Source organism: Haliotis rubra, unplaced genomic scaffold (assembly GCF_003918875.1).
Source record: "Haliotis rubra isolate DU_JTF1 unplaced genomic scaffold, ASM391887v1 Scf336, whole genome shotgun sequence".
In the NCBI taxonomy this organism is placed as follows: Eukaryota; Metazoa; Mollusca; class Gastropoda; order Lepetellida; family Haliotidae; genus Haliotis; species Haliotis rubra.
In genome coordinates this window covers 145002-252026 of record NW_025767009.1, presented here as the reverse complement: position 1 = coordinate 252026, position 107025 = coordinate 145002, and the positions used below count along the sequence as shown (strand labels likewise).

Below are 107025 nucleotides of genomic sequence, written 5' to 3'. Positions count from 1 at the left end.
AACAAATGTTACCTGACAAAACCAAAGAAATTACAGTGTATTTTACAAAAATCACTTCAAGCTTAAAAGGTCAGATTAGAATTGATTTTCCATATGATTCAATAGCTGTCTTGCTAGAACTGAATACAAGTCCCTGTACACGGTATGATAATATGTTAACCATATTGTACAATACACAGTGAAGATTCTATAATACAGAAGCACCGCTATCAGTGTGTTAGGTCCAGACACCATCAGTAAATAACACCTTAACTACCTCATATCACCAAACTTGTCACACATGTCCAATATAGACAGGACTATCCAGGTGAAGCTGTGGTATTGTAGCAATGTGCTGACCTTACTTTTAAACATTGTAGAAGTTCTGCTTATACTATCCAGCAATATCAGTCACATAATGCTCTGATTTTACAATTTTCATTTTCATTTGTCATTTTCAATTGTACTTTGCAAAAATATTCTGGATCTGCAGGGATGAGAATTTTCTGCGGATTTCCGTAGATTTGATCGTGCTGGGGTCATTCCTGTGAATCGTCTAAATCCGAGGAGAAAGATCCCAGGCTCATTTTCCTCTTTTTCACTCATACCCATTCTCTCTTGATCTGTAAAACTCACTATCTGACATTGCTGGATAGTAAAAGCCGTACAGAGCTACAATTTCACAGCTAAACGATGGATGTATTTGCACAGCAAAGATGGTATAGTAACAAGACTAACAACAAAATAACCTTCAACAGATTGCGAGTGATTTTTAAATAGACAACATTTCTTACATGTGTATAACTACAAGAACAAGCAAATAAGAACTATTCAAAAGTGAATGACAAGTTGCAAATTGGTAAAATTTGATTTACACTGCACAATGTAACAAGAGTACATTGCACTTATTTTGTTCTAGTATTTTCATAAAATCAACAACATCAGAAAATATGTTTTCAAAATAGATTCCCCTTCATAAAAGATCAACAGAAATTCAGAATGGACAGATCAACCCTCAGACTCGTTTCGTCATAAACGCAATAAATTCCATGAAATTATGTGCAGAGAAACGCTATCAGGATCCACAATCAAATTGTTAATATGAAGTAAATTTTGCAGTCGTTATCATAAATTAACATCCATCCATTGAGCCCTATTACACAGATCCTACCAAGCAGAAAGGTCTAACTACAAGGCTTACTGAAGCACATTCTGCCATTTATTTTTCCATGACTAGAAAAATATCCATTACTTTAAATATATTTCAGTTACACCATAGGCAAGACACCATAGTATTCTATATATGTAAATAAATATCAGGTCAAACACCACAAGCAGATCCTATAAAATATCAAGTCTGAACTGCTACACAAAACATGCTGTAGTTAAATAATATTGTCCCTGAACAATATTTGGTCAGCTAAATGATTTAACCATACTGAATGTAATTTGATTTCAAATACACATTGATTGATTAGCTGACTGCACTGTACACAATCACATTTAACATTTTGGTAATACATTTGTGAAGCTTTAACAAAGCATTGCAGACCAAGAATCCCCAAAATAGTGTGAAGAATAACATTTCATTGTTCATAAAAAACATTTTGATAAACATCAAAATATATTTAAATCCATACATTTAGAGACTAATATAAAGCAATACAGTTTACAATATTTTGCATTGATAATTGAATAAGAGATGAATTTTACATAATCTCATTGCACACTTATCCATTAAATTGCTATGGATGCAGAAGTTGACAGAAAGAACAACGTCCTGCGCTGTTTACATTTCCAATGGGGTTGAGCACTGACTTTGAAAGATCTCTTGAATGGGCTTGAGTTAAGGCACACTTTTCAGCACCACAGAATCAGGTCCTATGTAACAATGCAATCAACTCACGTTTCAATATTTGCGATATGTGTTTCTTTTGAATAGTCTCGCATGACAAATATATGGATCACCCTCTCATCACTAAATGCCAGGATCTCGCTCATCTTGAAGCTAGATCTTCATCACTAGATACAGAACACACCATTTTTTTCATGACAAACTGTTGAAACATTCGAAACATTTTGCATATCAACTGTCTTCTGAAAGTGAATGGGTATTTTTGTCAAAAATCACAAACATGCAAACTTCCACCCAACAGTCTCTGGTGTCTCAGTCAGATGAATCGTGTCAGACTTCTCCCTTTTCTCTAGGCTTTAGATGTCACAAACCTGGTTGTAACTTGTCTCCATCAACATCTCGATCAGGAAACAGTGAGAAATCACTCCATCCATGATGTTCACAATTACAGGATACAAGTTCTATCTCGTCTAACACAGCACTTTTGATGCTTATTTCACACAAGCTTGATTATCAGTCAAACATTTGCTCACAAATCAAATATGTCTTATTGTCACCAGTAATGAACCACAATGACTCAAAAAGGACTCCAAAGAAGCATTTCATATCACATTAATAACCCAGTGCAGTAAATCTGAGCAATCACTGCCATATAGGCTTTCTGAGGCATCTCTGATAGAAACAATGCTTACAGAATCCACACTGACAAAATCCTGAATCAAACAATAACTGTCAGAATCCTAGCTGGACTTATCCATCAGAAGCAGCATTGAGCTTGCCAGCCAATGGATGCAGCGAATAGAAGCAGTCACTCACAGATACCCAAGATGGAATCTTTCTTGATTCCTTACAGTGGACAAACTCATACTTGTCTACCATCAGGTCAGCAAGTCGTCTCTAGCAATCACATCTCCTTCCACAGACAGCACATAAAGAACACAGCTGGATTTCCCTGGTCTGATCCAGCTGAGACAGGTTCAGACTAGTCATACTTGCAAATGGGTCCCCAAACACTTGGGAGAATCTCTGTACTATACTAAACTGTAGAGAAATGTTCAGTGTTTTGACAATGAAGAGTGAAGTTAGTTTCATCTCAAAGACTTATCGAAGAGGTGAGGGACAGTCAGAGAGATGAATGGAATCATTGCAGATACAGATGGAAATGATGGTTATCAAACTCCTGAGACTTGGAAGATGACAATCACCAAAACATGATGGTTGTCATGGTAACATGCTGATTAGAGCCAGGTAGACAGCTGAGACTTGACCTTCTTCAAGTGTAGGAGTCCAGATGGCCACTTCTTGAGCAAGGCAAGCGACCGCTTTCTTGCTAGTCAGCTAGAAGGTACATGGACCACACACGCGCCAGCTCGACCCGTGCACAGTGACGCAACCTGAAACAACAAACATTCTTGACTACAAACAATATCCTTGAAACAGCTAAAACACTATCTTAGTCTCTGAATAAAATGTGTAAGATTTGTAAGCAAATGAACCAAGACACGTCATTAAACAAAACCGATCTTTGACTGAAATATTTGTTAATTATACCTATTCAACAGATTAAAATGAACTGTCGACTATATTTAAAACAAAAAACCCACACAAAAATCCACTGTTTGGTGAACAAAACTAACAGGCATGCACATCTCATACTGAAGCACCAGTAAAATCTTCACTTTAGCCCCAGGCTTACTGTAACACATACCTTGGTCCATTCATTGGTGATGGGATCATACGACTCCACATCATTGAGGTACTGCTGGCCGTCATAACCCCCCACAGCAAACAGCTTGTCTCCAAGTGGGCAGAGACCGACAGCATCTCGTGGGGAGCCCATTGGGGAAATCATGGTCCACTGGTCTGTCTTGGGGTCATATCTGGGGGAGATTCAGTATTGTTTCACCACTGATAAACAGGACTATAGTCACAAAAAGGATGTCATCAATGCAGTTAAAGATGAAAAGAATCTTGGATTTGATCTAGGAGTATGACAAAGGGACATAACTCTTCATCATTTCTTCATTAAAGAATATCTTACAATCAAATAAAAATACCATAGAAATCCACCCACAAACCACTTGCTTGACAAGGACATTAGAATCTATGTCGAAACACGTCTATATAGAATAAAGAAGTTGTATATCCATAAAAATAGTCCTCATTCTTCATCTACCTAACTTCTAGAATATCAATCAAAGAAGTCACCCTTTAGATTGTTTGCCTTACACAGTATGCCAGCTAAGCAACAGCAGTCTTGTAATGAGTAAATCTAGACCAGACAAACCAGTGATTGATATAATGACTAACAATGGTATGCTGTCACAGACCACCCTCTCTAATATGTAACCTTGTATGACAAGAATAGATAGCTGGGTATTTATTCAAACGTATCCCCATCAGGCCTTCTAAACATGTATCTCCTAATGATGAGTGGTCCCTTATTATCTGTGAATAAGAAGGTAGCCCTTCCACTCTTCAGTGGTGTTATGTCCTCACCTCTCTGCACACTCAAATCTGCTGCAAGTAGGGTTGGTAGCTGGAGCTTCATGCCCCCCGACAGCATACAGGAACCCGTTACACGTAGCCACGCCCACACCACCCCGCCGCCGCTTGGACATTGGGGTACAGTGTGTCCACTTGTTGGTGTGTGGGTCAAAACACTCCACAGACTTCAAACAGGAGCTTCCATCACGGCCACCCACAGCAAACAATCTGGCAGAAATAACAAATTATTTTACTCACAGCTACCCTAAAATGCTGTTTCTATGTTAATTGTGTAATATTACAGTGAATCCATACTTTAGCACAGCAACATACAATGTAGCCTCGTCATATATAGAAGAAAACACATTTTTTAGCATAAAAGAGGTTCATTTGAGACTTTATTGTGTTCAGCAAATCATCAATTTGCTTAATAACAGAGGGAACTGTATATCAAATAAACCATAACACACACTTCATTATCAAAATAGCATCTGGTTCACCAGTTTCATAATGACTTCAACACATGACAAGTGGCTTGTTAAATTTGTGATGCAATTTCAAACTGCTGCAGGTCGTGCATGACTGGCTTTTGACAAAGTAAGCAAATATAGGTCTATATGATTTTTAGCAATAGCACAGCAGGGGACACTAAGAAATGGACTACACACATTGAACCCATGTGGATAAGTGAACCTGGCTTTTGGATGTGACTAGTCATCCAATTACAACTCGACCATCCCACCCACTATGTCGTCAGGTAAACTGGTTTGGTTTGGCTAGTGTTTAATGCTGCACTCAACAATACTCCAGCTATATGATGGTGGTCCGTGAATAAACGATTCTGGACCAGACAATCCAGTGATTGACATCATGAACATCAATCTATGCAATTGGGATACGATGACACGTGTCAACCAAGTCAGCAAGCCTGACCATCCAATCCTGTTAGTCGCCTTTTACGACAAGCATGAGTTGCTGAAGAATAATTCTAACCCAGATCTTCACAGGTATTTTCAGGTAAAGGCTAATGCTGACAATACGCTAGCCCATCTGGTAGGTATAAAAGTGAAACTATTTTCTTTTTTTGAAGAAAGGGACATGACATGGCATCAGTCCACAATCTTTAACAGGATGAAGCATGATGTGTACATCTGCTTATTGTACTTACTTCCCAGTAAGGGAGGCGACACCGACGGTGCTGCGTGTGGTGGACATGGGGGCAACGTAGCTCCACTGTCGAGCCTGGGGGTCCCATCGCTCCACCGTGTTGAGGTACGACCAGCCATCATGTCCTCCCACTGCGTACATTGGTCCTTCCAGAACACCCACTCCTGCAGAACACAAGACATTAGTGACAATAAATGAAAAATATCACCGAAATCAAAACCAGCCATCATCACCTATGAGTGAGTAAATGAAATTAATGGAGGCTGAAGCTCCAAGAACTGTCAATAAGGATACTCTATTACTGGACTAGGCATGATCCTCAAAGCAAAACACTTTAACTATATCTGTCATCACTTGGTACTCTAACATTACAACCATTGTAATGCTAATGCGAAGTAAAGCTTTGTGGCCTGGCCTCTGAGGGTTCCTTCCTGATGTATCACCTCACAAGTAGTTGAAAGCAGTTTCAGATATGAGGACTATTAATGAGGACTATCATGTTAAGAAGCGATGTATTCAATGAAACCTTGCAAGTTATCAGTTCATCATCATCATCAGTTTAGTTAAGCTTTTTTAGCAATATTCCAAACATCACGTGATGTATTCAATGAAACCTTGGGGAAGTTATCAGTTCACACTGAACCTTAGTGACCAGGTTTAAAAACTACCCTTACCCCAGACCATGCCTGTGGGTTGACATTGGTGGCATTAGTGTCCAGGACTTCTTCTTGGGGTCGTAGCACTCCACTTGGGGTCGTAGCACTCCACAGTGTTCAGAGTCTTGAGCCCGTCTCGGCCCCCAACAACAAACAACTTGTCCTCCAAGACAGCAACACCAAACTGCAGCCGGCGACCATTCATGTTGGCTACCTGCGTCCATGTGTTGGTGCGGAGGTCATACTTCTCAATGCTTGTGGCCCCTGGAATAGTTAAACAATCTGTGAAGGCCCTCTCACTGTTGCCTTAGTTTGGGTCCAGAAACTAAGTGAGTGAGTGAGTTCAGTTTAAGCTGCTTTTAACAATATTCCAGCAATATCATCATCGTGGGGGACACCACAAATGGGCTTCACACATTGCACCCTTGTGGGGAATTGAATACGGGCGTACGGTGTGATGAGCCAACGCTTTAACCATGAGGCTACCGAACTGCCCCTCCACAAACTAAACTACAGCAGAGTAGATCAATTTTGTCCAAACCTTTAGTCAGGTTTATCATCGCTAATCATATTTGCACCTGATGATTATGAATGGAAGTGTTAGGATTATTAAAGAACTGTATCCCAGAAAGTTTTCATTGCATGTAAATACTTTTCTTTCTCAAACCCAAATCTGAAAACAAATTGCTCCTTGGCTTTACAAAATGAAATTACTACATCATAACAACTTCAAGTTTGTCCATAAATTTATTGTCAATTGTTACTGAATATTTAATGGACAGAAATTTTAACATTTGAATTCTGTAGGCTCCAAGTGAAAAAAAAAACACTTCTAATTCTTCAATGGTTATTTATTTTAATTGATAGATAATCAGTGCAGCCATTCTCTTGATTAATTTACTTCCATTTTAGTCTATAGCAATCTAGTCGACGTCTCCAGTCGAAGTAAATGTCACCACCAACAGATCAAGCTAAAAGTGCATTACACAAATAGAGACTATTATACCAGCATGAGCATCATGCAAACTTTGATACATGCATCAGGATTCTTGTATTTTATGAGCAAGAGCATGAATTCTTAAAAGAGGTTCATAAAATCATTAACACACATGTAAGTCTAAAAGTTTCACAATTGTTATAAGTTTCCCTTTAAGAAAAGTGTACATATCATGACCAGTTAATCAAAACAACACAATTGTTGAACGATGTCAACAGTCCCTAGTTGCAGCTTAAGTTATATTCTGTATTCTTCATATAAAACAATGTATTTCACATGTCAGCTGTCACATGTATGTGAGATAAATAATTCACATCTTCTATCATCTCCAGAGACAAATAGCATCTTATATATATGAGATTGACAGAAATGCTTTTACGAACCTACATCCGACAATGGAAATGTCCACCTCATTAGGAGGTTTTAATCAACATAATCCGACTTTGTAATGGATACTTTGATGACTTTGCCTTGTCATAAGCAGCACTGCAGACAATATGTGACCCTTACCATATTGTGTGTTGGTCTCTACCAGCCAAATAAACAATGATCAAAGCACCCCTAGTTCCCGAACTTGGAAATAATTTATCTTGAGGGTTTAGACTTGTCATCACTTCCAATCTATCACATCATTTGGATAAATATTAACATTCTGCAACCTTTTTCAGAGGCAGTTAATGCTCAGATGATAACTGATGATAAATATTTACTGTAAATGTCAAACTCTTTTCAAAGTATGTATATTTCTTTTTGCCTCCTCAAAAAAGACTAGAATCTTTGATTTTGTACATTCCATGACACCACCAGCATACTTGACCCCTACGGTGGACTTGCCAGGCCTACCTTTTGTACAGTCCATGCCACCAACAGCATACATGACCCCTACTGTGGACTTGCAAGCATACCTTTTGTACAGTCCATGCCACAGCGGCATACATGACCCCTACTGTGGACTTGCAAGGCTTACCTTTTGTACAGTCCATGCCACCGACGGCATACATGACCCCTACTGTGGACTTGCAAGCTTACCTTTTGTACAGTCCATGCCACCGACGGCATACATGACCCCTACTGTGGACTTGCAAGCTTACCTTTTGTACAGTCCATGCCACCGATGGCATACATGACCCCTACTGTGGACTTGCAAGGCTTACCTTTTGTACAGTCCATGCCACCGACGGCATACATGACCCCTACTGTGGACTTGCAAGCTTACCTTTTGTACAGTCCATGCCACAGCGCAATACATGACCCCTACTGTGGACTTGCGGGGCTTACCTTTTGTACAGTCCATGCCACCGACAGCATACATGACCCCTACTGTGGACTTGCAAGGCTTACCTTTTGTACAGTCCATGCCACCAACAGCATACCTGACCCCTACTGTGGACTTGCAAGGCTTACCTTTTGTACAGTCCATGCCACCGACGGCATACATGACCCCTACTGTGGACTTGGCAAGCTTACCTTTTGTACAGTCCATGCCACCGACGGCATACATGACCCCTACTGTGGACTTGCAAGGCTTACCTTTTGTACAGTCCATGCCACCGACGGCATACATGACCCCTACTGTGGACTTGCAAGCTTACCTTTTGTACAGTCCATGCCACAGCGCAATACATGACCCCTACTGTGGACTTGCGGGCTTACCTTTTGTACAGTCCATGCCGACAGCGCAATACATGACCCCTACTGTGGACTTGCAAGGCTTACCTTTTGTACAGTCCATGCCACCGACGGCATACATGACCCCTACTGTGGACTTGCGGGGCTTGGTGCGGGGGCTCTGGAAAGAGGACCTCCTCTCTGGGAGCAGATGATACTTGAGGGCCTCCATGATGAGTGTCTGGCATTCCTTGTCATCCCGGAACAGGGGATTCGTCTCCACACAGTCCGCAATAAACTAACAGAAAGAAAGCAATACATATTGTCAAGCTAAAACATCAACAGGAAGACTGAATGCCAGGATTAGCAAAATAGTATCTATGCAATGTCAAATGAGACCATGGTTGGGCTTCAGGCTTTGTAACCATTTAGAGAAGAGAATTTGGCTGTTCCATGAGAACACAACTTAACTTGGATATACATATGGCTTTAAAAGCACACGAATATACAAATTGATATATAAATACATACAGCCCTGAGCAAACACACTCAATACCCACAAAGAACTCCTTTGCAATAGTTTGCTGCTATGGACATTACATGTTCTGCGAAATGAATACCACAACCCCAGGCAATTATTCCTTTATATTGGAAATATCGGCATTTTCTTTAATACTGTGACAGTTATAAATTCCACTGGCAAAACTGGAGTCCTTCCCGGAGGCAGGTCTTTGTCAAATGTGATCAATAGTAATCATAACCATTTTTTCTCATAATACCGGCTCCACACTTTAATCTCTCATCTATCTGGCTTCTCTCAATCTACTGATCATCCCTACAGCTTCAGGAGCAAGTCCGCAGATCAATACTCCACCAACAGAAGCCAGACGCTCATGTTCTTCCATCACTTCTAACCAAAAGTTATTCTTCTCAGTTTACACTTTTCAATCATTACTGCCTTGTGTTTCGTTACCCTCCATACAAGAAACTGCTTCTCTGACAATACACGACATATCGGAGCACGGATTTCGGAACATAATCGTGTTTAATGTGGAACAAGGATGTAATATTATCACCAATTTACATCAACTGTGATCAAATATCCTCTCAAACACGCAAAACCAAATCATCCGTGTCATCTTTTATGATTGTTGGACAACCGAAGCCACAGTTTCACAACATTATTTCAGTCACATCGATGGAACTTCCATCTCTATAATGGCATGTATGGAAGTGAACATCCTCCCCAAACAAAGCAAATCCACACACAATCACATTAATCGGCGCCCTCCTCTGAGACTCACTGCTTGCTAATTCAGCAATGGCTGACCATCCCAAGATGCTGTTAGTTTCCGCTCAATCAACAACCTTCACAAGATTGAGACATTAAGTAAGTCTTGACCCTAACATTGCAGGGTCAGTGTCAAGGGAGATGCCTTGCCCAGAATGACCGGGTGACAAGCAGCTGTAACTGCTGTAGGATTGTAGTGGTCACTCTGGCAGACATCTATAACAGGGATGAGTGGAAAAGTGAAGGGGTGTTAAGCCAATTACCTGACTTAGGAAGGGTTCAAGCCACAGTATAAGCATGGCAGCTTCAGACCGAATGTGGGTTCTGAAAACGGTGTTGGTTATTGTTATTGAACCCTGATGTTTGGTATGAAGAGTGTGAGTGACCAGGGGTATATTCCACTTTATCAGTATTTCAGCCTCAGACATCTAGATCAGACTTAAAACACTGTTTCGGAATTTGGAACTGAGCACAGGTCTTTGGCATAATGGAAGAAGCCTTACTCTGTGAGTGAGTAGAGTTTTAAACTCTCATCACTCTGAACCTTAAGATTTAGTTGCACAAACTGTATAACTGTTTTAACTGAAAACAGGTCATTGGTATAGGCACGCATTAACCATTTGTCTACCTATTGTATAACCATCTGGTTAAAAGGAAATGCTATGTCAGTCATTCAGTGTTGTCAAGGGTAATGAAGACACTTCAGAGCACTAAGTACTGCGAGAAAATACTCCATATATCAAGGCTTGATGTCAAGTGGCTAATAAAAATTGTACACCATATACATAACAGAGCTCCAGATAAGATTTAGCTAATGTGGGTACTGTACCCACTGTATTTTTTTTTGGAGTGGGTATTATGAATGTTGAGTGAGTATTTCATTTTCCGTTACCCACTGCTTTCAAATATGTGCGTATTTCAGTCATTTTACACACCTAAGTATTGTGTCATTGAGTAAGTTTACTAAGCAGGTATGTTCTGCCTTATGTGATACCTACTCAAAACCAACTTAAATATAAGGGAAATGATTTCATAAAAAATCAGTCATCCTATACTGACAGTACAACACTTGTCCTATACTAACAGTACAAATTGATAGCAATCAATGTCTTTTTCATTACGCAAGCGATTTTTATAAGTATATTCCGTACGCATTTGTTTTAAACTCTTTGCGTATATAAGAGTTTAAATGCGTAATTGGTACGCAACAATTATTTTTCAATGTGTAATTGGAAATTTTCTATGCGTATTTTACCCGGATATGCAGCTTATCTGGGCCTCTGACATAAGAAGAAATAATAAAGCGAAATACAATGAGTAATAACTGCTGCTGCACATTTTGGATCTCATATTTATCTAAACACTAACACATAAATAATCTGAAGGTTCCGGACCTTGTAGCCTAGTGGTTAAAGTGTTCGCTTGTCACACAAAAGACATGGGTTCAATTACTCACATTGGTACATTGTGTGAAGCTCATTTCTGGTGTCTTTCTTTCCCCGATATTGCAGGAATATTCTAAAAGCGGGACTCACTCACTCACGCACTCACTCTAAATGATCACTGACAAAATGACATATGTATTTTAGAATTCAGTATCAACATATGAATTCAGGATGCAAGTCAAAATGTCTTCATGACTTTCATCTGAAAGCTCTAGGGAACCACAGACTTTGAAAAACATTTCATTCCTATCTTTTTAATGAAAATCTAACAACCACATTGCCACTTTCAAAATGCGCTAAATACACATCAAAGATCAGACTCAGGCTGCAGTTTTACTCATTTCCCATGATCTCATAAAAAAACTCTTCAACAGGCGAAACATCTCATATTCCTGCCGCTAGAATTCTAAAATAGCACTTTTTCTGTAGAAGCATTTAAAAGTAATGTTTCCAGGGCACTTTCATTACAGTATTAATCCAACACAACCTTTAAAGTGTAAAAACAACAGTTTTATGTTTGTTGACAATCCAGCCAACAAGATCTAAAAGTCTCCATAACATTGAGGGCTATTTCAGCCCAGGCTACACAACATAAAATAAAGGAAGCTTAGTGTCAAGGGAACAAAAACATATTGTTACCAGTAAAAAAAACCTAGAGAGATAAGAAATTTTCCCATACCCTTCCCTGGTAAAATAGTGTATGATAGGCCCAACTGTTCTTAGCATTCTTGCACAAAGCTGGGCATGATTCATCCATGCAGAGGAATGTCAGGAGGGGAGGGAGAAAGAGTCTGTCTCCTGATTCTGGGTGTCAGCTGTTTTCAATATCAGTACATCTGTCACACTGCCCTGTCAAGCATCCAGTTGTTACCCTGCCAGTCCGGTACAGCCAGATAAAAACTTATACCTATGTCTCTGGAAGTGATTTAACCTGACCTGTGTTAGAACCAGGAGCATACTGAATGTGAACTTTCTTAGCTGTAATATTATGTTGAATCTAAGTCCATGCTGTAGGGGGATAGAGTGTCTGTTCAGACAGCAAAAGGTTGGTGGTTCAATCTCCTGACTACATTGTGCAGGGTGACGTCAAAACTTGGTATATGTTGTTACCTTTCCCAGATCTTAAGTGAGTGAGTGTGGTTTTATGCCGGTTTCACCAATATCCCAGTAATATCATGGGACACCAGAAATATGCTTCACACATTGTACCCATGCAGGGAATCAAACCCAGATCTTTAACATGACAAGCGAACGCTTCAACCCCAAGGCTACTCCACCTGGATCGGGCAATAAGGAGATGAAACAAGGACTAATTAGTTCAGAGTCACCACTCTGTCTGATTTTGGTATTTTTGCCATCATTCATTCCAAATCTCATATTGTAAACTTTCAACCCTGATAACAGGCTTACTTCAAGAATAAGATAAATATCCAAAAACCTATGACCTTTTCTGCCATGTCGAAACATGCCCTGCTATATATGGAACTTGAAGCCATCAATAATTCACAAAGATCCAGTTCAATGACCATCAGCTGTTTACCAGCCAAGGTTACCAAACTGAATAACTCCCCTGTCGTCACTTAAAGGAACGAGCTCGATCCCTGTGGGGCTTAAGCTGTGGCGCTCAACTATTGTCAGAATAGAAATAATCATCATTAATTAATGCAGAGCACAGCATCGACAGGTCTGAACTTTTGATTAAATGCAGTGGATTGGAGGCAGTGGGAGATTATTGTGTCATGAGTGACAAAGAGGGAACAACATGGGATTTGTCATCAGCAGTCCTAGCAGTACACAGAGACACAAGATTGTTGCAAAACACTGGTCCAAGCTTGTCAACCATATTTATCAATTCTGTCAGATAATGCTATTTTTTTTCATGAAGGAACTTAGCTACAAAGTATTTCCTTGAGAGATTATGTAAGTTTATTAACTGGAAAACAGAAAAAAATGGTATTTTGACATTTCTTTCTTCTGGTCTCTTGGAGAGAAGGTATTTCGAGATGATAGCACATCACTTTAATAACTAAGAATGACAAAGACTCCTTGTATAATATGCATCTTGGTTTCAGTAACCCCAAGGTTAGATACAACATATTTCTGTTGAATGATTGTAGGAAGTTGATAACCTCAACAGACATACATTGATATGGACACTGTTATCTGTCATGGCCTACTGATAATGCTGCTACATAAGAACCATTAATAATCATAGGACAAAAATACAACCTTTGGTAAAATATGATTTACAGGTCTTAATCAATCAAGGTCATGTCTATGTGGTTGAATGAATAGTTCCTAATAAAACAAATAATTCAATAGACACAGGAACCTATATCACTGTGCCTTTACAAACCCAGTTTGTGGGACAATCTCTGCACAATATCCTCGCATAACCAACACATTAGTCAAGCGGAAATGACATGTTGGATATACAAGCCACGACACATGCTTGTCATACAGACAATAGAAGCATTCTTACACTCGTCCTGAATCAATAGAGATTTGGAAAAACCTTATCTCAATGCTAAAAAATACCAAGAAGACTAAGCCCAAATTGTTTCGTTTACATTGAACGGCCAACAAAAAAAGCATGTGTGAGACTATATATAGTCTAGGGTGTCATACCCTGACCACATGATTGTCTGTTAAAGCCGCTATGGGACTACCCGAGTCTTGGTTATCTAAGTTTACAATAACTCAGTACAAGGAATGAGCCTGAGTTCACATAAACAAGCAACAGGATTATCTGACGTCTTCACTGGGCTTTGGATGTGCCATAAATGGATTACTAAAAGTTGTTGAGGGTAAATGGAGTTTGAACCTATCAGTTATATACAGTGAAATCCTGTAAATCAGGATGGAACAGTTCAGAATAAAACTTCTCTTTTTCCTGATTAATGGGGTTCAATGCACTGACTACATATTGATGTTCCCAAAAGTAATCAACCAGAAGACAGGGTTTACAGATCAACAGTGTATGCATTAATGAGGTTATATGTATCAGATAGATACATACTCTGATCTACTGCAGACAGACCATCGATGAAACATGAAATATTTCCCATAAAGGTTAAAGGGCTAAGAGTAATAAACTTTTGATATTTGCACTAGTGTATTTTAGTTATTCTTAGAACTGAATATTGCATTCAAAGCTAAATGACATCATACTGTTGCAGTGTTAAAGATTCCTTACGCCATCATCTATTCTTCATGAGATCACAAATGGCTAATGTTCTCACATCAAAGATGGCTTATTGAAGAGATGACATTTCATAAATTTCTCTATTTTTTCTGAAATTTAAAATGTGTATAGGCTCAGAATATCCTGTAATCATTAAGGCAAGATAATCCTATACTCATACAATCATCAGAGCTTTCAAACGGTAACAGCCAGGTAAAAACTAGGTATCATTTCTGTGACTCCACTCCAAGTTCACAAAGCCAACTAAATGATGCTATGACTATCATAACTTGGTCATAGAACTAACGTTCAATCAATAACAGTCATTTGTGACACCTAATGCTCATCCAAGCAAAATCTGACAACAAGCATTGAGCTGATAACAGTCTAGATTTTACAGGAAGAGGATTGATTTCTGTGTCAAAAAGGTTCATCTGCTTTGCTAAAAGCTCACCTGTGGCGCCATCAGTGGAAGCTTGATGTGAGATAGAAGTTTGGGAAGACATTTTTTCCTGTTGTTCAGATCATGTTTGGACCACTTGACCAGAGCTTCGAAGATGGTTTCTTCATTAGGTACGTTGAGGTCATCGCTGGCAAGGAGGTGACAGACTTCCTCCGAGGGGAGGATGAGGAATTCCTGGTTATTCATCACCTCCACAAAGTTCTCCTACAACAACAGGGAGATGGCAATAGCAGTGTTGTTTAGTGACTACTCACACAACACTCACTGATGAACATTATGTATGGAATGTTCTATCTGGTAATTACACCATGTTGTTCATGATGAGAGAAAATAGGTGAGTGAGAGAGAGCTAGCAAGATCAAATTTAATGTCAAACAGGCAATATCTAAGTCGTTTTGTTTTGTTTATTTGTTGTTTTATTCTGGACTCAGTAATATTCCAGATCTATGGTGGTAGTCTGTAAATAATTGAGTCTGGACCAGACAATCCAGTGATCAACAGCATGAGCTTTGATCTACACAACTGGTATACAATGACATGTGTCAACCAAGTCAGCGAGCCTGACCACCCAATAAAGTTAGTCGCCTCTTACGACAAGCATGAGTTGCTGAAGACCATTCTAACCTGGATCTTCATGGGTATCTCTATGTCTCTTTAAGGAAGAAAGTGACTTTTGCTTCATTTTACTGTTTTCAGTATTATAGACACATCACAACATAATTAACTGAGACACACGGTCCTATCCATTGGTTGATGGTTTGGGCAATGATTACCCTACCTTGGCATCAAGTCACATGACCAGCTAAGTCACAGCTGGAATAGGTCACCCACTGTTTCTCAGCATAAGGTGGAAGATATTACCCATTTCTCGAAAACATCAACATATACCCTTGTAACTGTTGATTGTCTTTTTGTTATTGAAAACATCTACAGACATAAACCTTGCCACCATGAGTACACACCCTCCCATACAGAAGACTGGTAAATGCTCTCTGAAGACACCCTGAGTACTCACCATCACGTAGTTGTTGGCCACTTTGTAGAGGTTGGTGCATCCCTGAGCATCAGCAAACTGGCGGATGCCGATACAGTTTGAGGGGTGGAGCTGCTTCATGAGGAAGCTGCAGCATGCCTCCACCACCTCCGACAGCTGCAGCAGACACGCCGTGGACAGCAAGCTCTCCACAGTCTCCTCCTTCAGCTCGATCTTACCTGTAAAATACAGGTCTTGGTCAACAGGGGTCTCAAGGTTATGACTTTATACATATGTGGACACAACAAACAAAATTATCATAACTTTGATTCAATTGAAATATCTATTTTGCTTTTGTACTTTAACATTAGAATGCCTTGCTATTATGGCACATAGCTTTTACAACTCACCAATCAGGTTTGGGTTGTTGTTCCTAATATAGGACAGTAACAGTAACTTTTAAACAGTTAAGTCCTGACCAGACAATCAAGTCACTGTAATTGTGATATGATAACATGCACAAAACCAGTCCTGAACACCCCATCCCATTAGTGCCCCTCACATCAAGCATAGGTTGCTGAAGATGACCTATAGCCCTGAATCTTTTTGGAAGAAGTGGAATCAGATCCTATGGCATGTAATGATAAACTTCAAACGACCCAACATGCAGTTTTCATTTGTTTGTTGTTGAACACCACAGTCAGCAAACTTTCCCCATATCACTGTCTGGGTCAGACAAACCTCTAAAGATTGAGCAATGTTCATTGCTACACTGAAAGTCTTCAAGCGTGTTTAATTGTAATGTTTGGTGTGTTTTTGTCATTGACAGCTCATTTTGATAATATACAAGTACCTGATGAAACTGATTTGTACAGACAGTAATTGGATATTCTGAAATTGGAATTGATGTCTGGGGGAATAGGCCAGTGGATAAATATATTGCAACACAAGTTCATTCATTAATTTGGCTACATGTTTCACTGTCTGCAAGAAGGAAAAGGGAGGGATCCAAATGCTTTTTTCACTAAACCATGAAGTGGGATCTGTATCCACTTACCATTATAACTAACTCCCACACTGTATAATAGACTTACAACATTTAAGTGAGTGAGTGAGTTGGGTTTTACGTCGCTTTTAGCAATATTCCAGCTATATCACGGTGGGGAACACAACAAATGGGCTTCACACATTGCACCCATGTGGGGAATTGAACCCCGGCGTGACGAGCTAACACTTTAGCCACTAGGCTACCCCACCACCCCTTAACCTATATATATACTCATAGTAGTAAGATCACTTTGTCCAAGTGGACCCAGTTACAACATGTTAGCAGTATTCCAGCAATATGAACATACGACACCAAAAATGGGCTACATACATTGTACCCATAAATGAATTCAAATCCATGTGTTTAGAGTGACAAGCCAGCACACTTACCATTAGGCTACCCCACCACCCCAATACCCACAGAGATAAGAATATAAGTCAGACCCCATACTATCGGTCATGTATACTACAGCATATGTCCACAGATATGGGGAGAATGTCACACTGTTGATATCAGTACACCAGGCTATGACAGCTGACACCAATACAACAGCATGTTGCTTAGGTTACAAGCTGAGTATTGACATGTGTTCCTGTTGTAACAGCAAGCCTGTACTGGAACACCATACCTCTGGGACCAAACACAAAACAACCTGCACATGGAGTTATGGGACAAAGGTCGAGGTGACCCTAGTGACCAGACCGAAGATGACAAAGATGAAGAAAATGACATGCAGCTTATCAATGATTAATATTCAGCCAGCTTCTCATCCACTGATTAAATTTCTGTCAACGACACAAGACTTGTGCTATCACCAAGAACAGATATGGTACAAATAATATTTTCCATACAAATGCAAGCTCAATTCTGTTTTACCAAATATTGCTCAGTTCAGAAGTGAGTTGAGATTGAGATATAGAATTGAACAATGTATTTTCTTTAACAAAAGCTGTAACGTCGAATTTTATTCTAAATGGCTCTTATATCATGGCTTATTCAAAGACGACTGAATTAATTATATTATTAATATGTCTGATAATTAAAAATAATCGTCTACTTTTGTGAATGGTGAGTGAATGGATTGTCTTGTTTTGTAAAAAATTTCCACCTGTATGCCATTAAATTACTGTATATCTTCAGACTGAGCTGTCCCCTGGCTGCTTAGTTTTGACTAACAGGGATTCAGAAATAAAATTTAAAAACAACAACAAAAACAAAAAACAGATATGGTTAAACTAAACAGGCATATTCTTTATGCACTTCAGGGAGTAGGAGACAAACAACTTAATTATTTCTTCATAAAACATTTATAAAAAGAAGCACAAAATGATACATGCATTTTGTTCACTTTAGGCACACATGAAAAGAATTATTCCAGCTGAAAAACGACATGCTCCCCCAAACCCTATCTCTGCCAAGAAGAAAAGATTTCGAACAATCCACCTGAATCACAACATGAAATTTTTGCAAATAAATGAGGATACCATTCTCCTGTAGTTTTGAAGGAGATGAAAAACAGTGAAACATAAAACCATTTTTTCCCCCACATAGACTAAGTCCGATAGCATCTGTTCCTTAGTTCTATACATGATCATATGGCAGAGTGTATTGAAAATACCACATGGACGATGACTGTGAGGAACCATTTGCTCCATGTTTTTTCTTCAACTAACCTAATGAGGGTAATTTGCCTCTGGCATGTTTCTTGTTGAATTTCTCAATAGTTCCCACAGCTCCACAAACAATAGAATTACTTCCCCTCAGGTGGAAAAAAGTGATGGAAAATGAAAGCGTCTGCTTATGTTTTTCCTTCTGAGAGCTGTGCAATACAAAACAAAGACTACAGCCAAAGTAAAACCATCCCCTCTTGCTCCACAACAGGCTACCACAGCAGTATAAGAAAATGATCTTTGACATCACTTCCCTCCGCCTGACATTCAGCTTGCTTTTAACCTTTCTTGTATTGAAATCACATGACAAAAGGTTAAACCTGTCAACAAAATCTTTAAGAAATCCTTATCTGAGTCCTAATATGTTTGAAATGTCTTCATCACAAGACCTTATTGCTTGGAGGCATTTGGATATAATTAAGCTAGGTATTTTTCGAAATTTGCGAATGTACTTGTCTATTTTCATTTGAATGAAATGAATATACTTCCTTAATGGCTATAAAATTACAGGCAATGACACATTTACTACAATAACATCCTTTATGGCACAGCCATCCTTCATTATAAATTTTATTACTGTTTTACACCATTGTTAGCAATAATACTGCTGTTGTATATTGCTGTCAATTGTGCCTGTTTTTAGTACCAAGAATGGGGTATCAAAGAGAGTTGCCCCATACTTGGGTAGAAGATCTAATATTATGTGCTGGAGTTACCCATGTCACAAAGTATTGAAGAATCAAAACAAGGACAAATATACTTTTCTCATTGAACGTGGGGTAGCCTAGTGGTTAAAGTGTGCGCTCATCATGACGAAGACCCGGGTTCGAGTCCCCAGATGGGTACAATGTGTGAAGACCATTTCTGGTGTCCCCCGCCATGAAATTGCTGGAATATTGCTAAAAGTGGTGTAAAACTAAACTCACTCACTCTCACTGAACGTCTTTGAACTCTCTATGCTGATTTCCTTCAAATCAGATTACAGTACTATTGGTGGGTATGTACATTAGCATTGAAGGTTTCTACAGGAAGGGTTGTATTATAGACAATGATATACTGTTATCCTAATAGCCCACATATAGTGAAGCCTGAGACAGGCAGGCCAATGGTTAACAGCTTGAGCAACCATCTAAGCTGTCTGAGCACTCAATCCCAATTTACTTGACTGTTATGTCAGGCTTGGGGCACTGTTGTCCTAAACTGGAATCCATGGGGGGAAAAAAGTAAGAAAATTGCTTGAAGAAAATATTCAATAAATCATATTGCAGAATACAAAACATAAATCAGTCATTTCCTACACAACTTCACAAACCCAGAGAGCTCACAAATGTCAATCAACCTGACCTCAGAGAAAGCTCTGAAACTTTTGGGCAAGTGGAATGTCATTTGCTGTCCTACAATGACATCAAATACATGAAACCTTCTGATGTGCTTATCTTGTTTAAACAAAGTGCTAACATGCTGCAGGTCACTGGAATATAACAGCTGCCACTCTTTTATCTTCACTGAATAAAGTTAGACCAAGTCTCACATCAAACCCTTCCTTCCAGTGCGCTAAAAGCTGAGAAAGGATTCCTGATGGAGCTAATGAAGCTCAAAATATGATTCTCCTCGTATCTAGAGCTGCACGTAAAATAAAATTACCCATCCATCTCTCTACAGAACTCCAAGCCCTATGTACATCCACTGGGTTTGTTTAACTCCCTAATACCATTCATTACCACAGTTTTATCTATCAAGCCTCATTAATTTGCAGCCATCATATAATTACTAGGTTTTTAAAAAGAAAATCCCAAGAACAATGAATAACTCTCGCAATGACTGACTGAACTGAATCATTAGGAGTGCCAAGCCTCCATTTGTTCATGACTGTCATGATCCAAGACAAAAAAACATCAATAATATTTGATTGTGGCAAGCTAATCAATGTTTACTGTCCCTTTCTGCTTGTCAATGATAGTATCGGATGCTCATCTCGTTAATAACATCAGCGTCTACTGTGCTGCCCATGTTGGTCATGTGTGTGTCAGTTCCATCATCACGCGACAAGGAGGTATAATGAAGTCAGCTTGACAGGCTGAATCACAGTGAAGGTCATCCCAGCTGGACACCCAGGGCTCCAGCACCTAATCTTAGTCATCTTAGTGTAAATTGTTGCGAACTCCATATCTTACACACACCTGTGTCATACCATGTTACTCATGTTAGTCTTGTCCGAATTTCTGTATGTAACAAAAACCATACACCATGTTACTCAAATTAGTGCTGTCTTAATTTATGGCTAGGGGGTGATGATGATTTTTATGGGAAGTAAGTACAATGTGAATGACCCCCCTAAAATTAATGTACAAAGTAAGTGAAACACCCCCCACCCCCAACATATAGGTGGGACACCCCTCCCCTTTAAATAATCATCACCCTCCATAGCCATAAATTATGTATGGACCCTAACTTCTATCTAACAAAGGCCCAAGACACACCCCATGCTATTCAACTTAATATTTCCTATGTATTGACTCAGGCTGGCACTTTATCACAAAGTCAACTTTACACTTTGACTGGAGTAACTTACACATCTTCACACAGTAATCTTCTCACAATGTAATCCTGGTGCTAAATATTGGCATCAGTCCCAAAACTTTTTCCATTTCACAAAACCTGACTGCCAAATCATGGACTTAGCCAATACCTATTAATATATTAAAAACTCTGATCAGAACTGGATTTATAATACACAAATGCACATATATAAGACACTGACTTCAGTTCTTCGTCTGTGGCATGTAATTTCCATCTAAAACAAATGGGTCACTGCTCATCATGAACTAAGATTCTCTCCTGGGATTTTAACTAATTTCCATGCAGATTTCTAATACCAGGGGCAATGATGGTCAGTGAATTGTGAAAACTAAGGAACAACGAAGTTAAGACAGGTCATTTGAGGTCATCCTTGAGACCCCAAAGAGATCATTGTTTCCCCATGGGACAAACACGTCCTGGAAGGCTCGTCCACATTATATTTAATCAATCTGTGACCTGATTTTCAAACCCCATCATTTGAAGCCTCAAGTGGGTCAGTGGCTAATAATACAAAATTGAGAGGCTCTTCAAATTGAAGGAATCTCAAATGACCGAATTCCAGTGTGATGTCACATAATGAGTTGGCCGAGTGTTGAACTTCATGATTGCATTCTGTGTTGATCTGAATAATTCTTGGAACAAAGGAATAGCACCAGCTTGTCAATGGCTCTTTGACAGTACATGATGCTTTTGTAAAGTGTTTTTAACTATTAACAAAGCATGATAAGCATTTTGTCCTGGACTGTGTCAACTGTGCTTTATATTCTAAAAAGGATTTTTTTTTAATATAAGCTTATATTACAAATAATTCTTATTTCATAACATCATCAACTGTGTTATGGAAAATTACTTTGAGAAAGATATAAATAAAATACAACTTTTAGATTACATTCTCAGTGAAATCACCAAGATTAACAAATTTCTTATTTAGCAAATGGTGTAATGTCTGTTTGTAGGTATACATACAAATATATGAGCCCTAAGGACCTTCTTCCCTCACAGGCAAATGTATATAAACTGTTATACCTTTACTTGTTTACATTTCAAAGAAAATATCCTGCATCAAAACAATGAGTGAGTGAGTTTAGTTTTACACCGCTTTTAGCAATATTCCAGCAATATCACAGCAGGGCACACCAGAAATGGGCTTCACACATTGTACCCATGTGGGGAATCGAATCCGGGTCTTCGTCGTGACGAGCAAACACTTTAACCACTAGGCTACCTCACTGCCCGCATCAAAACAGAGTTTTATACACTATATATAATTTTGGCGAAAATTTTCTTAGCATGTAGACAATTATCAGCTGAGTTTACTAGAGCCACATAGTTTGACAGAATCACAGAATCAGACTTCAGACTGATGGCCAAGACTACTACACACCCCAAACAAGACATCAATTCACAGAAACTTAACACTGCTTTGTCCTTAAACATCTCCTTTCCATAAATTGGTTATCCCGACCACAGCAACACCATGCTCCCTAAATCAGATGACTGGAGCGGTGATGGAAACAACCCCTGCAACAGCAGCCTCAGCAACCCTCCCTCCACCAATCACTGACACAAGTGACTCACATTGTGACACTGCGTCTGCCTCCTAACACGATCAGTGATGGGGAGTGGCAATAATAAAAAAATATAATTGGGGTTCCACATTGTCTGTGATTCTGTTTGAAGCTGAGGGGGGCCGAGATCAGACGTAGTTGTGGCTGTGTATCGCTGTTGCCGATACAGTGATACCCTGCTCCCTGCTGTCAGACAAAAGCAGTTTCACACAATCTAGGCCCTACTTTGCTTTCATTCTAAAAACTGCACAATTTGTTAGGAAAGCACAACAAGAAAAAACATTTGTGTTTTTCCATGTAAGAATCTGTTTCAAGTCTGGCAGGTCGTCTGGGAGTGAGGTAATTGTTGGCACCTTCGTCTCTCAGCACAAGGGAAACCTACACGATGTTATAACACCTGGGACAGGTGTGGGTGAACAGGAACAGAGCCGGGGCTCAAGTTTACAGTAGGTGTTGGCACCAATGTCTCCTTATGTTAACAGAGTCAGAGCCAAGCTTCCTCCAGAACTCAGATGGAACATCATCCTGGCGTGGAGTGTGATAGGGGTTTAGATAAGAGAGGTGGGATGGATTGGTTTCTGTATTTATGTACCATTCTGTTTTTTAAAAGAACTTTTGGCAGTTTGACTAGACTAAACTCACCTCGGTAAATACGCGTGAAATTCTCAAACATCTAAAGACTTGATAGGCATTAAATGATTTGTAAGGAACTGTATTTGGGATCTCATCATCACCATCATCATCATCATCATTCAGTAACTGACCAGAATTGGGAAATACATCAATGTCATTAATATTCCATCACTGTAATATCTGAGGACAGCAACAACAGGAATCACATATTGTACCCATGTACATTCAATTACATGGTTACAATATGGGAATTACATTCAATTCTTCAGCCTGACAGGTGAATTCTTCAACCACAATCCATCCACTGTCAATAGCATTCAGTTATTCATTGTACTATAACAAAAAAACACTAAACCCCAAAAAATTAACCATATCATAAACCTGTTTGACCCAAGACACTTCTAGAAACTGACATCAAACAACACTGGAAATGATAGTATCTTATTCCCTGTCCAAACATTGAAGTTTACAATTTAATGACCAGCCACAACTGATTTTTACTGGTTGGCCCCATCACAGCCATGAGAAAGGAACAAGGCCTTACAACAGGATACAAATGAGGAATGAGTGATGGTGCAAAGGGCAATGTTCGGCAACAGTTTCAAGACTAACAGGCAGTAGTGGGCACCTAGACAAACTACTTGTGCCAGTCCAGGCACTAATGTCTTCTGCTTGTTTTTACAAGGTCTGACAGCCTGTTACATGATCCAGTGTAGGTGATGAACCCAAACAGCCTGGGCCAGATAATATATTGTACCACACAGTAGTCACAAGGGAAAAGTGATATACACATTGAATCAGCCCATAAGTTTCCAGGGCCCTAAAGAATTAAATACAAAAGGAATCTATACTAAACTCCAGAAGATGGAAAGATTTTGCATTGTTCTTGGCTCCATTTCAGGTTATATTTTTCATTTTGCAGATACATACATTTAAATAAATATGTATTTCTTGGACCAAATGTTAGTCTACCGGGGTATGTATCAGCATACACACACAACCATATCAATCAATCAATCAAATATTTATTGTGCAAACGTTCCATACAGAAACATATCTATCAAACGTGTTGAAGTTGACCTGCCGCACTTTCTGGCACTATTGCAGTATATTTTACAGACTGTATTTTCAGTAGTTGATCTCACTTGACCATTATATCTTTTATTAGTCCATGAAGACTCATGTCCCAAAATGACAAGCCAAGGTTCAACTGCCTACAAAAATGTTCGATTGTCTACAAAAATTCCATTGGTAAAGTAGATATTTTTAGGATCACTTCTAATGCTTAATTGTTGGTATTCAATTTGTCAAGTGACTTTGTGCCATTTTGAGTTCATTTATTTGATACTTAACAAGATTCAAATAACATAAATTAAATCCTGTGAAGTATTTAACATTTTCTAACATGCAAAATTAAAACATTGTAAAATTTATGAATACTGAATTTGAAAAATATAATTCAACGCAATTTTCATTTAATTAAATTCAACACACATGTTTACCAATCACAAAAATAATAAAAAAGTCTACAAACCATTTACGAAAAAAACTGTTCTTCAATCTTCCCAAAAGCATTTAGACCTAAACAAATGTGCTGCTTTTTCTATTATTTTCAGTCTATTCATGTGAGGTAATCCCACTCTGAAAAACTGCGACAATGCCAAACTTTGTACTGACTGGAATGCATCAACATGACTTTGCCAGCAACACAAACACGCCTACTGATAACTTTCAACTTGTGATCAGTATAATGTTTTTGTTAGAGGGTCAGCATTACCAAACTGAACTACCCTGACCCTGACTCGACACATTAATGTTTATACACTGGTAACCATCTCCACATTGAATGTTTCACAAACAATAATGGTTAGAATTCTCTGCCAGCTTTAAAGTAACATCCCGGATGCTTTGGCAGGAGAAATGACAAAAAGAATGGGTATTTGGCATTTACCAGATCCGATCATCCTTCCATATAGCTACACTGTATCTGCTTTGGAACAGATCAGCCAGTCATGAAATACTCACACTGTCTTCCAGTACAATGGTGAGCGTACCATGTGGGAGTTAAGTAATATTTCAGTTGGAGCAAGTAAACCTGCCAAGCCTGATCTGGTAGGATTCTAGTAGAGATTAGGTTCCCACTGCCTTATGATTGTCATTGGTGACTTATGGTGGCTAGACTGTGTGGCTTGCCTGAATGTGTGTTATGTTTCCCTGACAATGTTTCAAGAGGTTCATTCTATCAACCACTGGTTTGCTAATTCATATTCAATAGCTAACAGGCCACAATGACATAAAACTGCAACAAATTGTACTCATAGTAAACATTTTTGTACAGTTCAAGTAACACTAGCAGAAAAAAAACACACCTTTCATGAGTCCTCAGAACTAGTCTTCAAAAAAAAGACAAAAAATCTATTTTCTACGGCTGTAAATACTGGTATAAAATTACAATGTGTATCATTGTGAATACACAAATGTATGGTACTGTAGGTACTGCAGCAGTACATAACTAACACAACTTGCTGAGATCATGTTCCTGCTCTTTCTGACCTGAGGAATGCTGGCACCAAACCTGTGTTGTGACATGCGCCCACAATCGGTTCCTAACATCTGCCAAAATACGGTTGTTATGGGTTATCCCATTTTTTATGCGGATTGTTTCAATATCCTCTTTCCGTCATTAGCTGAAGGTCATTAGTAGGACAAGACACAAATAGTGTTTGATTCAACTAAGACAAATATTTACCCACATGGAATTATAAAGAAAATACACAAAACTTTCTACATTTTTACAGGGAACATGCTTTTGTCAACACTATCTGACAAAAAAAGGTACAAACACTATGCAAAAACTTTGGAATCTTATGAACAATATTTTTTGGTGGCTAGTATTTCAAAATAACACATGTTTAGATCAGACAAGGGAAACATTAAGAAGGGTCATGTCTTGGATCAAAACTAAAGGAAATAAACATTCCCAGTCAAAATATGATTTGCATCAATAACCATTATGGGCCACATTAGATAATGATGCCAAACAATATGATTATAATGATATTTGGCTTCATACATGATTACAAGTTCCTCTGTTGCACCTCTGGCAAAGTATCCCCCCCTAAATGAGAGAAGACATGATGGAGTATGCAGCAGTCAGCAATGTATTTTAAAGAGCTCTGTTAAACTAATGGATACAGCAGCAATATCATGAGGTCTCCAAATATGGGTATTAAATGTCAACCACGTGTAGGGAATAAAAAACATCATATCAGGGGCAACATGCAAATGCCCTCACCACTATGCCACACAGCTACTCCATCTTTGTGTAAGCATCTTTTGAAGACTAACTGTGACACCATAAATTGTCAACTTACTAATAAATTAAGATTTCTCACATAAAATGAAAGTTCAGTAAGATTGGCTGTATTTTCAGATGGGATGACATGCATGTAATGTTGTATGAATCACCATCTTTTCTTATAAATACTTTTAAAAAGGCATCACCAAAGAAAGAAAGGCTGACAAATGATAAAACCTAAGCAAGGAACTGATTTTGATTCACCCATCTTACAGCTTACCTGGAAGAAAGCATGAAAAGCAGATCTTTTAATGTAAAAAGGAGGTTTCAATAAGACAAATGAATGCCGAAAATCTGGACTGTCTGCTGAAAATTACAAATATCTATTCTTAAACCAGAACACATTTGTCCAGGGACTGTAAACTGAAGCCCTTATTATCAACAAGTCCTGAAATTACACCATGATTCAGACCTATTTCCTCCTTCACCCGACACTGTCATGGATCTTGACCTTTAGCAATAGATCTATATCAATATTTAGCTTTCTTGGATAACTGGTGAGTCAATCTAGATGGATCCCACATCCTGCTTCCCACCTGTCTCCCTGTGTTTATTGATATGTCATCCAGATATCTCATCATCCTTGCAATGCTATTACAGGCAAAGAAATCCCAATCCCACCAACGTGGATAGGACTTCTTCTGAGATCATACACATCCTTGAAGCTTGTCCAGACAGTCCATGGAAGATCCTGGGTCATCAGATGTAATTCTGATTATTTTCCACCTTAATGCTTGCACTATTTAGAGAATCTAGGAGAAAGTAGGAGAATAAGTCTGGTTTATGCTATTGTCATAATGTTATCACAGCAGCTGGAATGTAAGCTTATCATCAGGAGTGAGTCAATGTTTTGTGCCACTGTCAGCAATATCATTGAAACCAAAAAGCCTGTGAGTAATCAGGTCTGGACAAAGAGCAACAGTTGATGGCATGAACATTACCCAAGGTGCCATGTATGATGGCACAAATGAGCACGTCCAATTTCAGTTGGCTCTTACAAATAGGCACTTGACACCTCATCTTCTCCAGAGTCAACATGGGTTTACCCATGAGAATAACTGATATATACCCTTGGGAAAACTGATATATACCCATGTGAATACCTGACATATACCTACAGGAATAACTGATATGTACCAATGGGAATAACTGATACAAACCCATTGGAATAACTGATATGTACCTATGGGAATAACTGATAAATCCTGGGGTGGAAGGAGTTAATTGCTCACTGTGCTAAGGTCCTGCACTAACAGCTGTGACGGGAATCACCTAACATTGGTTTGAATCCTTGATTGACTGACCCCTTTGCTAATCCGTGGTATGTCATCATCATACTTTCCACTATTCAAGTTGAATATGAAAGTAAATTATAGCAGAATACTAAGTACTGCTGCATGATACTTATGCTGCTGTACTGACTGACTGAGTTTGGTTTTACGCCGCTTTTTGCAATATTCCAGCAACATCACGGCGGGGAACACCAGAAATGGGCTTCACACATTGTACCCATGTGGGGATTCGAACCCGGGTCTTCGACGTGACGAGCCAACGCTTTAACCACTAGGCTACCCCGCCGCCCCTTATGCTGCTGTAATTAACAGCAGGCAACTTCTATTGTACCTCAAAGAATTTTGTTAAACATTAAAACATTAACTTTCTCAGTGTTCATCATATTAAGAAACACAAATCTGATTCCATGAAACAAATACCTCCTGAAGACTTAATTCTCTTACATTTCTGACAAGCAGATTGACCCAAATCTCATGTAGCTAATAAGCATAATGAAACATCCATCTGAACCCACCAATCCTGACGTTTTCAGATAGAGTCTTCCTGAGTTCCTGTCGTGGAAATTACTTTATTAAAGACTGATGAACAAATCTGTGAGATTCAATTGATGCTGATCAGCTGTTCAACAGCTGAAAAACCCTGTCAATTTGGATTTACAGGAGTGTGAGATGCATATTAAGCTCTTCCTCCATGAGAGCAGTCACAAGGGTAAGATGTGAGCAAGCCAGGGCTACCAGACTCAGACAGGAATTATGCACTCAGACGGCTGTCATGACTGGGATTCCTCACTAATCAATTAGTTACAAAACCATAAGCTCCATAAGCTTAATGATAATCATACCTGTGAATTCAGCATGATTTCACAATCGTTCCTTTATCACATTTGTGTGATGAAAATAATATAATATTTGGTACTCATACAGTATTAATTTCCAGGTAGTTTTCATCTTCTTTATGATCTTGGTCACAAAAACTTTGGAAAAAGGATTAAGTGAGTCTGGTTTGATTCCATTTTTGAATAGTATTTCAGTTGTACATGTAGGAGGAAGGCCAGAAGTGATTTCAGTCTTAGATGGTTACCATGGTAAAGCCCATAGTTTAGTGCTGACAAACAAGACAATCTGTGACTTGAAGCCATGGATAAAGGTTCTGGCTTGCAGAAGGGATGTAACTCTGTACTTCAAACTGCATGCCTTGGACAATAGGGCCACATGTAGAGGGGTTGAAGAAGTGAACAATTATGTCGTTGTCCATAAGACGACTCTGGCCTTCATAGACTTCAGTAATGTTCTTACAACTAACGACATCTGTCTGCTAATGAAGTTCCTGTGTCACTTCAACAATGATGTGTTGCATTTCTTCCTCAAGTCCACGTACAGAAGCAGTCAAGAAAATGTAACATTGTGTGCATGTTCAGTAATCATCTGTCCAACAGCTGTGCCATATTACACAAAAAATCAATTCAATTAAACTGTTGATGCTATCTAAGCCCCATCTAAATCTATTCCTACTCAATGAGACATCTCATCTTATGTCAATTAGTCTGTTACAGGTAAAGCAGTAGTCTAACACAGTCTTAATAGCAGTAATGAGAACCATCTTCCCTAGACCATCACTCTTCTGCACCATGATCACACAAAATAGCAACACTTTCAATCAAATATGTTTTTTCCCTCTCCGAACATGAGATATATTTTCACAACAGCAGAAGAAGGCAATATGTATTGCTTCCAGCTAAATTCTAGCTGCCAAGAGGACAGGGATAATGAGGAAAAGAAAAGTGCAACAGGTTCAAGTTTATTGATGAGAACAGACGATGGAGCAATAAGTTTTCAACTTGTCTTAAAGGGGCTGTGTGAGAAAGCATTGAGCTCTTTGCAGTAGTCAGCAATATTGCAGGGCACGTCTTTCACCGTACCACGTTTGATTGTTTCTAATACAAACCCATGCAGCGATATTCCAGATATATAGTGGCAGTTTGTAAATAATCAAGTCTGAGACCAGACAATCAGTTTACTGACATCATAAACATTGATCTACTCAACTGTAGGTCAGTTCTTTTCTGGACCTTCATGACCCTGACTGCACTTAAGGGTCAGGCAGGTCAGATGATTGGTCAATTTTATATGACCTATCCAAATGCATACAATGATGAAACTGTGAAAGCCAGGAAACTTGTGAGATAATATGTTTGTTATGCATGTGTCAACAGTGGTATATACAAGATATTACCAGCTGATTACCATTAACTGTGACATGACAAGCAAGTGATATCAGATCAAACATTATGATATCATATCTGGATTCTTTAACGAGGACTGATAACCAGGGTTACATTTGTCATAAGCATGTTGTACGGAATTTATAAATCATAACGCACAACCCAAAGATACAAGTAACAATTTTTTTGTATTTTTTTTAATACTAGTTCATTCGATCTAATGACATCCCATTGACACAAGAGTTTACGACAACAGTGAATGACATCACAATGTTAGTGACTGACTGACTGACTGAGTTTGGTTTTTACGCCGCTTTTAGCAATATTCCAGCAACATCACGGCGGGGGACTCCAGAAATGGGCTTCACACATTGTGCCCATGTGGGGATTCGAACCCGGTGTAGCAGCCCAGAATAACCCCCGACCAGATTATACCCCGGGGTATACTATAGGCTAGCCCAGTTTATACCCCCGGGGGTATATTCTGGACCAGGCCAAAGTATACCCCTCCAGCCCAGACTATACCCCTAAAACATTATGTTGACAATTCACTCAATATGAGTGTGTGACTCAGGGCAATGGTCTTGGTGTCATTTAAAGGAATTTGTAGGTGCATTTCATTTACATTACTGCATAATACAAAATTTATGAAGCATTTGTTTAGTGCCTCTCTGCGATGTGATATTTTCGACTTTGCGTAACCCAGCCATGCTGATATATCATCAAGGTTAGTAGTTAGTTATCTGCTTTATTTAGTGTCGCACGCACAACTAAGGTATTTCGGCGACGGGGTAGTACACTTATTAAGAAATGAGGTGAAAAAAATTGAAAATTTGAGAGAAAACTGATTTGAAAAGTTAAAAGAACATATATACATATTTATAACAATTTTTAAAATGGTAAAAAAGTGGAATTATTGTATTATTGTTTTGGGAGATTTGATGGTCTATGGAGATCATCAAGGTGTTTGTGGAACTATTTTATACCTACCTTCTTGTTGTGACACAAATTAGTTTGCTTGACTTTTAGAGAGAAAACATATAAGTTAAAACAATTAAACAAGACATTTTGACAAGTGTTAAACAGATCAAACGTGAAATGAGAAAGATTAAACCACATGCTACAAACACATTACATTGTAATAGAAACGCAACAACAACATGAACAGATTAACCATGTCATCTGTCGACAGTGATCAAGGACGTGAATTCGTTAACAAAGTGATTGACTGCATCAGTTACAGCCTGACAGGATCCGAAGACAGTCACAGCACTATCCGAGATCCAGTGGTTCAGCATATGAACAATGACATTAATGATGAACTAAAACATTTCCTGAACCAAAATGTCAATGAGTACATCACTAATTCGGGAATTTCACGAGATGGAGTGTGGGCAACAGATGCAGAAGTTATGTCAACAGCCAGTCTGGTAACATGGTTAAAATGTGACATTTATATTTACAGTGCAGTTGGTCAGTCAATGCAATGGCTGATGTACCCTGCCAGCTTCAGCTTGAAAACTCACACTGATTATGCTTTGTATCTGGAAAATGTATCGGACCATTTCAATGTTGTAACCAGTGTTTAATTGTGTGAGAAGTACAATAAAATTATAGTAGTATCCTTAATCACTTGTTTTCTGTAGGGGTTTAATCTGGGCTAGGGGGGTATACTATGGCCTAGTTCAGAATATACCCCGGGGTATAAACTAGGCTAGCCCAGATTATACCTGGGGTATAGTCTGGGCTAGCCCAGTTTAACACCGGGTATAGTCTGGGACAGGGGTATACTCTGGCCTGTTACACCGGGTCTTCGGCATGACGAGCCAACGCTTTAACCATTAGGCTACCCCACAGCCCCCACAATGTTAGTGAAAGCTTGCAGATATATATTTTGTTCACACGAAGAAAACTGACCAGTCCGGCAGCTGGGTTTCATCTAAAAGATCTCTATATACACAGTAACGCTGTCCCTGTTCCACAAAGAGTTCTTATCACCATAACTATCACAACTCCCATAAATACTTAAAATAGTCACAGCTAAGATCACTGACCCCACAGAACACTGGGTGAACAAAAAGAGGAATCAAATCTAGCTATCGTCACTAAAATATGTCATCTTAGATGACAGATAACGTTATCTCCCTCCTGCGCTAAAAGCTTGCTCATGAGAGAAAATATAACATGGTTTCAATTACAAGGGTAACGGAGTACACAATTATTACTTTTTGTACAAGATTTTTCATTAGTTGTGTGACGCCGAACTCAGCCATATTCAAGCTCTATGATGATGGTCTGTTGTTAACTAAATCTGAACAAGGCAATCCAGTGATTGACATCATGAACATCTGTCTACTCAATAATATCATGATGTAAAGCAATCATCCTTTACAGTGAGCCCAACTGCACCCCACCCCCTTCATCCACTTGCTGCCTACAATAGGCTAAGTCTAAATCAAACTTAAATACAGGATAAAAGCAAACATCAAATTGTATGTACTGAAAAATATTTTTGAGATCAGATGACATTAAGAACATGGTAACTAGATCATTTCTGGGATTTATCTAGGTCTGCTCATGGGATGATATTTGAATCCCAAATTGGCAGCAAATGTCATCACAAATTCCCATATCTGAATTTAAAATTATATAAACTTATTAGCTAAGTTTCAAGTTTTGTAGATGTAATACTTATTTAATTGATGACAGAAAGAGATTTTAATGCTTAGTATCCTATTTGTTCATTGAATGCAATTCACAATATATTGTAAAATACTTTTAATTTTAATAGATAAAGACTTAAAGACAATCCCATTTTTTAACAAAATAACTCAACAAAATCCCAATTTGCCTGCCAGGGTCACTTAGTGTAGAATCCAGGATAAACCCTACATTTGTACTGGTTGATCGCTGACACATTTATAACTCATTTTCCCCTCAATTCATTTTGTGTTGATTTTAAGTACTTTCATTTAAACAGACCTGAGAGATGAGCAGATTATGATGAAAGCACTTGCTAGCCCACTAGGAGGTCTTGGTCCACATGTACACACAGAGATAGGTCAAGAACCACAGTGGCCTATACACGACTACTTTCATATCAGGTTACCTAAAGTAATTGAAGTCCAGGAAACTGCCATCTTGACTGTAAACAGGTGATCTGCTTCAAAGCAGCAGAGATCCTGTTCATAAAAACTGCTCTATAGATTGAGGCATAAGTCATTTAATATGAAGGCAAGGCTTCCTCTGGATTAAGACAGCCTTTACAGTCTGCTGATATAGTTAATATGCTCCACCCAGTGCCCTATCACTCACCAGTCACATAATGGGGACGAAGGGTCTACCTCAAACAGCATATTGCACTTTACAACACAGCATACGATACTACAACAGTACTGAACCAGCTGATCATCAACCCAGATACACCAAGGAGCAGGTGAATCTATTCTGAAGAAACACAAGGGCCAATCTATCAGATGGCTGGTTGCCTACAGAGTAGACTAACTGCTTACTCCCTGAATACATATAATTTTGATAGAAACAAACAATTCCTTTTAAATTTAAAAGGAGCCCCAATGAGAAGGGAGATTCACGACTAGACTAACTGCTTAGTCTCTGAATATATGGCACTGATAAATCCAAGACTCAGGATCATCAGAAACCAATATTGCTGCACAGCAGACTGCAGCATCTTAGATGTGTGTTAAAGCACAATTTTTTCATCACATAGATCATCATGCGAGAAAAGGGAGACATGAAGTATAACATGAATGGCCTGTTTTAATTATGCCATCTTAGAACGAGGTAGATACAAGATCAGGTTTCAGCTGACAAACTTTGAGAATGGTTACAAGTGTAATAAATATGAAGAAAGGATACCGCCTTTGACAAAACTGACATTGAAGATAACACTGAAAAGCAGATCTCTAGATCCTGAATAATAAGGAAGGACATTTTTAAACAATAAAAGGAATTGGGGCAGATCATAAATGCCAGGAGAGAAGAAAATCAAAGAAGAAACCTTCAAGCAAGCGGAACATAACTTCCAAAGACTGGCAATTAGATCTGCTGGTGTACAGACTACTGTGTTTTAGACACGAACATTTAACCAGATATTTTCCCCTGATTTTTCACAAAAGACCTGATGTTCCCACTCTGTGTTGTCATTAAGGAGGAAGAACTACTACACTTTCCCTACCTCTAAGAACTGAGTCTCTCTAGTAGGATCCAAAAATAGGTTGAGCAAAATTTTTGTTTGTTTGCTGTGACAAGTCAGTTAAACAAGCACTGGACTGTGATCATTTGGAATGAAGAAATAGGATATTATGCTCCTTTTAGCAATATTCCAGCAATATCACATGGGGGAACACCAGAAATTTTCTTTACACATTGTACCCATGTGGGGAATCAAACCTGGATCTTTGAGGTGACAAGCAGACACTTTCATCATTTGACTACTATACCACACATGACCATTTGGAAATGGAAAAACACAAGAATGTGCATTGATCAACTAAATGTTTGTGTGGCTGTGCATCATGTAAAAACCAAAACAAAGTATTTCACCATGTCATTTTGCATTTTCTTGTGTGTAAAGGTCAGAGCTAATCAGTCAACCACCATGTATTATTCAATGCCCTCGTAAAGCATGTGGATTTTACAGGAAGAAAATAAACATACAACATTCAAGATTGTAAGTTCTGGGCAAGACATAATTGAATTGTAAAAGTCAAACAGAAAACTGCATCGATCTTAAAAAATAATGTCCTTTAGAATGTTTTGAAGTGAAAGTAACAACATTATAAAAGTTCAACATAACTCAATACTGATTCCACAGAGGGCATTGTCACAAACATGGCTCATTAGCCATATTGCTCACCTTTCAACTACCATTATGTGCAGACACCAGTAACAGTGCAACTAATATTGATTATGTAATGATCTGTGCAGTCTCCAGTAGAGATTTGAATTATTGAGAGAGGCTTTCTTCAGGTGAGGGTATGGAGAGGGATTAATCATCTCATCATGAAATATTTAAAGGTGTTGACAGGGAGAATTTCTTTGTTTAACATGTTACTATTTGACACAACCTGTGATGTCTCAACTGCACATGGAGGTGGTAACTTAGTACAGTAAACACTTACACAATGTCACTAAAGCTCCAAACATGCCTTGCATCAATATGTGCTTTAGTAACAGATCTTCATTTCAAACAAAATATTATCAATACCAGGAGATAGAGAACAGTCATGAGAGAATGTGACACATTCATAGACTTTTTCATTTTATTAACTGAAAGAGGAATGTATTGAAGCAAATATTAAGAAATGAATTCCAGGTGAGGTAGAAATATAATACTTCCTCATAGCCTTTGTCAGCTTCTAAGGTTAGAATTGGTCCCTAGCAAAACAATCATAAGGTGACTTGATTGAATGGGTGGCCAGGCTCTCTGTGTAACATTAGTGACATAAACATCTTCAGAGGAGAATATTATATTACAATATGGCAGCAAATGCTTATGTTACAACACTAAGTGACCAATGTGCACCGTGCTAGGGTTGTTCTTACTAAGGAGTCATTCATGATCCACAAAAACATTTCTTCAGAAACCTTAGAGATTAGAACTTCAAAACGCACAACATTCACCTTTAACATATTTAAATTAATATTTTTCTTTATAATTAGTTATGTGATTGTACATTTGTTATATACAATATCTTTTGTAGGATACATCTACACAGAAAGCAGAACATCCACCATCACCATTCTCCTCCATGAAATGCTGTGAAAGAACAATGGTACCTAACAGAAAAGGATTGCATTATATGAAGACAGAGAGAAAAATCAGCTGTCACATGACTTTACCGTTGTTGCATGTTCCTTTGAAAAATGTCAGTTGTGTGATTAAAACACACTACAGAACAATGTCTGAAGACATCAAAGCAGGCAGACTCTGCCATAGCTCAACACAGATCGACAGTCCTTGTTCCAGATTAAAAACTCTTCTCCTGAATTAGATAATCTGTGTCCATCAGATTCCCTAGGGCAGCTGTCATAGACGGCATATGCCAAGATCCACTGCAGGATTCCCCACAATTCCCACTGTCCCAATCAGTTTGACAGACAAATAGATGAGATTCTATTTGATTTTTTTTATCTCTCAACTAAACCCAGGATGAACATCATCTTTGAAATCTCTGAGCTCCACTTGCTTGAAGTCAAAAGGATCAAACGAAAATTTTGAAAAAAACCTTTTCCCTTGATAGAGGTATGTAATAGAAAAAGTATAACGCTGACATTTTGAGATAAATGTTAGATAACATGTAATTGCTTACCAGGATATTTTTTTTTACATTTTTTGTTATTTATATACGGGTTGTCTTTTACATCAGCATAAATCAATAAACTGAGGTATTAATAAAAATGAAATTCATACGTATCATATTTAACTGTTTTTAGCAGAAAGGAAACAAATATCAAAATAAATGTAGCTCCAAAGTTGATGCCATTTCTTCCTGATTTTCTTCAAATAGTTCCAGCTGTGTTGTGAACTGCACAGATGCAGGCTAACTACTACTGTTACGCAAAAACTCGCGATATTTGAAAGAAAGCTTCTATATTCATAGACTCTGTTAAGGATATTCATGCTTTACTGAATAAACATGCATAATTCATTACATCTACAACTGAGTTATTCTCCAGTTTCAACTCAAATACACCTGTAATCACCTGCCCTCTACCTCATTTTGATAAGGTTATGCTCACATGGGTTTCCACCAAAAATAATAGGTTTTCAAAGCTGGCATGTAAACACTTTTTCTAATGGACTGGGTATCAGGTTACACACTAGATAGGGCTCCTTTCATACATGACCATCACAAGATCTGTGATGAGGCACATAAAGGCACAAAAATAAATCATGTCACAAGAATGAAAACGCAAATTTGAGAAAAAATATATAAATTAAGTCAAACATGCAATTTGAAGTTACCTGTTGTGATAGTTGAAATGAGTTAGGTTCGTGAAGCACGCTAAATTGTCTCCAAGAACATAAATGAAAAAAATAAAAAAATTCTGAAAAACGTAATTAAAATGTTCAAAAGTTGAAGTGAGTCATGCTTCTAAAAAGTTTTGGGGTAGGAGATAGTTGGGAATGGGGTGAGTTGCATGCTGAGTAGCAAGGATAAAGAGTGGGGGAGTAAGTCTTTGTGAAGCATTAATAATACATAATTAAGGGTAATAGTGGGATACACACTCTCCTTTGCTGTCAGGGGCTCTTCAATATGAATAGGGACTTAGCTGCAATCAGTGTATCATCCTTCCATTCGTTATTGGGCCATCATAAATTTATTGATCCATAGCTGCCTCATCACATTGTCCCAACTTCAAAACTAACACAATTGCTGCCTTTCTTCTTTACTTCATTAAATACTCCATATATGCTGTCCCCAACTGAAGCTAATGTGCACAGTTGCCATGAATGGTTTAAAATGAAAAATAAGTATACACATACATGTATGATGGATTTGCCTTCCAGTTTTGTCAATGGACAGACTTAAATAGAACATCTTGTGTGTATTTTTTTTTCAATTAGGTTTGCACGGGTTTTTAGGGTTTATAATTGATTTTACAAGGGTTATTTTGTTTCTTAACATGAATTTTTATTGAGAGCCGCACAGTTCATTTATTATTACGGAAAGGACATGCTCATTAGAAGTGTTCCTCATTCTCAGCTCTAGTGATGATGACACTAGACTTGTCTGTGGAACAACTGGAACATTGCTCATCCAGACATCAGAGTTTACTAATCTCTGCAGTCTACTGGAAACTATCTGTAGTACGGAGATCCCACTACACATTGAATGAACTACATGCGAGAGGTCATAATGAGAGGTCAAAAAAGCTAAATCCAGTCTTATTACAGTAAATTATCTGTGAGTGGAGATCAATGATTAAATCATGCTTTCTGCTTAGCCTTTAATAGGTATTATCAGGATTGTGCCCTGCAAAAGCTATGGCTGCCATGCCACTTCCTTAATTTGATTTAAGTCAGTGTTTTTTTAACTGGTCTTCTCGGGGCGGAGTGTTTGTTAAAGGTCAGTGATATTTCAGCAGCCTGTAAATATTCAAGACTGGATCATGAAAACCAGTGATTGATATCACAAGCAACAGCTTACACTGTCAGGGTATGAGGACATGCAACCACCATGTCACTGAGCCTGCCAACTGCATCAGTACACTTGCCTATAATGCCATGTGAGTGAGTGAGTTTAATACAGCTTTTAGCAATATTCAGACAATACCATGGCTGAGGACGCCAAAAATGGGCTTCACACATTGTAGTGAGTGAGTGAGTTTAGATTTATGCCGCTTTTAGCAATATTCCGGCAATACCATGGCTGGGCACACCAGAAATGGGCTTCACACATTGTACCCATGCAGTGAATCGAAGCCCGGAGTCCGGCATGACAAGCAAACGCTTTAACCACTAGGCTACCCCACTGCCCTAATGCCAAGCATTCTTTCCTGAAGGACCTTTTCCTCCCAGGAATCCTCAAGTAAAAGGGTTGGGAGGGCGGCCTAATCATGAATTTTAAGACATTAGTTATTTTTACACTCATCTGACTTTCATAAACTAGCTAACACCTATTTGCAAATCTTCATGGGTTAGTAAACTTAACTACTTTCAGTAATTGACAAATGCCAGATTGGCAAGACACGCTGAAACCTTCTTAATCTGGAAAACATTTCTTCATCTTCATCATCTACACACACGAAATGACACTACTTAATAACCATGAATCATCGAAGAAAATTGTTGACCATGACAATTTCATAATGAACCATCTAGTCCAAAAATACCCAGGTTTCACTATATATCTCATCACACAATCAAGGAAGTCTTTTTCTCTTACTTCAAGAAAATCGGAATAAGCACCTTCAGATGAACACACAGATCCATCATTCTACATAGCCTATACTTTGGGTGGGTGACACTAGTAATCAGAGTCTCAGCCAAGTGAAGATGTTCAAGTGTTATTGATGAGACGAAGACAGATCTGGCCGCAAAACTACCTGACACGCTAATGACCTGACACTATCAACCTGCCCCATGTCACCCACATCCCCACAGTATGACCTTATGGAGCAAGGAATGACTGATCAGTTGCAGCCTCCTGTGCTGTGACACTACTGGGGACAAATAAGGCAAATCTACTGTGTTTCTTTACTGGTCAGGCTAGGCAAATCTACTGTGTTTCTTTACTGGTCTGGCTAGGCAAATCTACTGCGTCTCTTTACTGGTCAGGATAGGTAAATCTACTGCGTCTCTTTACTGGTCAGGCTAGGCAAATCTACTGCGTCTCTTTACTGGTCAGGCTAAGCAAATCTACTGCGTCTCTTTACTGGTCAGGCTAGGCAAATCTACTGCGTCTCTTTACTGGTCAGGCTAGGCAAATCTACTGGGTCTCTTTACTGGTCAGGCTAGGCAAATCTACTGCGTCTCTTTACTGGTCAGACAGGGCAAATCTACTGTGTCTCTTTACTGGTCAGGCTAGGCAAATCTACTGTGTTTCTTTACTGGTCAGGCTAGGCAAATCTACTGTGTTTCTTTACTGGTCAGGCTAGGCAAATCTACTGCGTCTCTTTACTGGTCAGACAGGGAAAATCTACTGTGTTTCTTTACTGGTCAGGCTAGGCAAATCTACTGTGTTTCTTTACTTGAAAGACAGGGCAAATCTACTGTGTTTCTTTACTGGTCAGGCTAGGCAAATCTACTGGGTCTCTTTACTGGTCAGGCTAGGCAAATCTACTGTGTTTCTTTACTGGTCAGGCTAGGCAAATCTACTGCGTCTCTTTACTGGTCAGGCTAGGCAAATCTACTGCGTCTCTTTACTGGTCAGACAGGGCAAATCTACTGTGTTTCTTTACTGGTCAGGCTAGGCAAATCTACTGTGTTTCTTTACTGGTCAGGCTAGGCAAATCTACTGTGTTTCTTTACTGGTCAGGCTAGGCAAATCTACTGCGTCTCTTTACTGGTCAGGCTAGGCAAATCTACTGTGTTTCTTTACTGGTCAGACAGGGCAAATCTACTGTGTTTCTTTACTGGTCAGGCTAGGCAAATCTACTGTGTTTCTTTACTGGTCAGGCTCGGCAAATCTACTGCGTTTCTTTACTGGTCAGACAGGGCAAATCTACTGCCTCTCTTTACTGGTCAGACAGGGCAAATCTACTGCGTCTCTTTACTGGTCAGACAGGGCAAATCTACTGCGTCTCTTTACTGGTCAGACCGGGCAAATCTACTGCGTCTCTTTACTGGTCAGACAGGGCAAATCTACTGCGTCTCTTTACTGGTCAGACAGGGCAAATCTACTGCGTCTCTTTACTGGTCAGACAGGGCAAATCTACTGCGACTCTTTACTGTTCAGGCTAGGCAAATCTACTGCGTTTCTTTACTGGTCAGGCTAGGCAAATCTACTGTGTTTCTTTACTGGTCAGGCTAGGCAAATCTACTGTGTTTCTTTACTGGTCAGGCTAGGCAAATCTACTGCGTCTCTTTACTGGTCAGGCTAGGCAAATCTACTGCGTCTCTTTTTACTGGTCAGGCTAGGCAAATCTACTGCGTCTCTTTACTGGTCAGGCTAAGGGCAAATCTACTGCGTCTCTTTACTGGTCAGGCTAGGCAAATCTACTGCGTCTCTTTACTGGTCAGGCTAGGCAAATCTACTGTGTCTCTTTACTGGTCAGGCTAGGCAAATCTACTGCGTTTCTTTACTGGTCAGGCTAGGCAAATCTACTGTGTTTCTTTACTGGTCACGCTAGGCAAATCTACTGTGTTTCTTTACTGGTCAGGCTAGGCAAATCTACTGGGTCTCTTTACTGGTCAGGCTAGGCAAATCTACTGCGTCTCTTTACTGGTCAGACAGGGCAAATCTACTGTGTCTCTTTACTGGTCAGGCTAGGCAAATCTACTGTGTTTCTTTACTGGTGAGGCTAGGCAAATCTACTGTGTTTCTTTACTGGTCAGGCTAGGCAAATCTACTGCGTCTCTTTACTGGTCAGACAGGGCAAATCTACTGTGTTTCTTTACTGGTCAGGCTAGGCAAATCTACTGTGTTTCTTTACTGGTCAGGCTAGGTAAATCTACTGTGTTTCTTTACTTGAAAGACAGGGCAAATCTACTGTGTTTCTTTACTGGTGAGGCTAGGCAAATCTACTGTGTTTCTTTACTGGTCAGGCTAGGCAAATCTACTGCATCTCTTTACTGGTCAGGCTAGGCAAATCTACTGCGTCTCTTTACTGGTCAGGCTAGGCAAATCTACTGTGTTTCTTTACTGGTCAGGCTAGGCAAATCTACTGTGTTTCTTTACTGGTCAGGCTAGGCAAATCTACTGTGTTTCTTTACTGGTCAGGCTAGGCAAATCTACTGTGTTTCTTTACTGGTCAGGCTAGGCAAATCTACTGGGTCTCTTTACTGGTCAGGCTAGGCAAATCTACTGTGTTTCTTTACTGGTCAGACAGGGCAAATCTACTGTGTTTCTTTACTGGTCAGGCTCGGCAAATCTACTGTGTTTCTTTACTGGTCAGGCTCGGCAAATCTACTGTGTTTCTTTACTGGTCAGACAGGGCAAACTGGTCAGGCTGGAGTAAATCTACTGCGCTTCTTTACTGGTCACACACTGGTCAGGGCAAATCTACTGCGTCTCTTTACTGGTCAGACAGGGCAAATCTACTGCGTCTCTTTACTGGTCAGACAGGGTAAATCTACTGCGTCTCTTTACTGGTCAGACAGGGCAAATCTACTGCGCGCCTCTTTACTGGTCAGACAGGGCAAATCTACTGCGCCTCTTTACTGGTCAGACAGGGCAAATCTACTGCCTCTCTTTACTGGTCAGACAGGGCAAATCTACTGCGTCTCTTTACTGGTCAGACAGGGCAAATCTACTGCGTCTCTTTACTGGTCAGACAGGGCAAATCTACTGCGTCTCTTTACTGGTCAGACAGGGCAAATCTACTGCGTCTCTTTACTGGTCAGACAGGGCAAATCTACTGGGCGCCTCTCTTTACTGGTCAGACAGGGCAAATCTACTGCGACTCTTTACTGTTCAGGCTAGGCAAATCTACTGCGTTTCTTTACTGGTCAGGCTAGGCAAATCTACTGTGTTTCTTTACTGGTCAGGCTAGGCAAATCTACTGTGTTTCTTTACTGGTCAGGCTAGGCAAATCTACTGCGTCTCTTTACTGGTCAGGCTAGGCAAATCTACTGTGTTTCTTTACTGGTCAGGCTAGGCAAATCTACTGCGTCTCTTTACTGGTCAGGCTAGGTAAATCTACTGCGTCTCTTTACTGGTCAGGCTAGGCAAATCCACTGTGTTTCTTTAGTGGTCAGGCTAGGCTAATCTACTGTGTTTCTTTACTGGTCAGGCTAGGCAAATCTACTGGGTCTCCTTACTTGACAGACAGGGCAAATCTACTGTGTTTCTGCTGTGGACAGATCAGGCAATTTCTATGAGGAAGATATTAAAACAATGCTAGGATTGGGGCACATATCTTGATGATTCATAATGTTGTTGACATGGGTGACACAACTATTTCCTTAAGATAGGACGTCAACATAATGAACTTGGTGCAAGTTGAATAAGCTGATGTTATTTATGCACCAGTCAGCAATTTCCCACCAATGCTGCAGCAGTTTTAAATATTCAAGTTTGGATCAGAAAACCAGTGGTTGACAGCATGGGAGCGAGTCAGTGAGTTTTATGCCACTTTTAGCAATATTCCAGCAATATCATGGCGGGGGTACACCACAAATGGGCTTCACACATTGTACCCATGTGGGGAATCAAACCCATGTCTTTGGTGTGACGAGCGAATGCTTTAACCAATAGGCTACCCCATTATCACAGCATGTACAGTGCCCTCAGGGCATGAGGACACACAATTAGGCATATCACCCAATGTATTTAACGATCCTCATTAGTCATCATGTACAATAAGCATGGGTCACTGTTGTCCAATCCAATGGTAAGAAACCATAATGTTAAGGTGAACTAGTCAGGATTCAAATCCGAAAAGAAGCTCTATGTCAAATAAATTTGAAGCAAACATCATAAAAAAAAGAAAAGAAAAGAAAGTATATGTACAGGAAGAAATTGGTCAAGAAATGGTTGTCATGATACCACACCTAATTCAAAACAAATATACCACAATAGTTTGTTCTCATATGACATGACCGACAAGTTATATGAAGTAATAGTGAGTGAGCAAGTTTAGTTTTATGCCGCTTTTAGTAATATTCCACCAATATCATGTTGGGGGGACACCAGGTATGGGCTTCACACATTGTACCCATGTGGGGAATCAAACCTGGGTCTTTGGCGAGAAGAGCGAACGTTTTAACCACTAGGCTGAGAGAGATAAACCTGTGTTTGCATTATACTAATTTATACAATCCATAACTGCAGTTCATTGATTATAGCAATTCCAGATAGTTTCCTCTCTTACTAAGACAGCATAGTTTAAAAAAGGCTACATTATTTTCCTCTCCTGTCATGGCATGTCTGCTTTAAATCTGCCAATAGGGACAAGTACGAGCACAAAATACTCTGCTATTGTTGTTTTATGGCACTTCACAATAAACAGACCACCATAAATACCATGAATATTGCAGTAGTGTTACACACCGACAGCCAAACTCACTTGTGTGGGGAAATAAAATCGAAATTCACATCCTGTAGTATTTTGCAATGGCTGACAATGGACACAAGTAATGGAGTGAATATTGCATAAAACTGAATCAGCAATTTTTCAGCTATTCTCATCTAATAAATGACATGGATGGGTTTTGCATCACTTATAGGAATCTGAGTTTATTAAAGCAAGTGCATGATGTAATCATGTCGGTCCAGGTAAATTTAAAATCAACAATGTGAGTGTCAATGGACAAAACAACGTGAAAGTCAGTTGTGAGATGGTTTTTTGATCAGAACTCATCTACTGCAATCCATATTCTGCAATGTGTGATAACCCACTACAGACCAATACTGTTACACAGTTCATGTGTGTGTCCAGACCTCTTCAGTTATCTACATGCCCCGGTGATATAGCTGTAATACTGTTGACTGAGATGTGACAACAACATTAACACTCCCACACAGTTCTGTACTACGTTTGTTTGTTGTTTCATACCACACTCAGCAATATCCAGCTATTTAATGGAGGTCTGAAAATCAAGGCTGGACAAGAGAATCCAGTGATTGGTATCATGAGCAATTAGGATATGATGACGTGTCAACCAACTCAGCGAGTCTGCCCACCCGTTAGTCACCTGTTACAAGAAACATGGGTTGCTGAAGATCGATTCTAACCCTGATTTTATTGGGTTTGATGTACTAAGGCTTGTCCTACCTGTATATGTGTAGTTTATGAGGGACACCATTGCATCTGGGTCCACATCTTTCATCTTGATCTCAGACATCGTAGCTTCTCGGACATCACTTGTGAACATTGCTGCAAAGTAGTCTGAGGCTGCGCTGAGGACGAGTCTGTGCGCTGGAATGCGCTTTGTTCCAGCGATAAGGGTAACATCACATAGAGTGTTTTTGTTCACATAAAGCTCCATTTTCTTCATCATCCTCTCAGAATGGTTGATGGAACGAAACTCGTCCCCAAACTCGTCCATTCTATTGCCCTGGAAGTTTGCATAGGTGTGGTGATGGTGAACCAGGTACCTGCAATAGGAAGACAACTGTCAGACTCACATCTTATGAACAAATACATTCACAATGAAGGAAGTATTAAATGTGGGCTCTTCCCTGTCAATAAGGCTGGGGATGCCAGTTTCACTTTGACAAGCTGCTGCTGTCTGCCAATTCTGTATGATCATCTGTTTGTTTCAACTTGGCAATAATGTGGTATAATAAAAGAGATAATTCAAACCATCGCACAAAATATTATTATTAGATAAAACTATTCTTCCTAAGAACACTTTTTAGACAGTTACTGCACTTTGCAGGGCAAATGGGGACTTGATCAAGTCTAAGAGAAAGACCAGATACATTCATCCCACTGAAGAGATCATCATAACACATAAAATGGTAGCTCTGTGATCCTCAGTGTCAACTTGACACCAACAATCTCTGACATTTAAAACATAATTTGATCAGAAAAATCACAAAATGAAGATATCAAGAATGAATTAACAGGCTTCACTTCAAATTCTAGCAAAGGGCTGGCCCAGGGGCTTAAGTGAAAATAACTCCCTTAAGAAAACTAGAACTCTGGAACAAAGGGAGATCATTCCCACCATGACATCACCATGTGGGCCAGGTAACAGTCATGGCTCATTTTGACTCATACTGAAACCTAGCCACACATCAAAACCAGGACATCATTTCACGCGAAATGTCACAATCTTGGTGAGGAAATATATGTCAATGGAGGTATCACACTGCACATGATGCGTACGTGATCTTGCTTTAAGTTTAAGAATACACATGCATTTATGCATTGCTTTTGTATGATGTATTCACGTCCTCTTCTTTGCCATATAATCCACACTACCAAATGACATAAATATTAATATGGTATCTAAATCCAGAAATAATGACATTTATAGACTTGCTCCAAATTACTGAGAATCTGATGTTTAAAATATTCACAAACCCAAACTTATCATACCCTCAACAAAATTTGAATGCAGGATACGCATGGACTTCCTGTCTTATACCACGGAATGAACAATGTTTATATGCTACACACGCTCTGCAATTACAAATCAGTCATCACAATGAGCCTTAGTCAGATATCATGGTTTAAAAAGAATATCACTTTTAAATTGAATGTTCTATATTTCACAGTACACCTCATTAATTTTGATAGATACAAATAGCATTAGGATAATTATGATAGTATCAATAAATTATTGAATATTCTTCAAATTCATTGCTTAAGTTGAAAAGGCTTTGGAACAGTCAAGTTGAACATAAGTGAAACTGCTGAATCAAACATGGAAATAACACAGGGCACACACAGCAACCTTTGAACCAAGCTCCAATCTTTTATGCAAAAGTATAACCAATGAACCATGTAAGTACTTCCTCAAAGAGAGTATAACATCCATGAACACGAATATCAAGTACTCATAAGCCAAGCATTAAATCATCCATTCTGAACACAGCCATCCAGCGCGCCATGACCAGAGGAGATTCCTGACAAGAGGACGTCCCTAGTACAGCTCTGTGATGATGCTTCAAAGGTCATGTGACATGTGGTAGGCCGTGATTAGAGACATCCTGCGAAGCCCTGTAGGAAGTGTCCTCCCTTGGAGCCGGAACCACGCTCGAATCATATCCCGTTTCCTTCTGACAAGGAATCCAGCTTTAAGATTTGATACAGGGTCCTAATCGTATATGGTAGCTTATATTTTCTCCATATTCTTGCACAGATAAAGGCTTTGATAAATAAATAAATCTGATCAATCATTCTTTGTAGTAATGACAGCCTCTATGAATAATGGAGGCAGTAAATATCACATCTGATTTGGTAACAAATCAGCAAGGCAATATTCAAAACACTACACAAACATCACTCAACAATACCACTTGCAAATATTGTTTACAGAGTGATAAAGAGAAATTATGAAAAAATATAAATATCAATTTTGAATTTATGAGGTATGTGAAGGAATGTCTACAAATCACAAAAGTTGATTCAGACACGCAAGTAAACCTTTATCATTACTGTCTTGCACAAAGTTGCCTGGCAGAATACCAGGAACCGAGAAGCATCAGACTAACACCTTGACAACCATTAGACAGTGTGACTGAGGGTGTGGGGTAATTATCAGACAGGGTGTAGGGTAGGGTTCCATGGATGTTGTGGACAAGGGTGTTGGTTTCTCACCTCTCAAAGTCCAAGTGGAGTATATGCCAGTTCTGCATCTCATACCTTGGGTACTAGCAGTCTGCATTGTCCAAATCTTGAGTCTCGACCTGGTTTCTTGGGTGGGTGAGGTTTTATTGAGAGATGGAGTGAAAGGGCAACTATGAGAGTGAGTGAGATGCGCGAGGAATCCCTGCATTGAACAAGCCCTGTCCACATCTGTGGAAAATCAGGTAGAAAGTACAACTCAGGTGTCACTGGCACACTTCAGACAAAACTCAGGCAGACCTATGTACTTGAGTGTATGTGAACAAAAGCATTTATTTATTACACACATGGCAGCTTTTAACTCTTAACTGCAAGTCTCATCCTGTGGGGGTGAAACACAGACTAGATACTTTTTTTGGCTCTATTAATCAATGAGAGTTTTGACATGCTATAAGTACATCGTGAATTGTGTTTAATGCCACAACATAATCACAGCTTTGGTATTACAGCCTGTGACCTATCAATCCTGGTCCAGACAACCAGTGACTAATAGTGGAAGCATCAATCCAAGCTACTAGGGTACATTGACACATTATCAGCATTTGAACCCATGTGGTCATCAACTCAGGAGGCATTGTGACCATATAATCCCAACTTTAACCAACTGTAAGGAAGTGTTTGGCTGTCAGCTGCCTAAAGATCCAAGCTCCAAGATCCTTACTACCTATATGACCAACAGCACGTGGCAGTTTATGTGGAGTGGATTTAGAGAGATTACAAGTTAACCAAAGTCACCATACAGAAAGTTGCATGAGAAAGTGACTGGCTTAAAGCAAAGTGGAAAGAAAGAGATGGTGATAAGATGTACTCTGCACTGCATATATCAATCCTCCAAAAGATTTAATCAGGTAATCACCAGTCCCTGATGCCGACAGTGATTAATTAATTATCCTAATAAATTCTTCAAAGTTTTCAACAAGTGGTTCCAATGATGAGGTCCCAGTTGCAACAGGTTTGCTCCCTGTGTTTGGAGGCTGCAATGTTTGCCAGTATGCTGTAGCTTGTCCCTGGATGAGCCTGACAGGGGGGTCAGCCAGTTATCACTTCAAGACAAGGAAGGGCTGCCAACTGGCACAAAGGGTCATGTAACCAACGCTGGGGAGATGTTGTTGCTCACTGCTGGCAATGCTTATCATTCCAACTCCAGGCAGATACATGGCCCTGACACAAGCCCAACTGATAATTATCAATTTCAATAAACACATAACTTCGGTGACGCTGGCCCAGCATACTGTGCAAATAATCTAAATCAACTCACTTTCACTCTGCAATAACACACTACTGTTAGTTTCTGGTTTCTGGTTCAGATCCTGACATCAATGTTTGTCCAGTTTGGATCTGTACGTGAGATATTACTGCCTCCTATGGGATCAATACGACACTGTGGCCAAGTATTTCAGGAAGCAAAACAGCCATCTAACATCAAAGTTAAGCAAAGAGGAACCAATCACAGATTGCGATAAAAAGCAGATTACCCCAATCCCTAAGCGAAAATATCCCTTAAAAACGCCCAATCTCTTCAGCTTTTTACATCAAACATACAGTCGGTAAAACCAAAAATTGAAATAACAAGATACAAGAGTATATTGTAAATAGGCCTAAAATAACCTTGTAATTGGTGACCTTGTGAACAGTTTGGTTCCACTCACTGCAACATGATGACCCTATTCACATTCTGCTCTATACACATGCAGCTACAAACAATAAAATTCAATAGTTACCACAATTTCTTCTAATTGGGAATAAATATCCAACTTAATCCCAGCCATAAAATTCTGACAATATACAACCAGCAACATCACAGGAGAAAAACCATGAAGAGGGGCATAAATTTGATAGGAAGGTGTAAGCTTACACCATGATACCGAACTAGTATATCACTCCAAGATAATGGGCTATATATACCTACCGTGAGCTTTGTTCTCCCTCTTGATACATAGGACACCCGTAGAGGCTAATTATACAAGCAATTATCACATGCCAAGGGAGATAATTCTCGACATTTTCCCATAGTGTTTATTACACGTGATGGCTCTCCCAGGCACGACCCTCCAGAAGCTAATCGTATCAGAAAACTGGTAACTGAGTCTCTCTGATGTTTTTGTATGTATAGGTGCCTTTACCTACAGTCTTGAGTGGAGTTTTTATACACTAATATGAAACTAATTGACTCAGGAGTATTGGGCACCTGTATTCTAAAGTAAACTTGAGAACAGAAACAGCCACATGCTGAATTGGGATTTATGAAGCCTCCCTTTGCTTCAGTGATGATAGATTTATGCTTTAGAATTGCTTCTTTCACAGACCCACAATTGCTTGTTTAACCTACATGGTTAGATTCTTTGTAGAGCCATGGTTACTTACAGTGTAAAGCCACTGAACTGATACAATGTTGAATTTGGAAAAGGCATTAATGATATAACTGAGTGTTTGAACTTGATTCAAAACCATAGAAATGATAATATTCTAGCCATAACAAGAAAATGTATCCAAAGAATAGGTGTGATACATTATACTCAGATGAGAAAATAATCCTGGGTGTAAGGCACAAGAAGCCAAAACACTGACTGGTACTGACTACCAACTTTACTTTCATCAACAAAATATTACTGATGACTGTAGCTGGTTAAATGTTGATATCTTATTTCTTATTTACACACTTAACACTCAACTCAACAACTCAACTTATTTCACACTTAACACTAGAGATAGGTACAATATTCAAAAGCTGGAAGTCACTAATCATCTATTAACCTCAAACCGACAATTCACCTCATTAATTCAAAATCATAAATATTCTTGTGTGGTATTTCTGTTTAAAAAAGAAACGCAATAGACAAAACATACAAACAGAGAAATAATCATCTACTTAACCTTGTCATTTCTACATTTCCATAATAATAATTATTTCCCTATTGAACGAGCCATGGATATTAAAACCACACAATAACATTACAACCAGATCCCCAACCTTACCTCCTTCATCTCTGAAAAGTAACCAGTTTCAATACACTGTAACAAGGAAGTTACAAGCTGTAACGATGTGTATCCCCTGTAACAATCACCGGGACAAGCAGCATTACACAATGCGGCTATCAGACTGACTGATCTGACAGGCCAACCCTGTCAACACAACAAGCCACTTGTACCTAGCACATACTCTGTGTGTAGCAGTTACAAAACTTCCTTTTAAATGTCACTGCTGAAGTGCCTTACAGCCTGATCTACAGAACAAACATTATGTCACTGGTGAAGGCAGGACCTCTCCAATAACCACAGCTCCCGTAAATGTCACTTGTGACATCTCCAGCATATCATTTCCGAAACTGAATACATATGTGCAAATCTGCCCTCTAACATTCACTCTAGTAGACACACAATGCATATGAATATCCATGACATCTTTCAAAGGGCAACTTAAACATTCAATCTTTATGCTGAGGAATATTATACAATATTATACAAATAGAAAACATTTCATATTATTTCATATCACTATAGTAATTCTGTCATGCTTTGACACAGCTATAATGATATGAAAGAACACACCACTATTTTGAAGGGCTGAAATAATTTTAATCTGGATCATACAAACTGTAGTTGACAATCACGGATTGTTTCAGGGAAAGTTTTAGAGATGCAACTCTGTAGACAAGGAATTGGGAAGTTCCCTGCTTCATTATTTTGGTGAAAGTTGACAAATTACAGAAGGAAATATGATGCAGCGATGATGATCAAATGGGTGTGGCTTTCCTATCTATCCATCATAAACATGACTTCCCTGTAAACTGAACTGGATGCTGATAAACTTCAGATTCACTAGCAATGGTATGACCATACAGTCTCATCTACAAAAGGTAGCAGTTTTGGTTATTTTTATGCTACAAATAGCAATGATTTTTTATCATAGTTATGCTACAGATGGTGAGTTTGATCATAGTTATGCTACAAATGGCAACAGTTTGGTCATAGGTATGCCGACAAATGGCAACAGTTAGATCATAGTTATACTGATAAATGGCAATAGTTTGGTCATTGTTAAGCTGGCAAATGGTAATCATTTTATCATAATTGTGCTGACAATGGCAAGTTTGATCATAGTTATACTGACAAATGGCAACAGCTTGTAGTTATACTGACAAATGGCAATGGTTTGATCATTGTAATACTGTTTCATTCCCTATCTATACACATTATCAACATGTTTATGTGGCTTAAAACTGATAAAAACAACTTCAGAATAAAATTTTCTTATCACGCCCTCAGGAACTTAATTCAACTCCATATTGACTAGAACACGGGTCCATACATGAACTAAATACACAAATAAGTATAGAATGTTTGTTATACAACCATCCCTTTCCATACAATAATAACAGTTGTAAAGAAAAGTGTACCACAATCAGTCTATGTGTAGGCAGCAACAATGCCTATATACTGTCTCTTAACACATGTTAACCAGGAAACTGCTTTTTACATTTAGCTATACAGGAAAATAGCTCAAGCGATTACTAGAATTGAGTCAACATTGGTTATATTTGCTATGTTCCTTTTGGGCTTAAAAGCTCATTACAATATGTAAACAGATACCTACAGTAATGGTTAATTCTAACTGTTACTTGAAAGAATGCTAGGGGTTTTATTTGGATCTACTTTAGAAAATAAAGTATCTTCTCAAAGCTATTTGTGATCTGGAAACCAATATATAGATGTTCAAAGCACTAACCTGTTTGAACACAACCCTATATCATGAGAAAAAGCAATTCACCTAATTTGTTTTGTGTACCTATATTCATTATCCAGTGGCCTGACAAAACTAATTAACTTACTTCTAGACATCAAACACAAACACCGCACCCATTAACCTTGTGCCTTGCAGTGAGGCATGCAGGCAGTACATTGTTGTACCTATGATCCCAACACCTTGACGGGCCAGTGCTGTAAGCTGACAGGGATAACTCAAGGTCAGTGTGATGGACCCTAAACATGGCCCAGTGACCCTCTGTAACATATCACGAAGTCAGTCAGTTGGGATTAACATGGCTTCAAACAGTATACTAGTTATATCATGGCACAAAGTTATGCAGATCCTAGATTTTTACCAGTTTTGTTATTAGTAGGGATGTCACAATACATAAGTTTCATGAATAGATATGTATCACGATACCCATGTCATGATTCGATACATATCACGATACCTATTTTCGTGGCATTATTGCGTAAATTTAGTTACATTTTGAACATTAATATTTCATATTTTATAATTGTCCATGAAAAGATCAACATTTTTTATTCTCAGAGAATAAAAAGTTCTAATTTCCCATCTTTGTGCATGAAGAATATTCATTTATAACTCTAATAACATAAAAAAAAACATGATACAATTGCAAAATGTAAACGATACATAAACATATTTAAACCGATACTTACAAAACTAAATATTGATACAGTTTTGAATGTATCAATAATTGTATTGTCTTAGAAAAAGTATTGATGCATCGATGCATCGTGGCATCCCTAGTTATTAAACTCTGGCTTCAGACCAGATTGACCTTTGAATCCATTCCTAAGTGCCTTGGACACAGATGGACCTGAGAATAAACATTATAAACTAATGTGGTGTGATGTCATCATGGGATGATGCTGCTGCCCTTCTTGTGATCTTGTGCTCCATTATTTGTTTCCATCTTCGACCTTACACTATTAACAAATGTGTTGGGGTTTAATGGTGCCTTTAATATAGAAAGAAAATCATTCATTATGCTTTTGGCCATGCCAGAGTAACTTCCAGTATCACCCAGATCAATTCCTACCATGAATCTGAGACTAAAATATAGATCACAATGTCATGTACCTTCTCATGCTTATTTTGGAACTGATATACACTTCCGGGTGATAACAACATATAAATGCCTAATAATAACTGGATACCACCATACAAGCGTAGACTTCCTTTAATATCAATGTCATACAATGCTGAAATGGTACACAATTCAGTTTCATTCGTACCACAATATATCTATGTATCAGTGTTGAAAATTACGAAGGAAAAATAGCATGTTTTTGTCATCACCCAAATGTTAAACATTTCAGATTTAGGGGCACCCTAGATTCAATATCATAGACGCAACCTTGACATAGAACCAATGGACACCTGCTAATTTGAAAGACAATATTGCCTGGAAATCAAAACAGAAATGACTGTCATTACCTGACATTACCCCTTCATCCAAATCAGCTGTAGCACCACAGGCCAGTGCACTCACCCAACATCATAATAAGTAGTCATAACACCAGTTATTTACCTACCTATATGCAGTGATAACGTCTCTCAGCAGAGAGTGACAAGTAGGCCACACAGCTGACAGGTATATGAATATAGGTACACAATATATAGATGTTACTATGCCAATGAGGTAATAGCCTAGAATACCATCCTGCTGTGAGGGACACAGCTGGGATGCTCAATACTACAGCATCAGCAGTCAACACCAGAACATGTCATTTCTACATACTCGGCAGAATGATATCAATGAACGGATTATTCTTGTGTACTAAGGACTTAAATCAAGGACCTTCTACTGATGCTGGAATGCCACATATTCATTCAATCAACTTCACTACCCTGCTCAAAGTTTCAGTCAAGTAACAATTTGTTAAGTATAGTTCACTCATCTAACAATAATCCATATATTCAGACTAAAATGTACTACCAAAAGACTATTTTGGTTGAGCAGACTATGTACCTTTTGGCACAGACTGCAAATGATTCTCCAATTAGCAGGATCTGCTACTGATGTAGATTAGAGTTTGGAAGCATCTTTCTTTCAGACCATTGTTATTTTAGATAATATACATTGTACATGTTTATATAGATCACATATAAGACTGTTGGATTGTGTAGTACTCTTAACTGCTTGATTCTGAAGGCTGAAGAAACATCTGGGTATAACTGAGACTAACAGCATCTTAGCGATCTCACATAGAAAAAAAAAAGACTAACAGCATCTTAGTGATCTGATGTCGACAAAATGAGACTAACAATATCTTAGAAAACTAGATGTATACAACATGGAACTAATACTATCTTTGAGATTAGATATAGACAAAAATGGGACTAACAGCATAATAGAGATCAGAGGTAAACAAGATAGGACTAACAGCTTTATATAGATAAGAGAAATGAAAAAAAAGCCCCAGGAAAATATAATAGCATGGAAGAGAATGAAAATGAAAATGACAAAATCCATTGTGATAAACAACCTGCATGAATGGCAGGAACTGCAGATGGCATGATGATGGAGGACAGTGTTCATACAAGCTTAATGTACCAGCATTCCTGCAGAAAATCCAAGCTTGGCATTTAAGTAAGAAGCACCTGTTGAAATACTAGAAAGATCAATACTACTCTACAGTAGCACAGATCACTCTTACAACAGGGAATGCACACATCATGTAGACATCTCCCTATCTCAAAGTGAATAGTAGCTTCACTGTTAACAATACTGGAGTTAGCTTCATATGATTCTCAGTGATTTCAAAGATTTAACTGTTCAAAATGTCTAGAACTGACATTATTAACTGAAAAACTAATGAACCTAAAGAAAAAGACCCAGAAATAATAAAAAGATTAACTGACCATTTGCACATTTCAGTTTTATGAACAAAAGGCTGAAAAGAAATGAAAAAGAAAGGTATTTGAGGAAGCCCATACCTGTACAGATCAGACAAGCGTGACACTTTGGTCATGGTTGACGGTAAACTTTGTGTAGATGTGACAGTGTTTCTGATGACACTGGCAAGATCATGCCAGGACCAGGATCGTCTACAGCAGTTCCCTCGGACAACACTCATCTAACACTGCTGCCGCCAAAGAGGAAGGAACACCAAACTCTTTAACCACCAGTCTAAGAAACTCCTCTTAATTCCTCAGCTACACAAGTGAGGTCACTTATTTAACTCTGTCTCTAAACTCTTTCAATATCACACAGTTTGCTGTGGAAGTGTGGCCAGCCTCTGTCAGATCACTCCTGATGATAGATACACCAATCCTGTTGTTTACAAACACAAACTGTCACAGTCTAACTTTGTTTCACGGAAACAGATAGGTCTGTATTGTTTCAGGTTCAGCACCACCTTATTGTCATCCAGTGACACAAAGCATCACAGAAGCATACAAACCTTGTCAGGAGGTTCATGTTCATCAGTAGCCGAAGGTTGTCACGTCTTATTATCTCATGAGTGATGTGACAAGTGGTGCTACAGAGCCAATGTGTAATCCGTCTGTCGACACCAGCATTCCCACAGCATGTCAAATCAGATGACACCCACCTTCTGTAGCTGGTTGAGGCTTATTAAGCATAAATACGCTGAGAGAATTGATCTCCGATTTGACCAGTGGGCCGAGCGAGTCATCTATATTGACAGGCCAGAGTCCAGTCATCCAAACACTTGACAATATCTTACTCACCCTGACCCACCTGGTGGTAGACAGAATTGCATTAAAACCTACCACTCAGGCTGATCGATTGCTAATGCAGCACTAGGCTACAACCAGACCTGATTGGCTGGTCTGAGCCAGGTAGTGTAATGCCTCCATACCTTCATGGAAGCACTGTGATAATGCCTAACTTTCAGTCCTATTAAATATGCATCTGATGTCGCCTTGTTCCTCATCTCGCAACCACAAAGGATGATAAACACCTAAGCATGAGATGGCGTCAAAGTGTTCTGCCTGAGTGAACAGAGAACTGACACTTATCATCAGAGGGCTGCATGACAATCTGTAATAATCCATCTACTTGACTCGTAACAATCTTGTGTCAGCCTGGATTTGATTTCAGGTCAATCATACCATGTCACAGGGCAGCTGTATGGTTCAGCACACAGTGCAGTCTATGGCAGCGGCTGATCAGTCTATTTTGGACACTGAGACTTTTAACTCTTGTTTGTAATGACAATAGTTTGTTTGCAGGCAATAATGGCTAGAGACCTCAGTCTGTACCACAACCGAGTCATAATGGCCTATTTGTTGACACAAGACACAATAACACAACCTGATCATCTCTTCTCAGATGTGACATTGCCACAGGTAGAGCTTTTAACCATGAGTGGTGAAAACACCCATTACTGACCACTTAAAAGCAGAAGACACAGTGATGTGAATACAGAAGAATGAATCAAAGGGATTGAATCTAGATGGAGGACATGTTTCACAGACAAAAACTGATTTCATAAAGCTTGAGTTTCTTGTCTTGTTAACTTTAGAGGTCATATTGTAGCTTATGTGAAATCCATACTGAATGCTGCGACAGCCTCCAAATGTGATGATTCACAATGCGCTGTGCTTCGACACCAATCAATACATGAAGAGGCTGTAAATGAGTTTCAGATGGTCCTGAACATGTGACAAGACAAGATGCTCCCTGCTGAATAGATCTCTAGTACTTGTTTTGTCAGAGAGGTTTCAAATGAGAATTGGATGGTTACAGTGTGTGATTGTGTTTCATCAATCTTCATGTGAAGAGCTACAGGTATTCTTGTTCCAGCTTTGAGCATTTACAGGTAGCTGTGACTTGCAATGGCAGCTTAACATAACACTAACTCCCTCCCTTATTGCTGAATAACCTGTCCACAATATAGAAGTCCTTGAATGCCAGACGTGTTAAGTATGTTCTCCTATATTGTCTGACTCACCTGACATCAATAAAACAGACACATCATACAAATATCATCATTTGACTTCAGATTACAGAGTCTTGGGGCTGAAGAAAACATCACAAGGCATCTATTTGAAAAACTAAATTCAAATGACAACTGTGTCGTCTGATCTGTACTACAGTCCACGTGAATAGCAACTTGTTGTTTAAGCGTTTGACAGAATGGAGTTACTGTAGGACACATCAGACATATCTGGAGCTAATGAGAGGACAGGGACACACCAAACAAGATTACCGGTACAATCCTTCCTGTCTGTGTATAGAAGCATGTAGGCGTGTTGTGACAAATGATACTCCTGTACAATAATATCTTAAAGAGAGATTGTATTGATTTTCTACCAACTTTGCATCATTAACAGAGGACTCGTGTCCTCTCAACATTATTGATACTGAGTATTATCTTATTTTAAATACTTTACAACATGGTATAATGTATATTCATTAAACCCTGAAACACAAACTAGCTTGAGAAATGAGCAATGGGAATATGTTTTCAAATCTGATACTTTAGGGGTTAGGGGAAAAATATATATATATAAAACATGTCAAGCAGTGAAAGTGTCAACACATTCCAACATTAATATCCAGATAGAAAATAAAATACATCTTGTGGCTCTGAAGAAACTGTAACAAATAACTTTCAGGCAATTACTTTTGAAGAAATGGTGTGGGAAAGTGCCATTTTCTTTAAGCACAACAAGTGTGGAGAATAAATGCCAGGGCTTTTCATCCCTATAAGCTTCCATGATTAAATTCTTCAAATTCTGCAAGACATATGCTTGTTTTACATATGAAATATAGACTCATATTTTTATAGCAAATAAACACGTGTTTCAATTTAAGCATACTAGGAACAAATTCAGAAAAGACTAGCCATTGGTAAAACGTTTGATAATTTCAAGCATGACTAATACTGGTTAATAGTGACAATTCTCACACTCAAATGTGTTAATAGATATGTTCGCATGTGTAATATATATAGCTTGACTGTTATTGATCACTAAAAATGCCTATTCTGCAATTGCTCTGCAAAATACATAAATGTGACGATGAGACGAAAAAATGAAATCACAGAATCACAGACTTCTCCTGGGACAGACATTTGTCATCCAGGAGTGTTTCTCACACATATGGTGCCATCATCAGTTGCCTGTCCTTCTAGCCTAGAGGTATTCGTGAACACAGACAAGCCCCACAAGTCATTTGAACAGCTACAACTAGAGGTGTTAAACATGAATCACAAGCCCATTACTCATAGCAAGTAGTCATAAGGATAATATAATTGTGCCATCAAGCACTGATGAAAGTGAGATTGGTACTACTCGGTGAAAGAGTTTATCAATACATCTCAAAGTTGTTGCATGTGTGTGTGATTGAATATCGATACAAGCATCATGAGTCAAGTGATAGATCGCAGATGCTTGACTCATTGATCACTCCTTCTCCCAGAGGCAGGCTGGAGCAGAAGGAGGATGACTCCCTTTGCAGATGATGTGACACCTTCAATGTCATTATGACAGTGGCGGTGATGATGATGATAATCAGCATCATCATCACCACCACCAGCATCATCACCACCACCACCACCAGTCCCTCTCTCTCAAATGGTTTTATCCTTCATATCACATTCTAATAATTGATTTTATTAGATATGTATAATTCTTTCCAGATCATAAATGCCTATTACTATATTTGTTAACATTATCAGCAGCACCAGCATTCAAATGACAATATTTAACGTCACCACTTTCACAATCTTCATGGATTCTAGCCAAGGCAGCTATAGACTAGAACCCCCATCAGCTTTCTTTGCTGACACAGTGTTTGATAAATCATGACAAATATCTGACAGAAATAGCACTACTCCATTTACTGAACACACAGATATTAATGATACTGTGAGTTATTGATTGTAAATATTCACATAAAAAGGAAATCTCCCCAAAGTTCAATACTTCTGCCCTGATATCCATTCCCCAAGGCACAGTAGGAAACAACAGACTCCATTTTTCCAATTTTTAGTAGCTTAGGTCAAAGAGTATTTTAACACACATAAAGTCGTCACAATGACTGATCGATAATCGGTGAAGTCAACCAACTGTGATGATAATGAGCTCTCCTGGCAAATATGACATTGGAATTATGGAACGATTTTTATAACCAACATAATACATTTTTAATAGTGACAGATCTCTCTTAACACCTCCCACCAATACACCTTTCATGACAACAATAACACTACCTTTAGACAGAGATTGGAAGTTTTCATTTCTTGTCTGTTGTTAAATGTCACACTCAGCAATATTCTGGCAGTGTGCATATAATCAATCCACTGATTGACATCATGAGCATTGATGTATGTAATTGGAATACAATGATATGAATCATGACAGCGATCCTGTTAGTTGAGTCCTACAAGAAGCATTGGTTGCTGAAAACCAACTCTAAAATGAACATACAGGCTTCAGATTGTGAGTGAGTGAGATATGCTGACACCTCGGATATGCTTGTACTTTGTGCTCGGTGGACTAAAAAAATGACTGCTATGAAGTTTGTTCCATTTTTCATCATCTTAGAGTTGGACAAATCTCCAGTGCAATATAAATAAATTTTACTTCAGAAATGAGCACAAAGAAGGAGCCTGCAACATCTGTCAGCAATCAGGAAATATTTGCCGCTATTGTCCTTGGGAATATTCTCATCAGCAGCCCATGCTTACACCTCTCAACCCCTGTAGTTACAGGTCCGTCTACAGGTGCTTGCTAGCCAGTGTTTATCTCCTTTCCACAGCACAGCTCCTCTGTGTAATCATCCTGCCTAGTTGTTATTGTATAGCTTTGGTCAGTATAAACACTGATCATCAGGTCAATACAACATTAACCTCCTAATGATCAGGAAATATAGCCAGGTTTCCCAAATCAAAAAGATGGTCCAATCTAATCACCTTCCACAACAAGCTGCTACTGCTGAGGTGCCACTTGTAAGTTCAGGTAATGATAAGTACTGTATATAACAAAACATTTCACAAAACATTTCGAAGGAGGAAGAAGGAGATCTGACAACTAGCCCTCTGGCTTTCTTATTTTGGGAAGTTTTGAATGTCTGACATACTCAGTTACAGAAAATAGGTAGACTTCAAATGTACATGTAAGACCGAGAAAGTGACCCAAGATAAGATTTTTTTGCCATACATTTGTGATATTTTCTGTACATCTACTATAAATGTCAGCTTGGGTCAAAGATTGGCTCATGTTCAAATATTTGGACAAAAGAGCACTTCATGAAAATAATAAAATCTGCCCTTTCAACACATTTGATCCATTCCCATGCATGTTTTATCAGTCTCAGTCTCACAATGGTGAAAATGAACAAACTTCAGTTCTCATTCATGGAACATCTCTGATAACTTTCATAACAATTTCCTAAAGAATTGTTCAACTCATTAATTATACAGATCATGGTTGCCATAAAGATTCCTGTCCTTTAGCGACTTCTCCTATTGCTGTGCATAATATAAATATCATGAATTCAGCTCAGGAAAATAGGATCAGTATATGTGTTTTTAAATTTGTACCAAAGACAGACTTTTACCAAAGAAACACACCAAGTGAAACCAATGAAGGGATGACATTCATACTGACCATTATGACACAGAATGACAGTGTAATGTAACAAGGACTTGGATATCAAGTACCGGTAATTGTTAATCTTTAACACAATTTCCTAGCAATCTGAGCTGAATTGGAGTGATGTCAGCTTCGATGTGATGGCCTTTTGCCATTTACTAAATCAGTTATAAGCACGGCTCATGAAATTAAATTGTAAGTTGTCTGAGAAGTAGATTATACTGAATGTAGCCTTCCAATGTAAGATTAATTTTGGCTGATTTGTGAAAAAGGTCAAAATATGCACACTGCTACGTAACCGAATAATAGGAATTACATGACAGTTATTAATGGCAGGCACAACTCAGAATATGTGAGTCTAAAACTGAATTGATTTAATCTTAAACTTTCGAGAAAAATCTCTTGACGATTTTTTCAATGACTTAGGGGGAATCTTTTTTAAAGAATATTTACAGAGAAAAAGTCTGTGAAGACATGGAATAACTCTTAAAGATCTATGATATAGAGAACGTTTTCCATACAACTGGTGTCAAAATACACAAACTATTTCCCCTAGAACTACTATCAAATAACAACTAGGCTTCCACAGTTTCAGGATGACTCATCCCGTCTCACTATCAACATGGATATTGAATATAGTGCTAGGAAACACTACACTGGGTAAATTAGACAATCAGATTGTCCCAACTGTTTATTTTGCCCCTTAAAGTCAGACAGAAAGATTGCAAGTAAACATGATGGAGGTATGGATTTCTCTGATTTGCAAATCTGTGGAGCTTGGAGTAGATAAAAGTGTCAAGAGCACAATAAAATATGAGCTGGCTATTGAAATACCACAAGTTCAGTCGTGAGAAAAAAAATATAGACACCTCTGGAAAAAACATATTCTGTTTAAATTGCCATTTTACTTATGTGACCAACACCTGAAATTATGATCAAGTTTCGATGAAATGTCAGCTATAATAAATTATTTTTTATTTTTCATGAAAGCTATCCCTCAATTTCCCCAGTAAGGTATGCGAACATATTGACTAGTTCCGTTGGCCCATCTGGATGTGTTTGTGGATGAAGTTGTATGTTCAGCTGACATGATGGGGAGAGTCAGCTCCCTTCCAAATCTGGCATTTTCAACGTCTCCATGGGGAAACGAAACCTTTAACTGCTGGGAGATTGAAAAATATCATGTGTTGATAAGAGCTGAAACTGGCACGAAGTTTGGTCCAAATGGTAATCTGAGCAAGTTAAAACCAAATTACTTCAAACCAGCTCACTAACAGGTTCCATATCAATTAGATGTTTAATAAGTAACATAGTTTCGTACTGGACATTTATTACAAGGACTACGTCTGAACAGAAAATAGGTATCAGTCCATGGAACATAGTCAACAGGCAGAAGAAAGGGTAAAAAACAGACAAACGTCTCTCAGTGAAGAAGTGTTGCCTCAAATGAGGTTAAAAAACATTGTATTTTGAAAGTTAAATTTAGAATATTCTATCAGGGAAGCCTTGATCATATGTATCGAATATTCAAGTCTCCTACTTTCATTAACGTTTTCCAAGAGATGACAAGGGGATGAGCATAGGTTGCTGGAGCTGAGAGAGGGATAGGAATGGAAGTACATATTAGTAAATATTAACATATTAAGTATTATAACTGTTTGACCTGGGGTCTGTAGAGAGAAATCTGTATGGAGAGTTTATACAGCTTCATATTCTGGACTTCTGTACCATAAATCCTGACAGACCATCTGACCCTGTCTTTGATACTACCCGAGAGTGGGGAGATACAGGTATAATGTTATGCTTAACGCTCTCTTTCAAATTCATGTTTATTCACTTCCATTGACTGTCATGTACACTAACATCAGGATCCTCAACCTATACTTTACTATGATTGCATGTTCCATAATTTCTAACCACATTCAAGAGCTTCCAAGCATGGACACCACTTCAAAGCTCCGTGAAGGAAAACACCTTTCTTAAATTGTGAAAAAAAATCTACACAATACAGGCAAGACTCTGCACATTATAGCAACAGCTACACAGGCATCGTCCAACATGCCAGTCTGTGCCCAAACAGTTTGAGTCTACTGGCACAAACTTGACAATCGACATCATTTCGTGTTTTAGTGTTAATTATACTGACTGGTAGTGTCTAAGCTTACCAGGTTTCAGATGAGTGGCTGAAGTTGCACGCTGCCATGCTGTTATATATATCCAGTTCCTAATTCAAGAAAACACTTAATAGAGTTGACTGACTCAAGCATGACAACAAAGTAAAACACCTAGACAGGTTTTGTAGGTGGTAAAAGCTGTGATTACAATCTAACAGCCTGTGGCTTCTGTGTATGAGGTCCCAGTATTTTGCTGCCACTAGTAATGACAGGTTCCCTACAATAACTGATAGCCTCTTGGATGACAGATTATTGCAACCTACCTCAGTACTAAGGAACATACCATTTAGTTTTAGGGGTGGGGGTCGGGAACCAATGTCTGTTGGAGAAATGCAATCTTTTATATTTTGAAACATTTTTATTTCATATGCTTGAATTTAAAAACAAAATTGTTTCATACATGGAAAAAAAAGTTTATTTTCTGTATTTTCTGGTATATTACAGCTGAATGTATCAAACTAGTGTTTGATGTCATGTGCAGAGTTCTATGGTGGATCCTGACACCCAAACAACCAGGTCACTGAGCCTAGCCAGCTGATCCATTAAGTGGCTTCCTCCAAAAAGTATAGGTTGGGGTAGATGTTACACTGACAGTTTGAGTTACATTCAACAACATGATGTGAGACAGCACTAGAAAAGTACCCAGTGTGAGAAAGTAAGAGCAGTTCTGCCTCTATGTTGTTTCATGTTAATGAACAGGATTTATATAACCATTAATTTTGAACTTTAAATGCCAAAGGCCTCTTCTCCTACACAATCACTGAATAGTGCACATGTTCAATTCTGAACCTTGGTCTTTTCTATATTCAGTTTACTCTAACAGTGAGGCTAAAACATACAATAAATCTTTACAAAATTTCCTGACTACTAATGGAAAACAATTAGTTGAAGAGAATAAGAAAAACAACATCATTTTTGGGTAAGTTGCATAAAATACAAACCTTTTTTCCAAAAAGATGGAACCATTGAATACAACAATCTGTCACCATAACAAAATAATTAAACAGATCAACAATGCAAAGTTACAATATCCCATTTTATCAGCAAACTACAACGCACAAAATCATTGCGTCACAATTTATCAGTGATCTCCCAGCCATGTGACTCCTTGTGCCCAAGTTACATCACACCTTGATGGTTCTCGGGTTACCTGGAAAGTTGGTCAAGTGGCAGCACTTTCTCCTTGACATGACTGCCAGGCTGAACAAGTTGGAAAAGAAGAAATCCCACAAGCTAGCACTTACTTCTGATGCTGTATTGCAGCCCTACAGACCTTGCATATTCCTCAATATCACAGCAACTAGTGCTTCAATATCACTAGTGCTTCAATAGATATTAGTTTTGTAAACTATACAATCTGGAAAAAAGGTCATAACATCTATACTTTGTCACCAAGGAGATATATTGTGACAAGCAAGGTTTGAATTACCTATGTTCGAGAGTAATATTAAGCAAGGGCTCCAAACATTTCCTTGGTGCAGTGGATGTATTGATCTTTGAGCTGGTTGATGACTTACAATATTCCCTCTGTATGGCAAAAGCATGTAAATGATAAGTCTCAGCCAGTGGTCAATAACAAGAGTAACACACCATGGTGTTGGGGCTCAATGCTATCTTTGCATGTTTGTTTGTTGACTAAATCAATACATAGCTATATTCCAACTGGATGATGCTGACCCCAAAATAATCCTGTCTGGACCAGACAAACCACTGATTTATACTGTGAGCACTGATCCTAGTCATCAGGGCAAGCTGACATGCCATCAAACAGGTCACCTAGCCTGATCACCAATCATTTAGTTGACTAACAGACTGCTATATCTCATGGTTACTAACTGATCTTTCTTTTAGTCATAATGTGTGACTGACTAACATTTCTTTCCTGAAACTAATATAGTTTATAGAAAACAAACTGTTCCTAAACTATTTTGATAAAATATAAAAGACAGAGCCAAAACATTTTCTTCATTTTCAGAAAGTGTGGGTAATCTAGACTTGCCACATATTCTAGACGTGATGTATTTGTTGTAGGGCCTATATGGCAGACTCTTGTATGAGCAGTGGGAGTTTTCCCTGGGGCTGGTCACTAACTCAATATAGCTCTCTATGCAGATAGAGGAGAGGGCAAAAGCCTCAATTAACAACAGTCTATGTAGTTGCATAACAAATTAACAAACATTTTTTTAACATCTCATTTACTATTAAACACTCAAAATTTCCTAAGCTGTAAGTGTGTATTGATATAGAAGTTTCCATATTTGGAATGACATGAAAATATTCATGGTGTATTTATTACACATCAGTAAACATTTCTACCTATACCTGCCACTAAAATGAGGTATGCACACAATTTAACATTATACAGTGAAAGTGCCTTGCTGCATGTACCTGTATTTACCTGTGTGTAGCAAGGCTCATCTCACCTGTATCCCCTATCACACTTGGGCACTACATGACAGTCCCTTCCACGAGTAGGTACAATGAAAGACCAGTCACACACAAAGTGTACTTTCCTTCTCAACCTAAATCCTTTAGGCTCACGTTCTTCCCAAACAGCAAAGTTCAGAAATAAGACTTTTTAAATATTTGAGATGTTTAACAGATTCAAAAGATTGCCTCTTAAGATTTAATCAAAATCAAACAACTATCAGGAGACTTAAATGTTTCACAATAACATTTAGTGGAAGAGATGTGAAAATGTGAGAATGAAATAAAGTATACCCTTTAAATGAATACCTATGCCCTTTTGTAGTCTGAAGAACAAGAAACCAAATCTCAGTCTTGTAAAGACCAAAAGCATGGACAACTGTGTGCTTAATCTGACACAATGACATTGTCTAGACATTCAACAGAGAGATACACCTTACACCTACTGTCAGTGGCTCAGTTAAAGGCTATCTAGACAACACAGCAAAGGCAAATAGATGCTGTCTGGTAAGGAACCCCTACCATACCCTTTGTTAGTTTGATACATATATTGATGGTAAGTACAGATAGACAACATAAATCAGCTAACCAACAGATCAACCAAGACTAGTGATGTGAATGTGTGTGAGTGTGTGAGAGTGTGTGTACGTGCGTGTGTGCGTGCGTGTGTGCGTGCGTGAGTGAGGATGGTTTTACCCCATTTTTAGCAAAATACCAACAATATCAAATCAGGCCACACAGGTCATGGGTTTCAAACACTGTGAGGAATCAAAGCTGGGTCTTCGGTATAATGTCAAACACTTTAACCACTAGGCTGCCCTACAACGCCAATAGAGACACAGTACCTTATGAGCAATGTAAATAGATTTTGATAGAAAACAGATAGTCCTTCCACATTTCCACTCTTGTCTCAAGATCTCAGAGAAGCTAACTCATGGTTGGTTGGTTAGTTGTTGTTTAATGCCACACTCAGCAATATCTCAGCTATATGGCAGCAGTCTGTAAATAATCGAGTCTGGATGGGACAATCCAGTGATCAATAGAATGAGCATCAAACTATGCAACTGGGATATGATTACATGAGTCAGCGAGCCTGACCACCCGATCCTGTTAGTCGCCTCTTACGACAAGCAGGGGTTAATGAAGACCATTCTAACCAAGATTTTCATGGGTGCTAACTAATGGTCATGCAGTGTCACAATACCAGAGTCCATATATGAAAACTTGACACTTGAAAGATACTTCCATCATCAAAGAGAATGAAACAGAACCCAAACATTTCTCATTTAGTACATCTGAGTTAATTGAACAGTGGTATGGATCACTTGTAAATACCATAAACCATTTTTTACACTTAAGTTTGATAAGATTTTACTTGTCACTAAAACATATACTTGTATGACTTAGTACCTACAGATGACCTCAATCATTCTGTGATACAGAGTATCATGATGCACTGAATGTTCCGTGAATCATTCCAACCCTTCCTGTGAATTATCTTCTTTTTCTTGCAGATATCGTCCTCAATTCAAACCTTAGAAATATGTGCATAAAAGATATACTGTGATATTAGCGGAACATCTGCTGGGTATTACATCTGGGATACTGTAAATCTCGGACAGTTTCATATCATTTCCACCATGCTGTTGCACCAAGGAAATCTAATAAAACTTCAATTAGGGACAGTTCATGTTACATGTTAATAACATGAAAGTATGCACTTAGAGGAAGATAAAGACATTCTTAAAACAATTTGTGCAAAATGTAGAAAAAAGCAGCACACACATATGCTTATCATCAGCACTCCGTGATGGAACAGAAATGGCATTAATTATTATTCCTTATATACAATATGAGTAGATATAGCATACATTAATATGATTTGCATCACAGCTGTGAATTCCTAAACAACATACTTGCTCCTGATTCAACAACGTGTATGGCAAGATGAACACTCAGTAGTAGGCATGCAATGATACATCAATGCATCGATACTTTTTCTAAGATGATACAATTATCGATACATTCAAAACTGTAATGATATTTAGTTTTGAAAGTATCAGTTTAAATATGTTTATGTATTGTTTACATTTTGCAATTGTATCATGTTGTTGACGTTATGAGAGGTATACATGATTAATTTTCATGCATAAAGATGGGAAATTAGAACTTTTTAATCTCTGAGAATAAAAAATGTAGATCTTTTCATGGACAATTATAAAATATGAAATATTAATGTTGAAAATGTAACTAAATTTACGCAATAATGCCGCGAAAATAGGTATCGTGATACGTATCGAATTGTGACATGGGTATTGTGATATGTATCGATTCATGAAACTTATGTATCGTGACATCCCTTCTCAGCAGTGCACATGCACTGTGACCAGAACCCCACAATCATGCCACAACAAAGACACATCTAAAGACTTCAACAGAGTCAAATATTTTTTTCCTACTTGGAATCATTGCCCCCCTTTAACACATTTTTAGGGTCGTATATGGTTCGTGAGTTTATAATTAGGAACAAATTTAGCTAAAAAATTACACCCCTTTTGAAAAAAAGTCCCCTTAAGAAATCAGCAAAAAGAATAAGCTTCCTAAATCATTAATGTCCAAAGACAGCATGGATAATGCTTTGTTAAGAAGTGAGGGTCAATAAATTAAAAATGAAATTATCATCCAAGAGAAGTTCTGACCTTCAGTTATTTTCTTTAGTGACAAATTTGTTGTCATTTTACAAATTCAGTAACTGCATAGGACAGACCAACACTGTTTCTGCATGCAATGGGTGACATTTCCTCCTCGTTAACCTGAGTTACCATGGCGCTGCATGTCCATCTCTCATTAATCTCTGCTAAAAGTATGTATCGCTTGCTTAGTCTCCTCAAAGCAAATCACTAGCTCAGTACTGATGTCATATTTCACTACAATGTCAGCGCATTGCACTTCTTGTGCCATAGAAGTGAGAGGTGATATTTTCTTATACAGTAATGCACAACAATTATAATAGAATCAATGTCCTTCAAACAAAGACTTACGATTTCCTTCAAAGCTAGACTTCAAACAAGGATTTGATGTCCTTCAAAGCTAGACTTCAAACAAAGATTTGATGTCCTTCAAAGCCAGATTTGATGTCCTTCAAAGCTAGAATTGATGTCCTTCAAAGCTAGACTTGATGTCCTTCAAAGCTAGAATTGATGTCCTTCAAAGCTAGACTTGATGTCTTTCAAAGCTAGAACTGATGTCATTTATGTCCTTCAAAGCTATAATGGATATCCTTTAAAGCTAGACCTGATGTCCTTTAAAGCTAGACCTGATGACCTTCAAAGCTAGACTTGATATCCTGCAAAGCTATACTCGATGATACAATGATAGACTTGATTCCCTCGAGGACCAAAAAGATTCTGTTTGTTAAACACTATGCAATAACTGCATATAACTACAATTCATTTTCAGCACCCAACCGTTGTGTCTGAACTTGATTTATAATGCGGATGCACATCTTCCAGGACCCCTAAATCTTTAACATGTACATTTGGCTAATGGTGGTTAAGAACCTCTTGACTTTCATGCTTGATTTCCAACAATGACTTGGGTATCCTACAACACATTTAGACAATACAGAGCATATCCATTAACTACTTGAAGGTAGTGTGGTATTTATCAGGGTATATTACCTGCATAACAAAATGAATTTCTGCTGAAGTAGAAGTACAGGATTGATTTCTCATAATGCTGTAATCTTTCCCCTTATTATGTTAAGACTTAATTGGGAAGATTTCAGAAATGGTATTTTTATCTACATTCAATTATACACAGCCTAGCAAAGCTAGTGTATTTAATAGCTACGACAAACTGCACCTGATACACTCATCCATCGCCCACACACCTGGGGAGATCACATGACAATAACAGACAGTCGTTTATCAGTCAGACACATCTGCACACCTGTAGCTGAAAATACATATAACAATTGTCCAAGCAGTGCAAAACCCATCCGTTCATGAATGAATTAATTGAGTTCACTGACCGTCACATGCTAATTGTGTCTGGAAAGGATAGGAAACATGTCATAAAGTGCACTGTCAGTTATACTCCCTGACCAGGATATACCAAACACATCACTCACCTGGTGTTTAATGAAGCATAGACCACAAACTCACAAGTTATTACAGCCTAAATAGTCTAATCTCCCAGGATAGAGGGTATTATCCACCAGATGATAGAGTAGAGCTTATAGCCATTACCTACTGGTGTACCTGAACTCTGTCAATATAAGACAACTGGGGGGATAGGTCGTAACAGCTCCTCCTCAACAGCGTTACAGCCTTACCTAGCACTTATCAATAGCTGACTCACATGTTCAGTCACACATGATTAACGAAAACCTTCTCACAGCGACCAACCACAGCCTCAGGGGCAACACCTACCACAATCTTTCCTCCTTGCTTCAATGGTTTAGTGGTAAACACTGGCATGGCTCTGTGTTATCTCAGTTTGGCTGGGTAGGGTTGTGGTTAGATAGAGGTTCAGGTCAGCCCAGTAGAAAACAACATAGGTGGCAGTAGTTCAACTGTATTTCACATGCCTGATGAAGTTAACACACAGAACTAAACCGTAGTCTCTGAGACTGAGTTTAGTGGTCTAATATTGGTTCCTGTTGGTCGACTGTGCAATAAATACTACACAGTTAGATAGCTGGTGTGTAATACTGATTATATGTCCCCAATATTCCATGCGTCAGATTGCCACTGGTTCGGGTCAGGACAAACACATAATACTACACTTCAGATCAATAGGCCTCATGTCTCTGTATGCCTTATGTCTGCCCCACCAAGGGCACAGTTATGGATCACCTAGCTTACAAGAAAATGAAAGAAAGAAAGAAAGAAAGAAAAGAAAAAGAAAGAAAGAAAGAAAGAAAGAAAGAAAGAAAGACAAGAAAGAAAGAAAGACTGACAGACTGACAGACTGACTGACTGACTGACTGAGTTTGGTTTTACGCCACTTTCAGCAATATTCCAGCAACATCACGGCGGGGGATACCAGAAATGGGCTTCACACATTGTACCCATGTGGGGATTCAACCCGGGTCTTCGGCGTGACGAGCCAACGCTTTAACCACTAGGCTACCCCATCGCCCGAAAAAAGAAAGAAAGAAAGAAAGAAATGAATGAATGAATGAATGAATGAATGAATGAAAGAAAGAAAGAACGAATGAATGAATGAACAGAAAATATAATCTTGGACAGGACCAGAGTCCTTGGATTTAAACTTCACTGAGAAAGTGAAATCCCAATACAACACATATTACATTTGACCACTTTCCAAAACGCACTGTTTATTCATAAAAATGCAATCATGACTACAGATCAAACGCAAAATTATATTTCTGATAGGTCTTCATTGAATACCATGGTCCTGTAATGAAGCAGGTAGCTTCCTTTGTTTAAGTTACAGCGTTCATGACTGGAGCAATGACAGGTGTTATTCAATCATGCCTACACAAATATTGCAGGATTACAAAAGACCAATCACTATGTCTCTACTGATCTGGTTGCCATTGACAACATCCTGACAGGTGTGAAATCCACCATTATTATTGTCACCGACTTATTTCAAGCCATTCATCAAGTCCAAGGTCAACTGCCATGTTTTGACTTTACACCTGATCATAAATTGTGATATTTTACATTTCATAATTTTACAGCTGACACCCGACTACAGCTACCTGCTGGTTTGAAATCCACATGCTAGCACAGATGTGAAGTCTGATTCTAAGATACCGTAGTAAATAAAAGTTTTATTACCATGATACCATCAATTATTCACAATATGCCCTGGGTTTGTTAGAAACAAATTAACATAGGTTGTCAATAGATCAGCTCAGGCTGCATAATCTGGGTAATTGCTTTTCCAGTGCAAAAACATCAAATATTTATTTTCATTGTTTGTTAGCATTAGGGGTAGACATTGAGGCAGGCAGTAAGTGTACCAATTGATTACCTATCCTGCTTTAATAGGCCTCCTCGCGATTCTGTCAACGCTGACAGCTGATGCCACCATCACCCAAAGAGGAATCTTAATTGCGGTGAAAAGCAGGCAAGATTACAGCGCACAAGACTTGCACAAACAAACAGATACATGTACAACATCTCTTTCTCATGATAAGTCCTTTACACTGGCATATTTTGTTCAAGCGCTATTTATTCTTTAGTGATAACTGACAAGCTGAGAGAGCAAGTACTTGCATAAGGACTCTCTTTCGCAAAAAGAGGTCTAACATTGAGATAACTTTCATTTGTTAAATGATAGAGTGCATTAGGGCATTTTAGCATACAAATAATAAATGCTTCAAAGATTACTTTTTTAAAAGGACTTGCTCATTTTTGTGGTCCATAGAGCTTGTCAAAGCAATTTTCCTTGCGTTCACAAAATGACGTGTGTCCAATATGTTCAATCAAGTTTTGACACAAAGAGGTAAAAAGATGGACCAAATCTCTTTGACATGAAGGATTAGAATAAGATGCATTCAAGGGAAAAGGTTATGAATAAGGTAGAATAAAGTAATTTCCATAAAGGAACTAGTGCGTATTAAGGCACTTCAAGTCTCATAATTTCCTAGAGCTGAGATGGAGAGGAGTGCAGGAAGCTAGAGCTAAGAAAGGGATAACTATAGGCTGCTAGAGCTGAGAAAGGGATGACTATATAGGCTGCCACAGCTAAAACAAGGATGAGCATAGGCTGCTAGAGCTGAGACAAGGATGACTATAGGCTGCCAGAGCTGAGCCGAGAGGGATGACTATAGACTGCTAGAGCTGAGAAAGGGATGAGTATAGGCTGCCAGAGCTGAGACAAGGATGAGCATAGGCTGCCAGAGCTGAGACAAGGATGAGCATAGGCTGCTAGAGCTGAGACAAGGATGAGCATAGGCTGCTAGAGCTGAGACAAGGATGAGCATAGGCTGCTAGAGCTGAGAAAGGGATGAGTATATGCTGCCAGAGCTGAGACAAGGATGATCATAGGCTGCCAGAGCTGAGACAAGGATGAGCATAGGCTGCTAGAGCTGAGACAAGGATGAGCATAGGCTGCTAGAGCTGAGACAAGGATGAGCATAGGCTGCCAGAGCTGAGACAAGGATGATCATAGGCTGCCAGAGCTGAGACAAGGATGAGCATAAGCAGCTAGAGCTGAGAAAGGGATGAGCATAGGCTACCAGAGCTGAGACAAGGATGACTAGCTGCCAGAGCTGAGACAAGGATGAACATAAGCAGCTAGAGCTGAGAAAGGGATGAGCATAGGCTACCAGAGCTGAGAAAGGGATGAGCATAAGAAGCAAGAGCTGAGAAAGGGATAAGCATAGACTGCCAGAGCTGAGACAAGGATGAGTATAGGCTGCTAGAGCTGAGAAAGGGATGAGCATAGGCTGCTAGAGCTGAGAAAGGTATGAGCATAAGAAGCAAGAGCTGAGAAAGGGATGAGCATAGACTGCCAGAGCTGAGACAAGGATGAGTATAAGCTACTAGAGCTGAGAAAGGGATGAGCATAGGCTGCAAGAGCTGAGACAAGGGTGACTATAGGCTGCCAGAGCCTAGCCGAGAAAGGGATAACTATAGGCTGCCAGAGCCGAGCCAAGAAAGGGATGACTATAGGCTGCCAGAGCTTAGACAAGGATGAGCATAGGCTGCCAGAGCCTAGACAAGGATGAGCATAGGCTGCCAGAGCTGAGACAGAGATGAGTATATAGGCTGCTGGAGCAGAGAAAAGGATGAGCATAGGCTGCTAGAGCTGAGACAAGGATGAGCATAGGCTGCTAGAGCTGAGACAAGGATGAGCATAGGCTGCCAGAGCTGAGACAAGGATGAGCATAGGCTGCCAGAGCTGAGACAAGGATGAGCATAAGCAGCTAGAGCTGAGAAAGGGATGAGCATAGGCTGCCAGAGCTGAGACAAGGATGAGCTAGCTGCCAGAGCTGAGACAAGGATGAACATAAGCAGCTAGAGCTGAGAAAGGGATGAGCATAGGCTGCCAGAGCTGAGAAAGGGATGAGCATAGGCTGCAAGAGCTGAGAAAGGGATGAGCATAGACTGCCAGAGCTGAGACAAGGATGAGTATAGGCTGCTAGAGCTGAGAAAGGGATGAGCATAGGCTGCTAGAGCTGAGAAAGGGATGAGCATAGGCTGCCAGAGCTGAGAAAGGGATGAGCATAGGCTGCCAGAGCTGAGACAAGGATGAGCATAGGCTGCTAGAGCTGAGAAAGGGATGAGCATAGGCTGCCAGAGCTGAGAAAGGGATGAGCATAGGCTGCCAGAGCTGAGAAAGGGATAGAGCATAGGCTGCAGAGCTGAGCCAAAAAGGGATGAGCATAGGCTGCAAGAGCTGAGACAAGGATGAGCATAGGCTGCAAGAGCCTGGGAGAGAAAGGATGAGCATAGGCTGCCAGAGCTGAGACAAGAGATGAGTATATAGGCTGCTGGAGCAGAGAAAAGGATGAGTGTAGGCTGCTAGAGCTGAGACAAGGATGAGCATAGGCTGCTAGAGCTGAGACAAGGATGAGCATAGGCTGCTAGAGCTGAGACAAGGATGAGCATAGGCTGCTAGAGCTGAGACAAGGATGAGCATAGGCTGCTAGAGCTGAGACAAGGATGAGCATAGGCTGCTAGAGCTGAGAAAGGGATGAGTATATGCTGCCAGAGCTGAGACAAGGATGATCATAGGCTGCCAGAGCTGAGACAAGGATGAGCATAGGCTGCTAGAGCTGAGACAAGGATGAGCATAGGCTGCTAGAGCTGAGAGACAAGGATGAGGATGAGCATAGGCTGCCAGAGCTGAGACAAGGGATGATCATAGGCTGCCAGAGCTGAGACAAGGATGAGCATAAGCTGCTAGAGCTGAGAAAGGGATGAGCATAGGCTACCAGAGCTGAGACAAGGATGACTATAGGGCTGCCAGAGCTGAGACAAGGATGAACATAGGCTGCTAGAGCTGAGAAAGGGATGAGCATAGGCTACCAGAGCTGAGAAAGGGATGAGCATAAGAAGCAAGAGCTGAGAAAGGGATAAGCATAGACTGCCAGAGCTGAGACAAGGATGAGTATAGGCTGCTAGAGCTGAGAAAGGGATGAGCATAGGCTGCTAGAGCTGAGAAAGGGATGAGCATAAGAAGCAAGAGCTGAGAAAGGGATGAGCATAGACTGCCAGAGCTGAGACAAGGATGAGTATAAGCTACTAGAGCTGAGAAAGGGATGAGCATAGGCTGCAAGAGCTGAGACAAGGGATGACTATAGGCTGCCAGAGCTGAGCTTAGAGAAAGGGATAAGCTATAGGCTGCCAGAGCCGAGCCAAGAAAAAGGGATGAGCTAGGGAAGCCAGAGCTTAGACAAGGATGAGCATAGGCTGCCAGAGCCTGAGACAAGGATGAGCATAGGCTGCCAGAGCTGAGACAGAGATGAGTATATAGGCTGCTAGAGCAGAGAAAAGGGATGAGCATAGGCTGCTAGAGCTGAGACAAGGATGAGCATAGGGCTGCTAGAGCTGAGACAAGGATGAGCATAGGCTGCCAGAGCTGAGAAAGGGATGATCATAGGCTGCCAGAGCTGAGACAAGGATGAGCATAGGCTGCCAGCAGCTGAGAGGCTGCAGAGCTGAGACCAAGGGATGAGCATAGGCTGCAAAAGAGCTGAGACAAGGATGACTAGCTGCAAGAGCTGAGACAAGGATGAACATAAGCAGCAAGAGCTGAGAAAGGGATGAGCATAGGCTACCAGAGCTGAGAAAGGGATGAGCATAAGAAGCAAGAGCTGAGAAAGGGATAAGCATAGACTGCCAGAGCTGAGACAAGGATGAGTATAGGCTGCTAGAGCTGAGAAAGGGATGAGCATAGGCTGCTAGAGCTGAGAAAGGTATGAGCATAAGAAGCAAGAGCTGAGAAAGGGATGAGCATAGACTGCCAGAGCTGAGACAAGGATGAGTATAAGCTACTAGAGCTGAGAAAGGGATGAGCATAGGCTGCAAGAGCTGAGACAAGGGTGACTATAGGCTGCCAGAGCTGAGCCGAGAAAGGGATAACTATAGGCTGCCAGAGCCGAGCCAAGAAAGGGATGACTATAGGCTGCCAGAGCTTAGACAAGGATGAGCATAGGCTGCCAGAGCCTAGACAAGGATGAGCATAGGCTGCCAGAGCTGAGACAGAGATGAGTATATAGGCTGCTGGAGCAGAGAAAAGGATGAGTGTAGGCTGCTAGAGCTGAGACAGGGATGAGCATAGGCTGCTAAAGCTGAGATGAGTTTAAGCTGCTGTAGCAGATAAAGGGACAAGTATAGGTTGCCAGAGCTGAGATATGGACAGGCATAGGCTGCTAGAGTTGACATGGGGATAAGTATAGGGTGCTAGGGCTGAGAAGGGGATGATAATGAACAAATTTATTACAGTGTATACATGCTCTAGGGTCTGCAAGAAAGGTTATCTCACCAATCAGACAGTGCAATAAAATATAACAGAGGAAAGAAACTGCACAAAGGAATATTTACACTAGGAACAAGTTTATCTAGAACACACCATATCTGAGATATGCTTGTACAACCCTTTTCTTCAAACATCACTTTTCATATATTTATCTTCAGTCATGCTATTATCTTGGCAAGTTTATCGCAATGGGTCTGACTATAGGTAAACATGGTGTGGCAACCACACAGCAAATAGCTGACCTCAAGACGACCAGCAGGTGCCCTGTCACCTTGCACCAGCTGACCGACAAGGCACGGCTGGACAATGCCAAGCAATGACCAAGACCCGCCTCTAACACACACAAACCACAGTGGCCAGTCCATGTGAACACAGTGTCAGATGTGGTCCAGCATGAGGGGAGTCACTACCCAACTTCTAACAAGTCTGTCATTGGGATGATGATTAGGGAAGAATCATGTAAATTCATGGTAATTAATCTTCATTCACTCAGTTGTGACAAAGATAAATAATGGGATTAATTCAAGCATCATGAATTACTCATGATATATGGCAACAGTTTGTGACCTAGCTGATCAGATTACCTTCCTCAGTATACAACAGCTTCATACAGCTTCACATACATATTAACACGGGTTATCAAGTACACTGTATTCTATGTTACACGTAAATAGAATTTGCTTAACACTACAATACGTTTGACATGCACTTCTTCCTTCTTGAAAAGCAAACGGGTCTCATGGTTTATAACTTCATGGCTGGTTTGAAACCTCGACTACATTAGATTGCAGCTCTTATGAGGCTCCATGATTTTCCATTTCATATTTAAGACAAGAAGAGTTTTACTAACATCAGCAATCAAACACATCAAAATCACATTAGATGCTTCCTAAGTATTTTCATGGCAAATGTTGATGCTTGTGATTGTCAATATTTTCCAGAAGCCCACAGTCTTACCGAAAGCTCCTCCTGCCCCTCCCCCTCAGCTGTTGCTGTGAGTGGAGGCTATCAAGCCAAGTACCTGCTTCAAAGTACAACACACAGGAATATGTGGGCCATAATCAAGTTAATCAGAGAAAAATGTCATTTTGACAAGTGGTATACATTAGGCTCCACTTCCTCTTGATAATTGCAGGGAGACCTATTGCAGACACTAGTCTACAGCATGGAGTAAAGAGTTGGAGAACTGCCGTACAGGAGGATGCAGTTCTGTAAATTACCAGCAATTAGATAATTTGAAAGAAAACTTGTTCAAACAATTCACGTATGCAATAACTGTAAAAGACTTTAGCTTCAAACATTATCATCAAAGATGTACTGAGTGTCTAAACTACATGAACAGACATGTGGAGCAAGGATAATTGAGTGTTTTCCTTGCCACAATACACTTGAAATTCTATATTGTGGTGATTGATGGAAGAAAAAACATTGGTCTCTCAGCAGTAATTTTGCTGATACAGGAAAGTGCTGTTAAGCGCATGTGAAAAGTTATAGAACAGATTGAATTCAAATGCACTTTAGCAGCAAGCTTTCAATCAACACTAAAAAATAATTTCAAGCTATTATAAAATCAATTTGGATCAACTTCAATATTACATCAAGTTGTTTCAATTGGAGTTGGAGCACAAAATAGTGTGTTGTTAACGTGGTCAGGAAGCCAAGCAACAATCTGATATGCATGAGAGAGAAAGGAGAGACAAAAATGAGAGAAAGTGAGTACATGCAAGGGAAAACAAAGTAAGAATGAATTAGTCAGTGAGTCAAATAATAGGGAAGTTAGTAGAAAGAGCAAGTAAGCAAATGAATAGGAGAGAAAGTGAATGAATAAAAATTACAGTAAAGGAGAGATGGAGTGAATTCAAATGGAAGAATGAAAGTTACATAGTGACGGACAGAAACAGTTAAGTTTCAGGTATAGCACATGTGTATGTTGGTGGTCCAGCTGTAAAATAGTAACTTAATGACAGGAAAGAAGGAAGAATTAATCTAATTTTCCACTGCACAAACTTGTACATGCTGTATATTGAGTGATAAAGATTCTTAAGCCTGTAGTAAACATTTACTGATTAAATATATTACTGGCATAGGTCTGGGGCCTGTTTTACAAAGCTATTGTAGTGTAACGACTGTCGTAAGTCTATGTTAAAGTATGGAGTTAAGATCACCTTAGTGCTATGACTGTCTGTCTATATTAAAATTATGGAGTTACAAACCTTATTATGACTGTAAAAATGAAGTCTATGTTAAAGTATGGACTCACCTTAGTGCTATGACTAAGTCTATGTTAAAAGTATGGAGTATGTGCTAGTTACGATCACCTTGCTATGACTGTCACTATGTTAAAGTATGGAGTTACGATCACCTTAGTGCTATGACTGTCGTAAGTCTATGTTAAAGTATGGAGTTACGATCACCTTAGTGCTACGATCACTTTGTGAAATGGGGCCCCGAAAAATAACTGCCACTTGAATAATACCCACACCAATAAGGAAACTCCTATCAAGGTACAACACCTCAGAAACTTCTGTAAAAAACTTCACAAACCAGAATATGCACACACAGTACTGAAAACAAAGAAATCCAGGGTATGCTGTTGAACTATGCTGAGGACCATCCCGTCCTTTTATATCACTATAGTTAATCTGTCATGTTGGTCCTTAACTTTGGAGAAAGAATCAAGTGGTCCTTAACTTTTAGTTGTATATTATTCTAAGCCTATTGATGAAGGAATCAAATACTGATATTTGCCTAGCCTTGGCTTGATTACGAAGTGTTCCATTAATGTCTTTTCCTTGTCGCCATGATACAATAATTCATGTGATGCCAGCCGCAGAAACCCCATCATTATCAAGACGCTAATCAAGCTGCAGTCCCGATAAAATGTTCCATTTTGGTGAAAATTGACGATGCAGCAGATTATCAATAGAGCTGTCAAGTCATTATAAGAACACAATTCATAATCTTGTAAAGAACCTTATCCACTAATCAATGATTACAATGAAAGTGTATTATCAATCTACTGATCGAACACCATATCCTGTTCATTTATCAATCTCAGCTATCCAACGTCTAGACGTTATTGGCCTGTAATACTTAGACAGCAGAATTATGAAATCAATATTCACTTGTTTTCAAACTTTTGTTCCATGTTTCAGGAGTGATTGAGTGAGCAAGATGTCCTGCTCTCTTGCAATTACCAACTGGGTCCACTGTGGCCCAATTAATAATGAACATCACGCATGTTACCAATGTGGATTGGAACCAGCTCCTATGACTGTTCCTCGTATATGCACAAACATATGGCACTGAAAGTACCATGGGACTCACTCCACAAACAATTTTCTATGATGGATGTCAATCTTTGTTCAAGGATGAGAGCTATGCCAGGTGCTATACTTAAGTAGAGACTTGTAGTCTCCACACTCTTTTCACTCATCCATCATATTCTTAGTACTAAGACTATCATAAGTCTTTGTTCATGTATAGAAGTTTTATGCCAGCTACAATATTATACCACAGGCTTATGACAGGCATGGCAGTAATAATCATTACACAATTCACTTAGCCATCTTAGTACTAAGATTCCACACTCCCATTCACTCATCCATCTTAATACTAAGACTGTCATAAGTCTTTGTTGAAGCATAACTGTAAATATAATATCCCAGCTGTTATATAGCATAGCCTTATGACAGTGATGGCAGTAATATTCCTCATCCAATTAACTTAGCTATCTTAGTACTAAGACTGTCATAATTCTTTATCCATAAGAAATGATAGTAATGCCAGTTGTATAACCATAATAGATCTATGACAGTCATAGCAGTAAGATTACAATGTAGACTCAGGCCACAGTTCACTTAGTCATGCTATAACTGTTGCTAGTCTAGTATTGGCATTACAGTCATCAGAGAGTTCAGATTGCTTTTTGGAATGGTACCTTTATCTTCATTGAGTGGTTTACCCTGGCAGTATTTCACATAGCACGGTTAATGTACCAGCCTATCTATTAAACACACCCCTTGCATGACAAGCTGCACTTGAAAACTTACAGTGAAATTACCCTTAGCATAAATCTAATTAACAGTGCTTGTTTATGTAGGCTGAAAAAGCATGGTTTCTGTATTTAATCTTTCATGTTTAATCCATTGCAACGATGAATTCCAGTCTGGCAGGTAGACTGCCATTTATGAGAAAATGATCCATCAATGTCAACATTTAAACAGGATGGGAGGTGTCACGTACAAATAGCCCGTCAAACTTTAATGCATGATTTCAATTCTGGAGACAAAAGGAGATGAGTTGTCATCAATTCCCTACTGAGCTATAACACAATTACATGGCAAAGGCTGCCTGAGCTTACAGGTTAAAGGATAGCCCTTTTCACAAGTTAGGTCCCCATAAATAGAGTTCTCCATCTCCTTTGGTTTGTGCAAAATAAATGCTATCCTGCTACATGTTTTTCTTCTTTTCGTACTGATATGGTACAGTGAATGCAAATTAGATTTATTTGTCGTAGAGTTTCACATCAGTCTTGTATTTCCCTCATGTATTTGGTGAATTGAACCATATCCCTTCATGAATTCAATTCATTATTTGTGGTCACTAGAACTGAATATTTATGAATATTTTTAAGATAGTGTTTTTCTTGGAACTAGATTGCTGTTCATATAAGTGAAATATGCAAAATGGAATATTGTCAAATTATTATGTTGCCAAGGCCCTTGGCAGCACTGTCGTTAGGCTGTAAGCAGCATTGTTCGTGATATATTGCCCCTTTTGCTTTCTAGAAAATGTCATTTGTATTTTCAACTTAAGCAATTACATGGCATGGTTGTTATTTTAATTGCTTGATATTAAACATGAATAATTCATGAATTATTACTATATATTCAGAAAACATCATATTTGCCTCATGGTGTATTCATTGCAGCCCTATTTCACATTACCTCAGTACAGCAAAACATAAAGAGTTACCTACCCTAGCCATGCCCTTTGACTAAAAGACCTGGGCCCCATGGCACAAAGTGATCTCAGCGCTACCACTACTGAAGTACGGGAGGTCTGATAACCTTAGCACTAAGACAGTTTTGTGCAATTGGACCCTGATGCATGAAATGCAAAATGATATATTGAAAAGAGAAACAGGTTTGTCTGGTGAACTATTTATTCTCCAGGTTCTGGGAAACAGACTACTTTGGAGCTTCCAGATCAGAATACATCCCTGACATTGCAGCCAGCTAAAACATAACTTGTGTGGTGTCCTTTCTGTAGCCTGGCTGACAATAGTGTCATCATACCCCATGCTTCTTTGTGTTGGGCATCACTCTGGTTGCTGGCTCTATAAGGCCCCATTCTTATATTGTACTTTTCAGTAATAGTGATAGATAGTTATTTTATCATGTAAACAGTGCCAAGAAGCTTTCTTCATTTTCAGAAACTGCAGTAATTTCGACTTGCCAAATATTCCATATATTTATTTCAGACTCTGTTTGACATATTCATAACGTATAAAGAATATAATTTGTGGATGTGATCTTGCTTAAGTGTAAGAATGACATTCAAATACTTAATAACTTCTACATAGTTGTTTTACATAAATTCTGTGACAATAAAGTGATTGTACTCCATTTTTAGAATTTTAAAATTTCGTTAATATAAAACATGAGATAGTCATGATTTGGGTGAAATAATGTCAATGTGTCTTATAATTTTACTCACTCACTCACATGCCACTGATGTGGACTCTTGCTCACAATGTCAACCATTGGAATGCATGTTGAACATTGGAAAGTTGCTGTAATACATTTGGAATAGTGCTGTTTGGCTAAAAGTCACCCACACAACTAATCAAGTACAGCACACTAAGAATGGGATTCAAACGGGTTCAGATACAGCGAAAACATTAACCATGGGGCTACCTTCTTGAAAGGAAAAACAGTACCACGGCACTGCAGCTCACCTAGAACTGTAGCTGACATTTAAAATGTTAACAAAGACAGACCTTTGACAAAACTTACAGTCAGCTTTACTGTTGAAATATTTGCCTCATAAATACTGAGGTGAAACAAATTAACAAAACTAAAACAGGTATCTGAATTTTCACAAGGTGCTATTGTGACACATTGCTTCAATGCACAACAGTTTCATTTACTTTATTAATCTCTGTGCCCAAAATACCTTCTGAGACAAATATGGCATTTTCTGATGTCATACAATATTTTCAGCTGTATTTAAAATCAGTAATTTCCCAATGATTTAAACCAAAACTGATCAATGTCATCGATGAAGTTCATCTCATTCAGTCAGCAACTATAGGAGACATTTCAATTCAAAATTACATCTTTGAGAGAATTATCTGTTATATTCCATTATGAGGATAAAATGGTCCTAGATTCTGATGTGAGGATATTCACAAGAGACTACAAAAAATGACAATGGACAAACAAGCTATGATATAAGCTCATTTGACTTTCAGTCAGGTGAGCTAAATACATGTCACCACTGGAATTCAGAAAAGGAGAACAATAAGGACACATTTCCTGAGTTTGATGAAGCCTTCCCTCACTCTATTAGTCATATCTGACAGCAGTTCTTCACTGCATACAATCCTGCCATATTTGGTCAATATTAATCCATCATGAGCAATGGCGCATAGTGTATTTCACAAATAATATTATGACAGCATCTTGTGGTCAGTAATTTTAAATCTTCAAATAGTTTTATTTTAAAGATATTTTTGAAGCATCTTTAGTTGAGTTCATAATACAACAACAGTTTGCTTTCTTCATCACTTTGGAAATTGCTTTAGTGACAAATAACAGAAAAAAATGTTTCACCAAAAAAGGACAAATGTATATATAAGTGTTTAAGATTGGTATACAAAAACTGCCATCCAAAACCCCATCATCAATTGGTGAGCCCCATCCCAGGACTATCACTGATATATGTTAAAGTATGGGAGCATGCAATTGCTTCAGAGCTAGGATTCCTTTGAAGAACAGGGTCTAAAGATTTGGTAATGTGAAATTGAAGACTTATTCCCTTACTTCTTACAGAGATTATCATCAGTGTCACTTTTACAATATTGTTATGTACATACATCTCTACAATCAGTGTCTTTATACCCATGGGCGGACAATGAACGGAGTATAATCGGAAGCCACAATGCCTGGATCTGAGGGGGGTCTGTGTCTACAGGTTGCCGGGGGATTCTCCAGTAAATCGCCCCCTGCTCCGTGGTCTCTGTGTGGCTACAGATTACAAAAGGTTTCTCTCTCTAACTGCTGTCTCTAGATCTCAGGTTCTAGTAAACCAGCTTAGATACCTTGTAAGCTTCCCTGTAATCTACTCCATTAAGTCTATGCACTGAAAGCAAGCTTTATGAAGCTTTTTTTCTCCTTGAGTACACAGCACAATTCTTTGTAATGTGAAGTTTTTTTGTCGTTCACTGTATAAGAACCCTTTAAAGTGCATATATAGCTATCTATAGATAGAGTAGAGTATTACATTTTGCAAAATTCAAAACAGACAAAGGTTTATCTGATCTTTTTTCTACACAACTTGGAGTGCATTGTAAGGTAGGGATGGGTAGCTTGGGAACTTAGATGTGTCCTGAGTAGGACTATCCATACCCACAGTTAGTCCTGAGACATACTGTTCAATGACAATAACAACAAAGCTCCATGCTTCCAGTACAAGTTGTGGAGAATTGAACCCGGGTCTTCAGCGTGACTAGCGGACAGTTTAACCACTAGGCTACCCCACCGCCCCAGTCAATTTCAGAGACATGTATCCAGATATTTCTTGCATATTCACAAACAAAAGGTTCTGTATATATATATTGCAAACCTAAACTGTTAATAAAATTGTCCCACAGTATATGGAACCCAACAGCTAAGATGCTAAGTGCGAAAGAACAACGAAACACCATGAATCTGTAAGCATCCCTTGATTACATCACACCAAAATGATGTGACAACTCAACACAGATAACACAAGTATGAAGTCACATGGCAATGGGCTGGAACATCTTTTTGAACATTCTCCAAGTTCATACATCACAAGCTTCCATGTAACCTTTTGATATATCTACAAATAATCTTATTTCAATAAATGTCTGAGATACCTGATGATAGCATGGTACAAGATCATGCACATTCCCCACATGGCTTCAAGCATTGAGTCATACAGGATACAATATTGCAGATATAGCAGAGGAAAGGAAGTCATACAACAACTGAGATGAAACAGTTGCAAAACAGTAGGTTTCTGTTTCTGTATTTCAATACCAGCATGACACTTTGTAAACAAAGCCAACTATAATCCATAAAATATGAGTGAGTGAGTGAGTTTGGTTTTACGCCGCTTTTAGCAATTTTCAGCAATATCACGGCGGGGGACACCAGAAATGGGCTTCAAACATTGTACCCATGTGGGGAATCGAACCCGGGTCTTCGGTATGACGAGCGAACGCCTTAACCACTAGGCTACCCCACTGCCCCCCATAAAATATGAAAATGGGGTAAGATGTTCAAAATAATAAAATCGAGAAGATATGCATAACTTTTTCCCATGATTATATTTGGTGTAGGGGGTGACAGCAGGGATATACTCTGGTTGAAAGGTTGACATAAGATCACCTTGATTTGTACAATAAAATATATTGACTCTCTCATGGATTTCATATTGCTAAGTGAAGAAGATATGCATAACTTTTTTCCATGTGTATATGATGTGGTGTGGTGGTTGACAGCAGGGATCTACTCTGGTTGAAAGGTTGACCCAAGATCACCTCTGTCCCTTACATAGTTGCAAGCACTGAGTCATATATAATGTAAAGCTGCACATGAGGCAGACGAAAGGTACTTACATCACGACAGTATTAAATGCTTGAAATAGTTAGATAGACTAAGATGTGCTTAACCTTATGCCATGTGTATATATTGTGTAGTGGGTGATAGCCAGGATCTACTCTCAAACCCTGACAGAAACGACTATGAAAGTACCAATTTTCTTACATTATCTTGGATAATGGAAAAGGAATTCATAACTGAAACATGCAGAAAAAAGTCATAAAGGAATTTGTGATAAGAGAATAGAGCAGAGTGACTAATATGTCCGTACACTCCTTCAGTGTCTGGCTAGCTTTGTCAACTTTAATATGACGCATTGATACTCAAATTGTTAAACATGGCACACTGGAATGTTTGTGACTATATTTCCTTGTGGCTGTATCAAAAACCCATCCCAACTACTGAAGCTGCAGGAAAATTGAATATTTTTTCACTGGGGGACATATGACATCAGTTCCTGTTGGAAAACATGGATTTCAGAAACATACAAACAATCCATGTGTTATATCTCCAAAATGATCTGAATATATCTCTTGGATGGTACAGTTTTATATCCTTAAAACATCAATTGTTGCTATATAACCCTTATAAATACTGTTATTCCCAATATATTAACTCCTATTGTACCCTGTCCATTGAGGGTGTTTTGTATAATAAAATATCTTGATTCTTTCATGGATTTTTCTTAATGCAGTCATGAATGTAGTATTGTTAAAGGATGTATTTTCACAGATTTATTTTCAATCCCATGTGCTCTAATAGTATTCATCCCTTATTGATGATATGTACAGGTTGTTCCAAAGATAGTATCATGATTTTCAAGTATCTATCAGTGACAGCATGGATATTATTTTCCTTTGAATAATGTAATGGATATATTCATATAAAGTCTAGCTTGGATATTATCCCTGAATATATTCATCAATTTACTGTGATTACTTGTCATTTGAATCTGAGAGATCATGTTGCTGTGAGATGTGTAGCACTGAATCAGTACTGTATTGCAATGATTCAGTCCTGTGTATGTTGCAATGATTCAGTCCTGTGTATGTTGCAATGATTCAGTCCTGTTTATGTTGCAATGAATCAGTCCTGTGTATGTTGTAATTTATTAAGTACTGTATGTGATATAACGATTCAGTCCTGTGTATGTTGCAATGATTCAGTCCTGTGTGTGATGATTCAGTATTGTATGATGCACAATGATCATTCACTGTGTTGCAATGATTCAGTACTGTGTTGCAATGATTCAATATTGTGTTGCAATGATTCAGTACTGTGTTGCAATGATTCAGTGCACTGTGTGATGCAATGATTCAGGCCTGTGTGTGATGATTCAGGCCTGTGTGTGATGATTCAGTATTGAATGTTGCAATGATAATTCAGTACTGTGTGATGCAATGATTCCATACTGTGTGTTACAATGGTTCAGGCCTGTGTGTTGTAATGATTCCATACTGTGTGTGATAATGATTCCACACTGTCTGTGTTGCAATGATTCAGCACACTGTGTGTGATAATGATTCTGTAAAGCATGTCAGAGTTAAATTTTGTGAAATTATTTTTTCAAAAAGTGCACAGATTTCTTAATATCATCTGTCTTTCTCCATGTTCTTTAACAATCACACCTGTATGCCCAGTAATCTTTTCCACATCAAACCATATTGATTAACACCTGCACCCAGCTGTGTACACTGTGTGAGGTCAATCGTAGGTAATACTATCCATGGTATGTAAACATATAGGTAGTCTTACACAGACTCAGGTAACAGCCAGGCTTAACTGTCAACCTTCAACATTACACAGTCAGTGTTTGAAACTAAGCCTGAAAGCAAAAGGGTCCTGGTCATAACTGCAATGTTAAAATCCCTAGATTCAAATGCCATAGAGGCCAACTATAGCTTTTCCCCCCCCTCTCCTCCTCCAACCCCATCCATCACTGATGTGAGAATCACTTGTCACTTTTCTTATCACTATGCTGAGTTTGACATTAATTAGAAAAATGCTCTTCAACCATGTTGTCACAAAATAGCATTGTTGTAGTAGCCTTGGTAATATTGCATGGCAAAGTTCACACAAAACATGCAGTTTACAATCAGTAATGGACCCTTACTTCAATAAAGTGTGTGTGACATTACCCTGAAATTGCCAAAACCCGACAGGTACACAAATCACTAAGGTTCATGCTACACTGAAAACATTCACACAGAAGAACAGTTCAAATCCTCTAAGAAAATATACAGCAATTTATGAATCATCATTCAAACCAGGCATTTAACACTTACTGACATGTAAGATTTAAACTGTCTGTCGAAGCGTTCAGAATGAACCTGTCACAAGCAACTCAGTACATAACTTGTCTTTCCATTGATAAAAGTCTTATCAATGGCAGGCTAATCTTTCAGGTGTTGCCATAACCAAGTAAACGCAAATAAAAAACAAAAACAAAGCGAACACCTGAGTTCAAGGAGTCCCCTGCCTGGCCTGTTGGCCATCCATGACATGACCCCACTGAGACAGCCAGCTACAGTCAAAGTTCAATACCACAGGTAGGCTTCGTAATCAATAACACAAACTTCAACTCTCTACATGAGGATATTTACCTTCTCTGTAACTTTCCCCGACTCATCCCAGAGTCCTGACCAATTTAATCCATGAGGGAGATATCATTCACAGTCCACACCGGAACACTCGACTGGACTGTCCACTAGCTGTCCTTGCTTCGCTGGTGTGTGACCATGTGACCTGCCTGCTGCTTGTTCTCGGCTCGTGGAGGGAAGTGTGTGTCATCACCAGTGGACCGTGTGTCCCTCCTCCAAACCTCCAGCAGCCTTTGTGGCAGGCAGCACGCTGACAGGCCTGACCCATTTACTACAATAGCAGCCAATCAGGGCCCAGGGAGGGTTGATATAAACACATGGAGTGGAGGCAAAACACTCCCAGCACATGGGCCCTCAGACTCACTCAGTTGTATGAATGGAGGAAGACTACGAGGGCTTTGTAAACAGTCAATGTTGTATGTTCCCCATACATTGTGGTATTTACCTGTTTCAAGGATTGGCCAAACTGGTCGATGATATTTTTTTAATTCAATGGCTTGGTATTGAAACTCTTTAAGTGTTTCTTACACAATCTATGCTGCCTACAGTTTGACAGATAGGGTGTCAGTTAACATTCTCAGTTGAAGAAATATAATCACAATAATAGAATTATCTTAGCAGTTTCAAAGAGAGACTATGTCCAGTATATGAGGCTTCGCTTTCAATTCAGGATGGCATATGAATGAACATATGATATGAGATAATGATACGAAAGACATGATGAAAGACATAGGAAGATACTTGAGAATTTTTTTTTGGGGGGGGGGCTCATTCCACATTGCTAATTTTTCCTAGTTTCAGAAAAGCCAGCATATGAGATAGAAGGCAATATCAATATTGAAAGTAACAGGCTGTAATATTCTGAGATACTGGCCCACAGCATGTGAAATTGACGTTGAGAAAGGAACACTTGTACAGAGGAATACAAGGTCTGGAGAAGGAGTGACTAATAGATTGATCTGGTTTTACGCCACTTTCAGCAATATTCCAGTAATATCATGGCTGGGGGCACCAGAAATGGGCCTCACAAATTGTACCCATGTGGGGAATCGAACCCAGGTCTTCGGCTTGACAAGCAAAACCCTTTAACCACTGGACTACCCCACTGCTCCTATGGAGAAAGAACTAGGCCTAGTAGAATACACGCAGTGGACATGAACTACAATTCCCCAGAGAAAAACCACATGGATTGAAAATGGGAATACAAGGCCTGAAGACCAATACACAGACTGGAGAAAATACATAAGGCCTGCTGATCGAAAAACAGTTCTACAGAAGAGAATGCAAGGCTAATCTATGATAGGCAGTGTTTGAAATATTAAGATCATAGGCTCACAATAAAGATCCTTTGAGCCTTCAGAATACATGGCTGTCAGAAAATGAGAACAAGATTGTGGTCACCAAAGCAATATTCAGCAATATTACAACAGGGAATCCCCAAAATAGTCTCTCACAAATCTAAACATGAAGAAAAAGTCTTGGCAATTGAGAATACAATTTGAAGTCTGCAATATGCAGGACAAGACAGTCCTGTTATTGAGAGAATAGAAATGTCACAGGTCTAAAGACAAGGAAACAAAAGGACATTATGAGATATGGTTTGGGCGACAAGCTGCTGTCAATTACGTGGCTATCTCCAACAATTAATGGCCCTTGGTCTCATTGACTGGCCCAATGCTGCATGCAAACTTCATATGAATAATTAATAAAGCAGGACTGTCAACGTCTTTTTCATCCTTGTTGCTGCCTACAGCAGAAATCTAACAAGTAACCTGCAGTTTTTCCAATATTTTCAGAGCTGTGAAGCTGTGCAGCGTCATGCTGTGTCACAGCCTAATGCTGTGCTTCAGATTGCCCATCCCATCCTACATGAAGACCTTTTCCTGATGAGTGAGTGAGTGTTGCTTTATACCACAGTCTGGAATATTCCAGTCATATCATGGTGAACTTGAAATAAAACAACTTCCATCTGGGCTAACTTGTAATTGTGGCACTTTCTTCAATCGAGAGTCAAGAGTTGTTTTACACCACAGTCTGCAATATTCTTGTTATACCGAAGTGGCCTTTAAATAGAAAAACTTAACCTGTGATTACCAGCATTTGAAAAACTTTCTTGGATGATTGAGTGAATGTTGTTTAACGCTACACTCAGTAATATTCCAGTAATACCAAGGTGGCCGTAATTATAAAGAGCTCAATCCATGTTAACTGGTGTCTGAGGTACTTTCTACAATGAGTGAGTGAATATTGTTTTACATAACTGTTAGCAATACTCTAGATATACCAAGATTGGCTTTAAAACAGTTTGTGCCATGCTTACCATGCAGTTCCTAAAGGCCATAGACCACTGAAGCATGATGAGTTGGATCACAATGAATGAGTGAGTGTATTTAGTTTTATGCCACTTTTTATGCCACAATATTCCAGCAATACCACAGCGGGGGGACACCAGAAATGGGTTTCACACATTGTAGATTACACAATGGAAACACCTGATCTCCAAATTTGGTACCTGCTACTACACCTGCCATGATCTGTAGTGAGTGAGTTTAGTTTTATGCTGCTTTTAGCAATATTCCACCAATATAATGGCAGGGGACACCAGAAATGGGCATCACACATTGTACCCATGTGGGAAATCGAACCTGGGTCTTCGGCATGACAAGCGAATGCTTTAACCACTGGGCTACGTCATCGCTACCAAGTAACCATGTCAAGTAACACCAAGCTGACTTTACCTTCTACATGATGACAATAACCTTCCAGCCATTAGAACTAATCAATATTTTGAGATGATAAAGTTTTAAGCCATTTATGAGTCATGATGCATTTTAAGTAGAATCTATTTTTACTGTTATAAACATATTGAAAACATTACATTTCATGTACATGTATATTGCAGGTTAGAGTAACAAATCATTCTTGGTAACCCCAAAAAATAATTCATAATAGACAATATAATTCATTTTTGTTCTATGCTTAAGTATGGCAGCATAACATAGGGGCTTTTGTGGCTAAATTATTTGCATGTTATGGGACACTGTTGTTGAAAATTCAATGGGACACATGAAATATTTTAAATTCTTTTTCAACATTTTAGGCATTTCGAATGGAAATAACAAACAGCTGGTTTTGCATTCATTCAAAACTGAAAGTCCTGATAAGGCCAGAAAGTCATAAATCTTGTTAACTGTAAGTCACAATGATAATTGAGTATCCTACAAGATCTACATCAGCCAGCATACTCACGCTGTCTGGAGGAAAGTAATCTCCTTGGGTTGTCACAGCTCCTGTGTACAATTATTTACAATCCAATCATTACCAAGCAATGATAAACACTCCTTAAACTTTTAATTTGAAACTTACAGTTGATAAAATCAATTCTAGTAAGATGAAAAGTGTTTGGAAACAATCATTAAATTTTTTCGAGAAAACATGAGACATTTCTCCCAAAGAATGAAGTGAGATAGTTCAGAAGTTATCAGCGTTCTGTGGGTAAGTGCTATTGCTGTGAGCTGCGGAGGAGAAGGGTGATAAGACTGTCGCCACGCTGATGCACCTCAGGATGGCTGTGGCGACTGGCTGACTCATGTTTCACCTAATGCTGTTCAGAAACACTGTCCCAACACCTGACAGGGTCATACAGTTATTTCTACACAGCACATTTATCATAATCATTGAACTACAAGAAGAATGAAACTGTAACACTGAAAATGAATCTCAATATGAAGGAAGGGTGTAAAGAACCAAACCTGGAACATTATACACATTGCCAATAGTCGATCAGTCAAACATACAGAGAAAAGGCTTGGTTAATTTACATAAACCATTAGTCTGACTGACTGACTGACTGAGTTTAGTTTTACGCCGCTTTTAGCAATATTCCAGCAATATCACGGCGGGGGACACCAGAAAAAAACATTAGTCTGAATGGATGCTAGCTGGATGGTATAATGTGTTTTTAATTCTGAGGTCCTGAAACAGTAAAATAGTAGTTAATGCCATGAGCACTGACCGATGCCATGAACACACTGTCTGTTACCATAACAGTACCAAGTCACTCTACAAGAAAACAGATTGCTAATATACTTTGAATACTGAATCCTATGTACTGTTCTCCAAAAGCCATTGTTACCAACCAATTCTATTTCAGGCACTTGAAGACACATTGTTTTCCAATGCTAAGGAAATATGTAATACATAACAGAAAGGGGTTTTACTGACCTTTATTAAACCAGAAAGAGTCTGAAAAATCCCGACAAGTATTAGTGAGTGAGTGGGTTATTATTTAACGTCACATCGGCAATATTTCAGCCATATCGTGACGAAAACTATTTATACAATAAAAAGTGAAATGAGAACATTTGACATTGAAATGGAATATATGTACGTTATAAAAAACCTGTCCGATAAGTATTAAGGACCTTTGCCTAGTTATAATGAAAGGGAATAGGTAGTCTATATAATAAAGATCCACGCGTATAAATCGTTTAGATTTAATACATAAAATAACATATTTCATTAACCATCTTCTCTTTCAAAATGACAACAAAATGGCCACACTTGCTGATTACAGAAAATGCTTAGAATACAGCTGCCATGAATACTGTTGAGATGGAGGATACAAACATACTTTACAATTACAATGGTGGCACAAATAATAATGGGCTGTGTGTGCCCTTCTATCTCACTCAACATGGATTTGGGCCACCAAACCAATACTACAAAGAAATCATGGGAGGTCAACCTGCTAAATTAGGCAGCATATAACACAATCCACACACACCTGGCACACCAGACACAGGTGATTCCCAGACAACCAGAAACAAATCTCATACACCTTCAGAAGTATCACCCAACACTGAGCTACAACCATCTTCTGTGAATCAGTCTCCCTCGCGGCATACAGAAGGCTGCAATGCAGGTAATGTAGTAGGCAGTGTTGAGTGGATGGTTTACAGTGCAATCAGTAATATTCCAGCAACCCTATAGTTATATGGTGGCCTGGTAAACATGCCCAGGCTGTCAAACCAGTCACTGATAGCATGAGTAACCATCAATGCTATTAAAGTACAAGGACACACTATTATCCTGAACACTCATTGCAACCACTTGATCCTCAGCTCTGAGTACTTTGGCCAATACATTGCCTGAATCCATAAGGGACCAACTCTTACCCAAACAATTGTATTGACATTCTGGGATAATCAGAAAATATTTCTCTGGCCAAGGGCTGCTGCCTTGAGACTCAACTAGCAGGCATAATTGAGAACTTAAGTCCACTAGATTCTTAATATTGAGTGCCATACACTGCTGACCAGTGTTCTACCAAAATGGACTTTCATACAGTTTCATGTTCTGATGTCTTGTCCTAACAAGAGAGTGGTAGTATGGGCGTTGGTGTGTCCCAGTGTGTGTCTGGGGGTCCTTCCATCCATCCCCAAGTGTATAATCAACTACAGATCTCTACATTGCTATCAAAGACTCAGGCCTTTTGATATAAATGTTCATCTGCTTCTTAAGTTTGAGCATATCTGGGGAGGTGAGGTGAGGTGAAATTGGGTTTAACGTCGTGCTTGAGAATATTTCGCTCATATGACGATGTGCATGCGTGTGTATGTGTATGTGCAGCTGCTTGTACTAGCCCAGACTGAAGCTGGTTTTATAGGGATAGCCCACTGAGATACCATGCCGCAGTGAAGCATGAATACCCCACTCAGACACATTATACTGACTCCGAGCCGACCAGTCCTTGTTGTACCCATTAATGCCGAGTGCCAGGCAGGACCAACAAGTACCATATTTTAATGTCTTTTGGTATGACGCAGTCGGGGATCGAACCAGCGACCTTCCACTCTCCGGGTGGACGCTCTAACCACTACACCACTGAGGCAGTCTTGAGCATATCCGATGTCAGGATGGAAGCCAGGACATGTTCCTGCAGGAACATCTGACAGCAATCATTGCTGGCTAATACACTTACATAGGCTTCCAGCTCTCTGATGTCAACATCCATATCAACACAACTCACCAACTCTGTGAAGGTGTCTGATTTGTAATTGTCAGTGCCATGTTTGCTACACATGGCCTCAGTGATGGTGGGGTGTGAACTTCAGATTTCTCAAGTTTTGGATGAAGAACACTGGCCAAGTGCTTTAAGTTACTGTCTATTGTTTTGTCTGCTTGTTTCTTCTCTTCAGATGTGTGCCGGAAGAGGATCACCTGACACATTACGCTGACAGAGGAATGTCCTAATGGGAGGATGTCTGATTCCCAGCATCCAATTGATCATAGAAAACTGCTGTGCTGACTGGTAGAGGGTATAAGAAACACATTTACTGGACACAAACTCACAGATCAGATCTAGTGGATTCTTTTCTAAACTTTGTCCTGGAAGACCAGGTGGTCTCCTATAAGCTGTTGAAGGAAGAGGGCACTGGCAACAAGTCATGACTGTCAAGTCAGATAATAAGTTCCAGAGTTAAATGCCTACATTAACAGCACCTCTGTGTTATCAACAGCTACTAGCACTGAGACTGCTTAAATATAGTGCCCCATGAGTTTAATGCCACTTTGGACAGCATTTCAGTCCCATCATCAGCTACTACGACGCTGCCTACATTTAGTGCCATATGAATAACTTAGTTTAATGCCACTTTGAACAATACCTCAGTCCTATCATCAGTTCCTAGCACACTGCTTACATTTAGAGCCTCATGAGTGAGATGGGGCAGTGGGGTAGCCTAGTGGTTAAAGCGTTCACTCGTCACGCCGAAGTCATAGGTTCGATTCCCCACAGGGGTACAATGTGTGAAGCCCATTTCTGGTGTCCCCTGCCATGATATTGCTTGAATATTGCTAAAAGCAGCATAAAACCATACTTATTCACTCATGAGTGAGTGAGTTGGGTGAACAGAATCTCAATCACATCAGAGCATGTCAGTATAAATGTGGAAGGACACCTTTAAATGACACAGATCATTTATGTTTACAACTTGGATGCAGCAGCAATATCCTTGTCAGCAGGATACAAAGTAAAAGCGCATCTATAACGTTCAAAAGTATTTGGCATTCTCTACAACACCGCTTTTTCTCATATCTGTTTGCAAGCTTGATGCCAGAGTTCCCTTGGCTGCCACAATAATGGCCATGCCACACTATGCCCAATAACATCACTCAAAAAACATAGCATCAGTGCATAAAAATACACTACAAAATCCTAATTGACCAACATAGCAACTAAGATTGAGCTATAATGACTGAAGGCATCTTAATTCTCCTGTTAGGTTTTATTTTGACATTCCAACAAGACTCATTCTAACACATTTGGGAAATGTTTTTGATCTACTAACAGCAACCTCCAATGTGCCAGCCTCACTTTTTCACGAAACTTAATCTCACAGCAAATTTGTTGAAGAATTGCTCTTGTATTTTTCAACAGCTGATGAACATACACCGGGAATACACATTCATCTGACATCTTCTTTGTTGCTAGAACAAGCAAGTCTTTGTTGTCACATGACTCTAAACAATCTCTCTGTATGTTCCCACATATCGTAAAACAGTGGACTGTAAGTAATAGCTAATCAGCCAGCAACTGCAGGGTTAAAAGAGGGGGCATTTTTAAGAGTTCTTGAATCCTGTTTCAATCGCTTTTCCTCGTGAGAACATCCGTATGATGCAATGTAAGACACACGTAAAATGTTTGGGAACCATTTGGAGTGTAGTCAGGTCAACTTCTAACACACCTGCAGCTTTGCTCAATTTAACAATAGTAAAAACACATTTTTTGTCCCCAAATAACCTAAATCCTCTCCACCTCTTCAAAATGTTTTCATTAAAGGAAGGTATTTTGTTATCAAGGTAGGTAACTCACACCCAACAACACAACATTTGGGGCAAAAATCTTCACAATGAGGAGTGCTAGTGTTTTTATCCTGCAGTCAAAAATATCAAAGTTTTTGTAGTGACATACTAAATTATACATTATTTCATGTCTAATTTATTTTGTGAATATCATGTGAAACAACTTCTAATTAGTTGCAGCCTTGGATTCTGAACTTGATATCAGACACTTACCGATTGCTTCACATTTATTAATCACCAAGTCACATGTGAAACCTAACCTGTCTTGTGGAAGAAATGAAAACAAAGATTAATCACTCTGCATGTGGTGCACACATTGCATCAGTCCCGCACCACATGTGCACTTGCGACGCATGCACCATGACAGACACTTGGAACCAAATACAACTGGAATTTAACAAATCATAAAAATGCTTTTCTGCAAAAGATTCAACATTTGTGAAATTAAGACCTGAATAGATAAAGTAAGTTAATAATGAAAATAAAAACAAAATGCATATGAATATAACCTAGCTATTATCAGTGAGCACAAAATAATACCTTACATAAATATATAAACCTGTATTTCTGAGCACAGTGGATCCACTTTTATCACTTAGTTCTGATAATCCAGGTGCATATATAGGGGTTACCGAGGGATTCAAACATCTCAACATCCCTTTAGAACCTACACAATTTTCTAATGACATAGGAGTGGTGGGGTAACCTAGAGGTTAAAGCTTTCACTTGTCATGCTGAAGACCCAGGTTCGATTCCTCACATAGGTACAATGTGTGAAGCCCATTTCTGGTGTCCCCATCATGATATTGCAGGAATATTGCTAAAAGTGGCATAAAACTCAACTCACTCACTCTGATGGCTTAATAACATAAAACAACCAAAACCCCTTCTTTATACTACTACAGTTGGTAGACAGTCAACATGTAAAGATGCATAGTCAAGTTTGTTTTACTGACCAGTTTGACCTTTGCTACTTGTATCCTTGGTTCACCCTGGACAAAGCGTTGTTCCAACCAGAATAACAATTACTGTACCAAATGTTTCTGTTCATGAATAATCATACCATACTGACTCAGGATTGAAAGAATAATGAATACATATTAGACATCAATATAATTAAAGAATAAGTGAATTTCTGGGTATAAAGAAGACTTAGAGGTGAAGTCAGTAATAAGAAACAATACATCGGAATTTCACTACACATATCAATTGTCTCTGGACATTTGTCATCAGTGATCTTGGTACAGACAAAAGGCAAAGCCCAGACTTACAGCTCCCAACACATAAGAAAATAATATATTTTCCTACAAAAATTGGATTCCTTCCTTCCACATTCTGCAGCACCAGAAATGACAAATACAAACATTAAAGAAACAATAATGAATGCATACCATAGCTTACACCAAACTTGTCTTGTGTTTCACAAATATGGGTTGAAAAGAGTGAGAAGAGATGCTATCTGGCATAAAGAACCTGTCTGTTCCTGTTTTTGGCAAATGCCAAGCTTGTCACATCATTGATTGTAAAACATGTTTGTGAAAAGCTTCTGTGTCTCTAAACTATGTTCCATTCATCGCAATGTAAGGCATCCTTGATATTCTAATTCAACAAGGAAAACAATGCACTGATTTGTGACCATGCAAATGATGGTGTTACAGAGTACTGTTTACCAATAGGGCTCTAAATACTGCAGATAACTTCCCCATGCTTACAGCAAACAATGCATATCCTTAACCACTCAAATTTCTCCATCCTGTTTGTCATCAATAAATTTGTCATTGTGATATAAGAGAATTCTAATATTTCACTGTTAATCTTTTGACAGTTGACAGCTTAGGTCCTTATCACACAACAAGAAAATTCAGGTAAAATTTATCAAAAAATTCCTAAAAATGTCTGCTAAAAGGAAGTGAAGACAATGTCATCAAATCATGCTCTATTTCTTAATTTTCACAATTTCAAACCTAAGCATGCTGTCTCTTATACACACTCCTGGGGGATTCCAGGTCAGAATAGGTCACAAACACATACCTGATGTTTGTTGTGACAGCAGATTACGTGCTGGGTAGTCTGTATCCCAGACTAGTGATTATACTAATCTACTTGTGATCTTCTACATTATTTGAATCTAGAAGCCCCTAAACATTTCCTTTACAACATTTGGGTTATGACTTGACATGCACTCAAATTTTGATCATGGCTATCAGTGATGATAGCGGCGCTTCTGATTTGGCTGACGGTGTATCACAGTACTTCACAAAGTGGATGATGGTTCGTTCACCCAGTCAGCGGTGACTGGATTATTTATAGGTAACTGTCATGTAACTGGAATATTGCTGATTGTAGAGTACAACATTCACTTACAGACATGATATCAGATAATGATGTCACATACAATAGTACATAAATATCATTAGGGATGTTGGATACAACTATCCCAACGCTTATCACTAAACTTTGTTCACAATAGATATATATTCCCATAAAACATTCATGACAATTGTGCATCAATTTCTGTATTCCACAGGGCATAAACACTAGAAGGCTTGAAACTTCCTGAACATCTGATTTCAAATTTGCAAGAAAAGTGACTCATATAATCAATACTAGTACTTTGTCAGATAAAAGTGGAGTGTCAATGTAAATATTTTCTATTATTAAATAAAATAGCCATTAATCCCCGGTCTTGAAATACCTTACATGTTCAGCTGAAATTAAACAAATTAAATAATTGCTCCATGTGTGAAACATAACAACATCAAACTATCAATTGCTACAGCTGTGTGTGTATTGTGTATGGTATCATTTGCAAGTATTACAGCATTGATGAATTGTGACTTCCATAGTAGTTACTTTGAACTTTCAGTAACTAAAACAAAACGAATTAGAATCTAAAATCAATCTAATACTCTTAAAATAGTTAAATGTTAAATCAGAAACTAAAATGGTATCCTCTTCACTCTCCTAAATATATATATAAATAGAACATTTCCAGTCAAACTTAACTGTAGAGGGGAACATTTATGGATGTAAGCTTTTATATTATGAGGAACACAACTTGTCAGTGAATATTCTTCCTCCTTCACTAAGGATGGAATAAGCATATATTTGAAAATGCTGCATCCCTCACAATAAAGAAGTTGACATCCATAAATTTTCCCTTTTATGTGAATCACTTCTAAATGACATTCAAAACTTTAAAGTTAACTGTAGACCCTTGCCCTTGACAAAAGATTCATAGACGGAAAGGAGAAATTAGAGTCGAGTCACAACCAGTCCTCCATTAATAAACTTTAAAAGTCAGGCAGCTCCATGATGACAGAGTGACACAAGACCAGCTGACAACATAAATCACCCTCTGTCAACATGCACATGCTTGCACATCCCACATACCCACATGCATACGCACCTGCGTGGGACTGAGCCAACATAATGGTCCACACATACGTTTTTATGCACTCCCGCTGTGTTCAGGCAAATTACAGACATGGATTTTGAACCCTCAACACGTTTGATTGTTTTAACGTTTCCTGTGCTGTTGACTAACAATTATGTGTCTGTTTTAAAGCTAAAGTTGGTATGCATGTGATAGAAAACACAACCATTAATCATTTGTGTGATTCATGAAAAACCTGATCCTCCCAGACATTGAACCTTTTCATAAACTGTGTTGAAGATCAGAAGCAAGCCTCCAATCATATTTTACCTGACAGCTTTAGGACAATATTTCACATAACCCTACAACACACTGTTTATCAATCATAGTTTTTAGTTGCAGCCATCCAACATATTTTATGGATTACATAACTCACTAAACATGTCAAAGACATGCATCGGAGGCATCATATTTTCAATTTATTCAATTTGTTTATTCAACCTCTAATCCTAAAGATTTAAATTAAATCAAAATATAAAAAGAAATGTTCTTAATCTGTATTTCCCACACAAACAAATCAAATAAAACCCTTTCTTCTGTTAATTACATTCTCTCACGAATACATTTCTCTTAACGGGATAAAATGAATGTAAAATAACACACTATTAGCATAGCAGCTCATCCACATAAGAGACCTCTGTTGGATATTGTTATTATTTCACGTGCATCTCATCAGATAGCAGAGTGATATACCCCAACTTGCTTGTATTTATTTGGGATTACACTTTCTCAGTAAAGTATAGATTCTAGTACTTTTATCGAGTACCATTCAGGATTCGAACCCACACATTCGGGCACATAATCACCAGCACACTGTCCTGGTGTGGTTACAGTTGACCACATTCTAACTGACATTGTATATTCACACCAAGTTGCTTGATATAACATATAAAACGGCCAGTGGGTTTTATCCCCAGATCTGGTTCCTGCTGGGTACGTTCCCCAGATTTGAGGTGGATGTCCAGTTTGATCCTCCCCTTGTACATTCTGTCAGGTACCACTGAATTCATGTCACACTCCCCATCACTAATGTAATCAATTTATCTTATCCAGACAGGCCCAGTACTGCCTGTAGGCTGAGAGCAAATATTCCCCACCCTTACCTACAGGTAGGTTTGTACCCTTACTCAACCTTTTCAAACAGCCAGATTCACCCATTCCACGCTGATCCATTTAAGGCAATAATAATGGCAACAACACAATAGCCTTTGTAAGTGTTCCGGATAGTCCCTAGACGCAGACTGGTAACCTTTAATTCAGGATGGTAGCGATTTCTGACATTTTACAATTTTGTCCATTAATATCATGCAAAGGGTAATATGTCCTATTCAGACAAATGTTATAACTTCAAACAAAATATGAAATAATATGCTTATCATGTATAATATTTGTTTCACAGAACATCTGTCAGCAATCTGGAACTTGTCTGAAACAGGATTGACCATGTTAAAATTCCCTTCTGTCAACACAATCCAATAAGCTAACAACAACTTATTAAAGAAATTGACAAAAGCTACACGTTATAGAACTGAAATCCAGCTAATTTCAATTCTTCTTTCTCAAAATTATTTAATGATTTTGACAAGGATATTTGATGTTCAGTCTTCAAATCTGATTTATAAACAGACATACTGCTGCATGCTATTGGCAGACAGTCTAGAGAGCTGTGACGGTGCATTTAGAATCCCTAGAAGCTATCTTTACAGAGAGACTCTTGCCCTGCATGGCCGCCAGGGATTATATGGACGTATCACAAATAGCCAGTGCACTTGTGTTGGGGATCACAGCAGCCTAACTCAGATTGGGAATCAATTAAGTCGGATTAGAATGCTAACAAAAGATCTGGAGTTAATCTACAGAAATGGCCTGAATTGCAAGTCCCGGGATGCTGATATTTACAGATGCAAACATTGAACAATCAGAGCATTAAGTCACCATGTCCTTCAGCATCACAACCCACAAGGGAAACACTAGCCATGTCTATCAGTTAGTCAATATTGCTATAAGGTTACCTTAATGCACTCAGGTGAGATACTGTTCACATTAAACAAATGGAAGAACAAGTTTTATGTCTGAATAACATTAACACTTTATAAAGGAGTATTTGCTTAATTGAAATGTCTCAATCTTTAGCGGCCAAAGCAGCCATGTTTGTTAAAACGCCACGATACAGAGCTTAACACATTAGGACGATGGTCGATGAAAAGATTTCTTCGCCCTTGATTTATTAAATGCAAATTCAAACTTTTAATGCAATGATCCTGACAGTGATTAATCAAATTACTTTTCCGTAGTTGCCATGGAGCTGCAAAAGCTCCATACAAACTATTTCTTATTGCTATTCAAAATCAGCACCAAGGATCATTTGAGGTCTAGTGAAATATTTTGAAGAGAGCCATTCCTTGTTATGACCGGGACTGATGGTTTTATAACATCTCCCACTACATGCAAATGTCCAAAGTGTCACCCGAACCCTTTCATGTGCAGAATTCCCAAATTCAAAACCCCAGGAAAAAAGTCTCAAAATGTTTCGGCCCTTTTTCGTTTGCGACGAGCTACAAGTAATGGCTGCATCAAAGCAACACTTGGAATCTGTAGTTCTTTTACCACAACATTAAAACTAAAATAAATGAAACGAAATGTTCATGTTTAATCTCTGAAATGTCTATTCCACAAAGTAACTTTCAAAGTTCAACAGAGTGGAGATACATTCTCACGACCAATCAAAATGATCATCCGCACAACAGTGCTAGAAACATTTATCTAATTAATCTGAGGGATTGCCATCATGTCAAACAAACACAAAAGAAAACTTTATTACAGGGTCGTGCGAAATTGCCCAATTCATTAGAGCATCATCGTGCTGTCAGTACTGAAACTGAGCCAGTTGTAGGTCGCAGACTCACCAGGCTGAGATGAAGTGTTGACCACATCTGATGTAACTCACACAGCATTAACAACACTGGCCCTTTGTCCATCATTCCACTCCCACCAAAACAGCTTTCTTGAATACTTTTGACATCATAATCCCAAATTAGCTGCCACTAACTAATAGCATTATTGGGGGCCCAAATCTACTGGCACTGTTAATGCTCCATGTGAAATCGACTAATTCAAAAATGATAATTTGATAATGTTAACAATAAGAGTTTTGATAACATTACTGGCATGCAAATGGATTGAGGGAAAGGAAGCCATTTTCTTAATCAATCTTAATACTATTACCTCATTACACATTAAATCATACCCTGATAAATGTGAGGCCAAGGCATTTGTTCAATAAATCTTCGATATCAAACAAAACATTAAACTTTAAAAAAATATCTACTGATTCAAGTTCTTTGAAATATTTTATATAAAAATTGACTTTAAGCAGTAACAAGAAGTTGTAAGATATGTTCCCCAATGCTTTATCATTTTTAATGTGTAGTTTCAGTAATGTTCATGATATTCTTCATTACAAACCAAAAATAATTGAAGAACTGGTTCAGTGACAGAAGAGAATCTCATATTTTTATCTGTGCGAAAAACGACCCATCCATACCCATTGGGCAGTCTAAGTAAACTTAGGCTCAGTATTATTCGCTACACTGCTATACTGAGTCTAACAAAACCTAGTGGACTGACCAATCAGAACACAGCTTACCAAATCGCCAAAATCGCAAATACCTTTTGAATCTTTACCTAAAAAACTCGAACGATTCTGAATGCTATTTTCCACACCATTGCTTCCGAGTAATACACATGGAGGACGTAATGAGTAAACAGTTGCTGAAATAGCGTTTTTGTCAATATTCAAGGATGTCATCTTGCGGAAATATAAGCTAATAGTAACCATGTCATTAGAAACCCCTAAGCGTATATACTGCAAGTCACATATCTTGGTTTCATGCAGATTTTCGTTTGTTGATAGATCAGTGTCAGTGACCAGGGAAGAGAAAATCCAAAACTGTTTTGTAAGTCCCCGTTGTTTAGGTCTACTCCCATTTGCGAGAACTCCCAGTTGCGAGACTCCCAGTTGTGAGACAGTGGAGAAGGTAAGTAGCAAAGAAAACACACCTTACTCCCCTATCTGATAGAATGGATTAACCCCAGCTAATTAGGGATTAGCTATTTAACTGAATCTTGTGGAGGTAGCTTAAAAGATAAAGTAATTAACCTACTCAGGTAAATGCCTTTAAAAAATAAACACTTTGTGAAGGTGCTCTCTATCAACATAGAAGCCACACCACCCCTAAGCTTCCTCGGACCAGAGCCGATATCAACCTCACTGCTCCATGGACGGACACATGCGAGGGCAACAGATTTCTGCTGTTCAGCGATGGTGAAGACGACAAGATGCTCGTGTTCTCAACAGATGAACAGCTGCGAGTGCTTCGATCCGCAACAGTTATCTACATGGACGGCACGTTCACAACATGTCCCGACCTCTGGAACCAGCTGTAGATCCTCCATGTCAGGAAAGGGATAACGACCTTCCCCTTGGTATACGCCCTGCTCCCTGACCGTCGTCAAGCTACATACCAGCGCCTTTTCAGCAACCTTAAGATCCATGTTCAGCAACTTCTCAACCAGCCTCTCAACCCTGACAAGTTTGAAGTGGACTTTGAGATGGCTGCTATTCGAGCTGTTGAGCTTAAGTTTCCAGCCGCTGAGGTTAAGGGGTGTTTTTCACTATCTCAGGTCATCTGGAGGAAGGCCTTAAGAACTTCGGACTTCGCTGTCATGTACAGAGAAGATCCTCTTGTAGAGCGTTGGGTCACGAGCTGCTGCTCTCCCACTTCTGCCTCTTCGGCAGCAAGTTCGGACGCTTGGCTGGAACACCATGAACCCCTCCCTGGCGTCCCGGCTCACAGACATTCAACGACTACATCACTACAACCTGGGTGGGCGGCGGCCTTCGCTTTCCCTTGCCCATAGGAACCATCATGACACATTAGATCCCCAGGACTAACAACAACATTGAGGGTTTCACAGCAGATTGAATGCTACACTCAGTCATAAGCCATCCAAACATCTTCAGGTTTATGGAAATCATCAGGAAAATAGAAGGCAGAGAAGACCAACCTGTGCCAACTCGACCTGGGAGGCGCCCCTCGATCGAGGGAACGCGTGTATAGGGAAAAACAATGCTACATAGAAAACAATAAATGCTCTTCAATGAACAATGTCTTCTGTGTCTCATTAATGAACTATGCTTCCTCATAACTCTTCACAATGGGCTGTTCCCACTGTGGTCAGGCTCTGGGACCATGGTGTGCACTGATCCATGTCTAGGTCTGCAACTGGGAGTTCACCATGACAGGCTGATGTGATAGAGTATTGGAATACTGCTGAGTACAACATCAATGCTTAACTACTAACATAATTCACTAAAATCAGCATGGCACAAAGTGTCATTAAGTCAATTTTTTAAGAACAACCCATTGAAGAAAATAAGTGAACCCAAAACATCCACGGTCAAGAAACAAGGAACAACTAACTAATGGTAGACTACTCTGCCAGGTTTGTCGAGCAGTGTACACCAATGGATAACATACTGAAGCACCTGTAAAATCACCAGAACCTCACCCATTGTGAACAAATTCCGTCTTTATTGCATTATCTACTAATAAGCCATACTTGACAAAAACATTCTGTGACTCCTAGTCTAGTACTATTCTCACTGGCCTAGTAAGATCAGGTAATAATTATAATAGTCCATAAAAATAACATTAAATTCTACTGATTATGATGTTCAGAGAAATAGTCAGGCTGTTAGTTTTTGGTACAGACTGCGTAAGGTAATGTATGCGAGTGAGTGAGTGAATGAGAAAGAGAGTGAGAGAAAGTGAGTGAGTTTACACTTCTTTTAGTAATATTCTAGCTATACCAAGGTATGTGTGTGGTGGTGGTGGTGATTTGGAGGGAAGGAAAGACACCAGAAATAGGTTTGAAACATTGTAGCTCAGTGTGATATGCTTCAACCACTGGGCTACCCCACTGCTCCTAGAAGGTAATGAGTACAGTATTCTTACAAAGAATGACATTATCGAATGTTATTATCGAAAAGGACGTATATAAGTTTGTTCTGCAATCAGATGATTCTGACATCTTTCCAAGCTAGGTGTATTCCGTGACAGCTTTATTTGAAAATTTCAAGTCGGCTACTGTAGTAAGAATTCTCAAAGAGCATTTCAAAGTGAGGGATCACTTCTAACATTAATAATAGGGATCTCACGATACATAAGTTTCATGAATCGATACGTATCACGTTACCCATGTCACAATTCGATATTTATCATGATACCTATTTTCATGGCATTATTACGTAAATCTAACTACATTTTGAACATTAATATTTCATATTTTATAATTGTTCAAGAAAAGATCAACATTTTTTATTCTCAGAGATTAAAAAGTTCTAATTTCCCATCTTTGTGCATGAAAAATAATGGTTAATAACTCTCATAACATAAAAAACACATGATACAATTGCAAAATGTAAACGATACATAAACATATTTAAACTGATACTTTCAAAACTAAATATCGATGCAGTTTTGAATGTATCCATAATTTTATCGTCTTAGAAAAAGTATCGATGTATCGTGGCATCATTAATTAATAATAATAAGAAGAGAAAAAAAAGGTAATTATTAATGGTAATCACATAAATGTTGACATTTCGATGTATTCTAATTATTTCATGTCTTGTGCTCTCTAAACTATGATTTTTCACACTTCAATGTGGGTACAAACTCCTTATAATTAAAAAAAAATCAAAACATTATTCCCAAAACGTCACACATGCCCAGAATTTATGATTTTATTCAGAGTAATTCCAACCCACAAATCAACAACCTATACAAATCCTCACAGCAACTACCTTGGCTCGTCTCCCCAGAGCTCTATTACCACAATGCCTTACCACATCTGCTTCAAACATAAGCCGTAGTTTTCCTGTACACTAAAAACAGCAGTCTCAACACTCATTCTAATCCTGCCGCCAATAACACTCTGTTATTCTGGGCACTTAGGTTGTCTATGTTGTTTTTCTTCAGCTGGAAATGTGAACGGATATTTCCACTTATACAGTACAGGGTTAAATACAGATGTTCAAAAACATCACTTTGTAAAGAATAACACAAATTGATTGGATCATCTCACAAGAAATTCTATGATCATATGTCAAAGCCTTATTTTGGTTCAATGAAACAAGTATTACAACAAGAATATGTTAACATTTGTGAAAGGTCATTTCCCTTTATGTTAACTTTGTGGCTTTGTAACTTTTTATGGCTCCTGAGAAAAGTGAATAGAGAGAATGTTGCTATATTATATAAACTGGACAAACAAACAGTTCTTATTAAAAGTGGTGCACTAAAAGGATCATTGACAACTCCATAGTCAGTGTAAGGGTGATGGATAGAATGCTGTGTAAGCTGCAGTCAGCACTTTTCCATCTATTATTATCACATGAGTCTCTATCAAGGACACTAGTGACTGACAGCATGAGCAACAAAGCATCAGGTCAAGGTGACACACAATCAGCCAGGTCACACCTTGTAGCCACACTATCCTATCAGTGAGCCTTCTACGCGCATGATTACTGGAGAATTATTCTATCCTTAGGAACTTGTGGCCTTGTGTCTAAAGGTTGCTAAGAAAGAAAATCATTCTCTGAGCATGTTGAAGGAATACTTATTTTTTGCTTTTAATTATTTCTTTCTTGGTGACAATTCAAGATCATAGACAAGTTTCGTTTTGTTCTATAAACAACTGACAAGGGAGAGACACTTGAAAGCGAGGACAGTTAAGACAGTTACCTTTCTTGTAATAAAAACTCTAACAGATCTGGTACATGTTGCAGACATTTGTTACACAGCCTCAGGAAACATACATGCTGAGAACATCAGAACTTGTGTCAACAATCTCACAATTATAAATGTGAGCATTCTCATGTAATTACATTAACCTCCAGTTATTTGTTCCATAGTATGTTTGACATTATACAATCAGCATGTATCACTCAAACTATTGGGCCACACAAAGTTAATGAACATTAATAGTTTTCCCCAATTAGAGATGAGATGTTTTTTCCATTCTATGCCATGTTATGTTTGGAGAATTTGTTCAAAGGATCATAGATTTACCTTCCCTTAAAATAGTTTCACATCTCATCAAATGATGGAATATTAAGATATATGGAATAAGGGTTAGCTTGAGTTTTCTGGTTCCTCATAGTTTGATCAGTAATGAGGACTATGTTCGAAAGGCATGCAAATACTTCATTTTAACATATGTACACATAGTATTTTAACAATTTTGAATATCATGTTTAACAATAACTGGGATCCACGGATTACTCTTTTCAGATTTCCCATATTTCACAATGACATTTGCATCAGCTGAGGGTGTAAAACATTGATGATCCTTGAAATAGCAGATAAGGACAGATGGCATTGATC

At 38.8% G+C, this 107025-nt stretch overlaps 1 protein-coding gene across 1 annotated transcript; it reads right to left on the bottom strand.

The window, feature by feature from the left end:
• Positions 1–579: 579 nt before the first annotated feature.
• Positions 580–55936, bottom strand: LOC124284395 (kelch-like protein 5). Its single transcript, XM_046720484.1, is given in 11 exon segments — positions 580–3228; positions 3543–3714; positions 4334–4549; positions 5490–5654; positions 6166–6254; positions 6257–6408; positions 8858–9047; positions 15124–15336; positions 16148–16344; positions 44883–45205; positions 55120–55936. Coding segments are annotated over 11 exon segments (1917 nt in total). The 5' UTR covers positions 55260–55936; the 3' UTR covers positions 580–3168.
• Positions 55937–107025: the final 51089 nt, after the last annotated feature.